The sequence below is a fragment of the Nerophis lumbriciformis genome, linkage group LG01 (assembly GCF_033978685.3).
Source record: "Nerophis lumbriciformis linkage group LG01, RoL_Nlum_v2.1, whole genome shotgun sequence".
Classification (NCBI taxonomy): Eukaryota; Metazoa; Chordata; class Actinopteri; order Syngnathiformes; family Syngnathidae; genus Nerophis; species Nerophis lumbriciformis.
The window spans coordinates 43,571,746-43,715,924 of NC_084548.2; the positions used below are offsets into that span (position 1 = coordinate 43,571,746).

Below are 144,179 nucleotides of genomic sequence, written 5' to 3' on the forward strand. Positions count from 1 at the left end.
TCACAACTCACGGAATGTGTCTCGTTTGTTCTCAGGTATTCTAAAAACAGAAATGGAAAAACTCTTCAGACAGGCGTTTGCTCCGTCATGTGAAGCTCCGATGAAGTAGACTTGGGAAAAAGTACTCTTTTCTTGGTAGGTGAAGCAGCATTCAACGTTAATGCGCTTCAGTTACACACAGATCCCTGCCATCTGCTCTATACCATAGTACACATTCTACCAATCTGTATAATACAAGTAAAAAAGATGTAACTACTCATCCAGAGATGATACATAAATAGACTGGAAATGGAAAGTGATTCTACAAAATTTTTTCTACAAATAGATTGCACTATAAAACCTACCGTATTTTTCGGACTATCAGTCGCAGTTTTTTTCATAGTTTGGCCGGGGGTGCGACTTATACTCAGGAGCGACTTATGTGTGAAATTATTAACACATTACCGTAAAATATCAAATAATATTATTTAGCTCATTCACGTAAGAGACTAGACGTATAAGATTTAATGGGATTTAGCGATTAGGAGTGACAGATTGTTTGTTGAACATGCTATATTATAGCATGTTCTATATGTTATAGTTATTTGAATGACTCTTACCATAATATGTTACGTTAACATACCAGGCACGTTCTCAGTTGGTTATTTATGCCTCATATAACGTACACTTATTCAGCCTGTTGTTCACTATTCTTTATCTATTTTAAATTGCCTTTCAAATGTCTATTCTTGGTGTTGGGTTTTATCAAATAAATTTCCCCAAAAAATGCGACTTATATATGTTTTTTTCCTTCTTTATTATGCATTTTCGGCTTGTGCGACTTATACTCCGAAAAATACGGTATACACGCAGAGGGAGATTACTGGGAAGTGAGTCTCTTCCCAGCTGACGGCACTGCACACACTTCTGCTCTTCAGAGGTCGCCAACCTTTTTTTTTCTGAAAACTTTGATGAAATAAAAATGTCCGAGAGCTACCACTTATGTAGCGCTTATTTTCATAGCAATTTTAACCCACAAACAAAGGGAATATGCTTGTTTTGCCACAGCATGGACAAAATGGTACTTGCATAATGTATTAAAATATATCTTATGCTCAGTATGCATTTATTTTTAATGCAGGGTTTTGAGAAAAGATTGTGGGTTATAATCATAATAGTACATTTTATTTAGAAGAGCTTTCTTAAAAACTCAGTCAATTTACAATTAGCAATACAAGTCAAAGTAAAAGAATATACAAAAAGCAATTAATTATCAGTATTATCTTAAAAACAGAAAACAACTTGGCATTGAACAAAATCAAAGCATTAAAGAATAAAAGCCAGTTTGAAAATGTAGGTTTTGGCATTATAAGAACAATATTAAAAATAATAAAATGTATCTGTACTTTATTTAGGAAGCAGCTCTCCAGTCAAACAGTTTGGTTTTCTTTATGCTATTTTCTGGTAATATGTCATAAAATGGAGGCATTGGGCCTGAATTGAACAGTTATAATAATACTGAGAGTTTAAGCAAATATTATTTGAATAGAAGTATCACACACTTCTATTTTCTAAAGTAAATCTGTACAGCAGATTTCGGCATCTACATCAACAATATGATTTGTATGAGCGGCTGGACAGCAAAGATTAAAACAAGTTTTACACAAAGGTGCAGCTAATTTATGGAATGGATTAAGCAAATAAATCAAAGTGCTACAGTTATCCATTTTCAGAAACCGTTTAAACTCAAAAGTGAACATGATATATATATATATATTTATATATATATATATTAGGGATGTTCGATAATGGCTTTTTTGCTGATATCCGATATTCCAATATTGTCCAACTCTTAATTACCAATACCGATATCAACCGATACCGATATATACAGTCGTGGAATTAACACATTATTATGCCTAATTTGGACAACCAGGTATGGTGAAGATAAGGTCCTTTTTTAAAAAAATTATTAAATAAAATAGATAAATAAATTAAAAACATTGTCTTGAATAAAAAAGAAAGTAAAACAATATAAAAACAGTTACATAGAAACTAGTAATTAATGAAAATGAGTAAAATTAACTGTTAAAGGTTAGTACTATTAGTGGACCAGCAGCACACACAATCATGTGTGCTTACGGACTGTATCCCTTGCGGACTGTATTGATATATATTGATATATAATGTAGGAACCAGAATATTAATAACAGAAAGAAACAACCCTTTTGTGTGAATGAGTGGGGGAGGGAGGTTTTTTGGGTTGGTGCACTAATTGTAAGTGTATCTTGTGTTTTTTATGTTGATTTAATACAAATAAAAAAAATTAGATAAAAATACCCGATACCGATAATAAAAAAAACAATACCGATAATTTCCGATATTACATTTTAAAGCATTTATCGGCCGATAATATCGGCCGATAAATGATAATGTATGTCTGATAATGATAATGTATGTCTGATAATATCGGCCTGCCGATATTATCAGACATCTCTAATATATATATATATATATATATATATATATATATGTCTTAATAAGGTTATCCAAAAAAATAGTGCTCGATACCGTAGTAGAGCGCAATATATGTATGTGTGGGAAAAAAAATCACAAGACTATTTCATCTCTACAGGCCTGTTTCATGAGGGGGGGTACCCTCAATCGTCAGGAGATTTTAATGGGAGCATTCGCATACCATGGTTTATATAGGGCACAGAGTGGGTGGGTGCAGGCTGGCCTAGGGGCGTGGTGATTGGCTCATGTGTTGCCTAGGAGGTGTTTCCGTCTATGGCGGCATGTTGTTACAATTTCGCTGCGCTTGTTGAGGGATGACAGGTCTGGACGGTAAATAATAAACAGTTTCTCTTTCAAGCATAGGTTGCATCTTTTATTACCGCTATTGTAAGGTGTGCTGGATGCAAGAATTTGCCATGTTATTGAATATTCAACATTATTGTCTTTGAGGTCCCAAATGTGTTTGCTGAGTTCTGTGGTATTTCGCAGGTTTTTGTTCCTGAAAGAAGCCTTGTGATTGTTTCATCTGGTTTTGAATTCTCCCTCGGTTAATCCTACATATGTGTCGGATGTGTTAATGTCCTTGCGTATTACCTTAGATTGGTAGACAACTGATGTTTGTAAGCACCCCCCGTTGAGGGGGCAATCAGGTTTCTTTCGACAATTACATCCTTTGTTGGTTTTGGAGTCGCTCTGTCTGAGGGCCGACGGCTCATTTGCAATTGTTTTGTTGTGGTTTGAGATGATTTGTCGTATATTGTTCATGCAGCTGTAGCTCAATTTAATGTTGTTCTTGTTGAATACTATTCTTAGGATGTTGTCTTTGGGAAAGTGTTTGTCAATCAGATTGAGGAATTTGTGTCCAATGTTCGTTGAGACGTTTTTGCTGTATGGGGGGTTGTACCAGATGATGTCGTTCCGTTTTCTGTTCTTTTTTGGCTGGTTTCCTGGCGTGGGTTCATAGGTGAGGGTGAAATTGTATCCGCTTTCATCAAGGGCTTTTTGGTACGGGGGGGTTGCTTGGTCAAATTCAGCTTTGCTAGATGACAGCATCGATAGCCTTTTATTGATTCCGGTAGGTATTCTTTTCGTGGTGGTGGGTGGGTGGTTGCTGTCATGGTGCACGTATTGGAGCGTTGTGTTGGGTTTCGTGAATGGTTGGTAGCTGTTATTTCTCAGGTTGAAAGTGACGTCAAGGAAGTTGACGGTTTGCTTGTTGGCTTCAATCGTGATCCGTAGGCCGTTCTCTTTGAAAATTTGGCATATGCGCTTCTTGGTATTCTCGCTGCTCCTTGGTGAGGCGCGACACACTGCCAGTCCGTCATCACGGTAAATACCAAGGTTCAGATTGAGGCTAGCGAGCTGGGAGAGGAGGAAACTCCCAACGAGTTCACACGTTTCTGCTCCGTCAAAACTTCCCATAGTTTTTTTTTTCTTTCTTTCTTTTTTTTTTTTTTTTTCCCACACATACATATATATATATATATATATATATATATATATATATATATATATATATATATATATATATATATATGCATAATCTGTGGCTAATGTATGAAAAATGTGTTTCTTCTTCTAAAATGTTGTGGGTGTGGCTTATATACTGGTGCACCTTAAAGTTTGTAAAATAAGGTGTATACTGTATATTGTTTGACCCTTTGGTGAGTTAGTCAAAATCAGCTGCCGTGCTACTGGTTGGAGACATAAAGAATTGTACTGAGCAACCAGGACAGATGTGCGTACAGCTCACCCCCTTTCAGTGGCGAGCCATGCGTTTCCCACCTAGGCCTTCAGTGATGTCCGACTTCAATGATTACCTCTCAAAATACCATCATTGATGTCACCACATGACCATTGCTGGAGAAATACTATACAGGAACACATTTACACACTACTGGGCATTGTACAAAACAGGTTATTTTCTGGCGCATTTAAAATTCAATAAACCCGCATCAGCAATTAAAACATATCTTATGCGGTACTGTCAAAATTAAAATTGCAAAAAACATATTAAACGTGAAAAAATTAAGAAATAAAATATCTGAACCCACATTTCATCGCCGGGACAGCTGAGCTTCCGGGGTTGGCCGACATGGTCTCACAAGATGTAGTTTCTCTTTAAATATCCTTCTTGAAAATGGCCTTGCAAATATATGTGTTGTCTTGTCTAATCGTAAGAGATGCAGACGTGGCGTGTTGGCTGGGTTCTTAAAGTTTACTCAACAGCGTGCTCATCAAAAACATCCCGCTGCATGTCTACAAATTAAAAGGGGCTACTGTGCATGCTCTTCACTACTGTGGCATGCTGGGAAATGGAGTTCTTATGTTACCTAGCTCTACTTTATCTGCCTTAGGCCATCTAGAAGGCCTTACTGACAACAACTCGTGATCTGATTGGCTAACGCAACTGTCTGTCAAATGTTTGTGTCCGTTCACTTACAGTGCATAGACGCCTGCATTGTTGATTCTGAAGGCTCTAGGCAGATTTGGTACAGCATGGCAACATAAGCTACCTGAATTCTGATTGGATAAAAACTCTATACCTAAAACCAACAGCGCTGGAAGGAGCATAATATGACATTAAGAGAATATGAATACTTTTAGATATTTAGGGAAAGTAAATTAAAAATTACTTTTATCTTTAATCATGATCATGATTTCTGGTTATGTTAGGCCAGCAGAAAAAGCCTTGCTGGCCCTGACGGCTTTCCCCTTGCATCACTCGTACCCTTCTTTGTTGTCCTTGCATCGCATGAATACACCAAACAGCCTGTGTAGTTCTATTGCTGAGGACATTTTTTTTCCTGAAAATGTTTCTAAATTGTACCACCTTTAATTTAAGCTGTTATATTTTGGAGATAAGGAGTAGAAGCCATACAAAACTAGAGAAACGTTATGTAGTGTATGATTACGGACATGGATGGGCGCCGACAGTTAGTAGTAAATGGCCAAATAATGCTTTGCAATGACAATCATACATATTATAATGTAGTAATGAAGACAGTTGCACAGAAAAATACAACACAACGCCATTTACTAATTACACTGTGTGTGTTTCTTTTTTTGCCTTCTCCAGCTCAGTGCTGCTGTGATTTGGTCAGCATGCAGCTGTTTTGTGTCTACAGCGCCCCCCAGCCCTGAACATGGGAAGTGGTTGGTTCCTCTGATGGAGCTGAGCTGTCTGCAAGGTCCACAGTCAGTGGGGACAGTTTAGTCACATTGATTTAATGATTTAGTTCTAAAGTGCCTACGAGGCTTCCCCACAGACAAGAATAAGCACACTTACACTTTAGAGCAGATAAGAGAGCAGTGATGGGCTTACTTACTTGTTGGACACTGTCATGGTGATCCTCCCAGAGTTCTCATGCTTCTCTTCAACATTGGGGGGGATAACATGTTTAATGTATGCAAACATGTTACTGTGGTTTCATACCATGTGACAATGCTGCGTTTGTAAATACATATCATACATAATGTGTCAGCATGCTTGTTAACTTATGATTTTTTGTCCTGAAAGTCCTCTTTAGCTTTCTTAAAATAGTAATTTTTAAAACCTGTGTATTTAAGTAAACATGATAAACAGTGAATTATTGTGTTGCTGTATGGGTATAGATGTAAACTATAAGGAAAACCTACACAGAATGTGCATTCATGTTCATGACTGTCACGCTTCCTGCAGCAAATGAATAATAAACACTATAAACAACAACCACAGTCATTTCTGAAGTTAGTGTCAGTGGCACAGTTTCAACATTTTACCATTATATTTAGTCTTTTCCCCTATACATCTTGATGAAAAAGTACATTTATTCTTATCCAAATTTTATTTCTATTTCTATGTGTGCCCTTAAAATAGCACCTCAGTGCAGACACAAGCTGTCCATTCATGCAGAAGAAGCCTGAAATATGGAGCAAAGGTCTCCAGACAAGCGCAACCTTTTTCCAACAGTAGTGATTTATATAAATTCCCAGGTTGACTCAAAAAAGGAACATTAGGGATCGAACAGTCAAAGCAATATTTCCAGAAATATATCTTGATATTTGCTGGAAAGGTCAAGCTTGAGCTCTGGACACATTTCACCCCTGTCGGGCAAAAAGTGTCTAACGAGTAACAAATACAATATTGTGCTCAAGTAAAAGTAGCAGTTACTTTTTAGAAATGTTACTCAGCTGCAAGTGAAAGTGCAGGTCTAAAAATATTCTCAAGTTAAAGTAAGATTGAAATTGCAGTATGAGCTACTTTTTAGGGGAAGGGAAGCCTGTGTACTGCAATAAGTAAAAGGTGGTACAAGTCTGATGCCAGGTGTTCTAAAATGAAGTAACACCTTCCTGGATTAAAAATGGAATAAATCTTTCATATTTTTTATTTTTTATTTTTTTATTTTTTTTTTTAATGTCCTGTCCAGCTTCTCAGGCAAATCATATAGTTGATGTAGATGCCCATGTCGGCTGTTCAGATTTACTTTACAAAAGAGAAGTGTAGGATACTTCTCTTGTTGCCTTATTTGTATTTGACTTTATTAAATGTATTTATATTATCATTTAGTGCAGCCGGGCCGGAGCAGGAGGGGATAGAAAGAGAAAAAAAAAGAAGACAGAGGGGGAAATTGTGGGGACAAGAGGGGGATTAGACAGAGAGACAAAAACAACAACAACAACAACAACAATAGAGCAACATCAGCAAATATGACATGTACAAATATGATGGTAAAAGTAATAGCAAATAAGCAGTTAGCGAAAAATAAAAAATAATACAGAAATGACAATGAGCATTATTACACTACAAATGGATCAATACAAATACCAATAGAAATAGCGCTATTGATAATGAACAATACCAATAATTTACCTTTATTATCAACAATACAGTTGTTTAAATGCAACAATACATATACGTAATGATAACTTGAGATACGAAAGAATGCAGAAAAATGGAGGGGGAGAAAGAGAAGCAACCTACATTAACCTTGTAGATTGTTATAGTCACAATAGGTTAAGCTTTGTCAGTGTGCCATGTGTTACACCCAGTTTACCCTAGGGCAACAACGTTAATATATGTTTGATGAAACGTGATTATGTGCATGAGTGTAAGTATGCATATGTACTTGTATATGTACAGAATGTGTATATGTGTTTGTACAGTGAATGTATATGTACAGTATGTGTATGTGTATGTTTGTATATTGAATGTGCGTGTGGATGTACGAACATTAGGTAGGTAAATATGTACTGTATTTGTGTATGTATGTGGGAGCGTAGGTACCTATGTACGTATGTGAGCATATGTGAATTTGCATGTACAATACATTCGACTCCCAGAGTGCGTGGGAGCCAGAGCACGGCCCCATCACCCCCGAGAGCCCAACCCACAAACAGGAGGCGTGGTGCCCAGGGAACCAGGGACCACCGCCCCCACGCAGCCAAGCCGGCCAGCGACAGGAACCCCAGAGCCCGACCCACCGTACCGCCCACAAGGGCCAGCAGCAGGCCGCAGACAGACGCACCCGGCAGAGGACAGGGCACGAGAAAAGCAGGGGACAGCCAGACCCCAAGCCAGCGAGAGACCACACCCCACACGGGCAGAAAGGCGAGACGCCCCGCCCGAGGGACCCAGAGACTCCCCGCAACCGGACGGGAAGACCGCCCCCGCCCCACCGGCAACCGGGCCCCCACGAGCCCACCCCCCACCCCCGGAGAGCGCGGAGAGGCCAGCCCCCGGCCACCCCACCCAAACCGGCCGCCGCAGGACCACCCAGGCACAGGGCCACGGGAACCACCCACCCCACCCGCAGGGACCCCAACGATGGAGATGGAACAACCAGCAACCGCCCCGCCGAGCCCCCCCCCTGAGGGAGGGGAAAATTAAAAAATAATATTAATAAAATATATTAAAAAATAAATAAATTAATTAATTAATTAATTAAAAAATCTTTCATCTTTAATCACACATCTTTATTTATTCCTTGTGGATCAATAAAGTTTGTCTAAGTTGCCTAAGTCTTCCTGAAGGTGGTTGTCCATGCAATTTCCCACTGGACCAGCGACTGGACTGGAACATTATTTAAAGAAACATAGCAGCATTTGGATTTCCTTTTTTTAATTACAAAAATTTATGAATATATATATTTTTTTCTATTGATTTATTTAATTCATGTATTTATTCATTTAATTTGGATTTACTTTTCTAGTTCATTTTTCTAATACGCAAAGTTGCTCAAGTATATACATGTACAACTGTGTATTCACATTTTTATTATGTCCTAATTTTTATTGTAGTTGTATTCATCTTTTTAATTTTATTCTTACTTATTATTTGTGGGGTTTTTTTCTTTATTGTTAAAATGCTCTTTATGGGCTTCAAAGATTTGTAGGTGAGGGAAAATTCAAAATAGTGATATTGAGCCATATCGGTTTGAACCGTATGCAAGCGAAACCGACGAAAACGACACGACAGCCAGCGACACGGGAGAAAGCGAGGACGAATTCGGCGATCGCCTTCTAACCAACGATTGGTATGTGTTTGTTTGGCATTAAAGGAAACTAACGGCATATGAAATACATTTGGCAACAACATGCACTTTGAGAGTGCAGTCAGCCCATTTCAGGCGCACTAAGAACATATATTTTTCCACGATTTCAGCACTCAGGTTAACCATACCTAAATAGACACAAAATACTGCATTACACAAGACTACCCGAATGTACTCGAATGATTGAAAAAAATAAATGTTTTTAAGCTAAATTATTGGTAAACACAGTTTATGTATAATAATTTACGTAAAACCGCGAGTTATGAATAAAGTTTTCATCAATTAATATATTCTGTAGACATACCCTCATCCGCTCTCTTTTCCTGAAAGCTGATCTGTCCAGTTTTGGAGTTGATGTCAGCATCTGCTTTGAGTGTCGCAGGATATCCACACATTCTTGCCATCTCTGTCGTAGCATAGCTTTTGTCGGTAAAGTGTGCGGAACAAACGACTGACCATTTCGTCGGCTTTCCCCACAGCCTCGTATTTTGAACAAATTTCGTCCAATTTCTTGCCACTTTCGCATCTTTGGGCCACGAACAGTTGTACATTCATAAATTGAAAATGTTGCAGACCGAAACACTTATTGCGCCTAACCCTATAAACAATATCAAATACAAGATGAGCTTCCAAAAATTATGACATTTCCTTTGCACAACATATTATAAATACACATTGTACACAACATAAACACTGTTCAATTGTATACACAGTAAAGGCATGTGAAATATCCTTGTACATGTGTTAGTTAAACCTTTGTACCAATTATATACTATATACAAACAATTATACTTACATTATTATTTATATCCCACATTTAGTTTGTAATTAACATCGATCATAGTATTAACTACTGTGTTGATTCAAGAGTGATATATTTTTCCAAGACATTGGTCTTAAAAAGTGTTTTTTAAGGAATCATCCAAGCTGATCCACAGATGAACCCCCCTGACAGAAACACATCTACTTTTTAAGCTCGTTCTTATGTTTGCTTTCTGAAAGACAGCTGAACCTCTGAGGTCATAGGGACTCTCCCTAGGTTTGAACCTCTCCTGTAGACACCCAGGCAGCATGTTCAAATGTGCAAATTCAAACACAAATACAAATAGACAGACATTGAAAGAGTCAAAATAAATCAAATCTTGGGTGTACTAATAGATGATTTTTTTTTAAATACCTAGAAATCTCATTAAAATATACAACATAGGTGTCAAGAAATATGTCAATATTGAATGAAGCAAAATATGTTCTGGACCAAAAATCACTCCATATTCTCTACTGCTCGCCAGTGTTACCATATCTGAGTTATTGTGCAGAAATATGGAGAAATTATTACAAAAGTACACTTATTCACTTACCATGTTACAAAAAAGAACGGTCAGTTATAATAATACATAATGTTGGATATTGAAAACATTCAAACCCTTTATTTATTGAATCAAAATGATTAAAATTCAACTATCTGGTGCATTTCCTAACAGTTAAAATGAGGGTAATAAGTTATTTTTTTGGTTGTTCTGTGTTTTTGTCTTACATTTATCACGCCGTCGGTTGCGTGTTAGAGAGCCTGCTGATCACTAAAGACTGCAGGAATGTGGCGGCAGATTGCGTCAAATATGGCTGCAAAATTATACTTCCACGAAATAAAAACATGTTTTATTGTAAGTTCATGAGCGGGACTATGTTTAGAACTATTCTTAGATGTATTTTTTTCGGTTTATTTCGTGAGGAAAACCAATGTCGAAACGCCAGCACTTGCATCCATCCGGGCAGAGCCGCACACCTCCCTGGTAGCAAACATGGCGCCTGTTGTTTAGTTGGCCATACTCTCTTTATACACAACTCTAATGGTACACATACCACAGTTTGAGAATCATTTGTGTAAAGTCAAATGATTCTGAGCCACATCTTATCTTATAACTGCTACCATTGATTGTTTCCTTGATTTAAAAAAAAAAAGAGAGAGAACTATAAGAACAAGACAATTTTTGTTGCAAAAAACACAGAGTAGACAATTTTTGGAACGGCTCTTTCAAAGGAACGACTCATTAAAGTCCCTTTGATCAAGGGTGATGGGTCAAATGCAGAGAATAATTTCACCACACCTCGTGTGTGTGTGACAATCATTGGTACTTTAACTTTAACTTTAAAGAGCCATGAATCCCATCTTTAGTATGTTGAGAGTGTAATCCTTATTAATGTTCCTTCCTATAGTTTCAGTTCAGATCAGTTTCAGTCTATTTCGAACATGCATACGATACAATGTAATGCATCACATATTTCCAGTTGTTTCATTACAGCACGTCTGATAAGGAGTAGGAAGAAGCTGAGTTTATTTAATCCTAACCTTTTTCATACCATAGCAATTTTATCCTATTTCTTTGTTCCCTGTAACATAACAGTGAACAAATAAATAATAACCAAATAATATACCATGGTAAGTAAACAGGCAGCACGGTGGAAGAGGGGTTAGTGCGTCTGCCTCACAATAAGAAGGTCCTGAGTAGTCGTGAGTTCAATCCGGCCTCGGGATCTTTCTGTGTGGAGTTTGCATGTTCTCCCCGTGACTGTGTGGGTTTCCTCCGGGTACTCCGGCTTCCTCCCACCTCCAAAGACATGCACCTGGGGATAGGTTGATTGGCAACACTAAATTGGCCCTAGTGTGTGAATGTGAGTGTGAATGTTGTCTGTCTATCTGTGTTGGCCCTGTGATGAGGTGGCGACTTGTCCAGGGTGTACACCGCCTTCCGCCCGATTGTAGCTGAGATAGGCTCCAGCGACTCCGAAGGGAATAAACGGTAGAAAATGGATGGATGGATGGATGGGTAAGTAAACAAATATTAAAAACATAAATAATCTTTGTCTCAATAAAAAAAAAAAAAAAAAAGGGTTCATGATATTCATCATAATTCTTGTTCTGTACATTTTGTGAACACTTGTAGTTTGAACAGTCTCTTAAACTGAATCATATTGGTGCTTGGTTTGATTTCTTTGGTTAATCCGTTCCATAGTATAATTCCACATTCTGATATACTAAAGGTTTTAAGTGTTGTACAAAAATACAAATGTTTTAAATTAGATTTTCCTCTAAGGTTATATTTCTCCTCTTTTGTTGAGAAGAATTGTTGTACAAATCCCGTTTCCATATGAGTTGCGAAATTTTGTTAGATGTAATCATAAACGGAATACAATGATTTGCAAATCATTTTCAACCCATATTCAGTTGAATATGCTACAAAGACAACAAATTTGATGTTCAAACTGATAAACTTTTTTTTTTTTGCAAATCATTAACTTTAGAATGTGATGCCAGCAACACGTGACAAAGAAGTTGGGAAAGGTGGCAATAAATACTGATAAAGTTGAGGAATGCTCATCAAACACTTATTTGGAACATCCCACAGGTGAACAGGCAAATTGGGAACAGGTGGGTGCCATGAGGCCTGATTTACTAAAGGTTTGCGTGTACTAAAACATGTGCAAACTTGATAGCACACGCAAAGCTAATAAATGTATGAAAAGTGGATTGTGTCTGTTAAGTGATCAGAATAAGGCATGTAACCCATTTTGCGTCTCTGTCTTTATTAGTATGCAGAATGTATGCTGATCATTAAAACGTCCACAATACTCGGAGGAGAATATGCAAATATACTATACATCATGTGCAATGTGATTTATCAACACTCTTACCCGTTTTGGGAGCTCTATTTCCCATTTAGCACATTTGGAAAAGAAATGCGCAAACTGACACAGTTACACACACAGCTGTGAGAGATAAGGGCTCGCGCTGCAAAGACACATGATGCACAAAGAATCCGCCATCCCACATGTTCGTTTCAACATATTTTCATGGTCTATCAGAAATAAAAATATTAGACACATCTTCTATTTAGCAACATTCATTTATAATGTTATAGATGCGGGATGACTTAAAGGGGAACTGCACTTTTTTTTTAAATTTTGCCTATCGTTCACAATCAATATGAAAGACATGATGATAGCCATTATATTTTTTAAGCGCTTTTCGTGTTTTCTCTCTCCAGTTCCAGGTCCTAAATAGCTGTCAAAGTGTACCAACTTGTTGGATTACATCATCAGCCATCTACATTCCAGGTGAGAGGCATGATTTATGATCTACAATAACTTACAGGGAGCAAGGAAGCGATGAAACAGCAGACCACTCGATGATGTAAACATAGGGACACAACTTGTGATCACGTCGCCGCTATAAATACAAACCCCGTTTCCATATGAGTTGGTAAATTGTGTTAGATGTAAATATAAACGGAATACAATGATTTGCAAATAATTTTCAACCCATATTCAGTTGAATATGCTACAAAGACAACATATTTGAAGTTCAAACTGATAAACATTTTTTTTTTTGGCAAATAATCATTAACTTTAGAATTTGATGCCAGCAACACGTGACAAAGAAGTTGGGAAAGGTGGCAATAAATACTGATAAAGTTGAGGAATGCTCATCAAACACTTATTTGGAACATCCCACAGGTGAACAGGCAAATTGGGAACAGGTGGGTGCCATGATTGGGTATAAAAGTAGATTCCATGAAATGCTCAGTCATTCACAAACAAAGATGGGGCGAGGGTCACCACTTTGTCAACAAATGCGTGAGCAAATTGTTGAACAGTTTAAGAAAAACCTTTCTCAGCCAGCTATTGCAAGGAATTTAGGGATTTCACCATCTACTGTCCGTAATATCATCAAAGGGTTCAGAGAATCTGGAGAAATCACTGCACGTAAGCAGCTAAGCCCGTGACCTTCGATCCCTCAGGCTGTACTGCATCAACAAGCGACATCAGTTTGTAAAGGATATCACCACATGGGCTCAGGAACACTTCAGAAACCCACTGTCAGTAACTACAGTTGGTCGCTACATCTGTAAGTGCAAGTTAAAACTCTCCTATGCAAGGCGAAAACCGTTTATCAACAACACCCAGAAACGTCGTCGGCTTCGCTGGGCCTGAGCTCATCTAAGATGGACTGATACAAAGTGGAAAAGTGTTCTGTGGTCTGACGAGTCCACATTTCAAATTGTTTTTGGAAACTGTGGACGTCGTGTCCTCCGGACCAAAGAGGAAAAGAACAATCTGGATTGTTATAGGCGCAAAGTTGAAAAGCCATCATCTGTGATGGTATGGGTGTGTATTAGTGCCCAAGACATGGGTAACTTACACATCTGTGAAGGCGCCATTAATGCTGAAAAGTACATACAGGTTTTGGAGCAACATATGTTGCCATCCAAGCAATGTTACCATGGACGCCCCTGCTTATTTCAGCAAGACAATGCCAAGCCACGTGTTACATCAACGTGGCTTCATAGTAAAAGAGTGCGGGTACTAGACTGGCCTGCCTGTAGTCCAGACCTGTCCCCCATTGAAAATGTGTGGCGCATTATGAAGCCTAAAATACCACAACGGAGACCCCCGGACTGTTGAACAACTTAAGCTGTACATCAAGCAAGAATGGGAAAGAATTCCACCTGAGAAGCTTAACAAATGTGTCTCCTCAGTTCCCAAACCTTTACTGAGTGTTGTTAAAAGGAAAGGCCATGTAACACAGTGGTGAACATGCCCTTTCCCAACTACTTTGGCACGTGTTGCAGCCATGAAATTCTAAGTTAATTATTATTTGCAAAAGAAAATTAAAGTTTATGAGTTTGAACATCAAATATGTTGTTTTTGTAGTGCATTCAATTGAATATGGGTTGAAAATGATTTACAAATCATTGTATTCCGTTTATATTTATGTCTAACACAATTTCCCAACTCATATGGAAACAGGGTTTGTACATTCTTGGGTTTCAGGTTATAGTTTGATTTATACATAATGTGTTTGCTAACATAGTTTGTTATGCATGTTTGAAATCAACTGTACAATTACCATTATAATTACCATTAGTTTGGACTCCAGTCCCTTATTTTGATGACTCGACAAAAGACATCTGGGAGACAAAGTGACCTCATAATCGATGAACTTGGCGAAAGAGGAAGAGACGAGGCAGAATTTGGCCTGGTGTTTGTAGCACAAGCGTCTCTGTGACAAAGATCAGACACATTTCACAAGTCAACAGCCTTATGTCACTGGCCGCTCTCATGCAGCGGGACAAACGAGGTCAAAGGTTTTGGCCAAAAAGCCATGCGGAGACTAGACATGAGCAGCTTCACACGGCCTGGTTACACTCCTGCTACTCTGTGTTTGCTCAACATGATCAATCTTCTGGGTGAAATCAAAGAGTTTTCGGAATATCTCTCAGCCAATAAATGAGCTGACCTGGAGTTGTAGCTGTGCTGTGATTGGACAGTGATCAAGCTCTCCTGATCCATTATGCAGCGTGCAGCAGCCAATCATGCATGTTGACACACACACATCCTTTATCTGATGCCACATGGAAGTTGTCACCTGCTGTGTTTATTTGCCTCACATCGTTGCCCTTTTACCTAAAACTCAGCAGCAGGACACTCATGAATATCAATTATCCAGCAGCGACGGTGGGAGTTGACCTTTCTCCACTTGCTTATAAAGTGCACCATCTGCTCTGGTTTCTTTGCCTGTTGATGCCTAACAGGTCCAAACATTAGCAACAAAAGGAGCGCAGGACGGCTTAGCTTCACCGTAAGTACACCTGCTCGCATTGATCGCCCAATAATCACACAGAATAAATATTCCCTTGACTCTCTGAAGGCACGCCATGATGTTGATCGAGGAGCTCATCCCATTTGCCAAGGCGATGCTGAACCAGAGGAAAAATGGACGGCGACTCCTGAAGATCTACATGCAGGGTTCCACCCTGGTCGTCCTTGGAGCGGTGGGAATAGTCCTTGAGAAGGCCTTCCTGCCGCTCATGGAGCACATAGCCGGAGAAGACAGAGCGCTGGAAGTGCTGATGAAGGCAAAGAAACAGGCGTCCAAGTGCCACATCTCTGTCAATGCTAAGTCCAAACATCTGGCAGTGGTTCAGCCAAGGAACTCAGCCATCCGCCTGCATGCCTCCTAAGATATGGTCTACTCCATGCTACTACTAGTCAAATAAATCACTCATGTGTGTGCCTTTTTTTTTAATGTCTTTGATGACATAAGTCATAACTCCGTTGTTAATGTTCAGTATTTCTGGATAAAAACATTCCAAATCTGGTATTTATGGTCTCTAGTTCTTTACAGATGTAATTGTATTTGCAGCCACAAGGGGCAGCAGCGAGCACAGTGTCTAGAAATCTTCCCAATTGCCAGAAGTGACGTCACAAACAAGGCAGGCTAAGTGTTTACTAACGATAGCTAAATGTCACAGCCTGAGCTGTATTTGTATTTTTAACGAATACAAACAAAACGACCGTGGAGTGGTTGTTAAGGCGTGTGATGGCGGATCCAGCGGTGGCATCGGTAGGTTCACTGGCTGCCTGCGGGGTGAGAAATGCTTTTACTATCACAGAGAAAGCTAGCTGTAGTTAGCATTAGCCTGTGTCGGTTCTGCTTGATGAAACATTATTGTCATGTCGATCGTCATGATGTGTTCCATGTCCTCAACTATTGCATCATTCTAAGTTATTTGTAAAATAAGTGTCCAGATACAATATTCGAACGGCATATTTATTTTTGCCTGAGGGCGCCATCACAATGATACAGTAAGTTAGATGAGTAGAAGCCATGATCATTCACCACATTTTATTTTATTTTAATGCATTGTAGATGTATTCTTGTTTTTCTAGTACATTGTATCAAATGTTTATATTCTTGCCCGTTGTCACTCACACTCTTTCACATGCAATTTAGTCTTGAACAAGTAATTGTCCTCTTTTTCTAACAAAGAATCATTCTCATGTGTTTTAATCGGTAACCTTGTGTTTGTTTCAAAGGATCGCATGATTCATTTACCGGGTCAAAAATATAATCAATGAATTAAGAATCAAGCAAATTGCTTTTATTAATGTGAGTCCACATACTCTGTTGACTAGAACAGTGGTTCTCAAACTTTTTTCACCAAGCACCACCTCAGAAAACGCTTGGCTCTCCAAGCACCACCATAATGACCAACATTAAAATACAGTAGCATAGTAGGCCTACGTATTCATTAAAAACAAGGTAGATGCTCTATTTAACAAGTATCTTTAGTATATTTGGTCATTGTAACATTACAAACAGTGCACAAAAACTCCCCATCCATCCATCTTCTTCCGCTTATCCGAGGTCGGGTCGCGGGGGCTGCAGCCTAAGCAGGGAGGCCCAGACTTCCCTTTCCCCAGCCACTTCGTCCAGCTCCTACCGGGAAACATAGTCTTCCCAACGTGTCCTGGGTCTTCCCCGTGGCCTCCTACCGGTCGGACGTGCCCTTAACACCTCCCAAGGGAGGCGTTCGGGTGGCATCCTGACCAGATGTCCGAACCACCTCATCTGGCTTCTCTCCCCCGGATGACAGAGCGTCTCACCCTATCTCTAAGGGAGAGACCCACCACCCGGCGGAGGAAACTAATTTCGGCCGCTTGTACCCGTGACCTTGTCCTTTCGGTCATAACCCAAAGCTCATGACCATAAAACCGGTAAATTGAAAGCTTTGCTTTCCGGCTCAGCTCCTTCTTCACCACAACGGATTGATACAGCGTCCGCATTACTGATTTACAGTGTTCTTTGGTATACCACTAGATAAAGCCCACGTACCGTACAACAGTTTGAGAATCACTGGACTACAATAGAGGACGACCCACTTTTGACAGATTTTTATGATGTGAGGACCTGTTATTTTGACATGCATCACATATTTGAATAAATATTTACAATATTGGAAAATACCATGCAATCAATATATTATATATTTCCTTACTAAATATGCATTTTACGTTTTCCCAGCGTGCGAGTGGCAGCAAAGCAGCCACCAGCCCAGTGGAAAACTACCAGCTGGCCAGACGGCGCACCTTGCAAGTGGTCGTGAGCGCCCTCCTGACAGAGTCTGGCTTCGACTGTGCCGAGAAGGCAGCGGTGGAAACGCTGACAGAAATGATGCAGAGTTGTACGTACGAATCCTGCGGTGGTGTTTCTTGCATGTATATGTGCGTGGCATCTGTGACTGTTATGCGTTGTTGATATTCTGTGTTAAAGCAAAATAAGGATTAAAAAAGGTATTTCATTTTAGGGCTGCACGATTAATTGACGTCGAAGTTTTAATTAGTGCAATTACGTCATCGCCAGTGTTTGAGTGACAGTCATGTTCGCCAATCAGAATTATTGAGCCTCGCGTTTCTTCGTCTCTCGCTTTAAACAGGGAGAAAGACGTCTCACTCTGTGCACCGTCTATTAATAACAATACATTTGATTTATCAGCGCCTTTCTTGAAACCCAAGGACACTTTACATTATACAGTACAAAAGTAGAAGGAACTGAATGCAGTGAGTCCACTTTTCAGTCATCGACAATCTTTGTCTCGGTGAGAGGATACCAGGGCGGCAGATTTACACACACACAGGAAGTACGGGCAGACAGCCTCCCTACTCGCGACTCTGTTTAGGATTACAAAGCCAATTGTCAGCTTCAAATCGGATGGGCAATATGAGCCCATCAACACAGACGAATGAGCGAGAATGCAGTGATCATCTCGTGATGGCAATAAACAAAAAGACAATGTCTGATTTGGTTTTTCCAACCGGGACATACAGTAAATATACTTAGGATGACTGCGTGGGTTCCCTCCAGGTACTCCGGCTTCCTTCCACCTCCAAAGACATGCACCTGGGGATAGGTTGATTGGCAACACTAAATTGGCCCTAGTGTGTGAATGTGAGTGTGAATGTTGTCTGTCTATCTGTGTTGGCCCTGCGATGAGGTGGTGACTTGTCCAGGGTGTACCCCACCTTCCGCCCGATTGTAGCTGAGATAGGCTCCAGTGCCCCCCGCGACCCCGAAAAGGAATAAGCGATAGAAAATGGATGGTTCATTAAGTTAAATTTTTGCTAACCGAAATGAGTCCCATTTTCTTTTGTTTATTTATTTAGGATAACGTTGTTTACCTACCTATTTACAATTACAGTACAATGGTTAACAATTATACATTGCATTATTAATAATTATGTATTATGATTACATTACATTATAAATACTGCATAGTTTTGATTTTTTTCTTTGGTTTAAAAGCACGATGTAGACAAAAAAACTCTTAAATCTTTCTGCATAAAGCCAATTATTTTTGAAAGTAGATTATTGCATATTGTTCTAATGTGTTGACAGTCTAAAAGTAACAGGTCTTCCTTCACTTTTTACTTTTGCAGTTTTATGCATTTTTATGTATAAAGTATAAAAATCGCAAATTGAACCACAATTTTGGAGAGCAAAATCACTATTAGGGCAAACCTGTCATTTGCAGAATCTTGTATGTTTGCTTATCACTTCTATCTGGTTTTCAGGTATAACAGAAATTGGGCGCTGTGCTAAATCGTATTGTGAACACACAGCCAGAAGCGTCCCGACCCTTTCGGATACTGTGGTGACACTTATCGAAATGGGTGAGTCAAGGAGGACATATTGATTATGCACATCTGACGGTTAAAGTTACACCTGTTTGATTTTCTGCAGGATTCAATATTGACACACTGCCTGTGTATGCTAAGCGCTCCCAGAGGATGGTCATAACTGCACGTAAGAAGCATGGGCATAATACTTTCTGTAATGACTTGGGCATGATCCATTGAAATGTGTTTTTACTTTGGATGAATTTCAGCTCCGATTACAAACCCACCTTTGACCCCCAAAGCACTGTCGGCTGGACAAAAGCACATACATCCACCTCACATCCCAAGCCACTTCCCAGAATTCCCAGATCCTCACACCTACATCAAAACACCTGTGAGTCAGAAGTGTGACTGCAAGCAAATTTTGTCTTTTCTCTTACGCTACATTTAGATGGTATAATCGTGTCTTCTCTGCAGACGTTTCGGGAGCCAGTCTCAGACTACCAAGTGGTGCGAGAGAAAGCCGCCACTCAAAGGAGGGACGTGGAGCGAGCTCTCACACGCTTCATGGCCAAGACCAGCAAAACACAGAGCCTCTTTAAGGACGACATTACCGCCTTTCCATGTGAGTGATGTGTACCCGATCTTACTCTTATTTGTCACGCATGTGATGGAACATCTTCGCCTGTATCACCAGTGATTGCTGCGCAGCCGAGCACCATTCCATACCTCAACGCACTCCTGCCATCCGAACTGGAACTGCAGACTCTGGAAGAAACGGACTCGTCTGAGCAGGACGACCAGACAGACAGTGAGAATGCAACTGGAAACATCATCAATGTAAGTACAACTTACTTGATTCACTGTTGAACATGTCTTCAAGTGTCCTGAAGCTTTAAAATTGTTTGAATTTTCTATGATCTCCCAGCATTCCTGGGATTAGTTTCAAATGGGGACCTCTGGTGATTTTAACTCACATTTCAAACATTTCCTTGTGGCATAGATATGTGTTGGATACGCTTTGGTATAAATTCTGCTCCACAGTCACAATTACAACCCTTTTTTTGAGTGTGTCTGCAAGAGGTTTGTTTGTCTGTGGAGGTGTTTCCAGATTGCATATGAAGCCACGCCCCATCTTCTCCAAAATGATCATGATTTATCTTTAGAAAATGTGCACAGTATAAATATAAATCTTGAAGTCGTCACCACTATTTTCTTTTTCAAGACACTGTCGTAAAATAAACTTCAAAAACCTATAGATTCACCCGGTCACAACATTCGGTACACCTGCTCATTTGCCGATCCATACACAGGGTATCCGCAGAATCTTAAAAAGTCTTAAATTCAACCATTAGAATTTAAGGCCTTAAAATGTCTAAAATTTGCCTGAAATCTCATACAATTTCTCAAATGCGATTTTGAAAGGTCTTACAAATCTATTTACGTTACTTTTATTTAAAATATGCACAAACTTTAATCTTGCTTTTAAATGTTTCGATTTTTAATATTATTACAACACTGAACTAACCAGTGCTGCTCGGTCAGAATTAATTGCGCACCACCAGCTAGGGTGCTGTGCGTGCGCAGCGGTGTGTTGTCATAGTTTAGCATAGCAGCGGAGAAAACTTAACAAAAGCCCACAGAAAAGCCGAATTACCTGCAGTCACCTGGGTCAGTGCAAATTGAACGATTTGTGGCTCCAGAACGATCAATTTAATGCTTTATCGAAGCCCGTGGATGGAAGCATATAAAATGTTTAGGACCCGGATATGGAGCCATCCAGAAGGAAAAGCGTTTGTAGACAAAGAAAAGTAAATGGAATGGTCATGTAAACATAAAAGATGTGGGATAAGTCTGTGTCAAAACGTCAAACACTTGCACAACTATACAAGAATCAACTTAACTCCCCCAAAGGAGTGTTATGTGGGTATCCAGCTTCTCATGCCTAATCTTTTTTCCAAGTTTATACAGCAACTGACATTAAAAGCTATAAAGGTTGTCTGCTTGGTGTTTACATTCAGTTTATGGCTGGGTGAGGAAAGAAAGGAAGATTTGCAAATGTCATCTTGTCATGCTTAAATAAAAACTAGTCCTTGTTAATTAGCAATATGTTTTCAAAAAAGTAACAAAAAACAGGTATCAATTGATTGAAAAACAGGTAAACATGTACAAAATGAGCTGAACAAATTTTAAATGTTATCCACATTATTCACATCCAACTTATGTTTGAGGCTTGCAAGCCATAATCACCTTCTTTCTTTTTAGACAATTTCTGTCTGCACTGTTTTTCACAACTTAGTGCAGATACAGTAGTAGTATTGTAGATGTTTTTATCTGTTTGCTCAATTCTGACAGCCACAAAAACACTGCAAAAGTTAACCATTTAGCTTTAGCAGAGATGCTATCAGACCATTTAACAGACAGGATAAGCGGTAGAAAATTGATGGATATTGTTGTGCTTTCCTCTACCATTGCTGACATACTGGTTGTTACATGAAAACACATGATGTGAAGCACACTGCACCTTTTGCAAGAAAACAGTTGTATGACAAATCTGAAAAATGGCTGTTATGTTTGCTAATATGTGTTTCAATTAGTTTACAACGGAGTCTTCTGGTGTATTTAGTTACTTTAGCCATTTTGTTTTCCAAAATGAAAGAGCAGTGAATTAATTCATATACTTACAATTCATACTGGCCCTCTGATTTTCCTTTGTCTTTGTACTTTTTTGTCTGTATGCATATGAAATGGTCTTAAATTAGTCATTGTGGTCTTTAAAAAGTCTTAACTTTGACTTTTTTTCAAACTTGCAGAGCATACAGCGCTGCATTAAAAAAAGTCACATTTATAAGCAATAATGTCACTGCATGTTGCACATCAGTGTTATGCACATGCCATGATTAGATACATACTTTATCCTACCCTTTCTTTGTGTTGTATTTTTAGCGCATAAACAATAAACACGTTCACCTTGCTGTGATGTCTCAATGTAGCCAGACTGCAAAACCCTGCCAACAGAAGCATCCAAAACTGTGTGCAAGTTTGGTTTTGAATTGGTCATAGAGGAACAGAAACCAGGAAAGCCTCAGATGTTTACAAATGCAATTTCTAGGGTAGGGATTTATTTGAGTGCAGCAACAGCTGACGGTCAATGCCAGCAATTTTTTTTGTTCCTATGCATGTGCATGCAATTGGTTAAGGTTTCAGGATATGGCAACACCCTACTGTTCTTATGTCAGCTCCTAAATTACATTGCTGAATGCTCACAGGAAAAAATATTAATCTACGGTTCAAAGAATGTTAAGTCATAATTTTGCCACAGTAATTATCAAAAGGACACTGCAACCGTCATTTTTACAGTTCTACAAAGTATTAACCGAAATGTCAAACTTTTTACGTAACTGACACATGACTGTGTCACCATTTACTTCTTTCCTTTCCTAGGATGACCTGGGTGTGGACAAAGAGAACGCCATGCTTCCTCAAAGCGGCACCATTCCCTCCTCAAAAAGCAACGAGGACAACATGATTGACAACCCATACTTGCGACCGGTTAAGAAGCCTAAAGTGAGGAGGAAGAAATGAACCAGGATTTAAACACATCTACAGACTTTTTGTCCACAATGGGTCTTCCCACCTGCCCTTTGGCACAGCAGGCCGCCACTTCATCACACTGCTGGTCCGCTGAGCAACCTGCATTCTTCTACTGAAGAGAACTTTGGTTTGATTTCAAATGTTTTCCTTGTATAGGCACTCACTTGCTTAAAACCTTAATTTTGTAATAATTTACTGTGTTTACACAAAGTGTTACATCGGCTATTTTGTGAATAAAGAAACTGTTTTGTTTTTTCCGGTTGTCTGTTTTGGGCCTGACAGCAATACTTTTTTTTTTTTTACCAAATGTATAAATCTTGGAGGTGGATGATCACAATTTCTGGACAAAATTCATTTACATTCAAAAACTGTGAAATGTCATGGTTGTCCTAGTAATTTGTTAAACGATTCTGACTTATAAAATCAGTTTTTTTAATTAAAGCAATAAAAATGTTCTCCCCCCTTGACCCATGTTAGACAACGTGTACGGTAACCATGGCTACCAGGCTTAATTGTAAGGGATTGAACAAGGGCTGTAACTATTTAGATAGTCGACTAGTCATCAACTCCAACGAGTAGTCGACTAATCAGATTTAAGTGTACACATTCAGTGGCTCTAATTTAGCTTGAGATATTTTAAGGCATGTGCTTATGAACAACAAAGATGATTAATTAATTCATAAATATTTATACTGTAACTATGCAGCTCATTCGGCTGTTAAAAAAATAAAAATAATTATTTAACTTGTTTATTTAAAAGCAAAGAAAGGCAAAGTGCTCAACCCACCCCCCAAAGTATAAACATGTTTTCACCCGCTATGTCCTCCAGAAAAACATGAGTGATGACGTTACGCCTATTTGACAAATGAATTTGTCGGTGACAAATTTTATTGTTGATATTTGTCAAGTCGTTGCACCCTTAAACATTTCTATAATTCAAACATGAACATAACTTTACACATTTTATTTGTAAATACAGCAGTTGGCAAAAGCACATCTTTAAGTTCAACGCACAATTATTGCATATTTAAAAAGGTACCTGAACCAAACTTGAAAGGCCTGTCAGGCGGCATATTGGCTTTTTTGTTAATAAATAAAAAGGTAAGAAATCAATGGTTTCAAGATAAAGTTGGCATTTCACACTTCATACGCAAGCACTTCACGACAAATATTTTAAAACGACAAGTAAAATTAAGTTGGAAAAGAATAAAAGCTCTATGGTCTGAAACGAATCTTCCACACATACACAAAATCAGATAGACAGTAAAGGGTGACTTAACCCCTTTTTGGCACTTTGGGAATGAAAAACCGTGTCTTAAAGCGCAGCGTTCACTTGTAGATTCAGACGGCACGGCTCAAATATTTAAGGCACCAACACAACCCTGCCCCCAAATCGGATTAGCATTAATGCATTTGTGCACGCCTCTCACTCTGACTGAGGCACAGAAATCAATGGGCCTTTAGGGTCGTCAAACCTGTCCATGGTGTTGAGCTGCATGATCATGTGCAGACCATACACTAAGATCAACAGCATGAGGAATGATGTCACCAGCCCCATCCAAATTCCTGCTGTGAAGAAGCCTGCACAGTCGCTGGCGTAGGAGAAATCGGTTTCATTGGCCAACCCAAAGCCTTGAATCTGTACAGGGGAGGGAAATCAGTGAAAACAAGCAAGCAATACAAAATGAAATGACAGGAGTGGTGTAGAGTGCCTGGAAGTCGATGAAATTGAGTCTCCAGTCCGATGTGTTTTGGTTGGTGATGTTGGGTACGAGCAGGGCGTCACGGAAGCTGCTGACAGACTGGCAGTGGAAGGAATACTCTGCGGGCGCGTAGATGCCGCGTCTCCCGATGAAAGATGCTGTGGTGCCGTTGGACTGTAGCTGTACCGAGTCCAGGGTGAACCAATCCCTCGCAGAAACTGGATAGAACCGCTTACTCATGGCAAAGCTGGAGATCAACATAAGGATAGTTTAGTATCTAGTATGACAACAAATAGCCACTGTTATTCATAGAGAGTTTGTCGAATGGGTAAATAAATGAAACTGTCAATATAGTCTGCACTTACTGATCACAGACAGAAAATGTTTCCTTACCTTAGTTTAACCCCCGATGCGTAGCTGAGCACAAGTCTGAAAAGAAAAAGCAGACATTTGAGTGACACCAACGTGCTGCAGTGTAGCCCCAATGACAATGTCTCTCACAGCGAGTTGCTGCCGTTACAGAGAGATTCTTCCAATGAGGGCGTCTGAGCAGCAAGGTCGATCCATTGTGGGGTCGCTGAGAAGCTGATGTTCAGGTTCTGAGCCCAGAGCATGATGCAAGGGCCACCCGACACATTGAACATAATGGGGGGTTTGACTTCGGGGTCTACGGCTTGGAGCAATGATCGACCGGCATGCTGGTTCATCACGGCGGGCTGAGAAATCACCTGCAAATATAAAATGATGGCTGTCGTGATACCCTTGTATAGCGTCATATTTATTTATTTATTTGCTTTTAATCATAGCTCACTCGTGATGGCTGGGCTCCTGTGTACATTGCAGTGTAAGACATATTGTTGGCTTCCATCGTAGTCACACATTTGCCAATAACGTGATCTGTTGACCAAAAAGATGAGACTCTACATAGGCAGGTCATCTTATAAAACATACAGAACTGAATACTGATCATCCATTATTTATAAAGTAATATGTAAGCAACATGGAAGTATTAAACCTTTTCAGTTATTTTATACAACTAGATCGTTAATAGACTTCTTGCTCTGTGGAAGAGGAAATCTCTGACATATTTAAAGTGGTAATCTACACACACACAAATTTAAGTTTTGCCTTCATCAACCTTGAACATTTTCTAGTGGCAAGCCTTTAAAATGTTCTTTTGAGACCATGGTACAAATGTGGTGAAATAAATAACATGCTTCACAGTATCAATGTACCATTGGAACGTAGCACTTCGAGGCAAGACTTCTGCAAGCTGTTGAACAAAAGAAAAAAGTTGACATTCACGTTGTTACAAATGTACTTTTTTAAAGTGATGTCTCACACTGTGCAATAAGGCAGATTGATGATTAGCAAGTTGCTGACAGACGCGTCAATTCTCAGATGTGACAGAGTGTCGACGTCTACGAGCACAGGTGTGGCGCCAAGCTTCTCCTCCAGGAGAGATGCGACGGAAGTGGAATGTGACCACTCTAAGGCTGGTAGGGTCACTGATGAAGAAGAGGACTGCAGTGCAGCCTGGACAAACGGCAGCAGTAAGAACCAGACTACAGGGCCAACAAACTAATATGTGCTAAAATGTACCTCCAGGTTTTGAAAGACACTATCCTGCTTGTTTCCAAAGACTCCAGCAAACACCGTGAAGTCCTCTATGCTCAGCTGAACATACACACGAGATGAAGTAGTCACGTATCAACAGTTGAGTGCCTTGAAACATCTCATTATTATGATACCAGTATCACGCAAAGCCATTTTTCTTCATCAATTGAGTTTTTTGTGGGTGGTAACATTTCATACAACTATATTTCCCTTACATTTCTTTGTCATAGTTTACTGCAACAGTGCAAAAAAAATATTTCATACCAACGGTATTTTTCATATGTATCAGTTGTCCACGACTCAATGGGAGCAGTTCTAAAAGAATACTACCTCAAAGAAGAATGAAGTAATGATGGACGCAAATTGCAAGATAATGATAAAAACCAGTGCTGTCAAACAAGTAAAATAGTTAATTGTTATTAATCACATTTTGCTCATAGGTAACTCATAATCAATCACGGATAATCCAACAAATATATATTTTATCATCATTATGAAATGTAACTTATTAAAATCTACTGGCAACATGGGACTGGCCAATACGTTAGATTTTTGTAAATGTTTATTACACATTTCTATTCTTTAACAGCTCAACACAAAACATTTTCCACCTGGGGTCTAATCAAGTACTCTCTTTCTCCCAATGTAAAATATATTTTTTTAATTAAGGTTTTCTCACTAATTCTGCCGTTAACTTGTTTCTTCTCTTTTTCTCCGTATACGCACGTATATACAAACACACACTGTATATATACGCACGTATATACACACATGCACGTATATACATACATGCTCGTATATACACACATGCACGTATATACGTACATACACACATGGAAGTATATACACATATGCAAGTATATACACACATGCAAGCATATACACACATGCAAGTATATACACACAAGCATGTACAGTACACACATTATATATATATATATATATATATATCCAATATTTTCACATAGATAAAATAAGTCATATTTTTGGTTCATTTAATAGTTAAAACAAATTTACATTATTGCAATCAGTTGATAAAACATTGTCCTTTACAATTATAAAAGCTTTTTCAAAAATCTAGTACTCTGCTTGCATGTCAGCAGACTGGGGTAGATCCTGCTGAAATCCTATGTATTGAATGAATAGAGAATCGTTTTTGAATTGGAAAAACATCGTTTTTGAATCGAGAATCGCGTTGAATGGAAAAAAATCGATTTATAATCGAATTGTGATCCCAAGAATCGATACATACACACACACATACATACGTATATATATACCCGGTATACTTTTTTCCGCCCTTTCAACCACACATACAAATATAACATGTATATGGCTGATTTCGTGCGACAACAAATACCATAAGGCCATACAACACGCAGGTTTATCGCGCGATTAAAAAAAAAAAAAAAAACGCTGTTAAAGGAAACTTCTGCTAACTTGTTATCACTTGTTACCTTTGACAGCCCTTGTAAAAACACAATCCATTGACTATCCTCCCCCCCAAAAAACAAAGTTGGAAGTTTTACAGAGGAAGTGCGAAATAGGAAGAATGCCTCCAGTTCAGCATCATACCACTGTGAGAACAATGTAACACTATGTCACATGACACTGATGTGCCATGTCACATGGTTCCCTGCTACTCACTCTACGGACTAGCTTCCTTATGGGCAAGCTCTGATAATATTAATATGCATCTTGAATTCACCCTGTCCTGCAGGAACAGTAGCACAGTTTGGGGACCAGAGCCAAAGGCAGATGTGAGGTAGGCCGCCAGCTGCTCGTTGGACGTGATGTGGCCGGCTGGAGACAAGGCTTGAGCTGGCAAGCTAAATGGGAAAAGGAATAGTGAATGTCAAATATACATATAAAGGGAATCTATCAATATTATATAGTTCAACAGACAACACATATTCAAATAACAATGCCATTGCCATTTAATGTTAGTTAATATTAATCATAATCAATAAGATTTGATATGGTTACTGGACTTCCTCCATTATCCCAGAGCGAAATACTGTACAATAATTACTTTACAGGTATGTAAGCCATTTACATATTGGAAAATGTTCTAAAAATGAGGCAACATGATCAGTGTGGTGTGGTGATGAATGACAACATTGGATGTAGGATTACTCATTGCATCAGTGGATTATTTTAATTCCATGTAAAAACGAAGTGAAGGTCAGAGTTGTATCAGCCGAAAAAGAACGATAAAAATACAGTAAGTTGTTATGTACCGATTAAGAGTAGTTTGTCACCTATATGTTTATTCAATGACTTTAGATTCCATTCACTTTCTAATGAATACATTTACAATTAAACAAAAGTTATTCCTTCAGTCTAAAAGTATACATTATGTACAAATAGAACGTTGGCATAAAATATAAAGCTTTACTTGGCCGACTCGCTTCTGAAATAACTATGCATTTGAATTGTGACTTTAAAACTTCATATATTAAAATACGTGTTAGCTACAGGTGTTAGCATCAGCACGACACATAGAGTGACAAGTGTTGAAATTAAGTCTTAAAAACAACATAAGGGACCAAGAATAAGACACATTACCCCTTGTTGGACCATATTAGAAGTGGCACTTGAGCGTCTGAGCTCCCTGTTCCGAAAAAGGCGAAGAAAAGAGGAGTACAAAACAATAGCCGCGAAGCAGCAGCGGCAGCCATCTTAGCAAACTTATTCCGCAGAGTTGTGAGCACGTGACTCACACCAGCTGACCGTCACGTGTCACGAAAAAGCACTTCCGCCTTCTTTCATTCAATACGCCCTTTTTGCTTCTCTTTACTCTACGAGCTACTTTTCTCGCATTTATTTCCTTTTTTGGTTGCTTCAGAGAGAAACTCTTGAATTTAATGTACTTACCACTAACAGGTATTTTGTATGGGAACACATACGTTGGTGACAGTGGGTCATAAGGAATGACAAAGTACTACACTTGTATGTTGTCAATGAATGACATGCACACCTGGCAACTGTCCATGGTACTGCATGGCGACAATAGTTGGCTGCATTAAAACGCTAAATACAGCGTGGAGGTGACATCTTATCGTAGAATGCAAATATAAACATCAATATGAATAAACAAGTATTTTTGTTAATATTTGGTCTGCGTGTCTCAGTCTGAGAGGGGACAGCACACAGCTGTTGTGGCGGAGGGATACTGCGCCTCCATCCAAGTAACACTGCGCCTATAACTGGAAATGAAGAAAAGGAAAAGAAATACAGGGCAAATAAAAATGCATTTTGCTGTTTTGAAACTTTCCGACAAGCTTGGAACGCTGACCGTGTGTGCTCAGTCGTTCGTAAAGGTCATGTTACAGTGCAATTTCTGTGCTGCGTGTGCCTTCGAGTCCATTGTGTGACAACATTGGAAGAGAGGCGGAGGATACGCACTATTTACCGACGCGCAGCCACATTGTTCCAGACCCTTCCACCACCAGGGCCATCTTTGGTTGTCCTCGCCGGTGACATACAGTGTGGGCACTTTATACCACTGCTCCTATCCACCTAATGATTAATAAAACCCATTTGACCGTCTAACAAGCCGCCCAAAGGTACCGGACTAAGAGAGAAGGGAAGGCTACTGGCCATTCTTTCCTTGCTGGACACTTTACGCCATTTCACAGAGGAAAAAAAAAGAGGGCGAGACGTGAGAGTTGGCGATACAACATGGATGAGGAATATGATGTGATCGTTTTGGGCACCGGACTCACGGTAAGACATCAATATTCATTTTGCGTCTTTATAACCGCTGCTGGAGTCTTTTTAGGCATGGAGAAAATTTGCATCCCAATATGTTCGTTCCAAATGGCAACATTTAATTCCGCATAGGATGGCTTAAATGCATGAATTGAAGCGTGTGCGTGTCATAATCAGGAGTCAATGCTGCCTTGGGGGATGTGGTTTACTACTGGATCCATGTAACGGGGTGGGTGTTGGGTTCCAGCCTGTAGCATCTTTTAGGCGTCACCCCGCTGAGTGCTGCTCCTGCTTGCTGACAGGCCTCCATCCGGAGGTCGGTGTAGGCCGTAGCGCGACACTACAGCATGCATGGCCAAGCCTTTCACTTGCTGTTCCACGTCACGTCACGACAGTAATGTGCCTCAAGCAGATTTTTGCCGAATTCTGATTATTTAAAAGAGACAACATTTAAGATGCGGCATACTCTTTCTGTGAATGCTCATCGGGATACACGCTCATTTTGGTTTCTATTTTTTATATATTTTTCTTGCAAAAAAGTGCAGGTTAAGTGAACGGTTTTGTTCGCGCATGCGTACACAGACCAGTCGCTCCACTGCATCCCTCTGGTAAATCGGCATCATTTCCGCCCTTTTGTAGGTGTGTCCATCTGTCTAGTCGGTTGCAGAAACACATTTTGATATGTATTTGGGGGTTGCAATGGTACAATATCCCACATGCATTATAAAATGTCACAATTCAAATGATGAGGGCGAACCTAGGTTTTTTTTAAATGTCATGACTAATATTTTTTATGTTTTTTTCCCCCAGGAATGTATCCTATCTGGGATCATGTCTGTGAACGGCAAGAAGGTTCTGCACATGGACAGGAACCCCTACTATGGAGGCGAGAGCTCTTCCATCACCCCCCTGGAGGAGGTAACCGACTCCCGGGACCTATGAAAGCAATCAATACGCTTTGTGGGCCACAGTATCATTCAGTTTCATTTTGCTTGGGGTGCACCATCTGTTCATGGCCATAAATATATCTTTGTCTCTCAGCTTTATAAGCGCTTCAGTCTTTCAGATAGCCCACCTGAGTCAATGGGTCGAGGACGGGACTGGAACGTGGACCTCATCCCTAAGTTTCTCATGGCCAACGGTAAGTTCTGCTTTGTGCAGTGTAACACACTTCCTAATTTTGACAGGGCCGTGTTTATTTATTTTACTGCAACTGAAAGTACCAGGTGTCTATAAGGGGCAGGACATTTATTTTTACAAATCTTGCAATATTATTGAATACACAAAAATAATAAACAAAATAATGTGTAATATATATATATATATATATACATATACATATGTATATATATATATATATATATATATATATATATAAATGTGTAATATACATACACACACATTATTTTGTTTATTATTTTTGTGTATTCAATAATATTGCAAGATAAACAAAATAATGTGTAATATATATATATATATATATATATATATATATATATATATATATATATATATATATATATATATATCTTTATATACACATTATTTTGTTCATTATTTTTGTGTATTCAATAATATTGCAAGATGTGGTAAAAACAAGTCGCCACCTAACATATATATATATATATATATATATATATATGTATGTGTGGGAAAAAAAATCACAAGACTATTTCATCTCTACAGGCCTGTTTCATGAGGGGGGGTACCCTCAATCATCTCCTGATGATTGAGGGTACCCCCCCTCATGAAACAGGCCTGTAGAGATGAAATAGTCTTGTGATTTTTTTTCCCACACATACATATATTGCGCTCTACTACGGTATCGAGCACTATTTTTTGGATAACCTTATTAAGACATATATATATATATATATATATATATATATATATATATATATATATATATATATATATATATATATATATATATATATATATATAGATATATATACACGTTAGGTGGCGACTTGTCCGGGGAGTACCCCGCCTTCCGCCCATATGCAGCTGGGATAGGCTCCAGCCACCCCATGAGGGACAAGCGGTAGAAAATGGATGGATGGAGGTCAGGAAAAAAACACAGAGGCTATATCATCCCTACAAGCCTGTTTCGCAGGTTTCCCTGCTCGTCAGGGGATTTTATATAAATCCCCTGATATAATATAAAATCAGGGAAACCTGCAAAACAGGCTTCTAGGGATGATATAGCCTCTGTGTTTTTTCCTGACCTAACGAATATGTTCCGCTCTTCCCCGGTATTGAGCACAGTATAAAGGATAAACCACAAAAACCTTGACTATATATATGTATATATATATATATATATATATATATATATATATATATATATATATATATATATATATATATATATATTTATTTATTTATAGGGCTTTCAAAAATATGGAGTTAACTCATGTGATTAATTACGTACTTTATTTTGACCATTAATGCTCCTTTACTTTAACTGTCGTGAGAGGTGGCACAGGTGGTTAAATGTTTAGTGATCGGGTCAATACATACGTCAGTGCAAAGATGAGTGAGGAGATTCTGAACTTTAGATAGAAATGTTAGCAAGTTTTGAGCAAATCAATGACGTGTATTCAAGTAAAACATTAAAACATTTTTTTTGAATGGCATTTTAAAATAAAATGCCATTTGTGTCCAAATATTGGGGTCTTCTTTTAACTTAATTTAACTTATACCAGGGAGTAATAACCTGTTTAATCCAAATTTAAAATTGTGATTAACCTAATTTAAAAATTATCATTTGACAGCACTAATAAAAATGTATATATTCTATCATGGAGTGACTGACCATCAGGTCTGGGTGTAGTCCACCCTGACCCAAAGTCAGCTGGGATAGGCTCTGGCTGACCCGTTTCCCTGAACAAGATTAGCAGTAGAAAATCAATTCATTAAGTATTAAATCTTCCCAAACCAAAATGTTTTTCTTTTTGGCTCAATGTTTTCAATGTTTCAGCAGCACTTTCTCCAACTTCAGCTTAATAAGCCTGCCATGGCTGCTATTCTTATTGTTATAAGTCATAGTCAAGTTAGACATACTGCCAACTACTGGCATTGTCCAAATGCGTGTTTTAGGGAGGGGAGTGTTTGAGTCATTGCATCTTTTTGAGCGCAAACCCCTAATGAACATATTAATTTATCTAATGAAAACAGGGATGACATTTTAATTTCATATGTGGGAGACACACCACTGGCTTGAATATGGTGGCTGGTACTTGATGGGATTAGATGCTTTTGGAGTATTATGAATACATGGGAAATAAATTGTTTTATAATTTATTTTCGTTCAAAAATACAAATCATCAAAATAAAATAAACATTATTAAGTTTTTCCAAATGTTTTACTTTTAAGGGCACCTATGATGATTTTCGTCTTTTCTGACTTATAAATGTTGGATAGTCGTGTTAAACATTGCCAAAGCGTCAAATCTTAAGGTTCATGCATTTTGAAATGAGCTTTGAGTTTTGGATGCCGGTGCCTTTGGGGGTTTCAGTCAATGTGGACGTACATATTTGGATATTAATTAAAGGTATCAGGCAGAGAGAGACCAGCTTTGTATGAGGCCATCTGAGTTTGAAGAAACACAAAAGAAGGTAGGATAAAGTATTATTTTCATCTAATCGTGATATGTGCATAATAACACCGACGTGCGACATGCTGGGACATAAATGCTATGCAGCTCTGGCTCAATCAGAGCGTGTCAGGTGTACCCAATGTTGTGACCTGGTTAATCTATAGTATAAAGTTTATTTTGCACCGTGTGTGGAAAAAAACTTGATGATGTTCCTTTTCAACAGTGTACATTTTAAAAGATAAATTGATACTTTTGGAGAGGGTGGGGCGCGGTTTAATTTGCAATCTGGAAACGCCTCCAGAATAGAACATCTTGCAGACAGAAAAAGCACGTAATAGATGTGACTGTGGAGCAAATTTTACATCAAAGCATATCCAATTCAGACCACAATAAAGTGTTATCAATGTAGATTAAAATCATTATAGGTCCCTGTTAATGTTTTACCTTGTATGCCATGGCTGAGGACTGCACCCTCGACCTTTGCAACAAGAGGCCTGAATGTGCACCATTAGTGATTGACAGAACCATAGTCTGTTGTCTAATTCTCTCAGTAGTGATGTGACACAATTTGTTTTGTTTTTATTTTAACAACATAGCCACTTTCAAATCAAGCATTAGCCTCCTGTAGTTTTGATTGTTCTTTTCTTTTACTTGCTATGGAGTCATGTTGCCGTTTAGAGCATCTGACTGCCGATTGGTCAGTTGCTGCGTGCTGTCAATTACTTGAGAGCGACGCAGTGTCACGAAATAGCAAGAAACACAGAGACAATCTATGAGCTTAATAATAATAATATTGGCTCCAGCACCCCCTGTGACCCCGAGATGGACAGGCAGTAGAAAATGGATGATGGATTAGATTTATTGAGCGCTTTTCTAGAAACTCAAATCGCTTCACAGGTAAATGAGAACCCATCATTCACTCACTCCACATTTACACGTTGATGGTGGTAAGCTACTTTTGTAGCCACAGCTGTGCTGGGGCAAACTGATGGAAGACTGGCTGCTAATTTGCACCTACGGCCCCTCACTCTGTCACTGGGAGCAAGGGTGAAGTATCTTGCCCAAGGACACAAAGGGCTTGGATGGCAGAAGCGGGTATCGAACCTGGAACCCTCAAAAAACTCGAAATTGATTCGTCTAGGGTACACTTATTAATAATGAAAAATTATGTATATCTGCGATTATCGTGATTCATTTTGAGTTAGCTATGAACAAAATGCGATTATCCCAATTAAATATTCTAATCGTTTGACAGCCCTAATTATATATATATATATATATATATATATATATATATATATAAATATATATATACAGTATATATAGACTGGACTCTCACACAATTAACTAGATCCACTCGACGTCCATTGCACCGGTCGCCCAGGGGGGCGGGGATGGGGGGCGGTCCCCTCCAAGGTTTCTCATTGTATCCCATTGGGTTGAGTTTTTTCTTGCCCTGATGTGGGATCTGAGCCGCTGTGGCTTGTGCAGCCATTTGAGACATTTGTGATTTAGGGCTATATAAATAAACTTTGATTGATTGATTGATTGACATATATATGTACACTGATATGTATACCTATACATAATATTAACAATACATTAGTCAATAAATAAGAACATAACATAGTAAGAGTAATAGTAGTAATAATAGCAATAAATAAAATAGAAAATTAAAGAATAAAAATTAAGAACCTTATAAGTGTTTAAAAAGGGAGAATACAAAGCCTGATTAAAAAGATGTGCCTTTAACCTTTTTTTTTAAGATATCAACGTGAATTAAACAAAGAACAAGTGTTGGTCTCCCACATTTGAATAGAAGATTCTTGTTGCTGGACAGATGTCACTGAAATAAGTGTTTTTCTGTTTGAGAGCAGGGCAACTTGTGAAGATGCTGCTATACACAGAAGTGACTCGCTATCTGGACTTTAAAGTGGTGGAGGGAAGCTTTGTCTACAAGGGAGGAAAGATCTACAAGGTGCCATCAACTGAAACTGAGGCGTTAGCTTCAAGTAAGTAGAAGAAACACGTTGATGCTTAAACACCATCATGATATTTCCGAGTTGCGTTGCACATAAAGTCTGTGCTTGAATTCCCAGATTTGATGGGAATGTTCGAGAAACGGAGGTTTCGCAAGTTTTTAGTCTTTGTGGCCAACTTTGACGAGAATGACCCCAAAACCTTCGAGGGGGTGGACCCCAAGACCACAACCATGAGGGATGTTTACAAGAAGTTTGACCTCGGCCAGGATGTCATTGACTTCACTGGCCACGCCCTGGCCCTCTACAGGACAGATGAGTAGGAGCAATGTTTGATGGCCTTGAATGTCTATGATCCACACTGCATTATGAACATTAGTTATTAAAATAATCATCTCTTCCTTAGGTACCTTGATTCTCCCTGCTTGGACACCGTCAACCGAATCAAACTGTACAGCGAGTCTCTGGCACGTTATGGGAAGAGCCCTTATCTCTATCCCTTGTACGGCCTTGGAGAGCTGCCACAAGGATTTGCAAGGTGTTTTAATTATGCTTCTTTAGTAGCGATAGAATGCATGCAAACACTTGTCTAAGGGCTTCTTATCTTTCCTGCTTAGATTGAGTGCCATCTACGGCGGTACCTACATGCTCAACAAACCAGTGGATGAGATTGTCGTTGAAGGTGGCCATGTGATCGGCGTTAAGTCTGAAGGCGAGGTACTAGACTTCAAACATATGACAACTTACTATAATATATACATCAATAAAATCCATCCATCCATCCATTTTCTACCGTTGTCCCTTTTCGGGGTCGCGGGGGGCGCTGGAGCCTATCTCAGCTGCATTCGGGCGGAAGGCGGGGTACACCCTGGACAAGTTGCCATCTCATCACAGGGCCAACACAGATAGACAGACAACATTCACATTCACACACTAGGGCCAATTTAGTGTTGCCAATCAACCTATCCCCAGGTGCATGTTTTTGGAGGTGGGAGGAAGCCGGAGTACCCGGAGGGAACCCACGCAGTCACAGGGAGAACATGCAAACTCCACACAGAAAGATCCCGAGCCCGGGATTCAACTCAGGACTACTCAGGACCTTCGTATTGTGAGGCACATGCACTAACCCCTGTGCCACTGTGCTGCCCTCAATATCAATAAAATAATTTCATGAAATAATAACTCTGCTGTTTTGTTTTTATACGGCAGGTGGCTCGCTGCAAGCAGCTCATTTGTGATCCCAGCTATATTCCGGACCGTGTCCGCAAGGCTGGTCAGGTTATCCGTGTGATCTGCATCCTCAGTCATCCCATCAAAAACACTAATGATGCCAACTCCTGCCAGATCATCATCCCTCAGAATCAGGTTAACCGCAACTCAGGTGAGGTTTATAAGATGGCGCCCTATTCAAACTACAGTATTATATTCGTCACTGATGACACTTTCTCCTCTTGTCGTTAACTTTGCAGACATCTACGTATGCATGATCTCTTATGCCCACAACGTGGCGGCCCAAGGGAAGTACATCGCCATCGTCAGCACCACGGTGGAAACTAGCGAGCCTGAGACTGAGATCCAACCGGCCCTCGAGCTGCTGGAGCCCATTGACCAAAAGTGAGGCCATTTCCTGCTTACTTTTTACTTCTTGTCTTAAGAATTTGTAGATTAAATGCATGTTGTGTTGTGGTTTTTGCAGGTTTGTGGCTATTAGTGATCTTTACGAGCCAACAGATGACGGTACAGAGAGCCAGGTGAGATTATCATGATGGACATTCTCACCAAAAATGTATAGTAGGTACACCACACTACGTATGCTATGGTATGCTGATGTTAAATTCTCGGGTATGTATTTGAAAGATAGGAAGGCTTAATATGACAATATGCAAGCAAAGCAAACCATACTTTCAATATGTTTTTTATTAGTTACTCACTAGGGATGTTCCGATCGGGGATTTACGCTGCCGATTCCAATACCGATCATCCATGAGATACCAGTACATGTGTTAACTGTACATTTTTCAGTTTATTGAAAGTGAGTGCTATCGACAGTTTGACAATATCAACACACTATTTAAACTAGTTCCTTAATCTCTTTTATTACATACAATTGTTTGAGCAAAACAAAGTCAACTGTACACAATAACTAAACAAAAGCAAAAACTGCTATCTATTATTCATAGACATCCTTTTACCCTCAAATTCTTCCTCTGTCCAGGAAATTAACATGAATAAAAACAATCAAAAAAATATTTTGAGAGAATAGAAATAGGCTATGGACCTAATCCCTCTAGTATCGATCATATATACTCATTTTGGTGTCGACTCCACCAATTTATTCATCGATTCTTACATGTCATATACTTCTGGCCGTGACAATGCAGACAGAACAACAGTTATTAACTTTTCTCTAGACTCTAATTAATCTACTAGTTCATTTCCTTTTAATTACTGCTTACATTGTGCTATAACATGGTTCTATCTACACTTATTAAACTTTACTAAGCACTTATTGCTTCTATTGTTTCAAACTAGTCCTAATACTTGTTAATGATACAAACTGTACTTGATAATGATATTTAAGATATTAAGAAATGCAGTTTATTTGCTGTAATGGAGTTGATTATTATTAACTTAGGGGAGCGGCTCCACACTGTGTATGGAGATACACGATTAGCTGCTAGCTTGTCAGCGGGGATCTAAAAAAAAGTACACTGTCAGTCATAGATATCGGCCATTAAAAGGCATTAATCAGCAATGGCGATCAAGTACTTAGTCATGAAAATTGGCCGATACTGATTGGTGACCGATACATTTTTGGGGCCAATGATGCCTAGTCATTACTCTCTGAATCACTCTCCACTTTTGCAGTTTAGAGAGGTCCTTATTGCGAAGTGCCTTTTATGACAATCAGCTTCCATCTTTTGTCAGATCTTTGCCTCGAGTTCCTACGATGCCACCACTCACTTTGAGACCACCTGCAACGACATCAAGGACATCTACAAGCGCATGACAGGGAGCGACTTTGACTTTGAGAACATGAAGCGCAAACAGAATGATGTGTTTGGAGAGGATGAACAGTGAGCGGCTGAGTGGTCTTCTGAGTGAGAAGAGAGGAGGGGGCGTGGCGGGCAAAAGGGGCAAGATTAAAAAAAGGGGCAGAGCTTGGAGTAGATTTCTATGGTCGGTAGAGCTTTAAGAGCAAGAAGTTAGAGTTAAGTGGATTGTTCTGTCTGCCTTAAACCATTTGCCTCCTTTTCCTTACACCCCCGTCTCTCCTGACACACAGACACACACACACACACGCACACACACACACACACACACACACACTACCGTCTGTCGCTGAAAAGCAGGGTTGATATGGTCTTTCATTCCATTGTAGAATCTATAATCGTGTCTTAACGATCGTCATTAGAGATGATTTTATTACTTGTTTTTAAACCATTTCATTTTTTCTGTATCATATTTTCTCACGTCAGAGACCTCTATAACAGCTTAGTGTAGAATCTCCTGGAAGGCTCCGGCCTCCAGGTCACTTGCATGCATCTTATACACGCAGTAGTATTGTGCAGTACATAGACTCATACAACATGGCGGTGTAAAGATTGGACCATCGCTCCTGTCAGCCCTGCTTTCCCTTACTCTTCACTCGACTCCTTTTGGCAAAACACCTGATGGCAAGTTCAACTGATGTGCTAACTTTGCAATGCTGTTGTGTTCCTTGTGCTAGCAGGCAAGCTAACATGTCACCACACACTTTAACCACACAAAGAAGATCCTATTGTTAACATGTGACGCCACTTTTACCTTTCAGTAGTCTTAACATTTTAAAATGAATCCAGTTTTATGTCTTTGCATTTGGTGCATGGTTCACTGGCTGAAGTAATGACGTTTAAGAGCTGAGGTTAAAACTCTTTGTTTTGATAAGAGAGGGGAGCGTGGCTAATCAAGACTTTTATGATGCGTGGAAGCGTTAAAGAGAAGGTTTGAGGGCTTTGACATTTGGAAAGTTTCACTCGTGACTGAAATTTTGGCTCATAGTGGAAGCGCTGCATTGTGTCCCGATTGCTCCAACCCTTTTATGTCATGAAGATAAGTCAGTACCCTGGTGGGAAAAACTATGAAAGTGCTGGTTTGAAGATCGAGCTTGATGCCGCTATAAGGACAAAGTAGGAGAAGGCCCCATAATAACAAACCAACATGCTAGTATTTGGTTGAAGCCTTAATTTGGGGTTTTATTCAGGTCTTTGACTCACCATTGTGGCAAACTTGTGCCAAAAATGGTTCAAAACAGGCTAAATAGATGATTATGTTCATCTTAGCAGTGCCGTCTGCTCATCTGTAGCCCATCACATTAACACTATCTGATTATGTATCCACTCACCCAGCATCCCTAAACTGTTGTTAGGGTGTATGTGTCTTTTTTGTTATGCTCTATTTATTTCCATTTCACTGCCGTGGAAGGTTTACGTCGAATGCTGAAGATGCTATGCTATTCTTTTTTGTAGTTCTGTTGATAACAGCAATGCACAAACACAGAGAAAAGGATTTCTTTGTTATTTGCAGTGTCATGTGTTATGTTTACCTTCTCCAGCGATCGTTCCAGTGTTGTCACGCTTGGGTTAAGAAACAGACCAAATTTGAAATGGAACAGCTGTGTTTTTGCCAGTTTCATACTGTACATTGTTTAACATTGTGTGTGTGGAAAATGACCTGGTAATAACTGGAATACTCTTCCTGCAATTATTATATTTAATGCCCTCCATCCTCAGTACCACATATCACATCAACTCTTGTTTGATTTATAGAAAACAAAAGCCCTGCGTGTGGTCGTACTGTTTTAATTCTTCATTGTTTGGCCTTTCAGACCCACAATTGGAATTGACTAAAGAAAATAGGCTGAATAGTAGAAAACTTACTGTCCTTGTTTGATCACTAGTATGTGAACAATGCCTAATGTCTTGTGTAACAAATACATTTAATTAAATTATAAATGAAATGACAGAAAAATAAAATAAAAAAAAAAGCACATGGAGAATCTGGAAAAATTGTCTGTGATTCTTTACATATAATAATACTTTTACTAAACAGTGCCGCTCATAGTAACACGGCTGTAGACGATTACACATTTTCAAAATAAAGGCAAACAAACCAATGATTGCCGCCTCAGCAGCTGCTGGCTACACAAACAGACTCTGGTTGCCATGTGAACAAGAGAACAAGCGGCTTAAATGCAGTTCAATAAAGGCGAAGGCCCCGACACCATATTATTTGTGCATGTCCTTGTTCTTCATCTGTAGCTGTAGATGCAGCTTTTACTGCATTCTTTAATCTGCTCCACACAGAAAACCTAACAATGTCGATAAGAAATATGACAACAGTCATCCAGTGGCGCTCGTGCTCATCCTCTGTTTAGCAACACTTTCCTGATACACACGTGGACCTGAGCTGTGCAACAAAGAGGCGACAGGGTGGAGCCGACTGGGCTAGAATGACACATGATCCACCACATAGCTCTCGTATGGATGACCCAGTAGTCTCTCGAGCTCCGACTTGGGCACCACCCAACACTGGGCAGCATGTCGCGTCAGTACTGTGTCTTTCAGCATCTTATCCTGCAAGGTGACTGGCATCTGTTCTGACTCCCACTTCAGAATCCCCCGCGCTAAAGTTCCCTCATGGTTGTCCTGATGATGGCCTGCATCCTGGTGCTCTCTCACTGCTGCTACACTCATGTCAGCATGCTGAAACTGGCCTGAAGACAGAGGATACGTGTCAAATACTGTAGGATCAAATAACACAACCCTGCACCACAGACTTGTTTCTAGACTGTCTCCTATTATAGCTAAGGCATTCTTCTTTAGACCAATAGAGGCAAAGAGATGATGTTACCCAGAAGGCCTTGAGTGGAGGCAGACAGCCCTTGTCCATGCGTGATGTAGAAGCCCAGGTGAGCCATCTGCAGGTAGCTGGGGTGTTTGTAGCGGTGGAAGAGAACCAGGAACTGAACACCCGTGGCCAGTTCGATCCGGCAGCCCCGGTGGTTGTCCATGGCAACCGTCACACCCTGCCTCGTTATCTTTCCTGTTTGATTGATGCTAAGGGTATCCCGCCCTTCTCCTTCCACCACCACCTTGTCTAGTGAGACACTGATCATGATGTCGCCTGAGCGTCCTGTGGCGGCGGAGATGGTCAGCTGGTCAAAGTATGTTCTGGAGCGGGTTTCAACACCACGCTTGGAGGGAGCTCCTGTTAGGTGGCCATCCACGATGAGACCTTGGAGTGAAGATGAGCACACATTTTATTTACTCACAACCGCAACAACCATTTTTATTACAGTATAGAATAGGGCTGAACGATTTAGGAAAATATGCTAACTGCGATTTTTTTCCCCCTTAATATTACGATTACTATTTAATAGGCGAGGTCCTCTTCACATGTATTTTTCAACAAGCACTAGCAATACAGCAATCTGTATTATAATCAACAATGTCAGATTTATTATACATATATTCTTTCTTCTAAATAATTAAGTTATACATTTGCTTAATACTTGTCAGCTCTGCGCTTTTATTGTGAAGGCCGGAAGTGTGCCGTTTGTCTTTGAGTTTGGGCTCTCACTTGATGTCTAGAATGTGTGAGATGAACCTGGATGTTATATAAGTGACTTCCGAATTAATGGCTGTTTTCCTTTCAGAATGTCAGCAATCATCTTTGAGATGCAACTTTTCCATTCTAGTCAACGTTCTGTTGAAATTACCTACTTTGCAAAAAAAAAAGCTACCAGTTGCCATTACTGTCTAAACAAGTGATTCTCTAACCGTGCTCTATCTGGTGTTATGTCAAACAATCAAATATAAAAACACTGTTACTGTTCAAACTGTGTGTAATGTTACAGTAGCCAAAACATTGATTTATTTGAAAAATAAAACCTCTGCCTTGTTTATAATGAATATTTGGGCCTACTATGCTATTGGATATTAATGTTGGTACTTGGGGTGGCAAGTGTTTTCTGAGGGGGTACTCTGTAAAAAAAAATTGAGAACAACTGTTTTAAATTACAGTGATTAAAATGAAAATGTAGGCTATTATTATTTGCGTCAATATGAACTTCCTCACGCTGTGTCTACATGCTTACTGGTCAGAAAACACAATGAAATAAATATAATTTAAAAATAATGACTTGTAACGCAAGTGACAAGGTCTACACGAGGTAACTCTACACTAGTTAATTATGAGGAAAACTTTAGTGTTGATACACATGAGTTTGTAGCTCTTTTTGATAATGCAGCTCGTTTTGATAGAACAACTGTTATGTTTGTGTCGCATGTTTGTGGTAGTCCTTTCCCCAAGATGCAGAAGGACGTCAAGAAGCAGCGTGCAGGTAAGTTGCTGATTTATTCTCAATAGGCAAAAGACGAAACCCAAACCAGCGTACTAGTGGGAACATATAAGATGCTTGAAGCTAGCTTTAGCTTAACATAGCCATACAGAAAGTCTTTAGTATGGGATGTAAGAAATACAACAAACTAGAGAGTAGCGTTAAGCCAAACAGTCTGTTGCGTGTAGCGACCAAGACTGCCAGGCAGCGTAAACGGTGAGGCAGGTATAAATAGCTCTGATTAGTGATCAGGATCAGGCGCGTGTCTTGACCCCCACCCGCTCTTAAGGGACGGATTCCAGACGTCCCAAAAAACAAAATAAGTCCAAAGTCAGGTGGAGGGAGGAGTTGGCGGCGGGCGTTCACGAACTCGCCACACTCGTGGCAAACAAGGAGGCGAGCCAGGGCCAAAAAAAAGCTTCAGCAGCTGCGGAGCAACTGATGGCGCCAATGCACTGGCCACATTCGTGGGCGGACGTGGGCGGGAATACTTTCTCAGAAGCCATTGTGGTCCACGCCCAAGTTCTGGGAACGGCTGCTGATGGCAAGATGGGCGTCCATGGACTGGCCACATTCATGGCTGACGAGGAGGCAGGCTGCGAGCACCTGACGGACGCTTCCACACTAGGCGAGGATGGAGGCGGAGCCGGTGGCGTCCTTGGAAGATCCACCAGAGGCGAGGATGGAGGCGGAGCGAGCTTGGCTAAAACTGACGGAGATGTTTGCGTCGGCTGGCCCACTCCGGACATGATAGTTCCTCCATCTGCACCTTCTAGTACCACTCGTCCATCCACGCAGCGCGGTACTTCTCTGGAGGTTGCCTCGTAGATTGCGGCGCTGGAGCAGGAAGTGGAGCTGGAGCTTTAGCCGATAGCGCCCCCACTGGTGGAGAGACAGGCGGCGACCTCAGTGGAAGAAGCTGTGCTTCCCCAGCTGCACCACTATCAACAGTAGCCCCCTCCCCTCCTTAGGGAGCAGATTTAAGACACTGATAGTAGATAGAGGGAGGAACATTTGACCACCAACCTCAGCAGGAGCAGGAGCCAGGGGTTGGTGGGCCTTGGGAAGTTGGTGGGCCTTGGGAAGTCGGTATGCCGAAACAGGAAGTGCCGGACCGGCTTTAGTCTCAAACAGGGTGGGTTAAGTGGGCGGAGCTTGAGTATTAGGAGGCGGAGCTGGCTAGCTACATTAGCCTTATAAAAATATCCAAATTTTGACTTAATGTCCCTAAGTGAAGGCTACCTAGCAAACAAGGTTGGGGAAAAAGAGTCCATATGAATCGTGAAGTCATTAGAGCAAGCCTTGGCGTGACATCATCGCGCTGTGACAGCTCCTTGCACTGGGCAAAAAATGTTTGACAAAATGAAGAATGAGGTTACAAAACTACAGCGGCGAGGAAGATGCTGTCTGCACTTCACCTCGAACTGATGGAATCCGCACGTCGGAATGGCTTGTAGAAGGTCGGCTTTTGCCTACGCCGACGTGCATGGTAAGGCGGCGTGGCGATTTCTCTAGACCAGGGGTGTCAAACATAAGGCCCGCGGGCCGGATCAGGCCCGCAAACAGGTTTTATCCGGCCCGCGGGATGAGTTTGCTAAGTATAAAAACGAGCCGAAATTTTTGAATGAAAGAAACTGCTGTGCTAAATGTGTCCAATAGATGTCACAATAGCAATTCTTTGTATCTTTGTAGATTATGCTACACATGTCAAAAAGAATAACCCACGTGTTAGTGCACCAGTCGAGGAAAATGAGTAAACTACATAAATAACATCCTGTAATTTGATTTTGATATTTATTTTGTTATCCTGATAGATTGAAAATTAACACCAATGAGTTGACTGATGAACATTATCACATAATTTATTCAGAAAGCATTAATAAGGACAAATAAAGATAGAATACTATTATCCGCAACATGTAAGTGTAACAAAAACCCAACAACATTATGATTTGTAAATTTTCAGAATGTGCTTGTTCTATTTTTAAACAAAGAAAAAAATCTGAAGTTGTCTTTATTTTTCAGTTATCGTGGCGTGATTTTACCAGTCCGGGCCCACTTGGGAGTAGATTTTTCTCCATGTGGCCCCCGATCTAAAATTAGTTTGACACCCCTGCTCTAGACCAAACAGAGTTGATTGGGACCAGCGTGCCATTTGGCCCCCACATCAACATCTCGTTCTCCTCCAGTGTGTGGTGAAGGCTCTCCGCCTCCATTGCTTTCAGCACCCGCTTTACCTCCATAACTTCTGGAGAAATGTCGTCCATTGCGGGGAAACTTTGTGCTGGCAGTCTTCCGTTAAGTTTAGATCGCATGTTTGCAGTAGTCGTTTCCCCAAGATGCAGATGGACGTCAAGAAGTAGCATGCAGGTAAGTTGCTGATTTATTCTCAATAGGCTAAAACCAGCGTACATATGGGAACATACAAGATGCTCAAGGCTAGTTTTAACTCAGCGCAGCCATTCGGAAAGTCTTTAGCATGGGAAGCAAGAAATACTGTATAAAAACTGGAGAGTAGCAAAGCCAAACAAACATAGTGTCGCGTGTAGCAAACAAGACTGCTTGGCAGCGTACTTCTTCTTGTCCTTTTTTTTAGTTTTCTGGCGGGTTGCAGCCATAACTTAGAAGGTGCATACCGCCACCTACTGTACCAGAGTACATAGCATGGGCTTGTTATGTATTATCATCTATACTTTATTAATAATTATACAAGATCAGGGGTCCCCAAACTACGGCCCACGGGCGTCCAAAATCCGGCCCGCGGGAAGTCCCAAGTTAAAATTAAAAAATAATAGATTTTGAATTTTTTTTAATTATTCTTTTATATCCATCCATCCATCCATTTTCTACCGCTTATTCCCTTTTGGGGTCGCGGGGGGCGCTGGAGCCTATCTCAGCTACAATCGGGCGGAAGGCGGGGTACACCCTGGACAAGTCGCCACCTCATCGCAGGGCCAACACAGATAGACAGACAACATTCACACTCACATTCACACACTAGGGCCAATTTAGTATTGCCAATCAACCTATCCCCAAGTTATATATATATATATATATATATATATATATATATATATATCACCACGCCCCTAGGCCAGCCTGTACCCACCCACTCTGTGCCCTATATAAACCATGGTATGCGAATGCTCCCATTAAAATCTCCTGATGATTGAGGGTACCCCCCCTCATGAAACAGGCCTGTAGAGATGAAATAGTCTTGTGATTTTTTTTCCCACACATACATATATATATATATATATATATATATATATATATATATATATATATATATATATATATATATATATACATATATATGTATATATATATGTACAGCCCGGCCCCCGGCCAAATTTTTTTAACTCAATTCGGCCCCCGAGTCAAAAAGTTTTGGTACCCCTGTACTAAATAGTTGTATATCTAGCTATCTATATACATACACACACCCCATAAAATCCAGAAAACCCATATTTACACCTATGTACTATATAAATAAAATGAAATAAATAATAACAATATACACATACATACCTATATGTCTATATTATATCATATAGTCCTGTATCTTTGAGGTATTTAATAACTTATAGCCAGGCAGCGTAAATGGTGAGGCAGGTATAAATAGCCCTTTGATTAGTGATCAGGAGCTGGTGAGCAACACTAAACTAAGGAGATTTGACCAAACTAAACATCACGAACATGACCAGGGCAACAGGCCATGACAATATCTGCACAGCCACCAAATATGTGGAGAGCTTTGAGTTTTAATTTTAAATTTATTACATAAGGATTAAATTGCAATTTCAATTAATTGTTCAGTCCAAATAACTTTACACTAAATATTCACAATTTAGACATGTTCACTCTGAGGTGTGCTCACTTGTATTGCTAGATTTTGAAAATAATGGCTGCATGTTGACTTATTTTCTAAGGACAGCAAATCTACAATGTACCCATGCTGACTACTCTAAATTGTATCCAAATGTCATTTGTTTAGTAATGTGCCTAGAGAAGATGTATCGACATTTTTGCTGAAATGTGAGTGGTAAACTGACTTTTATGAGATACAGCAGTAAACAAAGAAATACCTATCTGTGGGTCTTCTACCAGCCTGAGCACATCATCAGCTCTTCCATCTACAGTGAAACACAAGTTCTGCTGTTGCTTTGGCAACTGAACCACAAAATGAGGATCTCCATCAACTGTAACGGAAGTAATTAAGAGCACATTAAAAGAGCAAAATACACGTAAGAATATGATAAGTTCCTTACCTGATGAGGAAAAGTGCTCAGCGCTCAGTCTGGATGGAGGTTCTAAAAGCACAAGACATTCAACTAAAGGACAGTCTTCCTCACTCCCAAGCACTGAAATCAATCACAAAACTACACATGTATCTTATCGGACTCGCTACAATTAAGTGAGTATTAGTTGAGAATTACACAATAAATAAGGCCAAGTCGATACCAACCAAAGGATTCTGTGTCTGCTGCATTGCCCCCTAAAATGACAATAACATGTTTTCAAAGAGAAACCTGCAGAGAATAGTCACACATGCCATTTAAAACTTACAGGCATCATAGTTGAGATCATAGTCATAATCATAGCTTGGGTCATAGTCTGAGGAACAGAAAGAAAGATGTGAATTAAAGTCTGTCATACTGTGCAATATGACTTGTAAAAGGTGCTAATCGCACTCACCTTTTACAATATCGATATCTGTTTGATGCATGGAGAGATACAATACATGTAATTTATGAGATGCATTTAAAGACATTCACGGTCATAAATGTAAGAATTGAGAGGAAACTCACCTTTTCTCTGGATTTGAATAGAGGTAGAGACATCTTGAGGAGAGATAAATAACATTAGATGACGTCTATTTGTTACGATTAGCTTTATTGTTTTTTTATGATTATACTAAGACAAGACTCAAAAGACGGCGTGCTACAAACATATTTGATTTGGCTTTCTAAAAGTCCTGGATTGGCTAACAACTTTTAAAACAACAAACATAAACAACAACGCTTTGTAATCCAAAAACACTTTTTTGGACTTCTCTCCGCAATCGACTAAGACATGTAGGCTAATAAATATGTGATAATACATGCAGCATGATAAAAGCACTAGGGACAACAAACAATGTTGGGTATCGGGAATACACACATGCATTGTTGATCAAATATATGGAGGTGGTGACATTTGAATTATTATGTATCCTGTAACAATATACTAAATAATGTTGTGTGATTATTGACAGTGATTGCGTGTGTGTGTGTGTGTGTGTGTGTGTGTGTGTGTTGTGTGTTCTTTTATTTCTACCCTTCTTGAGAACGATGAACGAGTTAGGACCGAAATCATGGTCCCAATACCGAAAACCTTTGCCTCTAACAGAGAGCCAAATACTAGAGTCCGTGAACGTTGCTTCAAAGTCAGGATTTTTTGTTGATTTAATGTGCATACAAAAGTAAACATTGAAAGGTCCAAAGGCAGCAATATGTGATAAAACAAGACGGCAGCTATAGAAGGACTTCCCTATTCATCCCCGAAAAAACTTGCCAGGTGAACAGCTGATTTTACGCCTTCCGGTGCTGACGTAAGACAACCTCCGTCCCATATGTGACCATAGGATGAACAAATACACTACGGTACTAAGACTATAGTGGCCATTAACAGTTAGCTTCTACAGCTGGGTTGCCCAAAGTGCAGCACAGGGGCCATCTGTGGTCCGTGACTCGTTTGTCATCGGCCTTAAGCACATTACAAAAATCAAAAAATAGAGATCTAATTTGCACCCCTGATGGTGAAATCTATCAACATTAGGGTGATCCCAAAAAGGAGGGATTTTTCAAATTGACTGTGTCAGTTTTAAAAGTGCTCACCCTGAGGTCAACATATGAAATAACAAGTGCGTGTACAAATTTGAAGTGCTCCCCCTCTGACCAGCATATGTAATAACAAGTGTGTGCAAGAAATTGAAATGTATGTATATAGAGACATACTGTAATAACTTGAAGTAAAAGTGATGAAGATTAAAAACCAATTACAAACAAAATCTTAAAAAAAAACAAAAAACTAAAAGCTTACCTTTTTTATATTTGCATAGTATGTATATATTATTAATGTTGTAAATACAAATCTTTATATCTAGAAAGGGTGGTCCTAAAGAGGTAGGTCCCAAGAAGGTAACAAATACAAGAACGTGTGTGTGTGTGTGTGTGTGTGTGTGTGTGTGTGTGTGTGTGTGTGTGTGTGTGTGTGTGTGTGTGTGTGTGTGTGTGTGTGTGTGATCACTGGTGATTGTGCTTTATGTTGTAGTTCATTGTGTATCAGATTATTAAATAATATAAACAATGTAAATATGTTTGGGTTTGGTAATCTGAGTTATAGGGCAGAACATTGACATTTTCTGTTTTCTACTGCTCCTTTTCAGACAGGTTCCTTGTTTTCCTTTTTTCTTTTTTTATCTAAAAAAAATTAAAACTTAAACTCAGCATTTCCCATACATTCACTTATTAGTGGTAGCCCACCAGAAGGAAATTTAGATCACTAAAAATAGATTTGGTACAATCTAAAGCGGTATGCACGACAAGAAGTGTTTCTTGGGGCGGTATAGCTCGGTTGGTAGAGTGGCCGTGCCAGCAACTTGAGGGATGCAGGTTCGATCGCCACTTCCACCATCCTAGTCCCTGCCGTTGTGTCCTTACCCACCTGCTCCCAGTGCCACCCACACTGGTTTAAATGTAACTTAGATATTGGGTTTCACTATGTAAAAGCGCGTTGAGTCACTGGAGAAAAGCGCTATATAAATATAATTCACTTCACTTCACTTCTTGCATCATGCACTTACTTGGTAATGAAATACAAACGGTCACAAAAGGCGAAATACAGTCCGTGGCTACATCACGCCTCAAATCTCGCAGCTTCACAACATTGCCGATAAAAAAACTAACTTACAAATTAAACAATTTAAACTTTATAAGCCTAAATTAAGTGTTAAATTGTTACGTACAGTATATGTCTTATGTTTTATTAATTATGTTGTGGTTATGTTGTGAATATTTTCACCGAACCAATTCAGTTTCTGGGTTAAGGGTAGCAATGCTAACAACAAAAGTGGGACGGCGTGGCGCGGTTGGGAGAGTGGCCGTGCCAGCAACCTGAGGGTTCCTGGTTCAATCCCCACCTTCTACCAACCTCGCCACGTTCGTTGTGTCCTTGAGCAAGACACTTCACCCTTGCTCCTGATGGGTCGTGGTTAGAGCCTTGTATGGCAGCTACCGCTGTCAGTGTGTGAATGGGTGAATGTAGAAATAGTGTCAAAGCGCTTTGAGTACCTTGAATGTAGAAAAGCGCTATACAAGTATAACCCATGTACCATTTAAAAGGCGGCTAATCTTGTTTTTACTCTAGCTTCACCGCGACAACCTCAACTTAACTTTTGGCACAACAACTTTTTGATGGACTTCATCTTTAACTCCTGTCTCATCAATACCACTTTGCCACATTGGTGAGCTTTTAATGCAGTGGTTCTTAACCTGGGTTCGATCGAACCCGAGGGATTCGGTGAGTCGGCCTCAGGGGTTCGGCGGAGCCTGCGCCGCGGAGGTCAAGACACACCCAACTCATCGTGTAAATAAAAACTTCTCCCTATCGGCGTATTATGGATACCCCCAAACAATGTTACCTCTAAATTTCCATCTGATTTGCAGATGTGTAATTTGTTGTGAGTTCATGTGTTGGCTTTGTTCTTTGAACAAGGTGATGTTCATGCACGGTTCATTTTGTGCACCAGTAAAAAAACATATAACTTCGTCTTGAATTAGAATTTTTTATTTTTTTATTTTTTCACTAAAGGGTTCGGTGAATGCGCATATAAAATTGGTGGGGTTTGGTACCTCCAATAAGGTTAAAAACCACTGCTTTAATGCGAGCGATGTGGAACAGCAACAGCTGGAAGTAACAACACACATTCGGCGCAGCACTTTTGGCGAACTGCTATATACTAATGTTTCTTAACCATAAGGCCGGGACCCATTGTTGGGCCGCAAGCGCCCCCGTATAGGGCGGCCAAAAAAATTCAGTTTTTCAGCTGTGGTCCAAATGGGCTGCAGCAGTACCGTATTTTCCGCACTATTAGCCGCACCTAAAAACCACAAATTTACTCAAAAGCTGACAGTGCGGCTTATAACCCGGTGCGCTTTATATATGGATTAATATTAAGATTCATTTTCATAAAGTTTAGGTCTCGCAACTACGGTAAACAGCCGCCATCTTTTTTCCCCCGTAGAAGCGGAAGCGCTTCTTCTTCTACGGCAAGCAACCGCCAAGGTAAGCACCCGCCCCCATAGAACAGGAAGCGCTTCTTCTTCTACTGTAAGCAACCACCCGCCCCCGTAGAAGAAGAAGAAGCGCGCGGATATTACGTTTCATTTCCTTTGTGTGTTTACATCTGTAAAGACCACAAAATGGCTCCTACTAAGCGACAGGTTTCCGGTTCATGAAAAGACGCAATCTCTCCATCCGCACACGGACTACTATTTCACAGCAACTGCCTAAAGACTTTCAAGAAAAGCTGGCTACTTTCCGTGCATATTGTAAAAACAAGATAGCTGAAAAAAAGATCCGGCCAGAGAACATTATCAACATGGACGAGGTTCCACTGACTTTTGATATTCCTGTGAACCGCACTGTGGATACAACGGGAGCACGTACGGTGAATATTCGCACCACAGGTAATGAGAAGTCATCCTTCACTGTGGTTCTAGCTTGCCATGCTAATGGCCAGAAACTTCCACCCATGGTGATATTCAAAAGGAAGACCTTGCCAAAAGAGACCTTTCCAGCCGGCGTCATCATAAAAGCTAACTCGAAGGGATGGATGGATGAAGAAAAGATGAGCGAGTGGTTAAGGGAAGTTTACGCGAAGAGGCCGGGTGGCTTTTTTCACGCAGCTCCGTCCATGTTGATATACGACTCCATGCGCGCCCACATCACGCTGGTTTTTAATATATTATTAAAGTTTGACTGACCTATTTGACTGTTTTTTTGACATTCCCTTTAGCGCAGTTAGATGCGGCTTATAACACGGGGCGGCTTATAGGTGGACAAAGTTTTGAAATATGCCGTTCATTGAAGGCGCGGCTTATAACCCAGGGCGGCTTATGGTGCGGAAAATACGGTACTTAGTTGTACTTCCACCACTTGTGGTAGTAATGACAATATCAAACAAACACAAGAAGTCTGGAGCTAAAGTAATAGAGACAATTCAAAAGTCCAAAAATTATAACTAAAGTGTTTTAATTATATTGACAGTTCATTTAAGAAACATATATATTATTATTATTTTTTATTAGTAATTTAGTTAGATTTTTTTTTATTTTAGCACTGCGTAATTGTGTTTGTAAATTTTATTTTCATCAGTTTTTATGAGTCCCTTTTTTTTTCAGCATATTTGATTAGTATTATATTTTTTGTAATCAGCCTGACCTGAGCTTTGATAATAACCTTTGTGATTAACACATGGTTTCACATCATTTGACTAGGTTGTTAACATATTAAACTTTTAATAGGTTAGATATAATTATTGACTATGATTAAAATCAAGAGTAAGATTACCAATTCAGTGTTGATATCTAAGTGGGCCCCAGGCCTCTCCAGTAGTGGAAAAGTTGGGCCTAGAAGTCAAAATGGTTAAGAACCTTAGCTATAAACTATCAGCAACTGTCCGGTCAGAGCGGAGACAAACTCTTTTGATGTACTTCATCGCCAACATAAATAACACAACTTTGACGTAATCGATTTGGAACAACATAACAGACACACAAAGCTAACACAGGATGCTAACATCAGCTAATGGTCATAGCTATGACTGTCAAATTGCCCAACTTTGTGCAAAACAACTTATGCCTGTGGTTTCAGCACATGGAAGCCCAGTTTTAACTTATCGTAATTACCCAGGATGTAGATATCACAGAAATCCCAATTAACCGGTATAAACGAGGGAAGACTGTGGGAGCAGAGATCCAGAAATGCAGGGTACCTCCACAAGCCACGGCATTACCACCGCCCGAGAAAGGCGAGTTGTGGAAGCATGCAGAGCATCTCCGCAAGTGTGCAGCTTTTGACTAGCAAATGTCATGACGAGCGATGGTGCTAAGACAGATCTTGTTGACACTTATTTGTCGTTTGGTATAACACTTCGCTTTCTTGGAGAAATAAAGAAATAAGAAAAAGAATAAATAAATATAGTAAACCAGAGGTATCCTAAGTGTGGCCCGGGGGTTACATGGGGACCACACGATCCATCCATCCATCCATCCATCCATTTTCTACCGCTTGTCCATTTTTGGAGTGGCAGGGGGTGCTGGAGCCTATCTCAGCTGCATTCGGGCAGTAGGCGCAGTACACCCTGGACAAGTCACCACCTCATCGCAGGGCCAACACAGATAGACAGACGACATTCACACTCACATTCACACACGAGGGCCAACTTAGTGTTGCCAATCAACCTATCCCCAGGTGCATGTCTTTGGAGGTGGGAGGAAGCCGGAGTACATGCAAACTCCACACAGAAAGACCCCGAGCCCGGGGATTGAACCCAGGACCTTTTCATCGAGAGGCACATGCACTAACCCATCCCACCGTGCTGCCGGGGACTACACGATGTATTGCGAAAAAGCTGAAATGTTGATAGCCTAGCATAAATTAACATGTATAGATTGCAGTGCTGTGGGAAACTTATAAAGTTAGTTAATAAAGAGGAATAATCTTACCCAGGAGTCCTTCCGCCTCCCACAGCCTTGGCCCATCCGTTATACCTGGCATGGGGGCAAATGTGGCTTGTACCAGAGTGGCAACGTGCACGTCACTCTCAATGGCGGCGTTTCTACGGTTTCCTTCTAAATCTGGAGCGGCGGCTGTAGTTGGCTGAGTGGACGGAGTGAGCGTGGACGAGAGCTGTGGCAGCATAGTGGTGATGTTTGCATGATCTATGGGCGATGTGGTGCTGCTCTCTGCCTCTGTAACCGTTGGAGCAGGCTGGGGGCTTAGGGGAGGAGGAGAGCTGGGCCATGTGGTGCTGGTGGGGGGCGGCGTTGTATTCATGGTGCTGGGAAAAGGGGTGGAGACTTTTCCAGGTGCAGGAGGCGGGGCTGTTTTAAGAAAATGGAGCACAGAGGTAGACATTTTTCCACCATGTGGCGGTGGGGCAATTTTAGAATCATTTTGTAAAGGTTTTTTGCCAGAGAATGGTGCTGGGGGGGTTTTAGTGGACGCTGGGCTTGAGGTTGTCGTTGTTTTCAGAGTTTTTGCAATGGAAAGTGGTGCTGATGTTTTTTTAGTTTCTCTGGGAGGTGGCTGAGGTGGGTTTGGCTTTATTTTGTTGGAGAAAGAATTGGGCTTCTTTGAAGCAACAGCACCTGATTTGGTTGTAGGGGTGCTTGTCAGCATTGTGGCTGAGACTGTAGGCTTTGCAGTGGTTGGAGTTATTTCATCTGCATCTGGTTTGACTACAACTAAAGATGTGACAGGTGTAACAAAGTTATATTTGAGGGACAGATTGGTGGCCTTGTCAGCCAGCAGCTTCTGGGTGACAGCATCAGTGGTGTTGAGTTTGGCTAGAAGCAACTCCTTGATGGTGAAATAGGCCCAGAGGCGATGCACAAAGCTGGAGATGCCTTCAGAACCCCCTAAGCACCCCAGTGAGCGTGAAGTGTTGTTCTCGCCTGCAGGAGAGATCAAGACATCATTCTCCAGCTTGACACGCTGCTTGTTATCAGAGGCCGATAAGGACACCTTCAAATCCTTCAGGCCCGGTTTGAACCTTCCAGCCACCACCAACTCAGAGCCTTGGAAGTAGTTTGGGAACAGTGAGCGGGTGACATCAAACGCCTGATCATCCAGATAATTCAGCTGGATGTCTGAGAGCAACGGGCTGGCTACTTCATCGTAAAAGCCCTTCAGCTGCAAGGCGGCATCGGCATCCTCGTAAACCATCCGAGCGATGCCTCTGTTATCCAGCGCCAGACGTTTCAGGAGCAGGAAATCTGCGTCGTCCCCAAAAGCCAGGCCAAAGAGAGACGCTGAACCCAGCGCCCTTTTGGCGTTACTTAGGATGGTGTCACCTGTGGTTACTCCCATGGTAGCTTCACCGTCAGTGAGGAAAATCACAAGAGGGACACGACGGGAGCCAGAGGACGGAGTGTTGACGAGCTGGGCAGCTGAGAGAAGAGCTGCATTGATATTAGTCCCTGAGGCGGAAGCACAACATTGGTAAATGTCAGCATTTCAGAGAGAAGACTAGACAATAAAGCTTCTACAGTGTCGTTAGTGTAGACTCACATCCTTCAGCAATAATCCTCTTTACAAACTCTTTGGCGTCTCGTACATTCTGCCGAGTGGCCCGCACCGTACGCCCTTTCCTCCATGTGTGAACATTATCAGAGAAAGTGATGATATTAAAGTGGTCTCCTTCTCTCAGGTCTGCGAGGATGGTGCTCATTGCCTGCTTTGTCTGCTGACAGAATTGTATTTATTTATTGAGAGTCAACGCATGCCACCATTAACATCATCCTAGTATTTTGTTACTTGACCTGTTTGATTTTGGTGCCTATCATGGAGCCACTGACATCAATGACAAATATAACATCCTTGGGAACCACAGGAAGTCCTCTGGGTGCAAAGTAATGCACAAAGTAGCCATCAAACACCTGGGAGATGGTGAGAAGCATAAAACACTTTGTGTCACCACTCGTACAATAAACTATACACTATGCACAAGATAGGGAGAAACTACGCTGCTTACCTGGATATCACCCATGAGGTCTGTGAGGTTCACATCATACTGAATAACAAAGTCTGCATTGAGACCCTTGGGGGAAATGATGTTCTGCTGTTGAAGAGTGGGACTGTAACGAACATGAGCGCAGTTGACACTTTGTTCAACCTGAGTAGATGCAGGAGGGTTTGCATCACCTAGAGGAACACAGTCCCTCTAAAGATGTTAAACAGTTTCTATGAGACAAATACTTTACAACCACATCTTCTCTCTATTCTATAACTAGAGGTGTCCTGGTACAACTTTCTTTTTTACTTCCGATACGATACCGATATTGACGCCTAGAGTATTTGCGGATACCCATGTTAATCCAAAACAATATCAGTAAGAATACTTTTATACAGCACTTACAGAATACAGCACATACTGTGCTTTTATCATTTTGTAGTGTGGAATGTTAGAAAATGCTTGATCAAGTGAAATTAATCAGAGAACAATGGTAGGTGTGTTCCTGTGTGAAGTTGCCCCCCCCCCCCCACCTTGTCTAAAACTACTGAAACTTTCCCCAATCTTTTGTGCTACGTTTATTAAAGTTAAGTTAAAGTACCAATGATTGTCACACACACATTAAGTGTGGTGAAATGTGTCCTCTGCATTTGACCCATCCCCTTATTTACCCCCTGGGAGGTGAGGGGAGCAGTGGGCAGCAGCAGTATCGCGGCCGGGAATCATTTTTGGTGATTTAACCCCCAATTCCAACCCCTGATGCTGAGTGCCAAGCAGGAACGTAAGGGGTCCCCATTTTATAGTCTTTGGTATGACTCGGCCGGGGTTTGAACTCACAACCAACCGATCTCAGGGCGGACACTCAAACCACTAGGCCACTGAGTAGGCATGCTGCAAACATTTTAGTTTTTGCCTTCACGGTTTTTCAATTATTCTAAAATCCACTGCCTCTGGGGTCGCATGAGTCAAAAGGACCTGATAGGACTCTCTTTTTTCAGCTAGACGGCATTGGTTCTGGGATTACTGTCACGACTGGCACCAACCACCTTGCGGCCACAGCTTTGATTGGCCGCCTTGACAATAGAGGTACGGAACATGGTCCACTCGGACTCAATATGCAGCACCTCCCTGTTCAAAGTTCTTCCGGAGGTGGGAATTGAAACTCTCTGACAGAAGACTGTGCTAGATGTTCCCAGCAGACCCTTACAATGCGTTTGGGCCTGCCATGTCTGTCCGGCATCCTCCCCCACCATCGCAGCCAACTCACCACTAGGTGGTTGTTGGTAGAAAGCTCCGCCCCTCTCTTCATCCGAGTGTCCAAAACATGAGACCGCAAAGCCGGTGACACAAATACAAAGTCGATCATGGAACTCCCGCCGAGGGTGTCGTAGTGCCAAGTGCACATATGGGCACCCTTATGTTGGAACATTGTGTTTGTTATGGACAATCTGTGACGAGCACAAAATTCCAATAACAAAACACCACTCGGGTTCAGATCTGGGCGGCAGTTCTTCCCAATCCAGGTGCATTGAAGTCACCCAGCAGAATAAGGTAATCACCTGACGGAGCATGTTGCGAGTTCGCTCAAAAAAAACTATATAACCATGCAACCAATGTTGGCTCAGTTGCAGATTTCGATTTGGGGATGTTTATTGGACCAACTCTAGGTCACCAGTGCACAGTGTGCAAAAATATATACAATGAAAATTGAATGAAAGTAAATACAAAAAAAATAAAGTATTTACAAAATGCAGCAATAAAAAATAAATAAACAATAAAAAAATAATCTGCCGCTCAACAATCACCAATCACTGTTTGTACTATTCTCCAACTCTCCACAACTAACCTGCTTTCCTACTCCCACTTCGACTGACTGAACAGTCTCCCTTAAATAGTCCAAGCCCCTCCCTCGAGAGAGGGTCAGACTTGATCCAGAAAAAGCAGACATGCAAATTTTTTTGTTGTTGATTGATGACTGTTGCGTTCTTAGTGTCAGTGTGTGTAGTTAGTATGTTCCAATAGATGTAGTTAGTATGTTCCAATAGCAGCAGAAGTGCACTTTTTGGAGAGCTGTATTATTTTCGGTTTTGTGCCCAAGGGACTGATTTTATTTAACACTATATTATTATTTATACACCTATAGTGTTCACAGAGACAGGTTGTTTTGTGTTACTGTATATACTGTATTTGTTTTTCTGAAAAATCCCACTTAATATACTTTGGGTAACAACAGTCAATATTTATTTATTTTATTTAATTTTTTTAGGGGGGTAACAGTCAATGTTTATTTATTTATTAAATTTTATTTTTTTCTTATATAATAAAAGTGAGCTTTTGTTAAACCAAATATTGTGTGGTTTTTTTTCCATATACAACAACCTATCTGGATTCGATAAGAGGATTCGATAATGGGCTCGAACTCGATCATTTCTTATCAAACATCATCCCTACGTTCCACATCCCAAAAGCTAACTTATGGAGCAGAGGATCGGACCGCCATGCGCCCTGCCTTCGGCTTCCGCCCAGCTCACACTGCACCTGCCCTCTATGCCCCCTCCTTCGAGTGGTGAGCCCATTAGAGGGGGCACCCACATTGGGTCTTTGGGCTGTGCCCAGCTGGACCCCATGTCCACCAGGCGCTCGCCATCGAGCCCCGCCTCCGGGCCTGGCTCTAGAGGGGGACCCCAATGACTCGCGTCCAGGCGAGGGAAATCTGAATCCTCGTTTTTTCTTCTTCATAAAGGTATTCGAGCTGCTCTCTATCTGATCCCTCACCGAGGACCTGTTTGTCTTGGGAGACCTTACCAGGTGGCATAGAAGCCCCCGGACAACATAACTCCTAGGAGCATTGGGACACTCAAACTCCTCTACCTTGAAAAAGTGGCAGCTCAGAAAGGAGAAAAACATTACCATAAAAACTCTAATAGTTAGACCAAACATTTTTGCAGCACAAACTATCACAAACGAATTGTACAAGTTTGGGGAGATTTGGACAAGGTGGGGGGGCTAACTTCACACAGGTGTGTGAAACACACTAACCTTATGATGGATTTATGCACTCTTGAAGTGGCGTGATAATACCTAGTAGTCACAATAATTAACTAAAACTGAGCGCATGACACAGTAAGTTGAATGATCCAGACACGTTTGTTAGTGGATACTTTATAATACGGTTCTGCATTGGAGACTTTGAATCTGCAAATAATATGCAATATAATTATTTGATACTTGTTTGTATTGACAAATGTCATGTTTTGGACTGCAGTATTGTTCAATGCAGATCACATATTATGTCTGCCTAGCTTGTGTGCTATTTTTTGCTGTTGTGTAGCTGCTAGCTTCTTTTTTTTTTTTTTTACTGATATCAATATTAGATCGGGACACCATGAGCTATAACCACCAGTTGAACTACAAAGTGTTTAACAAAGACTATAAAGATGTAACAGTATATGTATAACAAGTACAGTATATATAATTGTGTTAGATGTAAATATAAACGGAATACAATGATTTGCAAATCCTTTTCAACCCATATTCAGTTGAATGCACTACAAAGACAACATATTTGATGTTCCAACTCATAAACTTTATTTTTTTTTTTGCAAATAATAATTAACTTAGAATTTCATGGCTGCAACACATGCCAAAGTAGTTGAGAAAGGGCATGTTCACCACTGTGTTACATCACCTTTTCTTTTAACAACACTCAGTAAACGATTGGGAACTGAGGAAACTAATTGTTGAAGCTTTGAAAGTGGAATTCTTTCCCATTCTTGTTTTATGTAGAGCTTCAATCGTTCAACAGTCCGGGGTCTCCGCTGTCATATTTTACGCTTCATAATGCGCCACACATTTTCGATGGGAGACAGGTCTGAACTGTAGGCGGGCCAGGAAAGTACCCACACTCTTTTTTTACGAAGCCGCGCTGTTGTAACACGTGTTGAATGTGGCTTGGCATTGTCTTGCTGAAATAAGCAGGGGCGTCTATGAAAAAGACGGCGCTTTGATGGCGGCATATGTTGTTCCAAAACCTGTATGTACCTTTCAGCATTAATGGCGCCTTCACAGATGTGTAAGTTACCCATGCCTTGGGCACTAATACACCCCCATACCATCACAGATGCTGGCTTTTGAACTTTGCGTCGATAACAGTCTGGATGGTTCGTTTCCCCTTTGGTCCGGATGACACGATGTCGAATATTTCCAAAAACCATTTGAAATGTGGACTCGTCAGACCACAGAACACTTTTCCACTTTGCATCAGTCCATCTTAGATGATCTCGGGCCCAGAGAAGCCGGCGGCGTTTCTGGATGTTGCTGATAAATGGCTTTCGCTTTGCATAGTAGAGCTTTAACTTGCACTTACAGATGTAGTGACCAACTGTATTTAGTGACAGTGGGTTTCTGAAGTGTTCCTGAGCCCATGTGGTGATATCCTTTAGAGATTGATGTTGGTTTTTGATACAGTGCCGTCTGAGGGATCGAAGGTCACGGTCATTCAATGTGGGTTTCCAGCCATGCCGCTTACGTGGAGTGATTTCTCCAGATTCTCTGAACCTTTTGATGATATAATGGACCGTAGATGTTGAAATCCCTAAATTTCTTGCAATTGCACTTTGAGAAACGTTGTTCCTAAACTGTTTGACTATTTGCTCACGCAGTTGTGGACAAAGGGGTGTACCTCGCCCCATTTTTTTTTTGGGAAGCTGTTTTTATACCCAATCATGGCACCCACCTGTTCCCAATTAGCCTGCACACCTGTGGGATGTTCCAAATAAGTGTTTGATGAGCATTCCTCAACTTTATCAGTATTTATTGCCACCTTTCCCAACTTCTTTGTCACGTGTTGCTGGCATCAAATTCTAAAGTTAATGATTATTTGCAAAAAAAAAAAAAGTTTATCAGTTTGAACATCAAATATGTTGTCTTTGTAGCATATTCAACTGAATATGGGTTGAAAAGGATTTGCAAATCATTGCATTCCGTTTATATTTACATCTAACACAATTTCCCAACTCATATGGAAACGGGGTTTGTATTCTCTTTTAGTGCTTTGTAGGTGATGTCACCATTTGGCATTGATTGGCCAGGCGCAAAGCTATTTACTCACCAGTAAATTCAAATTGCACACACACACGCACACACGCACACACACACACACACACACACACACACACACACACACACACACACACACACACACACACACACACACACACACACACACACACACACACTAAAAGCAGCATGGTTTATGATAGTTTAAATGGTCGACTATACTTGAGAAACAAGGTCAGTCTGTCAAAGGATGCTGCTACTGTACTTCTTTGTTGTTCCATCTGGCAACCTCACTTTGGCTTGTCAAATCCTACTGACGCCACCATGTTTAATAAGTTATTATTTTTAACGAAAGTTAAAACTAACTTGAGTTACCTTGAGCGTCATTCGACAGTAGTCGGCTGGTTCTGAGAGGGAGGACCTTGATGAAACTGATGCCTGTTCTCTCTGCTATACTGACATCTAACGTAAGGTTCTGCACAGGCTGGCCGGGCCTCAGACCCACGCTCAGCTCGTAGCGGCCAAGTCGACGAGGTAGCAGATCCTCGTAAGTCAGGCAGAAGGACATTCGAGCTCCTGGCGGTACGCTCACTGCTACACGAAACTTCTCAATCTCCCTTTCTCTGGAGGAGAACAGTGGAAATAAATAATCATAACTGTTGGAAAGTAACATTGGGAGTTTAACATGGAGGACTGTGCAAAAGTATTTGGGCACAACAGTCTTTGTTGTTTCAATGACATTTCTCACAAGGTACAGCAAGTCTGTCTTCACGGGCCAAGGAAGATTTTTGGTGAGGATCTTTCAATGTTTGTACGGCATAAAAACGATAATTACTGTGTTCAGCATACTCTATGCTCCAGGAAGTAGCCTGCTAAATAACAAACAAAGACAAATATGAAACGATACCAATATTTTTTCACCTGCTAGACGCCATACAGGGATGCAACAATTAACCACCATGCACCTATGGAGAGACACGCTAGTAGGCAATATTAGCTTAAAAATGGCAGCAAACAAAAAACAAACAGCAACAGCCAGTGACCATTTAAGATTAAATATTGCGTCTTTATGTCTGTGTTGAATAAACTATAGGCATTGGAAGTTAACATAGAAAGTGTGACACATAACAGAATAATCTTTATAGAGCAGAGGTTACTTTTATGTGATTGCAAGAGAGAGACTTTTTTTTTATATTTAATAATTTGTTCTGTTATGATACTGTTATTTGATAACGGTTATTTCAAACAGTAGTAAATAACAAATCAAAATCACTAAGGAGTGTTTATGATTTATTTTTTTTGTTGTGAAATTAATGAAGGCATTATATTTGTGATAATCGCGTAGCCGTGATTACTACTCAGACTTTAATCTTACAGGCACAGTCTATAATAGTTGCATCCATATAGTATGTGCAAATCTGAGACCTAAGACTTTTGCACAGTTCTGTGTGAGCTTATGATATTTCTCATCAATCCGGCACTGACTTGGTGGCGAGAAGTCCTGCTGTTTTTCCTTGCTTCTTAGCAGCGTCGTATATTTTCCTGGCTGCGGCTCGTTCCTTCACCTGGGCTGCGTATACCTTGCTGTTGGAGGTGCTGATGGAATGGCGGAAAGAGGGAGGAGAAATGTCTTAATGTGAGAAACATGCTGCAACTTACCTAAATTGTTACAAATGATTGATTTATCCTGAGTATTTCAGAATTAGAGATCACAAGCACAAACACACATGTTGGTTGTTAAGAGTTTGCGTGCATATCGTGTGAAAAGAAGTTATGGTCATAAACGGACCATGCGGAAAAAGAGTAATTTCCCTCCAAAAACATGACTCCTGACAAGAGGTCACGCAGACCCATAATGTTTCCACGAAGGCAGCACCCAAGAAAATCCCAACCCAAACTCATAGTATGATCCACTTTACTCAGCGGACTTCCTCATTGCAGCTGACCGCGAGATCACATGACGAGGTGCTAAATTAAGGTCAAATCCCTTGAATGAATACATTGCAAGAAAAAAAAATTCAAACACTAACTAAAATAAACAAGCAGGCATGAAATGCGTCTTGTTTTAGTGTCATAGCCTGAGAGAGTTATGAGTGGAAAAATGGAGCTTGTACTTTTATTCTGAAAAGGTGAAGGAGCGGCTGGGCATTGAAGAACAAAGTCTTCTAAGTTTCACAGACGGAAATGGCACACACGTTACACAACTTTTTCCCTCTGGTTATTTGGCAACATGCACAGGGTCCAAGTGTGTGAAGAAATAAATAGGTGCTAGTGACTGAGCAAGAAAGATGTGAAGGTTGTAAATAGCGGGGCAAGTTTTAGATTCACACATAGTTACAAAGTCTCAAAGCAGCAGCATCTCTACGCGCGTGGATGTGTGCGAATTTGGCATCTCCCGCTTGGCAGCAGGCCTCAATAAACTGTGCCGGGGAGGGAAGTGGGACTGGGCAAACTCCTGTCATTTTCTCTACTAACTCTCGGCCTGGCTTCCACAAAGGGGGCATTCATATGCTCTTAGGTTCCCCTCCTTTTAACCTGCTTCCGCTCCCAAATCTAGAGTCGTGATGACTGGTGGCTGTTGACTTATTTGTTTTGTTTATATTTAGTAGCTTTTAAATGAGTGTGGTTCCCAACACCTTTAGTAATCAAATCATGAACGTCCCCTGGGCGTCTTACATAATTCCTATGAACTTATATCTAGATCTTGTACAGTGCTGGTGCTGTTTTTGAGGATTAAGCGATCTGCAAATGAGGGCATCCATTGGAGAAAAACCATTCAATTTACTAAGCTGCTGTGTGAACGCTATTGGATCAGGACATTGTTAGAAATTGCAGTATTGAAGCGCCACAAGAAAAACTTTCTCTGTAATTTGTGCATGTTTTACAGTCCGCAAATTGTAATTTCCGATTGTGCATATTGGAAAAACAGAAATGGAGGATGTCAGAAAGGGATGTCCTTACATGGAGAAGTTGGAGATGAAAGCAGAGGAGGGCAGGTCGACCTCGAAGGCAGCCTCTTTGGTGATGGCCAGCTGGTTCCATATGGAACTGTGGACCGTGGTGACAGCATAGCGGGAAACCACGGAACATTTCACGTGGTAGTCAGTCACCTTCAGCTGGTAGACATGAAAAAGTTGGTGAAGGTCATTTTGAAAGAAACAAACAAGTACGTACAGTGATACCTCATCTATATATTTTGAGATACAAGCTGTCTCTTGGCTTTTTGTTATGTTTTAACAGACCCTTCTAAGTTGGCACTTATTTCAAAGTTCTGGACCTTAAAATAACATCTACATGTAAAATGTCCCCCAAAATAGACAGTAGTGAATTTAGACTTGTTTCAGCACATTTTCAGCTCCAAAATGTGGGCGGGCCTGCATCAGTCTGCTGACGTCACCTGCAGAAGGCAATTTTATATTGCATAGTCTGTGTTTTGGTAGCATCTTCATCTTGTATCATGCTATTTTTTACAGAGAATTTGAAGGAATTATCAACTATGTCTGCCCAATGCGTTGTTGCAGGTTGAAGCAACACAACTAAAAAAGGGTCAGCCTGCATACATTTCCAAATGATGGGAAAATGAGCAGCGTATGCAACAACCAATCAAATTGACTCGTGCAAAATTGGACGGACCAAGTGAGAGGAGTGTGAATTGCAGCAATTATTTTAATGATTCCGACTTTGAATAAAAAAAGCTTTGGTCAGAGTTCGGATGGAAAACATTTTAAAGACTCGAGTCAAACCTTTGAGTGGAGAAAGATAGAGTCAGAACATGCAGGAAAAGGAGAAAGAGTCGTCAAAAACGAAAGAAAAAAGAGTTAAGTAGGGCGGTGGCTCAGATGGTAGAGCGGCCATCCAGAAACTTGAGGGTTCCTGGTGCGAATCCAGCTTCTACCATCCTCGTCGCTGCTGTTGTGTCCTTGGGCAAGACACTTCTCCCACTTACTCCGAGTGCCGGTCACACTGGTGTATGAATGTAATTGTATGTTTAGTGGTGGTCGGAGGGGCCGTAGACGTAAACTGGCAGCCAGGTTTTTGTCAGTCTACCCCAAGGTGGCTACAAAAGTAGCTTACGATGGAGGTTAATTTGTGTCTTTATTATGAAAGCTTTTTTTTGACAGAAAACTTTTTGTATTTGAATTTTGTGAAAACATTTTTTTTACATCAAATTATGCTAACAATTTCATTGAAAAAAAAAATCAGTGTTTTAAAATTCAGTGTATAAAAATTCACTGTAAAAAAAATCAGTGTTCAAAAAATCAATTTAAAAATATTCAGTGTATAAAAATACAACATAAAAAATTCAGTGCTGAAAAATTCAGTGTAAAAAAATGTGCTGCTTCAAAAAGGAAGACTCACTTCCGGTAAATTAAGACTGAAGCATCAAACCTGTCTCAAAATCAGCCAATGAGGTGTCAAGCTTGAAGTCACGTGACAGGTGTCTTGCAAAACAGCATAAAAAAGGCAGTTAACTGGGCTACCTGGTATAATACAACATAATTAACATTTCAATTCAGCCCACAAGATATTTTCAAACTATATAAAATATTCTAATGGTTACAATCTGGACTTTTGAGTGACATACGGTTGACATACGGTTTCATGAAGCTGCCCACCGGGTTAAACCCAGATTCCGATCTAACAAAGGTCTTAACTCATTCTCCTTCTATGCCACATCAATATGGAATGCACTCCCAACAGGTGTAAAAGAGAGGGCATCTCTATCCTCCTTCAATACCGCACTAAAAGAACACCTCCAGGCAACTTCAACCCTTAACTAACACCCTCCCCCTTCCACATATCACCTCCCCGGATTGTAAATAATCAAATGTAAATAATCAAATGTAGATACTTACTCTTATGCTTTCTGATCTCTCCCTCTATGTCCACTACTTGCTGTACATATCCTACCAAGTCAGTCCTACACTGTTTCAATGTCCATTTCTCCGATGATGCAATTGTTGATGACTGAAGTGTTGATATCAACCAAACCTACACCCCCCCCCCCCCTCTACATCCCACACCCTGGATTGTAAATAATGTAAATAATTCAATGTATATACTCTGATGATTATCTTGTGTGAGGACTGTATTATGATGATAGTAGGGCTGTGAATCTTTGGGTGTCCCACGATTCGATTCAATATCGATTCTTGGGGTCACGATTCGATTCAAAATCGTTTTTTTTTCCGATTCAACGCGATTCTCAATACAAAAACGATATTTTCCCGATTCAAAACGATTCTCTATTCATTCAATACATAGGATTTCAGCAGGATCTACCCCAGTCTGCTGACATGCAAGCAGAGTAGTAGATCTTTGTAAAAAGCTTTTATAATTGTAAAGGACAATGTTTTATCAACTGATTGCAATAATGTAAATTTGTTTTAACTATTAAATGAACCAAAAATATGACTTATTTTATCTTTGTGAAAATATTGGACACAGTGTGTTGTCAAGCTTATGAGATGTGATGCATTAAAGTGTAAGCCACTGTGACACTATTGTTCTTTTTTTATTTTTTTTCATAAATGTCTAATGATAATGTCAATGAGGGATTTTTAATCACTGCTATGTTGAAATTGTAACTAATATTGATACTGTTGTTGATAATATTCATTTTTGTTTCACTACTTTTGGTTTGTTCTGTGTCGTGTTTGTGTCTCCTCTCAATTGCTCTGTTTATTGCAGTTCTGAGTGTTGCTCGGTCGGGTTTGGTTTTGGAATTGGATTGCATTGTTATGGTATTGCTGTGTATTGTTTTGTTGGATTGATTAATTAAAAAAATAAATAAATAAATAGATAAATAAATAAATAAAATAAAATAAAAATCGATTTTTAAAAAATGAGAATCGATTCTGAATCGCACAACGTGAGAATCGCTATTCGAATTCGAATCGATTTTTTTCCCACACCCCTAGATGATAGTATATATAATATATATACTATCATCTAGGGGTGTGGGAAAAAATCGATTCGTACATATTCCGTACAATTGACCACTAAATGGTAACACCCGAATAAGTTTTTCAACTTTTTAAATCGGGGTCCACTTAAGTTGATTCATGATACAGATATATACTATATATATTATATATAGTATCTGTATCATGAATCAACTTACCCTGCAAAAAATGTTCTATAGAATCTCTATAGAAATATATAGAACGCTATAGAATTTCGTCGGAATTTCTTTAGAACTGAAGATTCTATAGAATATGTATTCAAAATTCTATAGAAATTCTATAGACATCAGCTTCATGTGCTGGAAGGTCTTTTCACTGTTCTATAGAGCTGGGAATTCTATAGAATATCCTATAGAAATTCTATAGACATTACATTATCTGATGAAAAGTCCATAGATTGTTCTATAGAACTGGGCATTCTATAGAATGTCTAACAGAAATTCTATAGACATTACTTTATCTGCTGAAAGGTCTATAGATTGTTCTATAGAACTGGGCATTCTATAGAATGTCTAACAGAAATTCTATAGACATTATCCTTTATCTGCTGAAAGTTCTATAGATTGTTCCATGGAATAAAATTCTATAAAATGGCAGCAGCGCTATCACCATAGCATTGATTAATCTCATTAAGTTGATTCACCAGACTTGAGCTTGTTTTTTGAACAATGCAGGATGTCTCCCTCAATTATGAAAATGTTAATTTTGTATCATTTAAAATTGTGAGGTGTCATTTCAAGGCGGACACCCAGAACTTCGGCAGACTTTATTTTTAAAAGTATATTTATTCCAATAAATCAATTTATTTTTATTTTTAGAGTTTTTGAGTTATCTATAAGTAAAAAGTGTGAATATTTTCGTAACTTACTTTTTTATGTGATAAAATTAATTTTATTGGACTTCCAACATAAATTGATTTAGCAAAACTCAGTTCAAAGGTTTAAATCAGACCTAAAACGTCAGGACCCGCCCACGTACCTGCATGCAGCTGTGGAAGAACAAGCCCAGACACGTTTCTTCACGGAGCCCAATAGGAAAACACTTTACCGAACTCATGTAAGTAACAATTTATATTGTTAAAAGTCAGTATTTGCCAGGATTTAAATGTATACATTTTCAAAAGCATGGTTCAATGTTATATTTAGTTTACTACTTTTCCCGCCGTAACATTACAACCCCCCCCCCCCCCCCCCCCAAACACGATAGATAGAACTGCTCTCGTTTTGTTATAAAATAACAAAACTGTTTTAAGGCTGCAATCACAACCAAATTCATGTATAGTTGGTAATAATCGCGTTGTATCAATGTTTCTCATATCCGACACTAATAAGTGCGAATATGTTTCAAATCAACTTTTTTTTTAAATTATTTATTTTTCCCCTTCGCGCTTGCCGTAGTTGCAAAGCAGATTTCGCGGGCAGTTTGAGTTGGTGATGGCGGCCACAACGTCCATGTTGACTTCACTCGCTCTTTCTAAGCTGCCCAAGTCACGTCGGAGTTCATTGACGGTAACTTTGTTGGCTTAAACATCACATTTAGGTTTAGGGTCTTCTAGGCGCGATGCGAGACGTCACAAGCGGGCTAACGTTGAGCCAAACAGCAGCTTCGAGGCACGGGCGGAAATGGTGAGCTAGCAAAACTAGCCTCATTTATTATTTTTATTATTATTATTATTATTATCATCCCTCCATTGTTTGTAACGTCAGGCTTGTGTGATCACACAGAGAAGGAGTTTGGCCCCCAGTCAGGTCGCCAAACGGAAGCAAGGGGAGGATGATCATCGAGACGAAATATAGTATATTAACCACGCGGTTCTCGAGAGAAGATGAATGGAGAAAATTGGGACAGTGATGAAGAAGTCCAAGTTCCATGGCCACTCAACAAAGCAGGAGGAAGGAAGCAGTCACAAACCAAATACGTGGCAAGAATTCTGAGATTTGGTGGTAATTAATAAACAGTTGAAAACTTTTCAATTCAATTCAGTAAAAAGTATACGTTTTACCAGAAGTACATATAAATATAGATATATTTAATGTACTTCTGATTTTACACCTTGAACTTTCGACTTTGTTTATGTAAAGTTAAATTTAATTAATATAATTTTTTTTCTTCCATGATTGATAGTAATTTCTCATCAGTGCAGCCCTGGTATACTGAATGTTTCAATCTGCAATGCTGAGGTGATTGTCATGATAGTACAGACTTAACCTTGACAATTTTTTAATATGGCTGTAAGCCTGTAAATAAGGGAAAGTAAGGTGAAATTTGTTTCTCGCTGAGGTGAATTTCTGAATCATCAGAACTGTAGGTATACCAAAGTAATTTAGTGATAACAATCTGCTGCTGAAATGTATGACTAACTGTACAGTTTAATTTAGCTTAATGTGGCACATATTTGTTTTTACACAGAAGACACACGTGAACTGACGCCATATTTGAAAGCCGCTCAGGATGGCAAGGATGTACCCCTTACTGGTGATTTGGAATATGGCAGAGGCAAGAGAAACAAACAGCCAAAGTCTTGGTCATCAGACAGTGAGAGCAAGGATGAAAGTGTTGAGGAGACTCTATCTGACAGACAGCAGGTACTTTTATTTCAGTGGTGTTGTCGCGATATGACCGAAATAGTGTTGAAAGCGACGTTAAACGTTAATTCACTCACTCACTATTTCAGTGGTGTTTCAACTGTGTGAGGTTTTGTAGGATTCAATCCCATACTTTTGAAGTACCTTGTCAGTTTTTCTTTATCATAAAAGTTAATCAAATCATGTTTCATTGTAGGCTTTAAAGTTATTGAATATTTTGATTCAATTCGACCAACTCAGACAGAATAATATTCAAGACAAATTGAGGTGTTGACAGACTTTCTGCATGTACTCGAAAATCTATCATTTCTGCAAACATATTTCTTCACTTCAATGGCATATAAAAGAACTGAACACGTTTTCTTGTTAATCTTGATTTTTCAGAAGAAAAAGAGGAAAGTAAGCCGTACAGCTGTGGGATATGATGCTCGGGCACAATTGAAGGCCCAACTTGCTGCTGTGAGTACATGAATAGAATAGAATAGGATTTTATTGGTTAATCAAAGCACCCTCTCGAGGCAAACAATCACAAGTGCCTAGCATTCATTTGAAATCGAGGACGTAAAAATTGCATCCCTGGCAACTGGTTTAAAACACAAGTTTATACTTTTACTTATATGAAAATAACACTACAAATACCTGATGAACAGTGCCTACTGTGTGAATGGCTTACTGCTACATGTACATGTAGCATATTCAAATTAATGTGCCTACAAGGTTGCTTATACATGTAAAACTTATATGGTGCTGTCAGGGCCGTATCCAGGACAAATTGCTTCCGGAAAACATATGAGCGCCCAAATTAATCATAATACAAATTATTTCATTTGATTTACTATTTTGACATTTTCAGCTGGGAAGAACTTCACCGAAAGATACATGTACAGAAATGGAATCCCTGAAGAAGGAAGTCCTCCAGTTGAGAGAGGAAAACAAATCCCTTCGAGATGCATTGAGGGTTGTTGAAGGTAGGTTTTCTTATTCTAGAAGTATGTTATTGTAATTATCATAGGTTGATGGAAAATATGCTTACATGTCGATGTATGAAATAACTTTCTTATTACTGTATTTTCATCTAACTTTGGCCTACGGGTATTGTCGTCATGTACGGCTGTCCATCCGTCACCGCAATATTTACAGAATCGTTTCATGTACGGAAACCAAACTTGTTACATCTATTTATCTTAGTGTAACAAGAAGCCTATCGAAAATGAGTCGTCTCGGACAATATTTTCCAGAGTTATGCCCCTTTTTTCCAATAAAAATCCATTTATGATTTGGAATAATTTCAGAACTGTTGCATATACAACATCCTAAGTTGTGATGTCCTCCCCTCTAAATAAGGGGAGGACATATGGTACTTGTTTGTTTGTCTGTCTGTCCGTCCGTTTTTGTGTGTTTCTCTTATATTAGCAAGAGTTACGTCCCTTCCTTCTTGATATTTTGTCTCAGCTGGATATCTGATTAATACTTGACCGACAAATATTAAATCTTCGCGTGGTCAGGATGAATTAATATATATGGTTATATATATTTTTCATCTTTGATTGCTTCCTTACCATGTTTCCCTTGACTTGAACAAGATTCCTATCAAAATACCCTTACATTATGATAGCTGGGGTTAGAGCCGAGCGGTTTGGATATCGCCAGCTTCATGTTATTAATGTATTTTTTTTTTTTATTGTGTCTGCATCACAATGTACTTTTTTCTATTAAAGGACTTCCTGGCCTGCTAATGAAGATGGACGACTTATCACGTCAGGCAACAATACTATCAGCTCGACGTCCTGCTGTCGCTCTGCCAGAGAGGAGCTGGCCAACAGCAGCTTGACAGGAAAAAAATCCAATGCTTTTAAGGATAAGCATGAGAAACCAAAACTGGATGACAAGAAAGTGTCTGCTATTATTGGTGAGTATAAGTTAAATCAATCTGATTAAAACCATATCCACATCAGGGAAGTGGATCTGACCCTTTTCCTATCTCCAAGTCGTTCCGTGATCGTTTGGCATGAAGTATAGATATCCATAGCTTCCAGTCTGCTTGGTCCATGAATTGACTGCGAGATGTTCGTTTTGACAGATTTATAGGCATGGGTGGTCACATTAGCTTTGATCTCGTCGGAAACCAACATCAAGTGACAAAGCAAAAACCGCAGCGCACGGATATCTACACCTTTTTCTCGTTTGATATCTTATATCGGCATTCTCCGCCTTACTATTTAACAACTAGCGTCGGGAATTTCCGTGAGTTCTGCTGCAAGTTGAGAAGTGAACGACTTTTAGATAGGGAATGTGTCAGATCCCCTTCCCGATGTGGATATGGTTTCAATCAGATTGAAGTTAAATATTTTTATTAGAATTCTATTAATGCACTTTCGTGATTGTTCGAACGCCATTGGGGACACCCATCAAGTACACAACAAGATTCACAAGAAAGTGAAATCCTGAAAATAATTTGAAAAATATTTCACACACTGAATGGATTTTCTATATAGCTAATGAATAGTGTACATGCACTGTCAGAATTTGATACAGATTTGTTGCAGTTCGTAAAGCCTGGCATGATTGCACCACATATGATTTTGTGTGCGTCAAGCAGTGCAAGTGCCTTACAGCATAGAAACGCGTGATATGCAATGTATGCAGTGTGTTGACTATCCATTGCATTGATTAAATGATAGACATCACTCTCTTTATCGAGCTGAAAAATGCCATAGTGTAACTCATTGCATGACAGCTAGTGTCTTGGTGTCTGCAGACACTAATTCTGGTATATTTTATTGATCTTTCAGATTTTGTGAAGAAGCTCCATCCCTCAAGTGAAGCAAATGTGATAAAGAAAATCATTGGAGTGAAACTGAACATTGCGCAGAAAATGGGAAAAAAAGAAGGCCTCAGAAACAAATTCTGCTGGACGTCTAGCCGTCTCTAACAGTCGGGGAAGCGCGGTGATCATGTTGATTTATGCTGCTGACATTTATTTATTACGTCAAGATTTGAGTTACATGTATATAATAAATACAAGTCAACATTCATTCAACTGCAATATTTGTCTTTCTCCATTGCCAGTGTTAGACCACAGATTTTGTAGAATGCCTGCCCAATCATTTCTACATCATTCTGAACCGTATTCCACAGAAAGCCATTCCATAGGAGCCTGTTCTATAGAACTACTCTTTAGAACTTTCTTCTATAGCACTATTCTTTAGAGGAGATCTATAGAACCATTCTTTAGAACCCTGTTCTATAGAACCATTCTTTAGAACCATGTTCTATAGAACCATTCTTTAGAACCCTGTTCTATAGAACCATTCTTTAGAACCCTGTTCTATAGAACCATTCTTTAGAATCCTGTTCTATAGAACTTCGGTCCTAAAGTTCATTAGAAATTCTATAGAGATATTCTTTAGAAATTCTATAGAACTTCAGTCCTAAAGTTCATTAGAAATTCTATAGAGATATTCTTTAGAAATTCTATAGAACATTTTTTGCAGGGTAAGTTGATCATGAATCAACTTAAGTTGGACCCTGACTTAAACAATTGACCACTAAATGGTAACACCCAAAATTAAACAAGTTGAATAACTTATTCGGGTGTTACCATTTAGTGGTCAATTGTACGGAATATGTACTGTACTGTGCAATATACTAATAAAAGCTTCAAAATCATGATATGCAGCGAAATTGACTGTGATACACAATGTGACCAGCAGATGGTGCTCGATAATGATCAGAGTTGCCAACTCGCCGATTTTGTGCTAAAACTGGCGACTTTCCAATACTTGTTTTGGTCAACAGCTACTAGTGAAGAATCCAGCGACTTCTGCTGTTGTTATTGGGGACTTTTTTGGGTCTTGGAGACTGACGTGAAAGCGTCATCAACGAGCAGTGACCGGTGCTGCCGGTCAGCTGGTGCTGCGAACAGAGCGGAGAACCTCACAGGAAGGTTCGTGCATTTGGCGTCTGGACTTTTCAATCAATCAATCAATGTTTATTTATATAGCCCTAAATCACAAGTGTCTCAAAGGGCTGCACAAGCCACAATTTAACGTGCATTCCATTTGTGTCGGAATTTCCGAGTTCCTGGCCGGAAGTTTTGACTGAAATTTTAAATGCAAATGTTTCTTTAGTGTCACACTTAAATAAATAACCTAATTTAACGTGTCTCCTGTACACCGCCTCTGTCACTAACTCACCTCGAAATCGTCTGTGTGTCTCTCTGTGTCTCTCTGTGACAAAAGTTGAACATCTCGCTAGCTAGCTGATCATGTCAGTGCAGAGCTAGGAGACCCAGATGCAAATGAAATGCAAGTGCATACATGTGCAAAGCTGCCACTGTTTTCGCCTTGTTTTAAAGAGCGATATGTAAATATTTCTTCAATGTCATGTGTGTCAGGCTAATATAAATCACTACGACGTCTCAATTCCAGCATTCATGTTAATGAGCCACTCTTAGACATGGTTCCTTAGTAAATATCACAACCCAAAATTGATCAAATTTGATAAATGCAGAACAAAATGTATTATAAACAACTAATAAGCAAAAGAAGAAAAGTAATCTGGAGTTTTAATCATGAATATCATTTTTTAAACTCACTTTTGTATCTCTCCTACAGTGTCCATTTCCATAAATAATGCAAACGAGGCAATGACGTCATCTAGGGACTTCTAGCGACTTTTAGGACAGCCAATAGCTACTTTCCTGGCTGAGGAGTTGGTAACACTGATAATGATGTTCAGGTAAATGTAACGAAGAAGTCATGTTTTAATGCATTCATGGAGGGAGGAATACTGGACTCTCACACTATTATGTTAGATCCACTATGGACTGGACTCTCACAATATAACGCTAGATCCACTCGGTGTACAAGGTTTCTCATTGTCATCCCATTGGTTTTAGTTTTTTCTTGCCCTGATGGGGGATCTGAGATGTCGTTGTGTCTTCTGCAGCCCTTTGAGACACTCGTGATTTAGGGCTGTATAAGTAAACATTGATTGATTGATTGATTGATTGATTGTTCACAAAACACAGTTTGGTCTTTATTAGATGAACAACACACTATGGTGACCATATGAAAAGTGATATTTAAGTATTATAAGTGGATATTTTTTTTATCCTTTTGCCTTTATTTTTCGCCATGTTTGTCAATCATCTTTGTTGCTCTTGCTTGATTTTAAAAGATGTCGATCAAGGAGGTGGTCTGCAGTGGAGGAGCAATGTTCATATATTCTCAATATTCACTGTTTTATTGTTTATAGTTAATGTTGTAAATCCCACATTCTGTATGTATGTTCAAGTGTCTTTTTCCAGTAAAAATCTATACAGACCATCTCATAAACGGAATGACCTTTAGTTATTTTACTGAATTATATGACAGTCAGAATGTACATAAAAAATATAGAATGTGGGATTTACAATATCAATGGGCAGCACAGTGGAACAGGGGTTTGTGCATCTGCCTCACAATACGAAGGTCCTGAGTAGTCGTGAGTTCAATCCCGGCCTCGGGATCTTTCTGTGTGGAGTTTGCATGTTCTCCCCATGACTGCGTGGGTTCCCTCCGGGTACTCCGGCTTCCTCCCACCTCCAAAGACATGCGCCTGGGGATAGGTTGATTGGCAACACTAAATTGGCCCTAGTGTGTGAATATGAGTGTGAATGTTGTCTGTCTATCTGTGTTGGCCCTGCGATGAGGTGGCGACTTGTCCAGGTTGTACCCCGCCTTCCGCCCGATTGCAGCTGAGATAGGCTCCAGCACCCCCCGCCACCCCAAAAGGAATAAGCGGTAGAAAATGGATGGAATTATAATCAATAAAACACTGGATATTGAGAATATAATAGACCCCCTCCTTGATCGACATCTTTTATAATCGAGGAAGACCAACAAACACGGCAAAACATAATCGCAAAGGGTAAAAAACATCCACATATTCGATATAATACTGTTCTGCAGAACTTTGCTGTAGAATTCTGCCTCCGTCTGACCCTCCCTATGGCTTTTTTGCTCTGTAAACAAGCCTCGCCCACTCTGCCCCACTGGGTTTGTGCCTTTTTTGCATGAAGCTTCGTATGTCACTCAAAAGTCCAGATTTTAACCATTGGAATACTTTATATAGTTTGAAAATATCCAACAGGCCGCATTGAAATGTTAATTATATTGCACTATGCCCAGGTAGCACAGTTAACTGCCCTTTTTATGCTGTTTTGCAAAACCTGTGTCACGTGACTTCAAACCTGACACCTCATTGGCTGGTTCTGAGACAGGATCAATTGCTTAATTTACCGAGTGAGTCTTGCATTTTGAAGCAGCAAATTTTTTTACACTGAATTTTTGTACACTGAATTTTAAAACACTGAATTTATTTTCAATTAAATTGTCAGCATAATTTGATGTGAAAAAAATTCAGTCCGTAAAATTCAAACACAAAAAATTAAGTTACATGAATTCAGGCCCTGCGATGAGGTGGCGACTTGTCCAGGGTGTACCCCGCCTTCCGCCCGATTGTAGCTGAGATAGGCTCCAGCGCCCCCCGCGACCCCAAAAGGGAATAAGCGGCAGAAAATGGATGGATGGATGGAATTCAGTGTGAAAAAAAGCTTTCGTAATAAAGACACAAATTAACCTCCATATGTGCTGAGGAAGAAGTGGATGATATTCTTTCAATTGAAGAAATAATCAATATTATGACTGACCATGGTCGACTTAACGAGGCAGTTCAAGCGTACCAATGTTAGTCGGCAGACTCGGCACCATATTGAAAGCGCCAGCCAACTTTTGTGCCACTAAAAGCAACGGACATTTATCCCTGAAAATATGGAGAAGATGTTGATGGCGTGTACCCTGTCAAAGTCAGCTGGGATGGGCTTCATCTTACCCGTGACCATAATGAGGACAATATAAGATGGGTGGATGTTTATTATGACTCCACAGTGTTGGTAAGCTGCCAGCAGTGACATGAGGCCTGAGAACAACTGTGTCCCAAACACAGAAACATGTTTGTCCTTCTTTTTCCATGTCAGGGAATGCTCCGATTACCTCTAACAATTCAACAAAACAACACAAAGCGACTCCCCACATGGACACTGTTCCTGTTACCCTCTTGCTTGTTTACGTGGGCCATGCTGGCGCCTGCTGAGAGCATTGTGGTCACTGGCCAGAGAACACTACAACCCTGCAGAGCATTGGGATGCGGCCACATCAGCCCAGCATGTTGGAATTTAGGCAGGTCCTACTTTACTAAGTGTTTTAGCTGCAGGCAGGGGCACTTTTTAAACTTTATCGTAGGATTTTAATTAGATTTTTGAATGAACAGAAGAAACAAAAAAAAACCCCACTGAGAAAGATAAATGTGTGTGCAACTGCATAAGTATTCTTTGCAATAAACACAATTCAGTGCTTTGCAATTTATGGCATAAACATAGAAACTTACCACTGGTTTGGCTGGTTTGCTTTGACGCTTTCCTCTCTGCAAGAGAAACAAGGAAAGCATGAGAATAGTTGGAAGAAAAACACGGTGAACTTGGAGCTATAAGAAGACAGCTAATGATGGGTATATGTTTGAAGTTGTGGCCACAGTCTGGCTCTGTGCGCCATGAATCACAACCATTCATGAATGGCGGGGAAATAAATACTCTCGCTGTACACAGGGAGCGGGAGGGCGAACGCGTGGGTTTCAAATGTTCATTTGGCACACAAGTCATTGCTATGTCAATACATTACCACACATCCGGGACATTGCTGGCTATTTAATGCAAACACAACTTTTATTAGTGGAAACTGTATGGGGAAACATACAACTTCTACTGCTGTATGTTTGATCACAGATTTTGTTATCTGGAAAAGTTGATGAGTGATCATTTAACAAGAAATATACTGTTTGCGGTTATCCGGGATGGCATAAAGGAAAATAGTCCTCACCTTTAATAGGAGGTTTTGTCCAAGATGAGCCGAGTAATCCCCTGATAATCCCTCTTGCACATAAAACAGGAAGAAAAACATCAACCACTGGATGCTGAAGTGTGTCTTTTCCATGATAACGCAGGTTTTAGGCACTGCAAAAAGAAATTGATGTCCTCAGGAGAGACGCAGCCCGTACCTCACATTTTAACTGCTACTACTCAGGCTTTGCACTTGGAGACTCTCCCCTCCCTCCTTCCTTCCCTCACCTCTAAAAACACGCGTACTCCTCATTAGACCTTAATATCCGCTAGCTGCACACTCAACTGATGGCGACCAGCGGTGAAGTTCAGTCAGAAAAAACGCCAGCGTCAAGTCGTTTTGAAGACTGGAAATTTCACGCACTGCTGCCACTGGGATCAGCGAGTGAAATGACGGATTACTGACATGCTCAGCTATTTCAGGCAAATTCCACCCCACACTAGAGTCCTCTACCACACAACAGTCCTTCCACTGTTTTTACTTGGAGACACACAAGTAGACCTCACAGGAGTACGTTTGCATTGGAGCACGTTTGCAGGTCTCAAGTCATTTGTCAAATTTATTACTGTAATACACTACAGCCTGTGAAGGTTCAACCTGAAATTTCACACAAAGGCCAAATAACCATAACTTTTTGTGAGTACTTTATATACCGTATTTTCCGCACTATAAGGCGCACCTAAAACCTCCAATTTTCTCAAAAGCTGACCGTGCGCCTTATAATCCGGTGCGCCTTATATATGGACCAATATTGAGCCACAACAAACCTAAACTTCATTTTCATAAAGTTTAGGTCTCGCAACTACGGTAAGCAGCCGCCAACTTCTTTTTCCCCCGTAGAAAAAGAAGCACCTCTTCTTCTACGATAAGCAGCCGCCAACTTCATTTTCCCCGTCCCCGTAGAAGAAGAAGTGCATGCTGGGATATATGACTGCGCGAGGCGTGCCGTTTTGATTTCCATTTGTTTTGTTTATGTAAAGACCCCAAAATGGCTCCTATTAAGAGACACGCTTATGACGCAGAGTTTAAACTTAAGACGATCAGTCACGCAGTAGTACACGGGAATAGAGCAGCAGCGACACTGACTCCATTAATGACGACTTCGACGAGACGGAGCCGGGCATGTTGGATGCCGTATTCGCCCAACTGTTTAATTTGGACACTGAAGAAGAGGAATTCGAGGGATTCGTGGATGAGGAATAACTTCATAAAGTGAGCTTTACGTGTTTATTTTGTGTGTTGTGTTGTGTGACATTAACGTTTGAGCAACGTTGAGTTATTGATATATTGTTATTGCGCTGCACTATTTCGAGTGTTACTATATTGTGATTGCTCTAACATTTGATTTACCGTAACAGTACCGCTGTTTTTTACGTGTTTATTGAATCAGGGAAAAGTTCCCCTCCACTATGTGATATAAATGTTGCACTACATGTTATACCTTGCTGTTGTTAAAAGATAAACAAAACACCACGTCACTGACTTTACCTCGGGGAAAATAATAAAACAGCTGTTTATTCATTGTGGGAGTGAACAGAGTTGTCAGAACGCCCGTTTGTAATCTATTAATAACGTTTGACTGACCTATCTTACTGTTTTGTTGACATGCAGAGATGGAGCGTAGTTGTACTGCTTCGGGATAGCGCGTTGCGTAATCCACCAGGACTAACACAAAGCGATATCCCCGTGTGCTTGGGTGGAATGGTCCAATGAGGTCCATACCAATTCTTTCAAAGGGGACCTCAATGAGCGGCAATGGGCGCAAGGGCGCCTTTGGGGCAGCCGCCGGGTTCACCAGCTGACAGTCCTGGCAGGCAGCACACCAGTGGTGCACGTCTGCCCGGATGCCCGGCCAATAGAATCGGACCATGACCCGATTGAGTGTTTTATTATACCCCATGTGGCCAGCCATGGGACTGTAGTGCGAAGCCTGGAAAACCATTTCCCGGTGGCGTTTCGGGACCAACAACTGGGTGACCCTGCAATGGCGCCCCATAATACACCTGCTGTGAACCTGTTTTTATGTTTTTATGTTTTTATTTATTCTATTTTATTTATTTATTTTTCATCATGTTCTGTTTGTGTTGTGTTTTACTCGTTTTATCTTTTAACCTGTTCATTGTACAGCACTTTGGCTACCCCTGTGGTAAATTTTAAATGTGCTTTATAAATAAAGTTGATTTGATTTGATTTGATTTGATTTCCTCTTCTGTTTGAGTGTCACGGCTCACTCGGTATAATCTATGTCTAATAACTGAAAAGTGAGGGAATACCCGCGCTGTTCCCGGGCGCACCAGCTGACCGTCGATGTAAGCCACCTGGTCCCAGGCCGCGCGCAAAGTTTCATCAATGGACTGCTCGAGGGGAAAATCCTCCAAAGGGTGCCAGTAGGGGGGCTAGGGGGGCCTCCCGCGAAGCCTCCGCCGGTTCCCGCTCGACAGTGTCGGATGGGCTCGCGTCGCCACTGAGAACTGCCGTGAATGCACCCCCACGCATTTTGTCAGTCAACGGTTAAACCCCGGCCAATTTATGACCAAAATTACGGGGTGCGAGAGGTGCGTACTTACAGCTACCTGGACCCTATGCTTTTGTCCCTCATACCAAATTTCTACTGGCACCATAGGGTACTCGTGCACATCCCTATGAACACACCTGATTTTTAGCCGTGTTGCCTGCCTCAAAGCCCCGGGTCGAACCAGGTTCTGGTGGATCATGGTCTGCCCGCAGCCCGAATCCACCATCGCCTGGTATGTACTCCCTTGTATCATTACCTTGATACCGTACGTCTCACCCGGGCCGGGGGAGGGCACTGAAGGGCTGGCCACCCGGGTCACGCGCCCCACCTCCACCTGCTGAGGTCCCTTTGATGCGCGTAACCGGGCCGCCCACGCCTCCAGCACGCCTGCCCAAGCATTTGAGGGGCCGTCTGCGCGGGAGATGTTCTGAAGGCAGCAGCCGGGACCTGCGGAGAAAGAGCAGAAGAATGGTCACGCAGGTCATGATGCTGGGGAATGTGCTCTCCTCTCCCCTCCTCCTGTCGCGCGCTCTGTCCGCGTGTTGTACGTCTCAGTTGCACGCTTTGTCCACGCGTTGTGGATGCCGGTTGTCCCTCGCGGTGGACGGCCAGGTGGTCCTCGGCGAGGGTCACCGCCACTGCCATGTCCCGGGGCCGGTGTACCGGATCCAGTCGGCCGTCCTCTTCGGGATCGCCTCCAGGAACTGCTCCCGGATGATGTGGTCCAGCAGCCGACCATCTCCTTCTCCCGGCTGCAGCCAGCACGTCGCCACGTCCTTGAGCCGCTGGCCAAAGGTGATTGGCCGGTCCTTCGCCCCCAGACGCATGGACCGGAATTGGCGCCGGTACTCTTCAGCGGTGCCTCCCGTCCAGTCCAGCACTGCCTTCCTCAGGTCCGCGAAGTCCATTCTGGTGGAGGTCGCCGGCAGGCTGAGCGCAGCACTCTGCGCCTCCCCCGTCAGGAGCGGCAAGAGCCGCACCCCCCACTCTTCCTCCAGCCACGCACATGCTCTCGCTGTGGCCGCAAAAATGTCCAAAAAGGCATGGGGGTCCTCTTCCTCCCCCATGCGGTGTATGGTGACGACTGTCGGTGTTGGCCGTGCCTCGCCCATTTGGTCCGCCAACGCCCGCAGGACCTGGCACTGTTGGCGGCTGCTCGCTGCCACCTCTGCGAGCACGCCTGCGAGAGCCGTCAGGGGGTTGACTTCTCCCGCCTTCGGTGGTCCAGCCAGATTGAGCGCCAAATTGTGGAGGTCTTGCTCCTCCGGGTTCTCTGGACCACCAATGATGGACATTACAGCCGTGTTCATCTTTGCGAACAATGATTTATTATGTTTTGTCCAAATGCCATGCACGTATCCCTTTAGTTATCTCGATCTGCACTAGTCTCTAGTCACTTGGTTCAAGTCTCAAACAGGTCCTAAGGTTTAAGTATCAACAAGTCTCAAGTCAATTAGTCAAGCATTGTCCGGCAACATGGACGTGATTAGTTGCTGTTTTATAATTTGTGAAGATGTGTAACAGAGGTCAGCCAATGTGGCTGGGCCTTGTGTACATTGGTAGACCTCACTCTCTGACAGCAGTAAGAGAAGAGCTGCCTACCGGGTTGATAGCTCGGTAGCTAAAATGCTCATCTTTCATGCTGAATGACCGAGGTTTGAGTCACGGACGAAGGGGACAAGTGGTAGAAAATGAATGGATGGCTGTTCCTAGGGGTGTCTTGATACAACTTTTTCACTTCCAACACAGTACCAATACTGGCGCCTTGAGTATTGGCCGATACAGATATTAATCCAATACTGGAACCATAGTACATACTTTTATTATTTTGTATTGTGGAATGTCCAAGAAAATGCTTTCCATCCATCCATCTTCTTCCGCTTATCCTAGGTCGGGTCGCGGGGGCCGCAGTCTAAGCAGGGAAGCTCAGACTTAGGCCAGCCGGGAGACATAGTAGAAAATGTTTTATCAAGTGAAAGTATTCAGAGAACAATGGTAGGTATGAAAAACACTAACCTTATGACATATTTATTCTTTTGAAGTGGAATGTTCATTAGTTTTTGACGACACCTAGTGGTCACTATAATTGTTTAGATTAAGTTTATGATTCCGGAAGTTGGATGATTCAGAGACATTTGTTGGATAGTTTCAAATACTCTTCTGCTTTGGATACTTTGTATATGTAAGTAAAATGCTACTTTATTTATTTGGTACTTGTTTGTACTGACAAAAAATGTGTTTCCGACTGCAATATTGTTAAATTAAGGACACTTATTTATATCTAGCTTGTGTGCTATTGTGTGCTTAGCTGTTGTGTAGCTGCTAACTCCTAGTAACCTATAGCTTACCATATTTACCTTTTGTGACTTAACTAAAATACAAGGAAAGATCATTATTGGATCAGGACACCGTGACATAATAATGTTGTTTCCAAAATCTGAAAAGACATTTGGCCCAAAAATGTACATGTTGATTATTTTATGTTGAATAACAACAACAAGGTATTTTTCATCCAAACTCAAGTCAAATGACAATTCATTAAGATGTTTTTTACGTTGATATTGACATAGTTTCTCGGTTTCCTGGAGATACACATTACTAATGCTGTTTGTTTGGGTGCTGTTTCATCAGCTAACACAGACAACCCATACATCAGTGTAAAGGGAAAAAAATGTGTTCATCATTCTCAAGTCATTAGTTATTTTTATATTAAAGTCCTCTGCAAAACAGGGAGACGTTTGCCTATGTGCTAAATTCCCCTTTATCAGAAACATAATACAATTTATTGGCCAAGTATATTTAACACACAAGCAATTTGACATGGTAGACTGTGTTCACTTTGTTCAATGCATTAAAGAAAACAAAGGACATTAAAATATATATTTAAAGGAGCACAGAGCTGATGCAACCAGCTGCAAACTCAAAAGCGCTATTTCTAGATAATAAAAAATAAAAAATAAATTAAAAAAAGATAGATAATACATATTGTGCACATACAATTGCAACACAAGCAACAAAACAAAACAAAAGCAACATTTCAACACCCATATACACCACGGTGGCCCCTGTGGTGCTCCACGCCATCGTCTGCTGGTGGGGGCAGCACGACCAGAGACAGGAACAGACCCAACAAAGCAACCAAGAGATCAGATTCCGTCCTAGACTGCCCACTAGCTCTTGGCCAATGTCCAGTCAATGTTCAGTCCGCGCAGATGATCAAGAATCCGTCCAGTGACTGTCTGATGTATGCTCATTCAGCCATGGCTCCGTGAAACTGATCCATCCTGATGCTCAACGCTAACTCCGCAGCCCCGTCTCTTCCTTTGCATTCTCTCAGGTCTCTTCACGAGAACTCTGATGTGGCAGGGAGACAGCAGCTGGTCTCAAAACATGACCATGGCTCGAGGTCCAAAAGTTCACCAAAAAGCATCAAAAAGCAGCGCAGAAGCCACTAAAGTGCTACCCCTTGTTGTGCAGTCCCGAAAAGGCCCGATTCAAAAGTCAAACAAAAAAACTCATTAAAACAGGAGGGAAACATCAGAAACACAAGAGCACAGAGCTCCTGCAAGAAGCAGCCACTGCAGCCGCGCCATCTTGAGAATGTATGCTTATGTGCTGCACATCAGCAATAGTTATACGGCTTCGTGGTTGTTTCATGGGCCATTCCACTGAAGTGGTGCCATTTGCATCCCCTGGAAATGAACTGCATGAATGCACGATAAAATGAACTGTAAAATATTTTTTATTCAGCAAAAGTTCTGCGAATTGATATGATTCCATTATAAAGTAATACAATTTGAAATATTACCTTAAACAACATTGAACTCTGTTAAAATAGCTTTGGTTGCCTGTCTCTCTTTCTTAAATTAGACATTATCATTAAGTATAATAACTAAAATTCTTCAGAAATGTCATATTATTTACAGTACATCCATGTATTTCTCTTACTCCTTATTGCAAGTATACGTTAAAGGGGGCCTACAATGATTTTCTGCTTTTCTGACTTATACAAGTTGATACAATGCTGGATATTAGAGTTAAACAATGCCAAAGCGCCAGTACGAAGTTGGATTAGCCACTAAACTGCTGCTGAAAGACGGCACTTTTGTGACGTTGTTACTTGGTTTGAGAAAACTAGATGTTCATCTTTAAGATATATATTTAAACTACATTTTCCCGACTACATTTTCATCGGAGGTCCACTTTAATATGTATTTCTTAAAAAAAAAAAGTATCAAATATACACTTTAGTTGTGTTGCTGGGTTTCACTCAGTTTTGTTACTTTAACACACTTCTAAAAAACGTGGAATATTCCACAAGTCACATGGTCCACAGGGAGTTGCATCATTCAGTTCCTCTGCAAGCCAATGAAAGGCCAAAAGTATGTTCACTCATTTAATTTTCTGTATATTCTATGACATTTCAACTATGACTGGTGAAGAAGGTAAAATCTCAGCACAATAGATGTCACATAAATTATTATTATTTTCATATTCTTGGTTTATTTTCAAAAATGTTTGTCGAATTACTGTAATGTGCTCACTGTCACCGTGCTATTGGCTATTTAATGTATTTGCAAATTCGATGCTAAAAACTCACTTCTGTTACTTTCTGTTCTGTTACGCAAATGTCACCTGAGGCTTTTACAAAAATGAACAATACACATTTGGAATAATGCAATATGTTAATTGTTTAGAAAATAGTTGTGTTTAAGTTTATTTTTAGAGAGTTACAACTAGCAAATAACACTAATTTGGGGAATGGTCCTAATCATAGAATTCTCCCACAATCACCTTCCATCATATACCAGTATGGCCTGCGTGCCAGGACATCTTCATAGGCGTCAGCAGCATCACGACTTGGTTCCTTTTCTGTTTGCACTCAACATTGTTCAAACGTGGTCAGGAACAGTCTGCAGAGCTTCATCCGGGTTCCTGTGGACGTCTACATTCTGCAGCATAAACACTCTGTAAGTGCAGTTGAAATGGCTTGAGCAAAAAAAAAGGAAACATTCCGTCCCAATTGTTAAAATATAATTTTGGTGTTTTTGAAAATTATTAAAGGTGAACTGCACTTTTTTTTTTTTTCCGAATTTTGCCTATCATCCACAATCCTTAGTAAGATAGAAAAATAATATGTTTTTCTTTTTTTATGCATTCTAACTGGTAAATAAATGCGATCAAAAGTCTGCTTACAATGGAGTTTATGGGAGTCGGTCTATTCTGCATATAAAAGCCCTTTACAAAACATCCAAACACCTCCATTATGGTTTTGTATACATGCTGTAAGCATACACGTACAGTTATGCTGTAAAATTTTCTTAGAATAACACACAACTCACATAATGTGTTTTCTGTTGTGAATGTGTCCGGGGGTAGATATGCATTCTACTGAGGTGGCAAATCATGATGCGTTCAGTCGATCGCAGCATCAAGCAAACAATCTGAAAATTCCCGTCGTATCAATTCCTAGATATGGTCGAAACTATTTAAAGTGCACTACGTATAATAAACGCAACATTATTAATATTTCTACTACGGATAATTTAAACAAAAACTCGTCAAAACAGCCCAATACTTATAATATGGGCTTTTTAAACATAAGATCATTGTCTCCCAAAACGTTATTAGTTAATGAGGTCATTAGAGACAACAATCTTAACGTCATTGGTCTTAGCGAAACCTGGCTCAAACCAGACAAATTTTTTGCGCTAAATGAGGCATCTCCTCCTAACTATACGAATGCGCATATCGCCCGTCCCCTTAAAAGGGGTGGGGGGGTTGCACTAATATACAATGAAAACTTCAACCTTACCCCTAACCTAAATAATAAATACAAATTGTTTGAGGTGCTTACTATGAGGTCTGTCGCACCGCTGCCTCTCGATATGGCTGTTATCTACCGCCCCCCAGGGCCCTACTCGGACTTTATTAATGAATTCTCAGAGTTCGTTGCTGATCTAGTGACGCACGCAGACAATATAATCATAATGGGGGACTTTAATATCCATATGAATACCCCATCGGACCCTCAGTGCGTGGCGCTCCAGACTATAATTGATAGCTGTGGTCTTACACAAATAATAAATGAACCTACGCATCGCAACGGCAATACGATAGATCTAGTGCTGGTCAGGGGTGTCACCACCTCCAAAGTTATGGTACTCCCGTATACTAAAGTAATGTCCGATCATTACCTTATAAAATTCGAAGTTCTGACTCATTGTCAACAAACTAATAATAATAATAACTGCTATAGCAGCCGCAACATTAATGCTGCCACAACGATGACTCTTGCTGGCCTACTGCCTTCGGTAATGGCACCATTCCCAAATTATGTCGGCTCTATTGATAACCTCACTAACAACTTTGACAATGCCCTGCGCAAAACCATTGATAGTATAGCACCGCTAAAACAAAAAAGGGCCCCTAAAAGGCGCACCCCATGGTTTACAGAAGAAACCAGAGCTCATAAATTATCATGTAGAAAGTTGGAACGCAAATGGCGCGCGACCAAGCTTGAGGTTTTCCATCAAGCATGGAGTGATAGTTTAATATCGTATAAACGCATGCTTACCTTAGCTAAAGCTAAATATTACTCAAATCTCATCCGCCTCAACAAAAACGACCCTAAATTTTTGTTTAGTACAGTAGCATCGCTAACCCAACAAGGGACTCCTCCCAATAGCTCCACCCACTCGGCAGATGACTTTATGAATTTCTTTAATAAGAAAATTGAACTCATTAGAAAGGAGATTAAAGACAACGCATCCCAGCTACAACTGGGTTCTATGAACACAGATACAACTGTATCTACGACGGATACTGCAATACAAAATAGTCTCTCTCTTTTTGATGAAATAACATTAGAGGAACTATTACAGCGTGTAAGTGGGATAAAACAAACAACATGTTTACTTGACCCACTTCCTGGGAAACTTATCAAGGAGCTTTTTGTATTATTAGGTCCATCAGTGCTGATTTATAAACTTATCACTTTCCTCTGGCACTGTTCCCTTAGCATTCAAGAAAGCGGTTATTCATCCTCTGCTCAAAAGACCTAACCTTGATCCTGACCTCATGGTAAACTACCGACCGGTGTCCCACCTTCCCTTTATTTCGAAAATCCTCGAAAAAATTGTCGCACAGCAGCTAAATGAACACTTAGTGTCTAACAATCTCTGTGAACCTTTTCAATCCGGTTTCAGGGCAAATCACTCTACGGAGACAGCCCTCGCAAAAATGACTAATGATCTACTGCTAACGATGGATTCTGATGCGTCATCTATGTTGCTGCTTCTTGATCTTAGCGCTGCTTTCGATACCGTCGATCATAATATTTTATTAGAGCGTATCAAAACACGTATTGGTATGTCAGACTTAGCTTTGTCGTGGTTTAACTCTTATCTTACTGACAGGATGCAATGCGTCTCCCATAATAATGTGACCTCGGACTATGTTAAGGTAACGTGCGGAGTTCCTCAGGGTTCGGTTCTTGGCCCTGCACTCATCAGTACTTACATGCTGCCGCTAGGCGACATCATACGCAAATATGGTGTTAGCTTTCATTGTTATGCTGATGACACCCAACTCTACATGCCCCTAAAGCTGACCAACACGCCGGATTGTAGTCAGCTGGAGGCGTGTCTTAATAAAATTAAACAATGGATGTCCGCTAACTTCTTGCAACTCAACGCCAAGAAAACGGAAATGCTGATTATCGGTCCTGCTAAACACCGACATTTATTAATAATACCACCTTAACATTTGACAACCAAACAATTACACAAGGCGAATCAGTAAAGAATCTGGGTATTATCTTCGACCCAACTCTCTCGTTTGAATCACACATTAAGAGTGTTACTAAAACGGCCTTCTTTCATCTCCGTAATATCGCTAAAATTCGTTCTATTTTATCCACTAGCGACGCTGAGATCATTATTCATGCGTTCGTTACGTCTCGTCTCGACTACTGTAACGTATTATTTTCGGGTCTCCCTATGTCTAGCATTAAAAAATTACAGTTGGTACAAAATGCGGCTGCTAGACTTTTGACAAGAACAAGAAAGTTTGATCATATTACGCCTATACTGGCTCACCTGCACTGGCTTCCTGTGCACTTAAGATGTGACTTTAAGGTTTTACTACTTACGTATAAAATACTACACGGTCTAGCTCCGTCCTATCTTGTCGATTGCATTGTACCATATGTCCCGGCAAGAAATCTGCGTTCAAAGAACTCCGGCTTATTAGTGATTCCCAGAGCCCAAAAAAAGTCTGCGGGCTATAGAGCGTTTTCTATTCGGGCTCCAGTACTATGGAATGCCCTCCCGGTAACAATTAGAGATGCTACCTCAGTAGAAGCATTTAAGTCCCATCTTAAAACTCATTTGTATACTCTAGCCTTTAAATAGCCCCCCTGTTAGACCAGTTGATCTGCCGTTTCTTTTCTTTTCTCCTCTGCTCCCCTTTTCCTTGAGGGGGGGGGGGCACAGGTCCGGTGGCCATGGATGAAGTGCTGGCTGTCCAGAGTCGGGACCCGGGGTGGACCGCTCGCCTGTGCATCGGCTGGGAACATCTCTGCGCTGCTGACCGGTCTCCGCTCGGGATGGTGTCCTGCTGGCCCCACTATGGACTGGACTCTTACTATTATGTTGGATCCACTATGGACTGGACTCTCACAATATTATGTCAGACCCACTCGACATCCATTGCTTTCGGTCTCCCCTAGAGGGGGGGGGGTTACCCACATATGCGGTCCTCTCCAAGGTTTCTCATAGTCATTCACATCGACGTCCCACTGGGGTGAGTTTTTCCTTGCCCTTATGTGGGCTTTGTACCGAGGATGTCGTTGTGGCTTGTGCAGCCCTTTGAGACACTTGTGATTTAGGGCTATATAAATAAAGATTGATTGATAAAGATTGATTGATAAAAGGCACATCTATAATAACATTTAATGTTTACATATTTTTCTCATTTTAAGCATACATTATCTTTTCAAAAACACATTTTTTTAACAACATCACTGATTACTACTACTCACTGTGGACTTCATGAGAGCCAACACACATAATTAAACATCACTTACTGTACAATATCTGCTGTCATTAGAATGCAGACTGCTGGGATGTTCATATATTCCCATTTAGATTAAAAATGTCTCATAATCCTCGCGAAGAAAAGGGGATGGAAACAAGCATCTTTTTGTGTCGTTCCCTCCATTCCGGGTTTAAATTGGCTGTCAAAGTGTACCAACTTGTCAGAATACATCCTCACCCTTTTACTATCAAGGTGAGAGGCATGATTTATGATCTACAATAAACTTTCACCAGCACGGAGGCGAGGAAGCATCTCACCAGCCGGTGATGTTAACATAGGCACACAAGCTTGTGTGCTGCTATAAATAGTTTGCCTGCGCTAGTCCAGCAGGCACAAGACATTGATACACCGTTGATTATACATACGTGTCCTTTAAAACTGACTTTGAAACAACGTTGCAAAATAGTTGTATTTGTAAATTGAGACAACGTTGATGTCCAACGTTGGATCCATGTTGTTGGTTGGGAAATGGCCAAATTTCAATGGCCACAACCCAACATTGATTAAACGTCGTCAAAAAGCATGTTATTGAAACGTTGTATTTGAGTTGCTTAATGTCGGGACCCAATTCAACAAGTTCTCAACGTTGTTTTAATGTCTTGTGCTTGCTGGGGTATCACTAATACTTGGTTATTATTCAACATACAAAATGTAAAGGAAATATTGCTGGCGCTTTTTGGATGGTTATTTATTGGCTTTATGGGTTGGCTCCGTTGTAAGCAGACTTTTACTGACGTTTATTTACCAGTTAGAATGCATTAAAAAAAATCCATCCGTCGTCATGTCTATTGACAACAATAATTGTGAACGTTATGCAGTTCCCCTTTAAGTTTTGATAATGTTTGTTTTTATGCATAATATGTGTTCATTTTGTCCCATGGTGTTATATGACGAACAATGTCGGTATGTACAAGGTATAGGTCATATTTGTACTACACTGAATGTATACATTTGCAATTTCATCCATCCATCCATTTTGCTACAACTTGTACCTCTCGGATTTCGGGGGAAGGGGGTGCGGGGGTGCGGGGGTGCGGGAGGCTGGGGTGGGCTGGAGCCTATCCCAGCTGCACTCGGGCAGAAGGCGGGATACACCCTGGTCAAGTCGCCACTTCACGGCAGGGCCAAAACAGATATACAGACAACATTCGCACTCACATTCACACACTATCAATTGTTGTAAATATTATTTTTTCATTCAAAATTAGATTTACATGTTAATATTAGCACAGCAGTTCTAAGTATGATGCACGCCTACTGTTTTTACCAAGCAAAATAAAACACAGTTGTATTATCATCTTGGTAAAACCCTTTGATGCAGGTTTTGGATTGGATTCTGCATTGTCAATTCATAACATCACTAATTCTCAGTGGATATTTAACGTGTGTTTTTCTAGAAAGAAGGCATACTTTATCTATTTTTACAAATGTACAAACTTACCACAGGTTTCTCTCTGTGTGTGTTGATTGCCTCAATATTGAGGTAGAAGGGCTCAACTTTACACCCTATAAGGGAGAGGAACACCATCGGCGTCAGGGTGCAGGGACGGTAATATCCCAGACATGTCATCACTTACCATAAGCTATTGGTGTGAGTTTAAAGACCGTGTGAAGAGGACATCTGAGATAAGGGAGCTCATCTTCAGGGAAAGATTATGGATTACACAAGAATGCTATGGCTTTAGTTGTGGTCAAGAAGATGTCTACCTGATGGTTTGTCTAGAAAGTAGGCAAGGAGGCAGCGCATGGCAGCTTGGTGGCAGATGACAAGAACATTCTCTTGCCTTTCCAACTCCATGATGACTGGTTCCAGGCGATGGACAAGGTCCTCATAGGACTGGTCAATGTAGGAAGAAATGAAAAAGTCATCATGTCTTCAGTCAGACTTTCTATTCTGACATAAATTTAGGGCTTACACACATGTCATTACTGTAAATACTTGCAATCATTCATCATTACATTAGTTATGAAGTGGGCCCAGGCAGAGCAGGATTGGCACAGTGTGAGTACGCCCAAAGACAGCTTGTATATTGAGAGGAAGTACTTACCTCACCCTTTTGGTAACGATACCGAAACTTGTCCTGGTCCCTCAGTGCAAATTCCTCTGGGAAATTCTCCTGAATCTCCTCATATGTTAATTCCTCACACACACCCTGTATGAAAAACATAATCATATCATCCTGTCCTCCCTAGAAGACATCTGTTTTTGATCTGTTGCTTTTATTAGAGTTGCATGTTGAAAAGAAAATAGCTCTGTTTTGCAAGGTACAATGGCTCTTAGGAGGTCATATAAAATCATACGTCTACATTTGAATTTGAAATGAAGGAAACTTTATGGAAAATATAAGACATATAATACTGTATATGTATATACAAAAACTGCCGTACGCCCTTTTACACGACAAAGATGAGACGTATCAAGACTGAGTATGATGTGGAAATGTGCACTGCCTCACATCAACTTCATGCTTCACTATGGATACTTTGGTGACACACAGATGTGCTCCTTCGGGCTCTGCCAACTTTTGGTTTAAAAAATACGAAAAGAATCTGGGCAAAGACACAAAATCCACTTTTTCGCCATGTTAATATTAATATTTGTGAGGACCAATGTTCCCTCTAATTGTTCATGTGTGTGAGCAAACACAAAAACTCCCTAAACATTCAGTGGAGCACATGTGAGCAACATCACACGTGGCAATACCAGCAGCACACCTGTCTCAAACCAATCTTTTATAATAACACTCAAATGAGAGGAGTCATTTTCATGAGATTATTTTGTAATAGTGATTTGGCCCACTTGTAATGAAAATAAAATAAATCTTGTTTTTCATAAGCTATGAATTAGTATTGTACAATATGTCTGGGTGGGGGTCTTGCTTTGGAAATCATTTGTACCCCTTTCAGAGATCACATTTAGTTGCCCTTAAACATCCTCATGTTGCACAATGAAATGTAAGCATAGGATGAAGTGTGCATTCCTGTAACTTTCTCTAGTAACAGCATTCCATGATTAATATCAATAAATTAACATTAATAATAAATGACAGTAGAATAAGCACACGTATGACTGAGGAGTCATAGTGTAAATTTGTGTGGTGTTTGAGTTGTCCGACTTTTTGTGTGGCCATAAACGCACCAGTGGCTTAGTGGTATGCGTGTTGGTGACAGATGACAAGTTGCTTTTGGCCTGATTTGTACGGCAGAAAATGACTAGTTTTTCTAGATATAAGTTTTTTACTCGTGTTTTTGGTGTGGTTATGGCCGAATATAAACCGTTTTGCTCAATAAAGTGATCGATATAAATCCCGTCCTCGAAGCATTTCGATAGACGTTACAATAATTGAACGGTGTTGACGAACACCGTTAGGGCCGCTTGTTGTCACTGTCACTCAAGTTGCATTGCAAAATTACACAGAATAAATGTCTTTATTTTGTTTAGAATTCAGATGGGATTTGATTTGGTGCGCGGCATATACAGTATTTGCTGTGCGCAGAGGACGCTTGAGCAGTGCACAATTGCGCAGGCGCGCACCTTAGAGGGAACATTGGTGAGGACGTCTATTCATTTATCTTGGCGATCATAATGCCACCTATAGCTGTCACAATGTGTTCCTGTGATTCCAGCACCAACTTGGCTTGTCGGGCGGACAATTGAAGCAACCGCCGATGGCACAAATGGCACCGGAGGATTGACCTTTGTGTCACATACGGCTGCTACCACAAGAAGCTCTCCTGTGTTTTAATAATAAATTGAGAAATCAAACAAGAGTCAAAGTTGTTTGTATCCTTTTTGATATGCTGTCATGTTAAAATTTAAAAGATTGCCAACCAAATATTACATAATTTTCAAAACTCTAATCTGGCTGTGAGCAGGCTACTATATTACACATTTTGTTGCAAATTATATACTTTATATCTATGTTGGGGGTAATTAGGGTCACTCACCTCTATTAAAGTTTTACGTATCATTGCAGCGACTATCTTTTCAAACGGGTTGCAGCATTACTTCATCTCGAGTTCGCTCGTCTGTTTTGGCTATGCACATCATCTTCCTCTTCACATTCTTCCTGACCCGACTTATTTTTAAAATTTCAGCCTGTGTTCAGTACTTGGATGAATGACAGCTAGGCTTACAATTTCTCTGTAATTCGCTGAAAACACAAGAGAGAGCCACCTCCGACCGAATTGGGATTGGGCAGAGCGTGATTTGCGTATTTATAGGGGGTGTAGTCTGGGCGTGCCGAGCCACGCACACGTCTGCAGTCATTTCCAGGTTTATTGTGTTGTAACAAAGAAATGTGCATGCGCACACTTTAATACTGTACATCTGAATTATTTTTTCTTGCGTACAATGTTGTCTGCATTTGAATGTACGTCTATTTTAGGAAATCCACGCAACTCTTAATACATGAGGCCCCTGGTCAGGGCGATTGAAGTGGAGAGGAAAGTGGGGATGTTGTATAAAGGCCCTAAGAACAGGGTGGGGACCTGGGGTTTTTATAAAGTTTGAAGATTGAAATATATAGGTTATAAAAAACTACGTCATTCATGTTAGGGTGAAATAAATATAGCCCTGATAGTTCAATAATATGTTTGCTTGAATAAAATTACGAATGCCTAAGACTTCTTGCACACCCTCTATCAAAAATACGAAATGATTAATTATCCCTGGCTAGCAACAAACCGAGTGTAACGGAGGCCAGCCGATGTGGCTGAGTCATGTGTACGTTGGTAAACCTCGTCCCTTGACAACCTCAAGGGCAGTGCTGGCTATCAGGTTGATAGCCGGGGCTATTAGCTCGGTAGCCAGCATGCTTGTCTGTCATGTCCGTGACACAAATTTTAATCACAACACGGCCGCTGCACTAACATGGAACGCTTCAAGTAACACATACGTCCTAACGTCATCAAAGCTCACCTCCAAGCATTCACACACAGCACCAGCATTTTGGAACAAAGATGATGTGATAGAAGAAAGGTAACAATTAAGGCTGTCAAAATGAATGAGTTAAGTTATGTGATTGATCACAAAAAATGCACGCATTAATTAATGAACGCTCTTAGATAATGCAATTTATTTTGACCGTACAAGCTCTTTAACCTTAACCACTATACGGTCAGTGATCAGATCAATGCATACGTACAAGTATGCATTGCATCAAGTTAAGTACAATGACTATAAAATTCTGTTCCATTCCATTCAACTCTGAAGTAAAAAGTAAACCAAATGATTTAGGGGGAGGGATGTTATCTAGATATATTGTAGTCTAGTTATGTTAACTTTAAAAGTTAAAGTTAAAGTACCAATGATTGTCACACACACACTAGGTGTGGCGAAATTATTCTCTGCATTTGACCCATCACCCTTGATCACCCCCTGGGAGGTGAGGGGAGCAGTGGGCAGCAGCGGTGGCCGCGCCCGGGAATCATTTTGTGGTGATTTAACCCCCAATTGCAACCCTTGATGCTGAGTGCCAAGCAGGGAGGTAATGGGTCCCATTTTTATAGTCTTTGGTATGACTCGGCCGGGGTTTGAACTCACAACCTACCGATCTCAGGGCGGACACTCTAACCACTAGGCCACTGAGTAGGTTAAAGTCAACAACCTAATTAAGGTTTTTACACATCTTTAAAAAAACTGGTTTCAACCAAATTAATGCAATAGATTGTTATTTAGTGCATGTAAACATACCAAGTTTATAGTTCAGGTGGGATTGGGGTTCCGTTAGGAGTCTTGTGCATGCTGGTCCAGACTTCGTTGCTACGAACCTGATAGAAAGATCCCACCGTGCCGTAGCTGTGATATTTTACTGGCGTGCTTTTATATTGAATGATACAGGATGTGTCTGATGAGAGTTGCCAGTCGACCAGAAGCTGAGCTGTTAGGATTAGTTTTTTCATGAAAGTTAAAATGCGGGAAAAATATGGCAAATTATGTAAGTTTCCCAGGGAAACAGGGAGAGTAGGCATGCTGATATATACACATATAAAATTTCACCACCCAAACACGGTTGTGCACAAAGCATTCAATCCCAACTAATAAGATGTAACCATTAATAATTCATAAAGAGCAAATTCACTGTTTCTTTGAAGAGGCTCCTTGCATTGAATGGAACTTACAGCGTCTATCTCATTGAGAGCTTTCCACTGCTCATACTGAACCCCCAGTGCTTGTGCAGTCTGGATGGTTCTCTTCATGTGACTAGTCCACACCTTCAGATCCTTAATTGTCTGACTCTGGATGAAGTTTTTCAAAGCAACAGCATACTGCGGACAAGAAGTCGAGAGCTCAATAAGTCACATTCTACATCTCAATCTTTTCTGTGTGGTCCACCTACTTCTTGTCCGCTGGTGGACAAACCAGAGTCTCCGCCGATCCGACCTAAAAGATTAAATTCACTCTCCCCATGGCGGCTCAAATAGATGGACCTTGGAGTAACATGGATGTTCATGAGGTAGTAGACGATCCTACTCTGGATGTGGTCCTGCACTCGATTCACCAGGTACCTTTTGCCCACTTCATAGATCTTAATGTAGGAGAGCTTTCTATTAGGTGGAAAACAAGCCTTAGGAGTCACATTTGTTTCAAAATATTGATCAGTACATCCATTTTATCAGCACCTGTCTTTTTCGTCATCTATGGGCATGTAGCTGGACTTGTAACACTCAATGCGCTGAAGAAAATCTTCTATGGCTTCCTCCATGCTGCGATTCACATAATCCGGACTGCCAAATTTCACTTGCTGAGATGGTCAGATCAGTCCAGTTATTTATTGTTGATTAAATGCCACCTATGTTTTTCTCACCTTGACATTCTCTACTATTATATCTGGGTCTTCACAGATGGACTCCACAAAGAAAACCTGCAAGCAGTTTCAAACAACAAATGTTCAATAATTGGTAGTTACACACACACACACACACACACACACACACACACACACACACACACACACACACACACACACACACACACACACACACACACACACACACACACACACACACACACACTCCTTCTTGCAGAGCATCTGGCCTAGAGTCATACTGAATCATTTGACCTTGGTAAAAGTCTAAACTGAGCTGAACAATCTTGCGGTTATAGCAGGACATACATACATATGTTCCTGCATTCCTCGCTTGCACTTGCCTTGTAGCCTCGTTCCTTGGCAAATCTATTGATGACTGCTCTTCTCTCCCTGGTGGTGTTAGTGGCATCAAAAACCTGAGTCAGACACATGTGTTGTCAGTGCTTTCAATTCAGCGTATTTCAAATAGCATCCCTGTTAGGCTCTGTGTTTTTGCATTAATCTGACAAATATAAGCAAACAAGTGCAAATACACAATACGGTATCTTACAAAAGTAAGCACACTCCTCACATTTCAGCATGCATTTTTAAACTGTAACCCTTCTCAAGGGACAATAATATAGAAATTCAACTTGGGTAATTAGGTAACTTTGGAATACCAAGATTGGGTCTTGCCTATACAGTCGAGCATGGTGGTTTTAGCATCAAGAACTGGGGCTGAATGAGTGCCGAGTGCACTGGTGTGGTGCGGTTCATTGAGAGAGACATACATCGCAACATCTACTGTGACATTCTAAAACAGCCCATTAGGAAACACAATGTTAACTCATGTGATTGATCACAAAAAATGCACGCATTAATTAATGAGCGCACTTAGATAATGCAGCTCTTTAACCTTAACCACTATACGGTCAGTGATCAGATCAATGCATACGTCAGTGCAAAAATTAGTGAGGAGACTGCGACTGGTGTGCTCAATGGCACATTTCACTACAAAATACAGCCTGAAAGTATTTTAGGTAACACTGTGACCAAGTTTTGTGCAAATAAATGACATGTATTCAAGTAAAACAATTCATATGTTCCCGGACGACATTTTGAAAATAAAATTGCATTTTTGTACAGAATTAATCACCTGTGATTAATCATGATTAGTCCAAAATCCAAAATGTGAATAATCTGATGGAAAAAATAATCAGTCGACAGCCATAGTAAAAATACTCTAACCTACCTGCCGGTATTGGTGAACGTTATGTTTGCTAAGTTTAACTATTGCATTTTGTAACTGTGGTGCATTTAAGGACCCTTGATCAAAGCAAAGAAAACAGAGGCGTCACTAGTTTTTAAAAACTGAGGGAGACTTAACCCTCAGTATATGCACTTTATAATAATATAATCATAATATTAATGATGTATCATTATGATTCGTATTACCCACTGATTATTATCATACGTGAATAAGCCAATCTCTTCGTTACAGCAGCAGCTTTGGGCCAGATGCCCGCTACCTTCCCCTCGTTGCAAGTCTGGAGTTTTTTGTCGTAATACTGCATGTTTATTTCGTTTAGGTTTTTTCCTGGTCTCTAACTGAGTGCCCCCATCCACACTAGTTTAGTTTGGAATTTTTTTCTACCTTCATGGGGCACCGCCCTTGTGGCGACCCTTCACTGTTCTTGTCCTGTCTATCCTGTATGATGTACAATAATTGGTACTGACCATACAGATGGTGGATTTCACAAAGAAAATGTCACTTGCAAGGTTGTAAATCTCTCCATATCAACACAGAACAAAGGAATAACACTAGAAAAATGCATTGGCAGTGGTTTAAATTTCAATACCGCAGATTTGCTCAGTTTGCTTTCAATCAAAAAGAGATTCAGCCTCAGACAGATTATCCAATCATCATGCGGAAGCCCAGTGCTATCTGAGGCCAAGCCCACTTTCCATACACTTCCAGAAACGCTTAGCGTCAGATGGGCAGGACAAATCCAAGCATTTATCCAATGGTTGTCTCGTTTGGCTGCAGTGGAACAAACTACTCTATGCTCCCTTATTGAAGTCAATGGGCGCTAAACTTCAACACTGTTTAATGCACTGTGACGCCACCACAATGAGTGAGAACAAAGTCATGTAAGTGGTTACAAAAGTAGCCGATTCTGAACAGAAGTTGAACGCATTCTAGCGCATATTTAGAAATGTTAACATAAAAGCACACATTTGATCATTAATCCGTCTGACCACTAGTCTGATATTTTAGGGGAAGCTGAGCTTCTCTTGCAGTCATTGAGCAATCACCACTGGTCTACATGACTCGTGAACCCAATTGAGCTTCCGTAGGTCAATCTCAAGCAGAAGGAGGGTGGATCAACCAGATCCATACAAGCTGCACTCTGTCTACTCTAAACTATACCCAAGTATAATTTCTATGTCCCTTTGAGAATATATAATAAAAGCATACAATCTATTTATCATGCAACAGCAGAACTACTTTAGGACCAATTTAACCGATGTTGCTTCGCCACTAGAGGGCAGAACAGACAAGGCTCGAACCCCAACACAAAATGTGTTTTCCTTTTATTTTTAAGGGATTATTTCTATCTCCCTCTAGTTTAATGTAGAATAAGTTAAACATAATTGTATCGCTTTGTGAATGCAAGAAGGAGGTTATTAAGCCTCTATAGCATATCTACTAGGAACACTTTGGATAATCTAATTCTGCATGGCCTCTTTAATCTCAGTGAGTGGTGATGTTGGAAAGGTTCTGAGACTGACCGCCACTTGTCCTTGTTCCTGTGTGAAGTAGGCAGCAACATCTTTGAGGGCAGCAGCTGCACAGGCCCTGCAGAGTAATGACAAGTCATTACACAAGATTTAATAAGTATCTTTTACAACACATCTTTTGTCCTTACTTGCGGATACTCATGGCCTCCTCATTGTCGGGTTTAAAGAACTCAAAGTTCTCATAGGTTTTGACGGCCTGCCGGCGATACTGGCCGACATTAAACGCTGGTGGGAATGTGACGCAATAAGCAAGGACAGACCTCAAAGCGCTCGCGTGTCTTGTTTTTGTCAGGAGTCGTTGTGCAACTCACTTTTCGTGGGAACTCCGATCCAGTTCAGATAACGGGTGAGCTTCTTGGAGATGTAGGTCTTCCCTCTGGCTGGCAGGCCCACCATAACGATCACGGTGGGAGAGTTGCAGAACTGTGGCACTGATGCTGTAAACACACAAACACACTTTTGAGTTCTTTAAACATGAGATGAATCTTAAGTTGAGTTGAGTTGAGTTTGAGTCTTTATCACAATTTCCAGTTTCTCTGTCCAACATGTTCAAAAAGGAGTAGGAAGAAGCAGAGCTTATTTAATCCTACCCCTTTTCCTTTACAATCTTTCAGAATAGTTAGTGGTAGTTCGGTTCAGAGCATCTGTTGTGTGTGTGTGTGTGTGTGTGTGTGTGTGTGTGTGCGTGACACTGCCAATGTCCTGCATGGATGCTTGCTTAGCACAGGAAGCAGTTAACACCAAAGCATTCTATGCAAATAAGACGTATAATGATACTCATAAAAAGTGTTCTTTTGCTACATTCCTGATCACCGCATTCTGGCAACTGCTTGCATGCAGATGGTTATGATTGTGGGAAACAGAAAAACAAACAGTACAAATCCAAGAGCTTTGCGAAGACAGTTTCATTGCGACTAATCAGGGGTGTAAATACTGTTTTATTTCAAGTGTCAAAAGGTTTTATTTGCATTTAATAATGTGGAGCTGTAGCTGTGTGACTTGTCATAAAACATCAGCTCAATATATCTTGTAAATTATCTAAATGTCTGTACTAATGAATGAAAGTGTATATTTTCTGTCCTCACCCTAACTCTGGATCATGCAGTATTGTTTGATTTCAACTGATAACTCAAAACAAACTGTTGCAATGCACACATTAAAAACTAGTGCTGTCAAATTATAAATGTTTAAACCGGATTAATAACACTTTTGAATTTGGCATAGGTTATTGCTTGCTTGCATAATTTAGATTAATTTAAAGAGCCTAATATTTGGACACAAATACAATTCAGAAAGTCATACAGGAACATTTTTTATGTGTTACTTGAATGCATGTCATTTAATTGCTCTAAACTTTCTTACAGTTTTATCTAAAGTCCTGTCAGGGTGGAATTTAAAAAATATATATTTACTTTTATTGAGCATTGGTTGTACGAACATGTGGACATATGTTCATATACATTCAGGGTATGCAATAGACTACATACCACCAAGTAAAAAAGCAAAGCAATGCTCACTTTTCTTTTGAAGCAATATAATCAAAAGCAACTCCCACTCTCCCAACACCCATATATCAAAAAAGGGCACCAGGACAGTAAAACAAGGAGAATAAATAAGCAGGTAAAGAAAGAAAAACTAAAAAGGTGCTATTAAGGTGCGAGTATACTCAATCAGACTATTACTAGAAAAGTGAGTAGTTCGGGGTTGTGTATGTCTACTGCATTGGCTGGGTCAACATGGTGCAATAATACTGACTGCTCAGGTAGAGTTTTCAGTCAATTCACGTATTAGCATAGGGTTCCAAATGAAAAAAATATTTATCCTTAGACCCTTTCAGTGAGTTTATTTCTAACTGGATTAAGTGCATCATGTCATTCAGCCACAAATACAACTTTGGTGGTATATTGGATTTCCACTGGAGTAGTAGTCACTGCTGTTTGCAGATGATGTGGTCCTGATGGCACCTTCGGTTCGTGACCTTCAGTTCTCACTGGATCAGTTCGCAGCCGAGTGTTCAGCGGCTGGAATGAGGATCAGCATCTCCAAATCTGAGGCCATGGTTCTCAGCAGGAAACCGATGGTTTGTACAGTCCAGGTAGGGGACGAGACTCTGTCCCAGGTGTAGGAGTTTAAGTATCTCGGGGTCTTGTTCACGAGTGAGGGAAAGATGGAGAAGGAAATCAGCCGGAAAATCGGAGCAGCTGGGGCAGTATTGCAGTCTCTCTGCCGCATTGTTGTGACGAAACGAGAGCTGAGCCAGAAGGCAAAGCTCTCGGTCTACCAAGCTATCTACATTCCTACTCTCACCTATGGTCATGAAGTGTGGGTAGTGACCGAAAGAATAAGATCGCGGATACAAGCGGCCGAAATGAGTTTCCTCAGAAGGGTGGCTGGCATCTCCCTTAGAGATAGGGTGAGAAGTTCAGTCACCCGAGAGCGACTCGGAGTAGAGCCGCTGCTCCTTCGCTTGGAAAGGAGCCAGCTTAGGTGGTTCGGGCATCTCGTGCGGATGCCTCACGAGCGTCTCCCTAGGGAGGTCGTCGTTGCACTTCCCACTGGGAGGAGACCCCGCGGCAGGCCAAGAACCAGATGGGGGGATTACATCTCCTCTCTGGCCTGGGAACGCTTCGGGATTCCCCAGGAGGAAGTCGCTAATGTTGCTCTGGAGAGGGAAGTCTGGGGGTCTCTGCTGGAGCTGTTGTCCCCGCGACCCGATTCCGGATAAGCGGTTGAAGATGGATGGATGGATGGATAGTAGTCTTCTACGTGCAAGTGGTGTCGCAAAAGCGAGTATGTTTTCGTGATGTTTCCTAATTCTGCGGTGGTTCCCGAGAAATCAGTGTATATTTTGAAGAGACAATTTCCAGCGAACACACAAGTCGGAGTCGCCTCACTCATCTTTGCACTGACATACAGTACAGGCCAAAAGTTTGGACACACCTTCTCATTCAATGCGTTTTCTTTATTTTCATGACTATTTACATTGTAGATTGTCACTGAAGGCATCACAACTATGAATGAACACATATGGAGTTATATACTTAACAAAAAAAGGGGAAATAACTGAAAACATGTTTTATATTCTAGTTTCTTCAAAATAGCCACCCTTTGCTCTGATTACGGCTTTGCACACTGTTGGCATTCTCTCGATGAGCTTCAAGAGGTAGTCACCTGAAATGGTTTTCACTTCACAGGTGTCATAGTTCTGATGCCTTCAGTGACAATCTACAATGTAAATAGTCATGAAAATAAAGAAAACACATTGAAATGAGAAGGTGTGTCCAAACTTTTGGCCTGTACTGTATACATTGACCTGATCACTTACCGTACAACAACCAGCGCCGCCTTTCAGGTAACCATTTGCGGTTAAGGTAAAAAAGCATGCAAGGTCAAAGTAAATTGTGTGACAGACGTGATCGAAGCAATATTTTTTTGTGACTAATCGCATGAGTTAACTTGTTCTTTGTGACGGCCCTAATTAAAACACATTCAAAAACGGTCTTATAATAAATACATAGTCCCAACTATTCTCCAGATCAGTATTTGACTTTGATTCAAGAACCTTACAGATTATAGAAGAGAAGATACATGTTTCTGTCTCTTACCAAGTTGTGACACTGCTGTTGCATGCCACAATTTGAAAAAAGATGCTGATTTATAAGGGGGATGCAGACGTTTTTTCCGCCAATGTTCCTGGATGGCCGGTGTGTCTATACAGCAACAGGGGCTGGGGGGGGGGGGGGGGGGTACGTGTCGGCCTCCAGGCTGTTCGATTATCAATGGATTATGCTTCATCAGCAAAATGATGAAAGGGCGGCGTCAATGACTGAGCCTAATGAGACCAAGCTCGGTCTAGTCTGGCTGGCATGGCATCAACACTCTCTGTATCGCCCAAACACAGGACTAGCAGCATGTGAGGAGTCCATGGTGAAGATACTTGCATTCAGCGTGAATGACAACAACACAGTAAGGCTACACTAACAAACAGGGTATTTGGTGCCTTTGATGTATCGCTGAGAGTCTGTGTGAGCTTGTTTTACACGTTTGTAATTGTACCAATGTGTTACTTGCTAAGCCACAAGGCCTGGGGTTCACTCAGAGAAGCATCCACTTACTGCACGGGCAGGTCACTTCAAGAGACCCACTTGGTGGGACACAAGGAGGGGGAAGACTCCCTCGGCCTCATGGTTTTATATCTAGATGGTGATGTCAGACTTCAAGGAGCATGCAAATCCATCATCCTATACTGTACACCTGCTACGGGTAAGCAGCTGTTTGCCTCAACATGAGACAATTATGTCACATGAACTCCGCTCAATTATGGTTGCGGGATATTGTTAACAATATTTCCTTTCTTTGACTTGTTTCTCATTTTATTACTTTATGAACATAAATATTAGCGCAAAGGTTGTCTTGAGACAGAGTATCTCTCTCAAACTTTTGCCAAAACATACAGTGTTTACCCAGACAAATATGATTTAGCCTAACCCGACCCTTGGTGCTCAAAAATCAGTTATTGTATGTAAGGGCCATCATTTTGGCCTCGCACGGAAACAACAATGCTTCACAAACAGCGAATAAAGTCAACGTTGCACTTTGGAGCATGGGTTGCGCACAATGTTGCTCCACCTTGTTATGACCCATGCATCGCTGTGTTTATGGTTACATGCAATATTCACTTATATATATTCTTAGAATGTGTTATTTACACTGTATGGGAATTATGTGTCATTCAGCTATGTGATGAATGAACCAATTATGCATGTGGCATACATTAGCACAACTCTTACAGTATGGATCAATACTCTGCAATGACACTTCACGTCTGATCTCACCTGTGCTGTCACACCTCCTCCGGGTCACCCTACATTCCTGCGGGGGAAGATCCATTGTTTGCACCTGTCAGCTGAAGTCCAGTGCCCACGCACGACCACGCAGCCTGTGACAAAATAAGGGATGCTCTTTTTAAAGACACCAAACGCCCCCTGCCCAAGTATTTGCAACCCATTCCACATCCCACCCCCCTGCAGCTCTCTTTTCATGACCCATGGACATATGATAGCAGCACACAGGGGATGTCCTTTAATCTTTGCCAGGGCTGGAGTTCATAACGCGCACACACACACACACACACACACACACACACACACACACACACACACACACACACACACACACACACACACACACACACACACACACACACACACACGCGCACACACACACACACACACACACACACACACACACACACACACACGGGATTATCAACATGCAGAGGGTGGATCCCAACAAGTGCAAAGGTCAGATGTAAGATGTTGTTGTATCATTTACGTGCAATGAGGTTGAAGGCAGGTAAAAGCATTGGGTGGAGTTTTTAAAAAACTTTAAATTCATATGCTCTATTCCAGTGGTTCTCAAACTTTTTTCACCGAGTACCACCTAAGAAAAGAGTTGGCTCTCCAAGTACGAGCATTATAACCAACATTAAGATACAGTTGCATAGTGGCCCTATGTGTTCATAAAAAACAACGCAGAGGTTTTATTCAACAAGTATATTAATTAAAGTACCAATGATTGTCACACACACACTAAGTGTGGCGAAATTATTCTCTGCATTTGACCCATCACCCTTGATCACATCCTGGGAGGTGAGGGCAGCAGTGAGCAGCCTAATAATTTGACCACTGTAGCATTACGCATAGTTTGAACAGTAATACAGAGTTTGAATATTTAATCAAGTGAGTATTTGGCGTACCACTAGATAAAGCCCGCCATTAAAATGTCTTCCTTGCATTTTGTTTGTGCAAAGTTATTTTTTGTTTTTAAAGCTGTGAGATTCTTCCGTGGAAAAAGATGATAACCCGTGCTCACTTGCGTACACCCCACTCAATTGAAACTGGCTCATGTACTACAGCACCTCTTAGTATGATTTTTCTGTATTTTAAAGTCCTATTAGCAAGAATAACTTTGTCACACTTTCTGTCACGTGCTGGTGTAGTTGCTGGCAGCATGATCCCAAGATACAGAGACGGCAGGCGACGTGCAAGTACAAACTCCTTTTATCAGAGACGGTGCAGGAACAAAAGTAGAAAGAGCAAACAAATAGTGCACAAAGCCACAATTGACTATGACTGTGGTCAAATCTGAGGTCTACAGCCTAAAGAGTACGCGTTTGTGGGTGGCTGACGTCATTGCACTGCCACCGCGCGAAGGATATCCAAATCTAATAGCGGACAAAGAGTCCCTAAAATATGGCTGACAAATGTGTCCTACTTCAGAAGTATGCATGCAGAGCAACTTTTGTGGCCCCACATATCCCATCATGCTTTGTGTGTTTCTGTCCATCCCTGAAAAAAATGTCAACAATGGTGAAAAGGGGAAGTATTGATTTATTTGTAAGTGTTGATTTATTCATAAGTATTGATTTGATGTGCAGAGACTTTGGAAGCACAGCTTTAATTACATTATGGTCAATTGGACATGGAAAGGTTGACCTTTATCTTACTAACATGATTATGTAAATGCATATGCCTTTAGATTATGTATACATTTATGTAACAAGATAAAGTTATTTTTTGTTTTTTTTAAATCTTGTATTTTGTCTTGTTTCTTTCTTTAGAACAATCTTTGGAGAAATGGGCTCACAAGCACATGTATTGAATAAAAACTAAATAGTGTGTTCAGGTTAGAGTGATCATTTGTGAAGCAATAATATGTATTTGAAATAAATAAATGAATATCGTAACGGGTGTTATTGGTGTGTGTTTTTTTTTTTTTTTTACTTCTGCTGCCTTCATTGCTAAGATTTAGGAATATTGAGACTAGTGTGCATTACAATTAATTTATTCCACTTAATATTTAAGTAAAAAAAGTAATACACAAATAGTGTACTCCTTAATATCACTATTGTTTAATATATCAGGTTTACTGTTAATCCATCCATCCATTTTATACTGCTTGTCACATATGCATTGACCATTGAATATTTAATCGCTATTAATCGCAGTTTGTTCTGTCAAGGCTTGGAATTTGGCGTGGATTGTTTTCCCATGGTGCAAATGATTTAGACCGGACATGGCGTGAAGGTGAATACATATTTAATTTTAACACTCAAAAAAAGAATAAACAAAAGGCGCGCACAAGGGCGAAGTACAAAACTTGGCTATAAAAACAAAAACTCGCACAAAGGCAGAACTATGGACAAAAAAACAAAAGACACTAACTATGGCATTAATCAACAAAACTTACTTGCGATGACGTGAACAGGGCAGCATGGACTATGAACATGAAACAGAGTGTCAGAAGTGTGTCAAGAGTGATGTACAGTATATATATATATATACAGGTAAAAGCCAGTAAATTAGAATATTTTGAAAAACTTGATTTATTTCAGTAATTGCATTCAAAAGGTGTAACTTGTACATTATATTTATTCATTGCACACAGACTGATGCATTCAAATGTTTATTTCATTTAATTTTGAAGATTTGAAGTGGCAACAAATGAAAATCCAAAATTCCGTGTGTCACAAAATTAGAATATTAAATGATAAATGGGTTGTACTTGTATAGCGCTTTTCTACCTTCAAGGTACTCAAAGCGCTTTGACACTACTTCCACATTTACCCATTCACACACACATTCACACACTGATGGAGGGAGCTGCCATGCAAGGCGCTAACCAGCACCCATCAGGAGCAAGGGTGAAGTGTCTTGCTCAGGACACAACGGACATGACGAGGTTGGTACTAGGTGGGGATTGAACCAGGGACCCTCGGGTCGCGCACGGCCACTCTTCCACTGCGCCACGCCGTCCCATATATATATATATGTATATATATATATATATATACATATATATAATATTACTTAAGGCTAATACAAAAAAGGGATTTTTAGAAATGTTGGCCAACTGAAAAGTATGAAAATGAAAAATATGAGCATGTACAATACTCAATACTTGGTTGGAGCTCCTTTTGCCTCAATTACTGCGTTAATGCAGCGTGGCATGGAGTCGATGAGTTTCTGGCACTGCTCAGGTGTTAGGAGAGCCCAGGTTGCTCTGATAGTGGCCTTCAACTCTTCTGCGTTTTTGGGTCTGGCATTCTGCATCTTCCTTTTCACAATACCCCACAGATTTTCTATGGGGCTAAGGTCAGGGGAGTTGGCGGGCCAATTTAGAACAGAAATACCATGGTCCGTAAACCAGGCACGCGTAGATTTTGCGCTGTGTGCAGGCGCCAAGTCCTGTTGGAACTTGAAATCTCCATCTCCATAGAGCAGGTCAGCAGCAGGAAGCATGAAGTGCTCTAAAACTTGCTGGTAGACGGCTGCGTTGACCCTGGATCTCAGGAAACAGAGTGGACCGACACCAGCAGATGACATGGCACCCCAAACCATCACCCAACCATGCAAATTTTGCATTTCCTTTGGAAATCGAGGTCCCAGAGTCTGGAGGAAGACAGGAGAGGCACAGGATCCACGTTGCCTGAAGTCTAGTGTAAAGTTTCCCCCATCAGTGATGGTTTGGGGTGCCATGTCATCTGCTGGTGTCGGTCCACTCTGTTTCCTGAGATCCAGGGTCAACGCAGCCGTCTACCAGCAAGTTTTAGAGCACTTCATGCTTCCTGCTGCTGACCTGCTCTATGGAGATGGAGATTTCAAGTTCCAACAGGACTTGGCGCCTGCACACAGCGCAAAATCTACCCGTGCCTGGTTTACGGACCATGGTATTTCTGTTCTAAATTGGCCCGCCAACTCCCCTGACCTTAGCCCCATAGAAAATCTGTGGGGTATTGTGAAAAGGAAGATGCAGAATGCCAGACCCAAAAACGCAGAAGAGTTGAAGGCCACTATCAGAGCAACCTGGGCTCTCCTAACACCTGAGCAGTGCCAGAAACTCATCGACTCCATGCCACGCCGCATTAACGCAGTACTTGAGGCAAAAGGAGCTCCAACCAAGTATTGAGTATTGTACATGCTCATATTTTTCATTTTCATACTTTTCAGTTGGCCAACATTTCTAAAAATCCCTTTTTTGTATTAGCCTTAAGTAATATTCTAATTTTGTGACACACGGAATTTTGGATTTTCATTTGTTGCCACTTCAAATCATCAAAATTAAATGAAATAAACATTTGAATGCATCAGTCTGTGTGCAATGAATAAATATAATGTACAAGTTACACCTTTTGAATGCAATTACTGAAATAAATCAAGTTTTTCAAAATATTCTAATTTACTGGCTTTTACCTGTAGAACACACACATACATATATTTGTGTATATATATATATATATATATATATATATATATATATATATATATATATATATATATATATATATATATATATATACACAAATATATGTATGTGTGTGTTCTATTTTTTTTTTACACTAATGCAAGTTAATTCCCCCTTATAAAATATTACTACAATTAAAATCCATGTTTTGTTTGATTGAATAAAAAGTACCATTCTCTCAGTACTACTTCAGCCATATTAGAGTGGTTTTAAATGATCAAACAAAAGATCAAGAATTATAAAAGTGCCGTTCACAACTTTAATTTTTTTTGCACATTGTGAAAAATATACGGCCAACCAAATAAACTAACACCATAACCATAACCATACTTTGCATTTAAAATAAAGTCTAAAATGAACAGACATCAATTTGTTTTAAATGAAGATGAGTTGAGAATGCAAAGCTATATTATTTAACAGGGATCCTCAATTACGTTTGTCCCTGGGCAAGATTTTCTTTTATTATCAGACATTGTATCATAACAAACAATATTCGGAACATAATATAAATACTGTTGTAATAAGACAAATATAAAGAGTATTCCCTAAAAACATGAAAAATGTAGATGATACAATTGACCTTGACTGGGTTTTTAACCCTGGTCTCCTTGTTTAAAGAGCAAGCTTGTTAATTATTCTGAAATCCTGCAACTCATTGTAAAACTACCCCATTACTGCAACGTTTGCTATACAAGTTTATGGCTTTGGCGGGCTGTATTTGGCCCGTGGGTTGCCTATTGAAAAACCCAGTTATACATCACATTGCTCATCATGGATAAACTGTCCTTTGAATCCTCATTATCTGGACCTATGCGAAGTGCAGATAAACCTTAGCGATTGTAAACATTGACCATTTCATTGACCATTTCACCTTAAATGACTCAAAGGTCATCAATGCACAACTATATATATTACAGAGTTGCAGAGGTCACATGACTGAAATTCTTCATTGTTGAAGTTTTAGAAAATGATATCCAGATGTTGTTTGGGGCCGAGAGGCAGCATGTGCAGGATAAAAGTAGAGGGTTTGGACAAACAGGCAGGCAGAACATTGGAGCGCGTCACTTTGTGAGCAGTTATACATTTACTTACGTTTGCAGACCTGAGGTCCGCCTCAACTTAAACACGTAACTGAACATTCTGCATTCTTCTTTGTTAGAGGCTCACTGGACCTGAGGTGAGGATCTACTCTACTGACTTTTAAAAGTGCTTTTAAAGTTTGGTTTCTGATAGAAGTGTATTACTCGGCATTGATGGACTAGATGGATGGATGGATAGATAGATAGATAGATAGATAGATAGATGGATAGATAGATAGATAAATAGATAGATAGATGGATAGATGGATAGATGGATAGATGGATAGATGGATAGATGGATAGATAGATAGATAGATAGATAGATAGATAGATAGATAGATAGATAGATAGATAGATAGATAGATAGATGGATAGATAGATAGATAGATAGATAGATAGATAGATAGATATGCAGTATGTCAACATCTTAAAATGCACAATGCCTACTACTGCCAATCAAATGTCATACACTGTCATTTGCATTATTGCATTAATTTTGTTGTTGCAGACTAGCTATAACTTAACCAGCATTAGTGCTTCCAAAGGTTGGGATGAGGTTGTGGCTGGAAGTGATCTAAGGTTTGATATGCGGAGTGAAACTTTCATCCTGAGTTCCAGCACGACACATTTGAGAAAAACAAACAGTGATGAGCAATCAGTTGATGATGTATGTTTGGTGGGGTTGTCTTTTAAAATGTACATTGCTTCTGCTTAGGTCATGTAAGTAAACAAATGCTTGAATATGCTGACAGTTCAGTGTATGTTTTGGTCATTGATCATACATGTAAAAAGTGACCAAAAAAAGATTATATATATTTGTATTATATTCTGACACCTGAACCAAAAGTTGCTACTCAAAGACAAGACCGCGGCCTGGCCTTGAGAAAGAACAGTGTGGTGTTGTATCCTGTTTTTACATATGAAAACATTCTGACCAAAACATACTGTACACTGACCGAGTAAGGTCAAGTAGAGGTAGGAAAAAACAAAAACAGTGCTGTGTTGTATCTTGTGTTCATGAATAAAAATATTAGAACCTTTCTAAAAAACCACACAAAAACAGTTTTCTTTTCTACTGGCCAGTCCAAGGTCTCTTCTTTAACTATCAACTTCTGACTGACTTCTGAAAAAATCTGTTTTAGTCTATATTTTCATTTCTGATAGTGTTTTATCATTTTTTCCCCCCTTCGATCAAAAATTATTCAACTGGCGGCCCGGGGGCCAAATCCGGCCCAGGAAAGACACCTTACTGACCCCTTAATTCAGTTAAAAAAATTTTTTTGCAGCAAATTCCTAAAACCACTTGAGTGCTCCTGTTGTATAGAGGAACTTGGACCACTGTAGATACACTGGCAGATCTTTGCATTGACATTGTAACCTTGCCAGAAAACATAGAACACCAGGGTCCAAACTTATAATTTACGTTCCTCAAGGCACCACTTAAAGTACTCTCCTTTTCGTATATCTATTGAAATGTCATATACAACTAAGGTGTTGCTGTAGCTTGTTTACTTCAGATGCAGTCTGTAGTCATTTGTTCAACTTCTTTAGTTATACTGGTGACATTCCTTAGGGTTCCATTTAAGGTCCTCTCTTTTTTATCATACGAGCTAAAAAAATAAAAATAAAAACTTGTGAGGGACTCACATTTCTGCAGCAGTTTCCTAAAAACACGACAGTGCTGTCGTATAGATGATCTTTGACTAACTTTTTGCTTCAACACTGAAAAAAACAAATGTATACATTTTTTTCAAAATTAAATTTTAATTTTTGTTTTTGTTTTTTAGTTCCCATTCATGAAACAGAAAACTGAATGACCAAAACATACACTGACTCATATGGTATCTCACAAAACACCCCCCTAGATTTTAGCCACCATTTTTGTTCGCCTGTGTTTTATCGATGAAAAATACTTTAGAAATAAAACTAGGATAATCTGTGTTCAGCTTGCATAACAGTATAGATTTACCAATCACTGAAAATTCATCAGCCGCATGTTGACCTCACACAGTTAGGACAATAAGGGTTTGAATCTCCGTTTGAGCATTTTTGCATGGGGTTACTGCTGTACCTTGGTCTCATTTCTATAGTAAAATATAGAAATGGTTGTGAGACTATATAAGCATATAGTTGAAGAATATAGTGAGAGCTGATACCGTAATCTGGTTGCAGCATGGTGAACTTTGACTGTGTCTTTGATTAGGAGCCTGCAGAAACAGGATAACATCTACAAATGTTTGTTCAGCCTTTAGTGTGTGTGTGTGTCTCCTCTTCAGTAATGGCGTCATATGGAGCCCTGGCGTTCCTCCTGATGTGTTCCATGGCACCGCTCCCCTCATGTTGGGGAGGGAAAATTCTGGTATATCCCTTTGATGGAAGCCACTGGATCAACATGAAAATTCTGGTGGAGGCACTACATTCTCAAGGACATGAAATCACTGTGCTGCGTACCTCCACCAGCTGGTACGTCTCTGAGAAGTCGCCCTACTACACCTCCATCACTGTCATGATGGACAAGTCCCAGAACATCGAGAGCCAGAGTTTCATGACCTCTTTCCTGGAGAGGTCCATCGAGATCAGACGACATCGAGGCTCGCTGTGGGCCTTTGTGGAGTTCTACAGGAACCTTTTCGGTTTCATTGGTGAGAATCAGGTGGCTGTGACCCAATTGGTGGTCAGCATTTTTGAGAATAAAACTCTCATCAAGGAGCTAAAGGAGACAGGATATGATATTTTCCTGACGGACCCCGCCTTTCCAAGCGGGGTGCTCCTGGCTCACTACTTGAACCTCCCCTTGGTCTTGAATGTACGCTGGCTTTTCAACGGAGAAGCCCACTTTGCCATTGCTCCATCTCCTCTGTCTTATATCCCGGAGCTTTTCTCCCAGCACTCTGACAAAATGAACTTGTTTCAAAGAATGAACAATATAATCTATCACGGTGTTCTGCTTTACATGCACCACTATGTCGCCAATCCCCCATACCAGGTTGTGTGCGATAAGTATTTCGGAGGCAATGTCAGCGCCATGTCTCTTACACAAGGAGCCGATCTCTGGCTGATGAGGATCGACTTCACCTTTGAGTTCCCGCGTCCCACCATGCCCAATGTGGTTTACATAGGAGGCTTTCAGGGAAAGCCCTCCAAGCCTCTGCCGGCAGATTTGGAGGACTTTGTGCAAACTTCCGGTGAACATGGCGTCGTCATCATGACTTTAGGAACGCTGCTAGGCGACCTGGGCCCGGAAATATCAGAGATCATCGCCTCTGCCTTTGCCAGGCTCCCTCAGAAGGTCGTGTGGAGACATCTCGGGAGGAAGCCCGCCGCTATCGGGAACAACACCCTGCTTGTGGATTGGCTTCCCCAGAACGACCTACTGGGCCACCCAAAGACTAAAGTCTTTGTCACCCATGGGGGTACTAACGGTATATACGAGGCCATGTACCACAGTGTGCCAATTGTGGGCATTCCTCTCATCTTTGACCAGGATGACAACATGGTGCGGATGAAGGCAAAGGGAGTGGCTGAGATCGTTGAAGTGACAACACTGGATGTGGAATCTTTCTTAGGTTCCCTGAGGAATGTTCTTGATCCGCAGAAGCCTTACAAACAGAATATGATCAAACTATCCCAACTGCATCATGACAAACCCATGAAGCCCATCGACACTGCCGTCTTCTGGATAGAGTACGTTATGAGGCATAGGGGGGCTCCACATCTGCGCACAGAGTCCTACAAGTTGCCGTGGTACACCTATCACTGTTTGGATGTCATTGCTGTCTTTGGAGTCTTCTTTCTTCTCGTTGTAGCATCTATTTGGATTTCCTGTAGATGTTTCTGTAAGTGCCTAGCCAAGTCTAAGACATCCAAAATAAAATCCAAGAGACAATAGAACACCAGATGATAAATTAAGCATGACAACACACACAGCATGACAATTTGTGAGTCATCTTCAAAACAATGATTTGTGGCTGTGGCTCTTAGTTTTTCCCCCCTACATTTAAAACACTTCCTTGTGGTCTACAGAACATGTAATGGTGGTTCTTTGGTCAAAATGTTGCTCAGATTATGTTTTACAGACCACATTCAAGCCGCTTCGTGATCGTCTTTTCAGGATGCGCCGTTTTGTGGGCAGTCAAACTCACGCGCTTCCACTTCGACTGCATCTTCTCCCCATCAACCATGTTGTAGTTTTTCTCGCTTCCATATCAAGATTCAAGATTCAAGATTCAAGATTCAAGATTCAAGATTGTTTATTGTCATATGCACAGTTAAACAGACAGTTTGCCGTACAATGAAAATCTTACTTTGCTAGTGCACCCTTCAACAAGTCACACGGTTTTTAACTAAAAATAAAAATAAAAATGTATATACAAGGCACAGTAAGTAACATAACATTATTGCACATTCTGATTGACGGTCAACAGTATACATATGGAGGCAGGCCCGGCCCTAACCAATCTGGCGCCCTAGGCAAGATTTTAGGTGGCGCCCCCCCCCCACATCGGCAGTGAAGTGTATATACTCACAAGAAACCGAATAGCTTTGTCTTTGACCTTTTTTTTTTTACTTACAACTATACCTAATATATAAAGGGGTGGAAAAGTGACTATTACCTGCAGGGCAAACATTAGCTAACCAGAAGGCAATAACAATGTAAACAAAAAACACCTGCTTAAAATATCTAATACAAATGTCCCAGAGGAATGTAGGTGGGAGTACTGTAATTACCTAACGTTACATTATTATTTTCCATAACAATTTAGCCCCCTGCACAATATTAACCCGACGTTAAAACAGAACTAGCTATTTATTGATTAGCAATTGCCGACTCATGTAACATTAGCTTAATGCTAAAAAGCCAGGTTACTATCACATTCTGTAACAGACAAATAATTTCATGTAGGCTAACGTTACCTACCTGCTACCTCTGTCTTTTCTCGTTTCTCCTCCTCTTCTTTTCTCTTTTTTCTTCCCTGGGCACCTGACAGTTTTGGCCGTTTTGACATCTTGTGTTGATTTTTTGATGTGGTGACGTCCAAAAAGAGTCATGATACGGGAAGGGAGGGGGCGCACCGTGCGGGGGGGCGGGGGATGTTGTAACAAATAATATTTCTATTAAATAGGCTTTACTTTGCATTTTAATTAACGTGGGATTATTTTTTGTATTTAGAAATAATAGTACCACCTTTTTTTCTCTTTTTTTTTTCTTTTTCTCTCCAACATTTGTGGCACTTGCGTGGCGCCCCCTGATGGACGGAGCCCTTAGCATTTGCCTATACGGCCTATGCCACGGGCCGGCCCTGTATGGAGGTGACCTTGGGTCACAGCAGTTAAAGTGTCTTTAGTGATCAAAGGTGAAAAGTGTCTACAGTGGTGGTTCACAGTTCGGGGGTGGTCATGGTAGATGTCTTTTGTTCAAAAAGATAAAAGTAAAATGGGGGGGGGGGCAGCATTCACAAGTTAGCATTCACAAGCCTGATGGCCTGTGGGTAAAAGCTGCCTCAGCTCCCCGGTGATCAGTCCGACGACCGTAGTATCATCTGCAAACTTGATGATACTGGTGTTGTTCTGGGAGGCCACACAGTTGTGTGTGAAGAGGGTGTACAATAGGGGGCTCAGCACGCAGCCTTGGGGGGTCCCTGTGCTTAGAACCTTTGCGCCTGATGTCTGGTTGCCGATTCTGACTGACGGGGGCCGGTTTGTGAGAAAGTTCAGGACCCAGTCACAGAGAGCCGGTGTCAGACAAACAGTGAGGAGTTTAGCAGTGAGTTTTTGTGGGATGACCGTGTTAAAAGCAGAGCTGTAGTTGATGAATAACAGCCTGGCATAGGTGTCCTTGCCCTCTAAGTGGGTGAGGGTGGTGTGGATGACAGTGTTGACTGCATCCTCAGTGGACCGGTTCTGCCGGTAGGCAAACTGTAGAGCAGGGGTGTCAAACTCAAATACAGAGTGGGCCAAAATTTAAAACTGAACAAAGCCGCGGGCCAAGGTTGAACAAATTAACCTTTTAATAGGGACCCAAACAAGTTTTGCATTGAATATTGAACAAGCAAGGCTTATATAACTTTATAGTGACATGCAAAATCGAGTTTCAAATAATAATAATAATAATTAAAAAATATCAATGGCATATCAAATACAATTTAAATAAAAATGTAATGCCTATTTTCTATTTGCACCCTTCTGAGGTAAATATCAACATTAACTTTTTCCACAGACTAATAAATTAGAAAATAAAATAACAATGAATAAACCATTCAGGACTTTAAACTGCTCAGTTTGCAACACACTGATCTAATCTGATGCGGCCAAGCCAGATACCTGCCATCTTTTCTTGGATGCTAGTTCATTAATGTCAGGGCTCAGGCTTTGAGCTGAGGCATCTTTCATTATCGAACGAAGGTGTTCATCAGTCATTATATCTCGTCCACGCCCCCACAGTCTTGGGGGCGTGCTTTAAAGGCACTGCGTTTATCGTCCTCTACGAGCTGACATCACGTCTGCTTTTCATCCATTCCAACAACGCGCCGGCCCGATCACAAAATATGTGCGGCTTCAGCACGCACACACGTGAATGCAAAGCATACTTGGCCAACAGCGATACAGGTTACACTGACGGTGCCTGTATAAGTAACTTTAACACTGTTAGAAATATGCGCTACACTGTGAATCTACACCAAACAAGAATGATAAACACATTTCGGGAGAACATCCGCACTGTAACACAACATAAACACAACAAAACAAATACCCAGAATCCCATGCAGCCCTAACTCTTCCGGGCTGCAATATACACCCCCGCACCCCCCCTCCGTGCGTCGGTTGAGGTGGGCGGGGTTGGGGGGGCGGGGTTTGGTGGTAGCGGGGGTGTATATTGCAGCCCGGAAGAGTTAGGGATGCATGGTATTCTGGGTATTTGTTTTGTTGTGTTTATGTTGTGTTACAGTGCGGATGTTCTCCCGAAATGCGTTTGTCATTCTTGTTTGGTGTGGATTCACAGTGTGGCGCATATTTCTAACAGTGTTAAAGTTATTTATACGGTCACCGTCAGTGTAACCTGTATCGCTGTTGGCCAAGCATGCTTTGCATTCACATATGTGTACGTGCTGAAGCCGCACATATTATGTGACTGGGCCAGCATTCGCTGGATTGGGTGAAATGCGGACCTGACGATTTTTGGGAGGGGCACTGAAATTTGACAGTCTCCCGGGAGGGTTGGCAAGTATGAGAATTAGCGGTGAATGCGGTGTTACTGTGGCACCGCCGCTGAATATAATCGGCGGTCCAGCTCTAGTGTTAATTTGATATTGCCTCAAGGGCCAAGTGAAATTGCACGGCGGGCCAAATTTGACTCGCGGGCCAGAGTTTGACACCCATGCTGTAGAGGGTCTAGTGTACCTGGGATAGTTTTCTTGATGTGTGACATGACTATCCTCTTGAAGCACTTCTTCACTATTGGGGTGAGTGCAACAGGGCGATAGTCATTCAGACAGGTCACAGTGTTTTTCTTTGGCAGGGGGGTCTTGAAGCAGGTGGGCACAACAGCTTGTGCCAGTGACAAGTTGTATATGTCAGCTTTGATGAACACACCCTGAGGGCCTGGCCAGGGATGTTGTCTGGGTCGGCTGCCTTCCGTGGGTTTGTTCTCCTCAGAACTGTACGTACCTCTGCTGTTGTCACAGTGAGTGGTGGGTCCTGCGTGCGCTCCGTGGTCAGAACCCCTCTCTGTTGGTTGGTGTTGAGGACCTCGAAGCGGGCGTAGAACTCATTCAGCTCATCTGGTAGTGAGCGTTGGCTGTTTGTGACCCCCCTGCTCCCCTGCTTGTAGTCTGTGATGTGTTGCAGGCTTTGCCACATGCGCCGGGAATCTGTGGTGGAGTAGAATCCCTCCAGCTTTAGTCTGTATTGTCCCTTGGCCTCGCTGATGGATTTATGCAGGTCATATCTGGCCTTCTTGTAGTCCTCAGCGTTGCCTGAGACAAATGCAGTGGAGCTGGCATGTAGCTTGGACCGAACATCACAGTTAATCCAGGGTTTTTGGTTTGGGTATATTTTGTATTGTTTTGTGGGAACAATGTTTTCCACACATGTGGTGATGTAGCCAGTTACACCACTATGTCCACAGTACCGTCATCCCTCTGAGCAGCAGTTTTGAACATGTTCCAGTCTGTACTCCCAAAGCAGTCCTGAAGCACTAGTTCAGTGTCTTCATTCCACACTTTAACGCTGTCTGTACGCTGGATATAGAAAAGCTGAGATGTGATCAGATAGTCCAAAGTGTGGTCTGGGTACAGCCTTGTAGGCTCCCCTCACGTTGCAGTATACTTGGTCCAGAGTGTTTTTCTCCCTCGTAAGAAAGCTCACAAACTGATGGTATTTCGGGAGGACACTCTTTAGGTTGCGGTGGTTAAAATCCCCAGCTACCGTGAATGCAGCATCGGGGTGTGCGGTCTCTTGTTTACTGATGACGTCATGCAGCAGCTTCAGCGCTGTTGTGGAATCCGCCCGTGGCGGGATGTAAACAGACAGTATAAACACTGCACTGAGCACCAGCGGTTACTCACGTAAACACAGACGCCACCGCCTCTCGCCTTTCTTGAAGTCTTTGTCCGGTCTCCACGGTAGACTGAGTGCATTGCTAGCTGGATAGCAGAGTCTGGGATGTTGTCCGAAAGTCAGGTTTCCGTGAAAATAAAAGCATTCTCTCAGTTCACGCTGGGATGTAATCCTGGTTCTCAGCTCATCCAGCTTGTTGTCGAGCGAGCGCACGTTAGCTAGCAGCAGGCTAGGTAGTGGTGGTCGTGTAGCTCTAGCCTTTAGCCGAGCATGTAGCCCCGCTCTCTTGCCCCGCCGCCTTGTTGTTGTTTTGGTGTGGCTATGGTTAGCTGGGTCTCGTCGTAGCAGAAAGCTTAAGTCCGTCTATAAGTGAGCTCATGGTGAGCTTTTCCGATGTCCAGAAGTGCATCTCTGTTATATCTCACTGTTGCGTGCAAAAACTTTGCATTTAGGATGCAAATTAGGACTATAATAAATAAAAAAACCTAGTTGTTGTCGGGAGGACGACGCAAAGACGTCAGCCACGGCGCCATCTTGTAGCTCTGTCTACTGACAGATATAAGTTAGAAGTATACGCTAGTTTTTTTATTAGAGATGGCATGGAGGATGCATGAGCATTTACTCAACGCACTGACATGCACGAGGATCCTATGCTGACCTCCGATGGACTGGACTCTTACATTATTAACCGTATCCACTCGGCATCCTCAATGCTCTTTGGGTAAATCTCTACCATATTTGGAGATATCCGCTGACGTAACGTAAGGCAAAATCTGTCACTAAAGTCTCAAATTCCAAACAGCTCGTTTGAAGCAAGTTTGGAAGAAGGCAAGACTGTTTTATAAGTATCTCGGCCATGCCTCTATGGTTGGATTTCAGATTTTTGGGCTCAAATACACAAAAACAGGTACCAACGTATATATATATATATATATATATATATATATATATATATATATATATATATATATATGTATAACTCGTCCCTCTGTGTCACTATTGTCACATATATATATATATATATATATATATATATATATATATATATATATATATATATATATATATATATATATATATATATATATATATATATATACATATATTAATGCTGCAATTTGTTGTTAATATATATCTGGAATCCAAACGTCGGCCTCGGTTGGTCAAACGAGGGGGTTGAGCTGTAACAAAAAGATACGGTCAACACTGGATGCTGTGTAATTTTGCACCAAAATGTAATTGGTATTTTATTTTTATTTTGTTTTAATATATTTGAACGTTAATAATTGAAGTCTTCTTCTATTTCTCCTTTTCTTACATTGTTTAATCAATACTTATTTCTGGTTCCGAAAGGAGAATAACCTAACAGGAGGCTTGTCTTAGAAATGATGATAGTTGCAATCTGCCTTTTGGTCGCTAGATGTCACTAAATACTATTCAATAATCATTTACGTGCTCGAGCAACTCCCACCAGTGTTCATGAGGTCATCATCCATTTTTGTTTTTAAAGGGTTTCAAGGAAGTTAAAGTTTGAGATGCAAAATTTAAATGTAAATATGATTCAAATGAGAATGATTTGTTTGAATACTGTAACACCTGCAATATTAGGTTAAAAAAAATCATACGCACATAAGTTATTATAAAAATGCTGTTTAAAACATATTTTGAACAATGTTCACCATAAACATGAAACACACAGTAAGTCCACTATTTACACTGAAATAGAAAAGAAGATAAGTGCAAGATCATAGCCACAGTGTTACAAGCACTGCATTGCCAACATCAGAGTCATTCTGGGAGATACGTAAAATATACTGTACAAGTATGCCAGTTACATTTACTCTTAAGCTTAGAGTAAATACAGCATGTCTCAAATGTTTCTTATGACTAAATTATTACAAATTACAACCAACAGGCCTATTATGTAAGGGAAATAAACATGTTTTGGGAAACTCGCTCAATATCCCATTTATCCACTTATCATTGAGTTCATTGATTTAGATGCCATGGTCATGTTCAAAGTTGAAGATGATCTTTACTGTGGTCGCACTACTAGTCTCAGAAAAGCTGAATCAGTGCACTTAAAAAAAAAAAAAAAAAAAAAAAAAAATATATATATATATATATATATATATATGTATATTATTTAAAGTATGAAAAAAGTATGAACACATTTCAGAAGAGGCCACTTGAAAAAAATAAGGAAAAACGTATAAAATGTAACATCTGCTAAGCTAACTTTGTGTTTAAAGTACCAGTAGAGTGGAAAAACATGTTGACTTTATATGCTTAGTTGTGTTTCATTGTATCCATTAAACCATATCCAATCATATTTACAATCCGCAAAGTATGTAAAAACACAGTTTAAACATCACTAAATCCCACAATTCAGTCAGCCATTTTGAATATTCCGCTCCAAACGTGTTTAGTCATTTCCGTAGATTGACGTCACTGCTGTAACACTTCTGCACTCTGACCATGATATCATATCATTAATACTGGAAATACGCAACATTTAGACAAAGATGTGCCGTCTCTTATACACAATCTCTATATAAGACACAAACACATATGTTTTTTTCTTTTTTTATGCATTCTAAGTCGTAAATAAATAAACACATAAAAAGTCAGCTAGCAATGTAGTCAATGAGGGCTCTCTATTTTGCCCACAAACTCTCTAAATAACCATCCAAAACCCGCCAACAATACTCTATACACATTTTGGGGCCCTCGGTATTGATCAAATATTAGCGATGTTGCTATTATAAGTGCTAACGCAAACAAACTATTTCTTAGTGGCGCAATAATACAGAGAGCTCAGTAGCCCTCTGCTGCCTTTACTGTGCAGCAATGTCGTGCTGCTCCCGAATCACCGCGTCTCGGCTCATCAGTTATTTTAAATTGTAAATCATGCCCCTGATCTGGATAATTGGAGGATTTAGCGTTGGATCTAAAAGCTGTTCATCGATGACATTTAAAGTATACCTGGAGAAGGATACAAACACACGACTGAAGACAGTGTCTGCAGGGAGACTTCCATGTTAACCCTTTGTGTGCATCATGATTAATTGTTCATCTAAACAGGAAGATATGGACATCCTATCAGTCATCATCGAAGTAAGAGCAGACATTGTACAGTGAGCTATCATTTAATTATGTTTGTAGTTCTTGTTTAGCACTTAGCAATACTGCTACATGATGCTTAGTGTTTCAAAAGTGGATTTTTTAGCAAAGCGTCTAAAACTTGTAGATCATCCTCCTTATATTCAGGATCAACAATATAAGGTTCTGGATCACTATTTTGCCCAAAGTAATCGTTGTTGGCTCTCCCAACGTCTGAATGATTTGCATTGTTTTTGGTGGCGAAGTGATCTGCGGTCCCTACTTCTACATCCAGCAATGACGTGTCTGGCTTCCTTATTATCTCTGAAAATCTCAGTGAGATTGGTACTGTTTTGATCATATCTATTTAGTCACAAACTTTGGAAGTTTTTAGGTGTCATATATCAGATATATATGATAATAGCTTTAATGTAGAGGCAACTTGTTTTTCCACTCTGCTGATACTTTAAAGGCAATTAATGGATTATACTTCCTATGGCGAGAGAGTAAACAGGAGTCTGATGTCAGCTAAATGTGCTCCAGAAAATCTGTTTTTCATAAAGTACAGTAAAAGAAGCGCGGACTAAATTCTATTCTCTGTTCTCTTCGCCCGACAGTCTTAATGCTTTGTTGCACTCATATTTCCACATTTTTTTACACAACACATTGCAGCAAAGCTCCTGGAAATGTCAGCATGTTAACCTTGTCCTGGTGTACATTATGCAGAGGTTTTCTTTTTGACAGTTTTCCATCCAAATCTTTTTTTTGGAAGTCTTGATGTTACCATAGTGATGAATCAGGGTCTGTATCCCCAAAGAGCTGGGTTTTTGAACGGGGCGTAGGGGCAGTTGGTATGGCAGACACACGAGTGGATCATCATCACAGCCCGCTGTAGAAGCCTGCCTGTCGGGCAGCGGAAGGTCACCTGGGCCGTGGACGTTTGGAAAGGCGTACAGCAGCGCGAGTCGGTGCAGCGTCCGCAGTAGTGGAGCTGGTATGGCCGTGTGCTGTGGCAGCCCTGGTGAACCAGCCGAATGGGCCCCTGTGATGTGTAGCTTGCCGTGCACTGGCCCTGCTGCCCTCGCTGGGGAAACAACACACCAACAAACCACAGCACATTAATATGTAGGCGTACTTAAATAAGAAATTAAATTGCAATTTTACTCTATGTCGTAAGAATAGCCTACCCTAATATCAAAATAACAACATTCCAGCACAATGCATCTAATATAATAATACCCACCTTTTTGTAATAGAAAACCTAAAGTAGTACATTGACAATCTGTTTTGACAAAGTAAATTATACACAGGAAAAATACAGAAACGCGAGGTCCAAATCCATCAATTAATTCTGTTCAGGGAGTCGATCCCAGATGATTTTGGGTGACGGGACACTCACCTTGATTGACAGTTTAGAGTCTAACTTTACTTAAAAATATATGTTCTGAGGTGTAAACCCACCAAAGCACGGGGAGGAGAAAAAAAACCTCCTGGTTGTGCTAATCACATTTCCACAGTGCTTCCAGGGCTCAAACATTCAATCAATCAATCAAAGTTGACTTATATAGCCCTTAATCACAAATGTCTCAAAGGGCTGCACAAGCCACAACCACATCCTCGGCTCAGATCCCACATCAGGGCAAGAAAAATCTCAACCCAATGGGAAACACTCATTTCCATATTATGTTATTGTATTAATTTGCGGTAATAAACAATTGTCATAACCTTCTTCATTATCTCTAATGCTGACAACATTGAGTTCAGTTTGAGTTTATTTGGAACATGCATGCATTCAACATGATACATCACAATTTCCAGTTTCTCTATTCAACATGTTCGAAAAGGAGGAGGAAGAAGCAGATTTTATTTAATCCTACCCCTTTTCCTTTACATAGCAGTTGCTAAAACTTTTGTTCACTTCCTGTTCTCAATTTGTTCACAGTATACTCCATAAATAATAACAATAAAAATAAATAAATACTAATTGGTGAAGTTATATTTCATAGGGTGAGATGAGTAAGATTATCTAGAAAATGAATGAATGGATGAGAAAAATTCAGAATGTTTATCATGGTTCTTCTTCTTTGCACTTTACACTACTACAGTACACTACTACAATGACACTACATTAGCACTTGTGTCATAGTTCTGGACTTAAAATGATATTTACAGGTATAATTCTCCCCAAAATAGACACAGTAGTGATTTTAGACATGTTGTAATGATTTTCAGCATATTTTTAGAACACCCACTTTTAGCTCCAAAATGTGGGTGTCCCTGCATCAGCCTGCTGACGTCACCTACAGAAGACTGGAGGCAATTTCATATTGTGTAATATGTGTTTTGGTAGCATCTTCATCCCCAATCATGTTATTTTTATGAAGAATTTGAAGGATTGATCAAAATGTCTGCCACATGCCTTGTTGTGAAGAGCAGGGAAGTCCGGAAAAGGCAACTTGTTTTATATTTATTTTTTGCTTACAATGTTAACCACATCAGTTTTGAAGTAATCATGGGCCGAGGCCACAAAAACATACATATTAAGTGATCAAAATAATAGTTTTATATGGCTTTATACATATTGTTTCTGCGGGGGAAATGGGCCCCAGTTCTTTAGATCAGGGGTCCCGAACCTTTTTTGCACCACAGACCGGTTTAATGTAGGCATTATTTTCAGGGAACAGCTTTACACATGTGCCAGATAAATACAGCAAAAATAAGTGCATGAAAAATATAACTCACTATAACGCTGAATTAGTGGGAGCCCTGGGCTTGTTTCTTTGCAATGAGATCCCCAGCAGCTTACTGTCAACCTGCTGGGGACTGTATATGGAAATCAGCCTTTGGCTACAATCTGTCACATTTATATTTTATACGCTCATTAATGTGCTTTGTATCCTGTCACAAAGTTATAATAAATATAACAAATGGTAACTTTCCATGAGGAGTTTTATTGTACATGTATAAACAAGCTTATTGGTGTGTCTAGTGCAGGGGTCGGCAACCCGCGGCTCCGGAGCCGCATGCGGGTCTTTGATCACTCTGATGCGGCTCAGCTGCATACTTGCCGACCTCCCCGATTTTTCGGGGTTGTTTCCGGATTTCAGTGCCTCTTCCGGAAATCTCCCGGGGCCAACATTCTCCGTTTTTTACCCGGACAACAATATTGAGGGCGTGCCGTGATGGCACTGCCTTTAACATCCTCTACAATATGTCATCGCGGCCGCTTTTACACCATGCTATCTGCATGTCGACCCGGTCACATGTAGCATACGGCCTCTGCTTACACACGTAGGCGACTGCAATGCATACTTAGTCAACAGCCATACAGGTTACACTGAGAGTTGTGATATAAACAACTTTAACACTCTTACTAATATGCGCCACACTGTGAACTCACACCAAACAAGAATGACAAACACATTTCGGGAGAACATCCGCACCGTAACACAACAGAACAAATACCCAGAATCCCATGCATCCCTAACTCTTCCAGGCTACATTATACACCCCCGCTACCACCAAACCCCGCCCCCCCAACCCCGCCCACCTCAACCGACGCACGAAGGGGTGTGTGGGGTGGGGGGTTTGGTTGTAGCGGGGGTGTATAATGTAGCCTGGAAGAGTTAGGGATGCATGGGATTCTGGGTATTTGTTCTGTTGTGTTTATGTTGTGTTACGGTGCGGATGTTCTCCCAAAATGTGTTTGTCATTCTTGTTTGGTGTGGGTTCACAGTGAGGCGCATATTAGTAAGGGTGTTAAAGTTGTTTAAACGGGCACCCTCAGGCTGTTGAACAAATATGCCTTGCAGTCACTTATGTGTGTCAGCAGAAGCCGCATACAACATGTAACATTGCTGGCAAGCTGTTTGTACAGGTTGTAGAGGGTGCCCTTATTATTGTTGTTAGAGTGAAAATCAGCAGACATTCGAGAGAATAGTAGCTCTGAAATTTGTGAGTCTTCCGGAAAAATTGGGAGGGTTGGCAAGTATGATGCTGTCAAGAGGCATTCATGTAAAACTCGAGGGCCGCACTAACATAACATTTTTATTTTAAGGTGCGGGCCGCGTATCGGAGACCCCTGGTTTATACATAGCACAAAGCAAAAAAAAACTTTGTATGCAGTGTTATTTCATTTTAAATTTCAAAAGAGTTTTGTGGCTCTCATTGTTTTCTTTAATTTGTGAAACGGGTCAAAATGGCTCTTTCAGTGGTAAAGGTTGCCGACCCCTGGTCTAGTGGGACAGGGGAAAGTTAAGTCAGAGAAAATGCAGTCATTTATAAATTATTTAATGTTTCTCTGCGGCTCGGTAGCAAATGTGTCACGGAACGGTACCGGTACCCGGACCGGTGGTTGGGGACCACTGCTGTAGGTGACGTTAGGGATGTCCGATAATGGCTTTTTGCCGATAGCCGATATTCCGATATTGTCCAACTCTTTAATTACAGATACCGATATCAACTGATACCGATATCAACCGATCAGTGACGTGCGGTGAGGTTGATGGCTGGTGAGGCACTGACTTCATCACAGTCAGATTTACAAACATATGAACCCTAAAGAGTATCTTATTCACCATTTGATTGGCAGCAGTTAACGGGTTATGTTTAAAAGCTCATACCAGCATTCTTCCCTGCTTGGCACTCAGCATCAAGGGTTGGAATTGGGGGTTAAATCACCAAAAATGATTCCCAGGCGCGGCGCCGCTGCTGCCCACTGCTCCCCTCACCTCCCAGGGGGTGATCAAGGGGATGGGTCAAATGCAGACGACAAATTTCATTACACCTAGTTTGTGTGTGACAATCATTGGTACTTTAACTTAACTTTAACTTTACACATACAAACTGTAGCACACAAAAAAGCACATTTAATAAAAAAAAACGTTATTATGTTCTTACCTTTACTTAGAAATTAAGTCCATGCGCCGCAACTAAAGCCCTCACTTAAACTTTCCACGTGCAAGATTGAATCTATTTAAAAAAGTGTAACCGAGGGTTTATAAATGTCGCCTATACTGTATGAAACTACAAAATAACAAACACAGAGGCTCAAGTTTACACGAGGACCACTTTATTTACCTTCTTTCAAAAACCTCCGCAACGTGACATCACTTCCGCTCTTAGCGCCTTCAAAATAAGAGCTCAAGGCATATGCTGTATAACAGCGCATAACAGGAACTTAACATCACAAAGAGGAAAGCCCATGGAAATAGGTTACAAAAGTTATTCAATAAGAAGCCAAAAAGTGCAAAAACAATAATGTTCGTGTTGGAGGAGTTGTGAATTAGATACACCTGCAGTCTGCAGGTGTACCTAATGTTGTGTCCCTGCAGTCATTTACAACTCCTCCAACACGAACATTATGGTTTTTGCACTTTTTGGCTTCTTATGAAATAATTTTTTTAAATAGATTCAATCTTGCACGTGGAAAGTTTAAGTGTGGGCTTCAGTTGATATAACAATTCTACGGCGGGGGTGCAGGAGGCGAGCCTCAGCCAGTGCGTCTTTTTTCAGCCGTTTTATGATCGCTCAGCACAAGAAATACGTTACACACATACAGTTGTTGACAAAATACACTGTACATTATATACCTCAGCTAACTAAACTATGGAAATGTATAATATAGTTCATATAGCAATACGGTCTCACTGCACAGCAGGCCAGCAGTTAGCCGAGTCCGGAATCCATGTTGCGGCACTGAGTGACGTGCCTCAACTGGCTGCTGTTCACCGCACCATCTCTTCTCAGTATTTGAACGGCAAATGTGAAAATTCAGCGATTTTGAATAAAAATAATCTAAAACTGGTGAAGTTAAATGGAAAATAACTTTATAGTATAATCACTGGATACATATAACAATTTTTTTTATTTTTTTTATTTTTACATTTTTTTTCTTTCCATGATGGCAGGTGAGGCCCCGTGGAATTAACACAGTATTATGCCTAATTTGGACAACCAGGAATAAAAAAGAAAGTAAAACAATATAAAAACAGTTACATAGAAACTAGTAATTCATGAAAATTAGTCAAATTAACTGTTAAAGGTTAGTACTATTAGTGGACCAGCAGCATGCACAATCATGTGTGCTTACGGACTGTATCCCTTGCAGACTGTATTGATATATATTGATATATAATGTAGGAACCAGAATATTAATAACAGAAAGAAACAACCCTTTTGTGTGAATCAGTGTGAATGAGTGTAAATGGGGGAGGGAGGTTTTTTGGGTTTGGTGAACTAATTGTAAGTGTATCTTGTGTTTTTTATGTTGATTTAATTTAAAAAACAACAACAAAAAAACAACAAAAAAACGATACCGATAATAATAAAAAAAACGATACCATTAATTTCCGATATTACATTTTAACGCATTTATCGGCATCTCTAGATGACGTCACACCAAGAGAGGGCGGCATATCGAGTCTGGCCATGGAAAGGAAGCGTTCCAAGTACAGTTAGTTACAGTATCAACCCATTACTCAAAAACTCATTGATATTATGGGAAATTACTGTCTGATTCATTTTCAGCAGCAAAAAATACATAAAGAGAACTTGTTGGTGAAGTTTTGGTCATCTGGACGCTATGGGTCCCTGAAGCTGCTTTGTTGAATGTGTCAGTGTAGTTCTAGCTAACAGACGGACACTCAGCTTGACAAAAACAGGACTCACCATGGTTCTGTTGGGCATGGGAAGCTGTGAATGGCAGGGTCGCACTTTACAAAGGCGCGTCTCCATTTGTAGCCTGCAAGCCAGATTCTGGTTGGAGACGCGTGTGGAGATCCCGGCCCCGCAGCTCTGGGAACAGGCGCTCCACTGGGTGCTTTGCTCGGCACAGGTGGAGACAGCTTGGACCAGTGATGGTGGCCACTGCACGTTTGGTCTCATGGCTGGTGCAGACAAGAAGATTACAAATGATCAATTCAAGTTTAATAATAACTTGCATTCTGTTGCTTAAAATGGGGCACTTTCATAACCCAGGTACAGTGGAACCTCGATTTTCTACTATATTTACCTATACTATATTATATATCCATTTATCATTATACTATACCCCCAAATGGAGGAGTTCAAGTACCTAGAAGTCCTGAGGGAAGAGTGGATCGTGAGATCCACAAGCGGATCGGTGCGGCGTCTTCAGTAATGCGGACGCTGTATCGATCCCTTGTGGTGAAGAAGGAGCTAAGCCGGAAGGCAACGCTCTCAATTTACCGGTCGATCTACGTTCTCATCCTCACCTTTGGCCATGAGCTTTGGGTTATGATCGAAAGGAAAAGATCACGGGTACAAGCGGCCGAAATGAGTTTCCTCCGCCGGGTGGCGGGGCTCTCCCTTAGAGATAGGGTGAGAAGCCCTGTCATCCGGGGGGAGCTCAGAGTAAAGCCGCTGCTCCTCCACATCGAGGGGAGCCAGATGAGGTGGTTCGGGGCATCTGGTCAGGATGCCACCTGAACGCCTCCCTAGGGAGGTGTTTAGGGCACGTCCGACCGGTAGGAGGCCACGGGGAAGACCCAGGACACGTTGGGAAGACTAGGTCTCCCGGCTGGCCTGGGAATGCCTCGGGATCCCCCAAGAGGAGCTGAACGAAGTAGCTGGGGAGAGGGAAGTCTGGGCTTCCCTGCTTAGGCTGCTGCCCCCGCGACCCGAACTTGGATAAAGCGGAAGAAGATGGATGGATGGATGGATGGATTATACTATATAGGAACCACAGACTGAATACAAATATGCTTTGTTGTAAGAACCTTGTCTCCAAGTACAATTGTTTCATCCACCCCTGCAGCACATCCATTGTGGGTGGGCTTATTGATCTCCATCAGCAGAGCAGTGCTATTGTGCTATTTGCTACTTTGTGTGCCTTTTAAGTGTTTTTTTTTAGCCTTTTTACAGAATGTTTATAGTTTGGCTAGCTCAATGTGAGTCTAAAGAAAGCAATGGACGAGTGATGTGTGGTTTGAAACAATCAGGAAGTGTCCACAGCGTTGTCGACACTGCCTCCTTTTCTTCCGCCCTTCCGCAGCACGCATAAAGTGGATTTTATTTTTTATTCCTAATCATCGTTGTGACGTGGCTGTTAAAGTATATGTAAAATGCTTTATATTGAGTTCAAAGTGTACAAAGTATTATTAAAATATAAGGCTGGAGCCCATTATGTTTTTTTACTGTATATTGTTCATTTTGTAAATAAACCTGAAGACATTTTTGAAAGTCTGTCACATTTCCACCAAGCTAATTTATAGGAAGCAACTTTTTCTGCTTGTCCTAAATAAATGAGAGTTCGAGGGACACAGTCATACCACGTGTGCTGTAGGTTGGCAAAGGTGCAACAAAAATGTATTTCTTTGATATGACGTAATAATGGTCACTAAGAAAAATTAAACACAGGGTTTTCATATTTTGGAGGAATGCTGCACTTGCCCTTAGGAAAAGAAAAATTAATTCATATTTTTTTTTAGGATTTATTGTTGTCCAAATGTAGAGCAACTCTAACATATAAGATTATTTTGTCGGTTTCCAGAGCATAAATGCTTAAATCTTTCATTAGGATGACTTTCAGTGCTTTCAAAGAAGCCATGATTGGTGTGTTCTTGACAAAATCCTCCATTCACATCCACTTTGGGCTAGGGTTGTACGGTATACCAGTACTAGTATAGTATGGCGGTACTAATGAATCAAAAACGGTACTCTACACTGTTGGAAAAGTACCGCTTCACCATATTTTATTTTTTTACAGGCATGACGGCACGTCGTCACGTCGAGTCATTGCTGGTTTTACGAGCAGAGGAGCATGTTCGGCAGCGCACAATCACGGAGTACTTATAAGCAGACACAGAAAAAGGAGAATGGACGCATTTTGGCTTAAAAACTAACAATAAAGGTGAAGTTATAACATTGAAACGCCCTCAAGAAGAGGTGCTTTAAGACATGGCTAGCTGGCTAGTGGCTAATGTCCATCCGCAATCTGCAGTGTTTTAGCTTCTACTAAATCACTAATCCCAACCTACATGGCGACAAATAAAGTACGTTTCTGACAAGTATCATCCCTGCAAAATGAAGAATAGCTAAACTTAGACTTAGACTTAGACTTCCTTTTTATTGTCATTCAAATTTGAACTTCACAGCACAGATAAGAACGAAATTTTGTTACATAAGCTCATGGTAGTGCAGGATAAAAAGGCAATAAGGTGCATATATAAATAAATAAATATATATAAATAATATATAAATATATATATAAAATAAATAAATATATATATAAATATATACAAATAAATAAATAAATTACTGTACAGATAAATACATTGCACTAAACATGCTTCACTACACACCGTAGGAAGATACGATACGTGGATCTACACGTGACAACCACTGTAATGATACCAAGTACAAGAGCGTATCTAGTCGATGCTACTATGATTACATCGATATTTTTTATCGTCACAAAATCTATTTTCTTTTTTTTTTTTTAATTCATATTATTTTCATAAACTCAGGAAATACATCTCTGGACACATGAGAACTTAAATTATGACCAATGTATGATCCTGTAACTACTTGGTATCGGATCGATACCCACATTTGTGGTATCATCCAAAACTAATGTAAAGTATCAAACAACAGAAGAATAAGTGATTATTACATTTTAACAGAAGTGTAGACAGAACATGTTAAAAGAGAAAGTAAGCAGATATTAACAGTAAATGAACAAGTAGATTAATAATCCATTTTTACAGCTTGTCCTTTATACTTTTGACAAAATAATAGAATAATAAATTACACAATATGTTACTGCATATGTCAGCAGACTAATTAGGAGCCTTTGTTTGTTTACTTACTACTAAAAGACAAGCTGTCTAGTATGTTCACTATTTTATTTAAGGACAACATTGTTCTTTGATGGCAAAAAGAAACATATGCTTAATGTACCGTAATTTTTTTTTGTTAAAATCAAGCCAATAATGCCTTTTTGTGTGGTCCCCTTTATTTACAAAAGTATCAAAAAGTATCTAAATACATTTTGGTACCGTTACCAGTACCAAAATATTGGTATCGAGACAACCCTACTTTGGGCCATGATAAAACAGCAAAAGGTTGGATTGGATAGTTTGCTTTCTTCCAAAACGATTATGCAGAAGTCATACTAATCACTAATCAGCAGGTACCACGTGGATGATATTCCAGGACAAAATGTTCTCTTGCTGTTCCTGTTTGGATTTCTATGTGTTATTGGAGTGGATTCATTTCACTTCTCTGTCCCACACACATAAGGTTAGTGTCCACATAGCTTCAAAGGTTTCATTTCTACACAGCTGCTTGTTGCTATGACGTGCTATTAAAGGGAAATGTTTGAACCTTTCCAAAGAAATGTGGCTTCTATTTGGCCGGACACACCCCGGTACAATGTACCAATGGTCCAGTAAAAAGCTGCAGACAGGACTGCCAGTGACAAAGCTCATGTGTCATGCTGCCATATGGGCCTGCAATCACTGAGGCACCGTCAGTGAGGTGTGGGGAGAAATGACAACGCTACACTCATGCAGTATGGGAAATATGCTCGGAATTATGCTGGATGAAATATCATGGAATACCTTGATATTGTGGAAAATATGCTAATTTCTTTTCCATGGGCCGTGTTACATAAGAAGAAGCCTTCCACCTGCTTCTTAACCATGGAAAGCAGAAACTTGAATTACCGCAAAGACCACATGTAGAATAATGAAAAGATCCAGATTTCACTTGTGTTTAACAAACTTTTTTTTTTAAGTTTACAGCCTGCTTCCAGTCGTTCTGCTAATATACACTACAGCCCCAACTTGGGTGATTTGAGATAAAAGATGTCTCCCGGCTAATATGTGTGCTGTACAGTAAGTTGCAAGCTAAATTTTGAGATGGAAGCATTAGTTATTTATTTTTTATTTTTTTTGCTGCAGCTGTTATACATACTGTGTACTTGTAAATTGTAATTGTGATAAACAGCATCTCTGTCTGGACTGGAGCTTGCAATGCCTCCGACTGGAAGTCTCTCCAGAGAGTGGTGAGGACGGCGGAAAAGATCATCAGGACTCCTCTTCCTCCTATCCAGGAGATCGCAAAAAGCCGCTGCCTGACCAGGGCTCAGAATATCTGCAAAGACTCCTCCCACCCCCACCAAGAACTGTTTTCACTGCTGGACTCTAGAAAGAGGTTCCGCAGCCTCCGAAGCAGAACCTCCAGGTTCTGTAACAGCTTCTTCCCTCAAGCCGTAAGACTCTTGAACGCATCATAATTAAATTAAATTATCCCCTCAACTCCCCCCAAAATGGATTAACTCGCTGGAATAAAAAAGACAATATAACATACATCCATAAACGTGGACGCATGTGAAAAAGTGCAATATATTTATCTGTACAGTAATCTATTTATTTATTTATATATATTTATATATATTTATTTATTTTATATATATATATATATATATATATATATATATATATATATATATATATATATATATATATATATATATATATATATATTATTTATATATATTTATATATTATTTATATATGCACCTTATTGCTTTTTTATCCTGCACTACCATGAGCTTATGTAACGAAATTTCGTTCTTATCTGTGCTGTAAAGTTCAAATTTGAATGACAATAAAAAGGAAGTCTAAGTCTAGTCTAGGTCTGTATATATTACATATATGTTTATATATTATGGTACATTTTTGGTCCACTTTTTACCTTTGTTTTCGCCCTCTTTGTGTGCCCTTATGTGCATTATCCTTTCCATCCTTTGTAACTGAGCTACAGTGTGGAACAATTTCCCTTGTGGATCATTAAAGTTTGTCTAAATCTAAGTCTAAATGTCACATTGAACCCCGCAAGATCCGACCAAAACACCTGGTCTTAATTGCTAGCGTTAGCTAGAGATCAACATAACTTTGTTTTTCAAACCATGGGAAGGAAGACAGTGAGTGTGAAGGACAGTGATGAGAAGAAAAAGTGGATGATGTTCATTAAATTGAAAAGAGAAATCAAAAACCTGACAAAGTTTGTCCGCGAAGCAATTTGAGTGTATCACTGCTCATCTTAACGACAGACATTTATCCACTAAAATATGGAGAAGCTGCTGATAGTGTGTTTGACGGCGAAGCAGCTCAATAGACTTAGACGAACTTTATTGATCCACAAGTAAAATTGTTCCACACAGTAGCTCAGTTACCGTAGAAGTCCACTCTCTAAGATAAATGCTGTACTTTATTATTACATTACTTCATAAAACTACTGTAGTTGTTTGTAGTACATTCTATTGCATTGTTTGTATACAATATTTGTGATCTATAAGTTTGTTTTTCTTTTTAAAAGGCATGTTACATGTTCATATTTTTGCTGTTTTGTGGGGGCCAAGCACCAATACAATTGTTTTGAGAGCTCTATCACAGAACCAATTAAGTTCGGAGGTTGGAGTTATACTATAGTTAGCATTTAGCTTTAATAAATTGAACAATTGTAGGAGTTTTCAAAGTTGGTAAACCTTCATAGATCTCATCAAGACTTTATGGGAATACATGTGAATTTACAAGCCTTGGTGGTGTAGTTGCATGAGCTAGCAGACTGGTCATGGCACCAACACCCAGACATTGGAAATGACCAGTGGTGGTCCCAAACTTGGATTCATATGCTTCATCTGTCAATTAAAGGGAATCTAATTGTCGTTTAAAAAGACATTGTGGCATTTTCTTATTCTGTTTTCTGAAAACTGTTGATTTTCTACAGTGCATCCAAGAGTCCCATGCACACTACAGAGCCCTACTGCATTGGAACCCACACAAAACAGACTTGTATACGTTTGAAATATTTGGATTTAGGTGTGCTTCCAATGAAGTTACTTTAGGATAGCTGGAATCTACTCATCAGAAAATAAACACATAAAAAAAAAATCGAAACAAAATATGTCTGTAGACAGTACATAAAAATGTAACATTTCCTGTTGGTTCCTATTAACTCAAACTAAAATTATATCAGCGTCCAACTTTGAATGGTTAATGAGTTCATGTTTTAACATTTAATGGTAATGTTTAATGTTCTGCCCCTTTACAAATTCTGTTCATGACGTGGGACACCCTGTATATAAATGACAAATGGGCAGCCATTTAAAAAAACTAATACTAAGCAGGCTATCAACTAAATAATTGTTCATGGGATTTAGCGATTAAGAGTGACAGATTGTTTGGTAAACGTATCGCATGTTCTATGTGTTATAGTTATTTGAATGACTCTTACCATAATATGTTACGTTAACATACCAGGCACGTTCTCAGTTGGTTATTTATGCGTCATATAACGTACACTTATTCAGCCTGTTGTTCACTATTCTTTATTTATTTTAAATTGCCTTTCAAATGTCTATTCTTGGTGTTGGGTTTTATCAAATAAATTTCCCCCAAAAATGCGACTTATACTCCAGTGCGACTTATATATGTTTTTTTCCTTCTTTATCATACATTTTCGGCAGGTGTGACTTATACTCCGGTGCGACTTATACTCCGAAAAATACGGTAGTCTAAATTATTTCACTACTACAATACAGTAGTTTGAAACCTTATGTGATTACCTGTGATGGCGTCCTGAAGGACAGAGTTCTCCAGGTTCTCGCACACCCATTCCTTGCAACACTTCCCAGGTAGTCGGACATGCTGTGGATGCGGACAGTCCGAAGTGGGCATCCGTACATTGAGGGGACAAGTGGGCACACAGCTCACACCTCCACCTCTGCAGTGGCAGTAGGTGTCGCATGAGGGCTGAAAGGACTGGCCATCTTGGTAGCTGATGCCATTGACTTCGCAAGCCAGATCCTCCCGACCTGAGGGACACACGGCACAGGCTCAGTCATGAGGGCTTCCGGAAAACAAAGGGTTGCCTGAGGACAGAGGAGTGGTGAGGATACTGGAATGGCTGTCTTTGCCAATGCGTTTGCAATTTAACGAGAAAGCAGGCCTCTCTGCTAGAGAACTGTGGGGTCTGATTGTTGGCACTGCAATCTATCATAGACCTTTATTTAGGACAAAATATCAACAGGTGTTCTGGAAATACAACGTTTTAGACTTTGAGGTGATGGGCCGGCCTGCTTGGCTGAGCCGACTGTAAACATGATCCCTGTAGGTCTGACCTCCTCCATACACTTGTACTTCCTATCCCTTGACCTTTGATTTAAATAGTTTACAGTAGTCTTACACTACGCTAGCCTCTAAGGCAAAAGTGTCTAAAGTGTGGCTTGGGGCAATTTGTATTTTTCTGTCACACTTTGGACAAATAAAACTGAAGTAAAACACAGTGAACATGGGAAACTAAAGCAACAAGGCACAATCAAAGGAGAAAAGTCTGAACTTTTGATACTAGTAGCTAAAAATAACAAAAATGGTGTCTTTAAATATGCAGTGGAGCCTCAATTTACAAACCCCTTTATTTGCAAACTTTCGATTTACAAACTTTATTTTGTATTTTTTTAAGTGTAATACATTTTCATAACATGGTCACTACTGCCTAGTTTCTCTTGTTATATTTTTATTTTTACTGTTATATTTTTATTCTTATTGTTGCTTTTTATTTTTATTCTTATTGTTTACATTTTCTATTTTATTTCCATTTATACCCCAATTATTTACTTTTTAACTTTTTAAATTCGTTCTCAATTCTCGGTGTGCGAACCATGTCTCTGTGTACCAACGCTTACTTAAATCAGTCATTTATTTTGTGTCACACCTGCAGGCAAAAAGCAGGGCACAACATTTTTGGGGAGGTGTAGACCTTCAGTCACTTGCTGCCCAGTACACTGTAGTGTGTGCCTTTTCTGTTTTTTCACCTTTTGTCCATTTTGCTAACTCTATATCAGTCCCAAAAAGAAGAGTGTCAAGCATAGAAAGAAGGAGGGAATCGCTGTGCTGTTAAAAAAAAGGACTATTTTCCCCTTTCCGACCCTGTTCTCCGTCTGTCTGTCCTCTCTAGTCAGCTCCTCCTTGGCCAATGTTTAGTAGGTGCATTTTACTTTTTTAAATGTTTATTATTGTAGCAATATATTTGTTAAAGTTAAGGACTTTTGTGATTTCTGATCATTTGTGAGGGCACCAAAGGGTCTTTTGTGTGTTGGCAGAGCAGTGCATAAAGGACAGTTTGGAACCATTCATATTTACATTGTTTCTTATGGAGAAATGTGCTTCACTATACAAACTTTTTGATTTATGAACCCTGTTGAAGAACCAACAGCGAATTGTTGTATAATATTACCAGTTGTCACCGCCCGGGCGCATCACAATGCACACTCATTTGTGTGCTCTGATGAGCGCACTTGCGCGCGCCACTCCTGCAGAGGCTGCGCCGGTGCACAGCTGCAATCAATCACCGGCAATCAGCACACCTGAAGCTGATCATCAGACCCGCCTTCATAAGCCTGCACAACCTGCTATCCCACGCCAGAACATAGTCATCTGTTCCCGTACAGTAAGCCTACACGTCAAGCTCTATACGCACTCTTTGCTCTCTGTGTTTTCTACCCTGTCGTGTTTATCGTCTCGTGTCCTTCCTTGTCGTCCTCTCTGCAGCCTGACTTCGTTCCACGTTACGAGCTGTGTGTCTCGTCTTTCAGCGTTCCCTTTGCGTCCCTGGCTGCCTCTTGGATCTCGACCTCCCGCTTGGACACGGACCTTCGACGCCTCTCTATCGCCCCGACTTCCTGCCTGCTCACGAACCTCCAAGCTTGTCTTGTCCCCCCCTGGACTTCCTCACCTCTCGCTCAACACTCCTGATAACACTCATTAATACCTACACATAGTCGCACACCATACACACTCTTGGATTCAGCATCCTTTGGGCGTCACAGGGGAACTTCTGGTTGCACGGCTCACCTTGCTGCCGTGCACACACCTGGCAGCACCTGCAGTCATCCGGCACCAGGGGAACTCCCAGGGGACATTGTGGGACAAGGCGGGGACAAAGGCACGGCCGATTGCACAGCTGACACAACACCTGTTGGACCAACATGATAAGAAGTACAGTTGGGATGGGTACGAAGTCCCGGTACCTGGAAATCGATATTGGTACTCAACGTTACCAATTCTTGGTACTTTTGTGTGTGTTTGTTCAATAATAGAATCTTTTTTTTATTTAACATTTAACTTTCAAACTAGAATCTTTTTTACACTTCAGAATCTCATTATATGCATTCATGTCACTTTGTCCTAGATGTGTTTCTATAGTCAGGAAGTAGCCTTTGCCATTAAGTGAAATGTGCCAGTCTTTTCTTTTGTTGAGCCCGACAAAGTGTTAATACTGTAAGTATTGTACTTATTACATACCGGCTGTTTGATTGTAAAGTGCATTTTAGTTGTAATTCGGAGGTGTTAAAATTACCATGTAAGATCGCTAACGCTGCCAGTAGCATGTATATAACATATCAAATATGAATGAGCATCGAGCAAACACATTTTGAAAAGTGGAGCCATACTTTTGAGCGCTTTCTGTAAGGCATGCTTGCTTTGTTGGCATAGAAAATTGCCAAATTATCTCGAAAAAGAGTGTACTATTAATATGCCAGTTTGTTCGCCAAATACTTGTCTACAACCAGACATGACGTTACGTGCAACAAAGGTATCAAATTATGATACCATGTAGTGGCGATGTGGTCGATACCGAATTTGGTACTCATCCCTAAGTACAGTACATTATTTTGCATACTGCTGTTCAAAACTGTTTCGAATTAGATGAACTAGAGGGGTTTCTCTCAACTCTCACCGAGAGTAAAAATAATTTATAAGAACATCTGGCCGATCAGTCATGCATAAAGATAGTTCTTATATAATGACCACATCGTACAATATGTATATTATACGTTGCATTATTTAAATATTTTTCAGTTCAAAGTAATTCAGTAAAACAGGTTACATCTTTTTTTTTTAAATAAAAGAAAATCTTTGAGAGGTCTATTAACAATGATAACCCATGTTAGCTGCACCCCAAAAATGCACTTTTTGTTCTACACACATTTTCAGTTTGTAATGAGGAAACAATCTGAAAAATGACTTTCGTAATAAAAGTGGCAAATATATGAATGTATAAAAACAATGTAAGAATCGCTACTTCAAAAAAATGATCAATTAAACAAACTGTTTTAGTTTCTGTCCTGCAGACATAATTGTTAAATGTTGAATCGATGAGTATAACTGTGGTTTCCTGCTCAAACAAGAAGTATATATACCATATCATCATATCCTTGTAATGGTCCATTCCACACTTAAGAACTCACCTGTGAGGCCACAGCAAGCAGCAGCAGGGCCAAAGCCATCACAGAGTCACACAGCAGTCGATCCATGATGGCGAGCTCCGTCTGTCTCAACCACCTCTGGGCCGGCTGACATTTATAAAGTCTGCACTCTGATGTCACGCCGCACTGACTACCGTGTAAACAGCCACTGGAGCAGCATCAGAAATGTTTCACATTCCTCCTCCTTGCTGCCTATTTCCACTTTCACACACCCACCCTCCATGTCCACTCCAGCAGCTTCTATTTTTTTCCTTACCTCCCTCTTTCCAGCCTTGTGATGTTCCAGGTCTACACAGCTTAAAACGAGCCAAGGGGAGACACGCTTGTCTTCAAGTCAAGGGTGTGGTGACGATTCCAGTTTAATTGGTGGAATTGTTTAATGCGGATGTTTTTGCACCAATTGGTCACACAGTTTCCACTATTCCATTCCTCAAGTCAGCCAGACGTAAACGAGATTTAATCCATCTCTTCCGTCTGGTTTCCATGGCGTTAAAGCAGCATGTGTGAGGCTGCAAGGAATTTCAATCATCTCGCCAATTGTGAAGAGAAAACTAGCCAGACGGAAGCCTTGAAGCAAACACTGTCAGACTTCTCAATGAATCCTAAACAGTAAAATAGTTATTAGTTAGTTTGTCAATAATGTCTTAACTGTCAAAATGTCATTGGGTATTGGAATAATGTCACACGCAGACAGATATTTTATTTGTTCACCCATCTATTCATGTGTCCCCATCAGGGTCATGGGTGAGCTTGAGACAATTCCAGCAGACTATGGGCAAAAGGCGGTGTTCACTTTGGACTGGTCACCAGTAAATCACACATATAAACAAACAAACATTTACATTCACACTCACAATTATGGACAATTTAGAGTCCTCATTTTACTTAACTTATTTTTGTCGGAAAAATAAGAAGATTTGAGACAAGATGCAAACCCAGGAAAGTGATGTTCCAAAGAGGATTCGAACCTGACTTTCAAGCAGATGCGCTGACAACTAGTCCACAGTGCTATACTTTACTAGTTCATATAAGTGAAATAATAAACACACGCTTGCAAGACACTTTAAATTGCTTGCTTTTGATCGACACTATCAAAGAGGTAATTAATTAGCAACATGTTGATTATTGTGCATGTAGTTTGCAATGTAGCTTACTTAGAGTAATGTGGGTAGAAGCTAATGGTAGAAGTCCATCAGGCAGTTGCTCAGTAGATGGCTGGGACTACCCCGGTTCTTGAGCAGCATCAGGGCCGATCTGCTAAACAGACTAACAGTAGCAGGCACAGGAGGTAGTTTACAGAGCAGAGGCATGCCTAAGGCACAAAAGCTTGGTTGGAACTGTTGTATCGGGGTGAGCTGGTCTCCGTGTTTTCTGAACGCTACAACCTTGTGTAGGAGTCAACTGGTATTGATTGAGATTCGAGCGGAATTGGTTTATGGCATCTTACCACCTGGCAAACCTGCATACTTAGGGCCTTGCAGACAGACTAGAGGCCAAAGGCTTAAGGGGATGTGAGTTATCGCTGGCACCATGACCAGGTTCTGAGGTTTTTGGACAATTCCATTCAGACTGCAATTCAGAACAGGTTCAAGGTCGTCCCCAAGAAAATGCTTTAACCAGAGTGGGTAATTAAGAATTAACATCACTCCAGCTCTACAGAAGCGCTCATATAATACTGCTCATGACTGGCAGCTCCAAACTGACCTCAAGTGCCAGCTCAATTCCCAGCCAACATTGCCGCCCAAACATAGTCTTTACATCAGAGTCAACCAAGTGGTTCTATTGGAACTGACTGTGCCCTGTCAGGACTAAATTAAAGAGGCAAACGAGCGCAAGAGCCCAAAATATGCAGAGTTCATCGCAACAATGGTAGAAAAGACCATTGTGAACTAACTGCAGTCTGGTGCCAAGGATTTGTGGGGTACTCATTACAGCATACACTAAAGCGATATTAGTATAAAAGGCCTGCAGACAAGGAGAGCCAACAAGAACATCCTGGAGGCTGTGGGCAAAGCCTTACATTGGCTATGGATCGGTAAGGGGGATCTGTGGAATGAAATTTTGATTACACCACCAGGAATTGACTGAGGATAAGGTTTAATGCTTTTCTCATTCTCTTAGCAGTCTTTGCAGGTGTTAATGCCACAAAATATTTTAACAATATAGCAACAAGAGCAATGCTCCATTTGTTTTGAATTTTTACTTATTTTTAATTGCTTGTGACTCTCCACCTGGAACTGCCTGTCGGCCCATTTGTCTGCTGATTGGTTAGCTGCTGCATGCTGTCAATCATTGCGGTGTGGCACGGTGTCACGCTAGCAAGAAACAGCAGAGCCACAGCGCCAATCAATGAGCTTGTGGGCGTTTTTTAGCAGGTTTTAGTGACCGTTTTCTGCTTGATGCAAGAGATTGACTCGTTTCCATTCAATAGTGCAACATTGTTTTTGGACCGCAAAAAGTGGAGCGGACCAAAACTGACCTTTCAAAAAACGCAGATGACATACACACTCCAACACTAAATGGAGGGATGGACAGATAGATAGGAATTCAGGTAACTGGCCTTTTTGGCATAAAAAGTACTGACATGTCCAATTCCACTCCAACAGTCAGCAGTGAATGGTCAATAAAATGTTTGAGTTCACATAAAACATCAACTGTACACGACCACACACAGCAGCAATATGTCACGATGATGTCATCGCTGAAGTGTACATATGGAACACAAACTAATGCAGTAAAGTCAAAAAGGGGAAACATAATATATTCTGGGTGGGCACTGACGACCAGATATAAATAGAACGAGACGGACCGAGTGAGAAAGATTGAGAGAGTGTGCGTGATGGACAGGTGGGCTCCAGGTGGCGGGCCGGTGTCGTATTAATATGAGACCTCCAGTTTTGGATTCTTTAAGAACAATTCTCCGCTGGCTATGTCTCTGTGCTCTCCACGAACATCAGCTACTGCAGACATTGCATCGTAATCGTTGAGCCAATGTCCATCTCAACATTTAGCCCTTGACATACTTTTTGTGTACGTCAACCTTTCATGGTCACACACACCTTGACTTGACTTCTGAGGCTCGGTACAATGCATCTTGTCCCCTATACATTGATCTGAGGTGCCAGCTTGAACGACAGCACTTTCCAGAGCCGATTGTTTTTGGAAAGCTCCCAGCAGGAAAAGTATCATTTTACAGTCTATACTTAACTCTAACACTGTTAGGAATCATGCACAATAAAACCTGTTTCAGCATCAGTGTGGTGGCATGCAAGGAAAGCCCGCTGTGCTCCTTCTGGATTCATGCAAAAACCTGACGGCAAAGTAAGGAAAGTATGATGTTTTCAAATGTTGAGAAGGAATCTACTGATCTAAGAAATGAAAAATAACTATTTTTAACGTTTCGAAGAGAAATTGCCAACATATGTTGAGAAAGGTTTGAAAAAAACCCAGAATATTGACGAATGAAGAAAGATTATCTATGCAAATGTGAATGATGCATTTTTATCTGATGATAAAGATCATACTATTGTTCCATATATTACTTAAGTGTAGGAACTTTGCAGTAATTTCTACATTAGTCAAAATAATATTTCATTTTCATTTAATTGTATTCTAATAACGAGGCCGAGAAAAAAATTCCTATACTGTGGGCCAGCGGTGTCAATCTTATTTCAGCTCAGGGGCCACAAAAAAATCTATTCCCAAGTGTGCCGGACTGGTAAAATCATGGCGTGATAACTTAAAAATAAACAAAGACAACTAATAGATGGAGCACATTCTGAAAATGTACAAATCATAATGTTTTTTTAACACTTACATGTTGCGTATTACAGGATGCTATTATTGTAATTCAATCATTTTCCTCAACTGATGCACTAACATCATGTGGTTTATTCTGTACATATGTAGCATCATCTACAACACAATTTGTGAATGTGGACTAATTTCATTGATCACACATGAAGTTAGAAGCCAGGGGATAGTTTTTTTTTCAGCACAGTTTGTATTCTATCACCAGAGGTGGGTAGAGTAGCCACAAATTGTACTCAAGTAAGAGTACTGTTACTTTAGAGATTTATTACTCAAGTAAAAGTAAGTCACCCAAATATTTACTTGAGTAAAAATAAAAAGTATGTTGTGAAAAATATACTCAAGTACTGAGTAATTGATGAGTAACCTGTTCGTTTAATGATGATGGCAACAAATAATGCACAAAAACATGAAAATAGCAATGAGCAAATTCAGAGCCAGGAATATCTCTTAAGCAACTAAAACTTAGACTTAGACTTAGACTTCCTTTTTATTGTCATTCAAATTTGAACTTTACAGTACAGATAACAACATTTGGTTGCATTAGCTCATGGTAGTGCAGGATAAAAAAGCAATAAGGTGCAGATATAAATCAATAAATAGGTTGCTGTACATATAAATATATTGCACTTTTTTATATGCATCCATTTTATGGATGTATATTATATTGTCTTTTTTATTCCAGCGAGTTAATCCATTTTGGGGGGAGTTGAGGGGATAATTATGATGCGTTCAAGAGCAAACAATAATATATATTAAATAATAATACATTAACATTGAAAAAAAAAAAAATTAAGGCAAATTGAGCCACAATAACTTAACAGCACCATAGGCTAAGTAGGCAGAGATTATAAAGGAAAATAAAAAGTTAGCCTTTACACAAACCATAAACTGATAGGTGTGGGCTGCATCTGGGAACATACTGATTGGTGTTTCTATGCATGCGTGTGTGTGAGTGTGTGCGTGCGACTGTGTGTGTGTGTGCGTGCGACTGTGTGTGTGTGTGTGCGACTGTGTGTGTGTGTGTGTGTGTGTGTGTGTGTGTGTGTGTGTGTGTGTGTGTGTGTGTGTGTGTCTATGAGGCTGCAGTACGTTAATAAATGTCCCCACACGATGTACATTTGACAGTGATTCATAGCAGGGAAGCTAACATCAGCCTACGGTGACAGCCAAAATATATACTAACGTTACTTACCGCGATGTGCTTTGTTGAGTTCATGTAAGCTTTTTGTTTGATTGGTGAAACGGAGTCAAACGTCACCAGTGACTGCATGTGAAACGCAGGCATGCGATAGATCCTACTTTGAAAGTCTGTCTGACAAACCAAAACAAACAAAGCGTGCATTAACAGATCGATAAAAATCAGTAGCGAGTAGCGAGCTGAATGTAGATAAATGGAGGGGAGTAAAAGTAGCGTTTATTCTCTATAAATATACTCAAGTAAAAGTAAAAGTATGTTGCATTAAAACTACTCTTAGAAGTACAATTTATCCCAAAAGTGTCACGGCGCGGATTCGAACCCGCTTTTCCTCAGCAGCTGGAGCTGCCGGGACCTCTGCTGGCAGCACACTTGGACACGCCCCTGCTCACACTGGGCACAGCACGCCCACGCAGCGACAAGGCTGCAAGCAATTTCGCATCAGCACACCTGGGCCTGATGAGAGGGAGCAACATAAAAGCCAGCGGACCCAAAGGACCTTCGCCAGAACGTAGCCAATCTTCCTGAGTAAGCATCACGTCTGGCACCACTCCCTCGTTCCTTGCTCGCCTTCTTTGTACTCTTCCTCGTTCCCGTGTTTGATGTCCCTTGTGTCTTCCACAGTGTCTTCCCTGTTGCCTGTGATCGTGTCCTGCCTCACGACCTCCACCTGGATCTCTGCTTGCCTCCCTCGACCCTTGACCTCTGCTTGGACTCGGACATCATTGCCTCTCTCCAGCCCCCGACTGCTTGCCTCCCTGCTGACTGCCTCTTCGCCTTGCCCCTTGGATTCGACGAACGATTCATACAACACGCACCGACAACACCCCCTGGTAAAACTTACATTGTTAACACTACACATCGTCTGCACTCATTCACTTGTGGTAGCATACACACCCCACACACTCATCAAGGTTTTCAATAAACCTGATAAACCGCAGTTCTGCCTTGGTGTCGCCTCCTTCCCTTTGCCCGGTACACAACAGTACGTTCTGGCCAAAAACATGGCGGAACCGGGCGACACCGGCGAGGCCCAGTCCCGATTCCCCAGGACATCCAACCTGTCTATTCTTAGTGCCGTTGTCAATGAGCACCAAGAGCGTTTTTTCGCTCTTGAGGACAATTTGGAGAGAGCTTTCTCCGGACTACACTCTAGGCTGGACTGCCTAATGCCTAGAGTGACTCCCGCTGCAGCAGCCCCGCAACTTATTTCTCCAACCC

General features: G+C 40.6%; 7 protein-coding genes and 1 pseudogene across 9 annotated transcripts in view; 4 read left to right on the forward strand and 4 right to left on the reverse strand.

The window, feature by feature from the left end:
- camk1gb (calcium/calmodulin-dependent protein kinase IGb) overlaps nt 1-6,208 on the forward strand; it is a 28,819-nt gene extending 22,611 nt beyond the window's left edge. The window contains exons 12-13 of the mRNA XM_061982700.1: nt 36-135; nt 5,576-6,208. Coding sequence (XP_061838684.1) covers nt 36-93 — 58 coding nt within the window. The 3' untranslated portion in view covers nt 94-135; nt 5,576-6,208. The remainder of the gene's footprint in view (nt 1-35; nt 136-5,575) is intronic.
- A 10,053-nt stretch (nt 6,209-16,261) lies between these two features.
- On the forward strand, nt 16,262-23,333 carry taf8 (TAF8 RNA polymerase II, TATA box binding protein (TBP)-associated factor). 2 transcript variants are annotated; one of them, XM_061982725.1, is made up of 8 exons: nt 16,262-16,455; nt 17,893-18,052; nt 19,440-19,538; nt 19,609-19,671; nt 19,754-19,878; nt 19,962-20,109; nt 20,182-20,324; nt 22,929-23,333. In XM_061982725.1, exons 1-8 carry the CDS (start codon nt 16,408-16,410, stop codon nt 23,067-23,069), a joined length of 927 nt encoding a protein of 308 aa, XP_061838709.1. In that variant the 5' UTR covers nt 16,262-16,407; the 3' UTR covers nt 23,070-23,333. The 2 variants fall into 2 exon arrangements, with proteins under 2 accessions (XP_061838709.1, XP_061838719.1); XM_061982735.1 differs by having other exon boundaries at nt 16,263-16,431.
- A 694-nt stretch (nt 23,334-24,027) lies between these two features.
- On the reverse strand, nt 24,028-29,131 carry LOC133620980 (V-type proton ATPase subunit S1-like). Its single transcript, XM_061982712.1, has 10 exons — nt 28,967-29,131; nt 28,107-28,227; nt 26,384-26,458; nt 26,124-26,317; nt 26,017-26,054; nt 25,593-25,678; nt 25,283-25,509; nt 25,175-25,210; nt 24,791-25,028; nt 24,028-24,717 (listed from the first exon to the last, which is right to left on the reverse strand). The coding sequence occupies exons 1-10, from the start codon at nt 29,077-29,079 to the stop codon at nt 24,505-24,507; spliced, it is 1,341 nt and encodes a 446-aa protein (XP_061838696.1). The 5' UTR covers nt 29,080-29,131; the 3' UTR covers nt 24,028-24,504.
- A 693-nt stretch (nt 29,132-29,824) lies between these two features.
- On the forward strand, nt 29,825-39,065 carry gdi1 (GDP dissociation inhibitor 1). Its single transcript, XM_061982774.1, has 11 exons — nt 29,825-30,127; nt 30,923-31,030; nt 31,154-31,253; nt 35,592-35,726; nt 35,814-36,012; nt 36,100-36,231; nt 36,311-36,410; nt 36,903-37,074; nt 37,163-37,307; nt 37,390-37,444; nt 38,622-39,065. The coding sequence occupies exons 1-11, from the start codon at nt 30,083-30,085 to the stop codon at nt 38,772-38,774; spliced, it is 1,344 nt and encodes a 447-aa protein (XP_061838758.1). The 5' UTR covers nt 29,825-30,082; the 3' UTR covers nt 38,775-39,065.
- A 1,825-nt stretch (nt 39,066-40,890) lies between these two features.
- Nucleotides 40,891-77,574, reverse strand: itih6 (inter-alpha-trypsin inhibitor heavy chain family member 6). Of its 2 annotated transcripts, none has more exons than XM_061982764.1 (17): nt 77,384-77,574; nt 76,896-76,931; nt 63,875-64,029; nt 62,399-62,509; nt 61,289-61,536; nt 55,877-56,046; nt 55,665-55,781; nt 55,414-55,585; nt 53,847-55,322; nt 47,886-47,918; nt 47,773-47,790; nt 47,644-47,691; nt 47,543-47,572; nt 47,346-47,387; nt 47,163-47,276; nt 41,586-41,969; nt 40,891-41,448 (listed from the first exon to the last, which is right to left on the reverse strand). In XM_061982764.1, the coding sequence occupies exons 1-17, from the start codon at nt 77,495-77,497 to the stop codon at nt 41,180-41,182; spliced, it is 3,537 nt and encodes a 1,178-aa protein (XP_061838748.1). In that variant the 5' UTR covers nt 77,498-77,574; the 3' UTR covers nt 40,891-41,179. The 2 variants fall into 2 exon arrangements, with proteins under 2 accessions (XP_061838748.1, XP_061838740.1); XM_061982756.1 differs by having other exon boundaries at nt 47,346-47,438.
- A 6,470-nt stretch (nt 77,575-84,044) lies between these two features.
- pfkfb1 (6-phosphofructo-2-kinase/fructose-2,6-biphosphatase 1) lies at nt 84,045-103,501 on the reverse strand. The gene is made up of 14 exons (XM_061971429.2): nt 103,447-103,501; nt 98,923-99,048; nt 98,740-98,836; nt 98,603-98,669; nt 96,172-96,246; nt 95,828-95,884; nt 95,643-95,764; nt 95,360-95,567; nt 95,142-95,288; nt 91,067-91,171; nt 90,726-90,855; nt 90,596-90,658; nt 90,460-90,524; nt 84,045-84,871 (listed from the first exon to the last, which is right to left on the reverse strand). The coding sequence occupies exons 1-14, from the start codon at nt 103,499-103,501 to the stop codon at nt 84,812-84,814; spliced, it is 1,377 nt and encodes a 458-aa protein (XP_061827413.1). The 3' UTR covers nt 84,045-84,811.
- Nucleotides 103,502-108,951: 5,450 nt separating this feature from the next.
- Nucleotides 108,952-113,754, forward strand: LOC133621017 (UDP-glucuronosyltransferase 2A1 pseudogene; annotated as a pseudogene).
- Nucleotides 113,755-119,186: 5,432 nt separating this feature from the next.
- ccn5 (cellular communication network factor 5) lies at nt 119,187-138,071 on the reverse strand. The gene is given in 6 exon segments (XM_072913620.1): nt 119,187-121,738; nt 127,324-127,541; nt 134,249-134,532; nt 134,728-134,738; nt 136,459-136,656; nt 137,933-138,071. Coding segments are annotated over 6 exon segments (1,065 nt in total). The 5' UTR covers nt 137,999-138,071; the 3' UTR covers nt 119,187-121,450.
- Nucleotides 138,072-144,179: the final 6,108 nt, after the last annotated feature.

Excerpts from the sequence above, each read along its gene's own strand:
- taf8 (XM_061982725.1), top strand. The coding sequence starts at position 16,408 with ATGGCGGATCCAGCGGTGGCATCGGTAGGTTCACTGGCTGCCTGCGGG. Across the intron at positions 19,672-19,753 it reads GAGGATGGTCATAACTGCAC|CTCCGATTACAAACCCACCT; the intron begins GTAAGAAGCATG and ends GATGAATTTCAG. Across the intron at positions 20,325-22,928 it reads CAACTGGAAACATCATCAAT|GATGACCTGGGTGTGGACAA; the intron begins GTAAGTACAACT and ends TTCCTTTCCTAG.
- LOC133620980 (XM_061982712.1), bottom strand. The coding sequence starts at position 29,079 with ATGGCTGCCGCTGCTGCTTCGCGGCTATTGTTTTGTACTCCTCTTTTC. Across the intron at positions 25,211-25,282 it reads TGTAACGGCAGCAACTCGCT|ACTTGTGCTCAGCTACGCAT; the intron begins GTGAGAGACATT and ends TTTTCTTTTCAG. Across the intron at positions 25,029-25,174 it reads GCATCGGGGGTTAAACTAAG|CTTTGCCATGAGTAAGCGGT; the intron begins GTAAGGAAACAT and ends GTTGATCTCCAG.
- gdi1 (XM_061982774.1), top strand. The coding sequence starts at position 30,083 with ATGGATGAGGAATATGATGTGATCGTTTTGGGCACCGGACTCACG. Across the intron at positions 31,254-35,591 it reads TAAGTTTCTCATGGCCAACG|GGCAACTTGTGAAGATGCTG; the intron begins GTAAGTTCTGCT and ends GTTTGAGAGCAG. Across the intron at positions 35,727-35,813 it reads AACTGAGGCGTTAGCTTCAA|ATTTGATGGGAATGTTCGAG; the intron begins GTAAGTAGAAGA and ends TTGAATTCCCAG.
- itih6 (XM_061982756.1), bottom strand. The coding sequence starts at position 77,497 with ATGGAAAAGACACACTTCAGCATCCAGTGGTTGATGTTTTTCTTCCTG. Across the intron at positions 55,586-55,664 it reads TAGGCACCAAAATCAAACAG|ACAAAGCAGGCAATGAGCAC; the intron begins GTCAAGTAACAA and ends TTCTGTCAGCAG. Across the intron at positions 55,323-55,413 it reads GAGGATTATTGCTGAAGGAT|GGACTAATATCAATGCAGCT; the intron begins GTGAGTCTACAC and ends CTTCCGCCTCAG.
- pfkfb1 (XM_061971429.2), bottom strand. The coding sequence starts at position 103,501 with ATGGATCTTCCCCCGCAGGAATGTAGGGTGACCCGGAGGAGGTGTGAC. Across the intron at positions 98,670-98,739 it reads GAGGCCATGAGTATCCGCAA|GGCCTGTGCAGCTGCTGCCC; the intron begins GTAAGGACAAAA and ends ATTACTCTGCAG. Across the intron at positions 96,247-98,602 it reads AGGAACAAGGACAAGTGGCG|GTTTTTGATGCCACTAACAC; the intron begins GTCAGTCTCAGA and ends TGTCTGACTCAG.